The sequence below is a fragment of the Streptopelia decaocto genome, assembly GCF_964273445.1.
Source record: "Streptopelia decaocto genome assembly, chromosome: 19".
In the NCBI taxonomy this organism is placed as follows: Eukaryota; Metazoa; Chordata; class Aves; order Columbiformes; family Columbidae; genus Streptopelia; species Streptopelia decaocto.
This window is the reverse complement of record NC_138674.1, coordinates 2,635,258-2,750,851: the sequence shown is the minus strand read 5'-3', so window position 1 is coordinate 2,750,851 and position 115,594 is coordinate 2,635,258. Positions and strand designations below refer to the sequence as shown.

General features: G+C 50.0%; 6 protein-coding genes and 1 long non-coding RNA gene across 9 annotated transcripts; 3 read left to right on the top strand and 4 right to left on the bottom strand.

The window, feature by feature from the left end:
- Positions 1–1,642: 1,642 nt before the first annotated feature.
- On the bottom strand, positions 1,643–24,792 carry ST7L (suppression of tumorigenicity 7 like). The gene is made up of 16 exons (XM_082069427.1): positions 24,563–24,792; positions 23,594–23,676; positions 22,194–22,353; positions 21,637–21,691; positions 20,855–20,970; positions 19,260–19,338; positions 17,821–17,975; positions 16,980–17,077; positions 16,260–16,374; positions 14,514–14,586; positions 13,791–13,893; positions 9,661–9,811; positions 9,422–9,514; positions 6,607–6,746; positions 2,396–2,471; positions 1,643–2,167 (listed from the first exon to the last, which is right to left on the bottom strand). Exons 1-15 carry the CDS (start codon positions 24,759–24,761, stop codon positions 2,418–2,420), a joined length of 1,674 nt encoding a protein of 557 aa, XP_081925553.1. The 5' UTR covers positions 24,762–24,792; the 3' UTR covers positions 1,643–2,167; positions 2,396–2,417.
- A 272-nt stretch (positions 24,793–25,064) lies between these two features.
- On the top strand, positions 25,065–34,864 carry CAPZA1 (capping actin protein of muscle Z-line subunit alpha 1). Its single transcript, XM_082069430.1, has 10 exons — positions 25,065–25,149; positions 29,296–29,359; positions 30,022–30,073; positions 30,928–30,991; positions 31,153–31,359; positions 31,743–31,822; positions 32,243–32,321; positions 32,815–32,886; positions 33,244–33,306; positions 33,847–34,864. The coding sequence occupies exons 1-10, from the start codon at positions 25,111–25,113 to the stop codon at positions 33,985–33,987; spliced, it is 861 nt and encodes a 286-aa protein (XP_081925556.1). The 5' UTR covers positions 25,065–25,110; the 3' UTR covers positions 33,988–34,864.
- On the bottom strand, positions 25,349–37,092 carry LOC309448155. The gene is made up of 3 exons (XR_014185731.1): positions 36,737–37,092; positions 30,002–30,144; positions 25,349–27,573 (listed from the first exon to the last, which is right to left on the bottom strand). It is a non-coding gene; the product is annotated as an uncharacterized lncRNA (long non-coding RNA).
- A 254-nt stretch (positions 37,093–37,346) lies between these two features.
- Positions 37,347–44,637, top strand: MOV10 (Mov10 RNA helicase). 2 transcript variants are annotated; one of them, XM_082069380.1, is made up of 22 exons: positions 37,347–37,585; positions 38,665–38,761; positions 38,872–39,005; positions 39,098–39,336; positions 39,416–39,656; positions 39,897–40,019; positions 40,125–40,278; positions 40,358–40,512; positions 40,612–40,788; positions 40,874–41,021; positions 41,111–41,272; positions 41,367–41,470; positions 41,699–41,796; positions 42,043–42,162; positions 42,248–42,350; positions 42,503–42,626; positions 42,710–42,901; positions 43,044–43,118; positions 43,226–43,351; positions 43,473–43,561; positions 43,691–43,818; positions 44,128–44,637. In XM_082069380.1, the coding sequence occupies exons 1-21, from the start codon at positions 37,452–37,454 to the stop codon at positions 43,809–43,811; spliced, it is 2,916 nt and encodes a 971-aa protein (XP_081925506.1). In that variant the 5' UTR covers positions 37,347–37,451; the 3' UTR covers positions 43,812–43,818; positions 44,128–44,637. The 2 variants fall into 2 exon arrangements, with proteins under 2 accessions (XP_081925506.1, XP_081925505.1); XM_082069379.1 differs by having other exon boundaries at positions 41,367–41,796.
- Positions 44,638–45,028: 391 nt separating this feature from the next.
- Positions 45,029–54,853, bottom strand: RHOC (ras homolog family member C). 2 transcript variants are annotated; one of them, XM_082069301.1, is made up of 6 exons: positions 54,744–54,826; positions 53,499–53,571; positions 47,422–47,579; positions 46,659–46,779; positions 46,325–46,455; positions 45,029–45,855 (listed from the first exon to the last, which is right to left on the bottom strand). In XM_082069301.1, exons 2-6 carry the CDS (start codon positions 53,503–53,505, stop codon positions 45,682–45,684), a joined length of 591 nt encoding a protein of 196 aa, XP_081925427.1. In that variant the 5' UTR covers positions 53,506–53,571; positions 54,744–54,826; the 3' UTR covers positions 45,029–45,681. The 2 variants fall into 2 exon arrangements, with proteins under 2 accessions (XP_081925427.1, XP_081925428.1); XM_082069302.1 differs by lacking the exon at positions 53,499–53,571 and having other exon boundaries at positions 54,744–54,853.
- A 1,988-nt stretch (positions 54,854–56,841) lies between these two features.
- On the bottom strand, positions 56,842–64,523 carry PPM1J (protein phosphatase, Mg2+/Mn2+ dependent 1J; the record flags this gene model as incomplete). Its single annotated transcript, XM_082069429.1, has 10 exons — positions 56,842–57,680; positions 57,927–58,078; positions 58,204–58,311; positions 58,493–58,556; positions 58,727–58,845; positions 60,304–60,388; positions 61,414–61,526; positions 62,029–62,337; positions 62,843–62,969; positions 64,273–64,523. 10 exons carry the CDS (start codon positions 64,521–64,523, stop codon positions 57,533–57,535), a joined length of 1,476 nt encoding a protein of 491 aa, XP_081925555.1. The 3' UTR covers positions 56,842–57,532.
- A 6,803-nt stretch (positions 64,524–71,326) lies between these two features.
- TAFA3 (TAFA chemokine like family member 3) lies at positions 71,327–86,797 on the top strand. The gene is made up of 6 exons (XM_082069266.1): positions 71,327–71,457; positions 76,506–76,590; positions 76,865–76,980; positions 83,622–83,771; positions 84,692–84,816; positions 85,493–86,797. The coding sequence occupies exons 3-6, from the start codon at positions 76,866–76,868 to the stop codon at positions 85,502–85,504; spliced, it is 402 nt and encodes a 133-aa protein (XP_081925392.1). The 5' UTR covers positions 71,327–71,457; positions 76,506–76,590; position 76,865; the 3' UTR covers positions 85,505–86,797.
- The last annotated feature ends 28,797 nt before the right edge of the window (positions 86,798–115,594 follow it).

Sequence of the window (115,594 nt, the reverse complement as noted above, 5' to 3'; positions counted from 1 at the left end):
ACACATACATGCAACTGAATTGCATGTGGACTGATCTGGTATTCCTATGGCATGGATCAAGTGGTCAGTCCCTGCTCCTAAGTGGCAAAGGAATGTTCCTATAAAGCACGAACCACCCTGCTAGAAATGAGACGGGGAGCTCCTCCTTCCTCCAGAACTTCGAGACGGGAAGATTCTCACGACACAGCCCGTTGCCAGCTCCACTTTCAGCGCAAGCCCATCCCCTTTCTGTTACTGTTATGTCAGGGGAGGACAGTGAAAGAAAGCAGCTCTTGGGATGATACATGGGAGGCAGCGCTTCATTTATAACCCCACACAAACGCTGGAAAATGTTCAACTTTAAAAAGCATTAGGTTGGTTACCTTATGGGCCCCTGCGGACTGAGAAGTGAAATTACACGAACACAACAGATCTATTAATCACCACGATGATTCCACGGTGAGAAACAGCCCCGATGGCATACGTTCAACTGGAAAGAAAGTTGAGAAAATGACCTAGTAGTAGTTAGGCAACTCAAAAAACTTTGGTAGTACCTTTCTGTAGGGCTCCCCTCTTGACTCCTCAATGAATTCAAGTATTTAACTTGGATTAAAGCCCAGTCAATAGAAATATACAGCGGAGAGTAACAATGGCATTTCTACCTAAACACATGAATTTCCTCCCAGCCAAAGTTACAAATAAGCAACACTCATATGAGATGCATAGGTGACCATCTGCTTCATAATACTTTGTTTAAAAGGTAAAGAAGGATTTGAAATAAGAAAAAATCATCCTCAGTCTTCTGTGTCAAGATGGATTATAGGTCAACTCCAATTGACCTGTAATTGATTGATTCAGGTATTATTTCAGAGAACAGAGTAGGATACAGCAAGATTACTCCATCCAGGATTCAGAAAATAGAATAATCTGCAACACCTTTGAAAGAAGCCACCAACATCACAGCTTCCACCAATCCTTCACAAAGATCACTGAAGTATGTAAAATCTCCCTACTTATTACGGGTAAGTATACGTGCTTTCTGTAAAATGTAAGATGACGGAGAACTTTTTATGAGCAGAGAATTAGCATTTCTCCGCAAGCCTGTGCTATTTTTACCACTTCCACTTTTCCGAAGCCTTGGCTAACACGGCTCTGCTTCCTCAATGCCGAGCAGCGGACCCGAACGTGAAAGAGGAGACATTTTCTCTAATGGGGGAGAGTGGAAATGGAGGTCACACCAATTACCTCAAACCACTTGGCCGCCACAGCCATCTTTTCACCTTTGCAGTAAACAAACCCTTGTGGCTGGTCCGCAGACGAAGCAATTTCTTCGCAGAGTGCTCCACGTTTTGGTTCTCCGCAAGTCGGGATATCAGCAACGACAGTACTTTGGGCTAACACTTGAAAGTTCAGGTCTCCCCAAAAAGACTCCCATGCAGATACCGCAACCACTTGGGGCAGTTTCAGAAACTATCCTGTTCTTCAAAGCAAAGCAGTTTGAAAGGATTAAATAAATATATAAATCTAAAGTAACAATATGAAATAGAAGCGTTTATACTACAATTTCCTTGCGTAATGCAAGCTCGTAGGATACGGAAGATCTTTGTTTGCACGCTATAGTCTATATTAAACAGATGCTTAAGAAGTCAACAAATTCAATGTGTTAAGAAGCAACCTTTTAATAAAGAAAGCAGAACCATACTTTGCTGTTAACAAATATTTTGAAAAAGGCTTACAAAATTCAAACTAAGCCAATTATCTGGTGCATCTGCAGCTGAGGAGGAAGCGCCAACACTCCAAACACCTGCTCGGTTTGTGTCCTTTCTTACAGAGGAAATAGGAGCTTCCAGTTGGACAAGTGCTTAAGAGAGGTATTGCTCAACAAAAACTACTTTCTTAGATGATTACAGCCTGAGGCCAAAGAAGAAATTCATACGTTAAGCACCATTACTGACATGGAGGGCTGTCAAAGATACCGGTTTGAAGAACGCAGCTTTTTCCCTTGCCCCACATGTCTAGGGTGAGCTAACCAGTGTTGGTGAGGCTCGTGAGAACAACAAAAACCAAACCATGGTGGAAAAGACACTCCAGTCTCACTGGAATCGGCAGATGCCACAGAGTGGGCAGCAGGAGGACCTTGGTCTTTCCCGTAACGAAGCTGAAGGGTGAAAGAAGATTCCCAAAGCACTAGAAGAAACAACACAACAACAAGTTAGCTCAGTTTCCAAACCAATGTCCTTTTACAGGCTCAAGGTACGAACAAAATAAACCACCCTGTGTCTTCCCCTCAAGGCAACAGAGCTACAATCCCCTCAATGCCGATGCTATGAAACAGGGTTGTAAGCATTAAATATTAGCCAAGGCACACAAATGAAGGAAAAAACCCCTCTGTAAGCCACGGTTTGTGCACTCACCCCCTGCATCCCCGGCATGGGCACTCAGCTGGAGGCCAGGACACTGGGAGCGCTGGTCGGCCACAGCACCCGCAGCACCTAGGAGGAGGCAGAGGGGTGAGCACCGCGGTTTTCTGTCCTACAAACCCCTCCAGCTGCCCCCAGCACCGAGCCCACGCTGCTGGGCAGACCCGAGAGGAGAGTAAAATGTTTTCTGGGATGTTCAGACATAGATTATTTATAGGGCATTGACTCAAACGTGTGAAAACTGGACAGACCATCCACCTAGACCAGCCTGTGCTTCCAGACAGGATACATATTCTAGGTGCCATCTAAACAGTTCCAGAAATAAAGATTAGGCTAAAACAAATGGTGCAAACTCCCCTGCACCTTCTCAACCCATCCCCCAAGTATCCCACTGGGACTCGTGTTATCCTCGTACAAACCCTCTTTTCATGAGGCAGCAAATGACAGGACTCATTTACTTTGAGGGTTTTACTTTGCCTCTCCTGGCTTCTATCATAACCTCAAATATTACATTAAAAAGGCTTTTAAAACATAACATTCGCAGCGGTGCGGGAGCTTTTCATTGCGGCTAGCTTCTTCCCTGCCTGTTTGCGTGTGGCACCTTCACATTAAGTGCATGAGTTAAGATGTAGCTTAGCAAGGCAAGAAACCTTTGCCCTTGGCATCGACACTCAGCTGTGACAGAAAACTTCAGGCTTTTTTTTTTCTATGAAGTGTAGAACCACTCATTACACATTGGCAGGGAAGTGCACATCTCCAAACTATACACATTTTCTCTTAGATAAGCAAAAGACTCAAGTGTTTATAAATATGAAAAGTTCAGCAGCTGGCTGAAAAGTTAATTCTCCAGTCTCATTTAATGAGCTTTGGGGAAAGTGGTAGGGGGATTTGTTCAGAAAGTAAAGCAGAGTTGTCACAGAAAGCAGGACTTGCCAGACGAGGCTCTGTTTAGTCCTATTTTCTGTCTCTAGATGGCTGCTATCAGCAAAATGGCAAAGGAACCCTCGAACAGGGAGCTACGGGACAACCAGAATGAGAAATGTTTTCTCATCTTGCAGTCATAAAAATTAGCCAATTTTTAACTCAAGTCCCATGACTTCTTTGTTGTGAAAATATCGAGCAATCCATATCAAAACACTTTGGAACATGGACTGTCTTCAGATTCTGTCCAATTCCTGCACAAGGAAGTTGTTTTCAGGAGGATTCAGCAGCAACACCGCTGCAGTATTTTTTCAATACTTCGATATTAACTAATACTGGTCTATTCCACGAGCATAAAGTTTGGAGTCAAAAAAAAAGGGGTTGATTTGCTTGAAAGGCAGGCATGTTAGCTGTTTCCATGCACTTCTGAGACTATTTACAGTGCCCGCTGTCACTCTGCACGTCCAGTTCTCTTGAAGGCAGACTTCCCGGTGTCTTTATATTACAGAAGGAACCATGCAACATCACTCTTGCAAGGTGATAACACACCTACCCAGTTCTCCACCCATGTACTTAATAAAACATAAAAACTCATACTGAATGGAAAAATAATCAGACCCTTTTATCTGCGGTTTCAGACGCTGTTTTATGTGAGAGTGTTTTTCAGTTTGCTCAGTGAACTGCATGGATTGTTGTCACCCCTCTGGTGTACCTCCTCCCTTCCGTCACTCACCGAGACGACTCTGAACAGCAGCTACATAAGCAACAGAGCTGTCTGTGATGATCAAGAGCACTGATGCTCTAAGAAATCTGGCTGAAAGCAGCAGTTAGGCTGAGCTTTCACCCTCTGAGAGCGCTTGCACCCGCAGTGCAGTTTGTACAGCGCTGTTCCTGTCCTCACCAGCACCGACCCACACGGTACATCTTCCCTTAGTCAAAGAGGAGAATCATTGAACAGTTTGGGTTGAAGGGACCTTCCCAGCTCCCCCAGTGCCCCCCCTGCCATGAGCAGGGACATCTTCACCAGCTCAGGGTGCTCAGAGCCCCGGCCAGCCTGGCCTGGGATGTCTCCAGGGATGGTTCATCCACCCCCTCTCTGGCCAACCTGGGCCAGGCTCTCACCACCCTCAGGGCCAACAATTCCTTCCTCATGTCCAGCCTGAATCTCCCTCCTTTAGTTTAAAACCATCACCCCTTGTCCTATTGCAACAGGCCCTGCTCAGAAGTCTGTCCCCATCTTTCTTATCGGCCTCTTTTAAGTACATAAAGGCCGCACTAAGGTCTCTGTAGTATAAGTCCAAATTCAGAGAGCTAATAAGCCACAGCTGGCTCTCGCTGGATCAATTAACACCAAACACTTTGTCTGCAAACCCTTCTACATGTTCAAGACAAGGAAAATCCCTTCGGTGCCCAGTCCCGGGGCTCACAGGAGGGCTCCAGCCTCTGCGGATCGTGTATTACCCTGTGTACACTGGAACCAGCCAGCGCTTCGTTGTGATTTTTGGCCACTTGGAATATTTTTAGCAGTTCGCCAAGGTTTACCCTGTGATTTATTATGGAGGAAACAAACTCAAGCACTAACAAAAGGAAAATATGTTAGCTCTGACTTTTCAAGTTAATAGAAAGGTATTCGGCTTCTTAAGCTCCTTTAGCGGCACACAATTCGCTGTAGATTCATAGTAAAAATATTGAAGCAATCTAGGAATACAATTGGAAGCCCTAGTTTGATATTGAATATCATTGCTTCTTACAAGTTCTCTGAACGATTCTGAAAACATCAGGAGTGGGATCAAGAGTACAATAATCTAATAATGAAAATAAGGAAGAACCTCAGTCATTAGAGTATGATTGAGAGTTAACATTAATTCTATCTAATATAGCAGAATACTGGAAGACGCCATTTCCTTCTCAGCTGTCAATCTCAAGAGATGAACAGAGAATTCACTTCTCGTGTGTTCATCTCCACAGTTTCCACTTTGCCAGTATAAAGCCGGCAGCGCGAGTGGCAAGAGCCCCTTTGTCTGTGCCTGTCACTTGGTCACTATAGACACTATCCACCCTCTCCTACAGAAAATAAGCGAAAGAAACACCCTGCCAAATGACCAAACCCTGGGAGTTATTTCCCCACATTTGGACACGTCACTTGATGTTCAAAATGCCATTATGCAAAGCCAACTAACTCATACCAAAGTCTCTTTTTTTTTTGGTTCAAGAAACCCAGCAGAGAGAAGTTCACCAAGCAATTCTTTGTTAGCATAACATTTGACCTTGTATCTCTTTGGAAATCATACAACTTTGCTAATGCAGTCCTTACAGAATTAATCAAGCAGATAGTTAGACCCTAGTTACTATGAACCCAGCCAATTATGAGCAGCACTGAAATTTGTCACTGGCATGTCCGACTACATTTTCCAACATAAAGATCAACAGAACTGCGTGGAAATGAGGCCCCACTCTCAGACCTGCATGACTTGGACACTGGAGACAAGAATTGCGAGCAAAGCCAATGCTTTTAGAAACAAACTATTGTTAAAAAAAAGGCTTACCTCCCCACTCGCCATTACCTGCTGCATTAAAACAGCAAGAAAGCATGTATTTCACCCTCTATTTTGACTAGTAATGATCGCTAGAATAAATGATTCACTGAGAGTTCAGAGCTCTTTATTTGCCACTCTGCTCTACTGCATGAGATCCACAACTCTAAAAAAAAGCCAAATACCCTGAATGGCTTAGTTTGAGGGTGCTTATGTGGTTTCTCCGTCTGTCCAAGCCAGCCAGCTTTCAGCATCCAGGGAAAGGGGACTAGGTTACAGCCGGCAGCAATGTTAACAGATAAGCAAGGAAAAGAAACCCTAAAAGGAGCAGGGTGGGGCAAAGGACAAAAGAGGTGGGCCCAGAGGGCACCCATAGGAACAAATCTCCACTCAACAAGTATATTTTTAAGGCTCTCACACTGCAGTCTTCTACTTCCACGAGAATGAAATCCATACTCACCGCAGTGCTCTGTGGCAAAGTTTCTCTGGTGTTGAAATGCTGCTCTCTCACTGTTAGAGTGCAAATTAAAGCCACGGTGTTTTATAGTAACAGTTCACCTTCTTGTCAAAAGAGGTATTTTGCCCAAATTTCAACAAGTGTTTGTCACTAACGGGATTCTTACAAAAGCAGATAAAGTAATTCATGCTCCATGAGCATGAGATTGAGTAGGGCCTACTCCACCACGGACCTCAAACCTCCCAAAGGTCCCGCAAGTGACCTGAGCAAAGCCCACGATGGAGACACTACTTACAGCCTTAGCAAAAATGACCATCAGCTCGGGGAACTGGTGCGTGAGCAGGGCGAGCATCGCCGAAAAGGAGCACAGGCCCGCTGTGAAATGGATGAAAAAGGGGAGTTCCTTCTGCGGGTAAACGGAGACTTCGTGAAATGCTGAAAGGAAAGAAAATGAAGAACATTGACATTCGATAATTGAGGACAGTTTTCTGAATTACTGTCTCGTAACTCAGTAACTTGTAACTCTTGTAACTCAGTTCTAGACTTTCAAGCAAGCGTGGACTCAAGGCTATTGGGCAGCACGTTAGGACCCAGTATTTAAATCTCACAAAAATTTTTCCCCTCCATTAAATACATGTCTTCCTTATTAACAGTCATCACATCTTTCTCTTCCCAATCTTCTTTTTCACTTGCATGGGTTTTATTTTTGAAGCATTTCATCAGGCTTAGGTTTTGGTACCTCCTTGTTTGACAGGACAGACAGAAGGACTGTAAAATTCACAAGCTGTCAGACCAATTTAAACAATTCAGGTGTTTTCAACACTCTGAAGCACTAATGCTGTTACCTGAAGAGAACAGCACATCTCCCCATCCTGTAGCAACCTGAGCAAGTACAAAACAACCACCGCTGTTATACATCCATGCAAGGTAGCTCCTTAATACTTTCCAAGGACTTTTGGTTGGTAGGCTACAGTAAATTTGTTCAGAGCAGCTGACAGAGTAGACCTTAAAGAAAACAGTACCAGGACTAGGTTATAAATTCTGTACATAGCAGCTCCTGGTAATTTCCAATCTATGGTAACAAAATCAAAAGAAGGCGATTAGACGGGCGGAGGGCTGGCAGATGGAGCTTTCAGCACTCAAGACACTACTACTGTTACTAGCTGAGGACCTGCCTGGTGAATTTGCAATTACTGGCTCCGAATACCTGCAGCTCTGACTTTTATCCAATGATTTTAAACGGCTTTTAAATGTAGAATAGTTTCTACAGGCGTAAGTCATTAAGAAAGGGCCGCACGCTCCTTGACAAGCCGTTTTGAAAACGTAACAAAGCTCTCAATATGGAAGCCTGTTCATAAAACAAGAAAATACAACGGTATTCATTTTGAAACTGAAGTCTGAGGAGGGAAAAGACACTTTACCCTCCCAGTTCCCATTCTAAGAGCAAGCCCAGCAAAAGCGGCTTGTGCTGCTGCAGCCCATCAACGGCAAAGCACTCGGGTTTTGGTTTGCTTTTAAGTATATGATTTTGGAGCACAACTGAGTAGAACATTTGGAGTTCCACGTCTAACGCCCTTCAGAGATATTTAATGTTATCCCAGAGATTATCGGTTCATCTTCTTCACACACAACCAGCCCTGCTCGGCCATGATACAGTAAAACAGTAACACACACCGAAGAAACCACTTCTCTCCTATGGAACTCTTATGTTCTCACACTACATAGAAACTCACCTGTGGAGCGATATAATTTAGAAAAAGTCCCAATGTAAGTTGGAAAAAAAAAAATAAGAAGGGTTCTTCTTGCACTAGTTTTTCCCTACACTGGGAAATTAAAATAAAATCTGAAATAGATAAGGAAAACTAAAGATAATTCTACACGCTCACAGCCATTTGGAAACTGTTGCAACTCAGACCAATACGGGATTTCTGAACCATTAATTTGGTCAACATTATTTTAAATAGGTAAATTTAAAAGAATTAAGTGTCAAGATTTCTCAAGGAAGTACTGCAATAAAAGTGTTAAGATGATTTTATTTATGGGTAGTTTTATATTTAAAACATAACAGGAATGCGTGAGTGATCGTGTTGAAATATCTGCATGTGTTGGGGTTTAATTATGCTGGGAAGTCTACAATTTAGGGTTAGTCGCTAACCAAGGAATTCCTTGTGCAATATCCTGCATAAGTGAGAAATGAGTAATTTAGAGCAGTCTGGGGGCAAATTTAAATTACACATTTTAAATATAACTTCAGGCTTTTAAATAGAAACACGTATGTGTAGTTTTCCTTTCCACAGCTGTGGTCTCGGTGGGTTTGCTGGTGCTTTTGCAGTAGCACTTTCCAGTCCCCTGGGACCTGCGTTTCTTCACAATGCAGAAGTGCAGCCCCAAAGGAATTCTATCAACATGTGCAATTAACAGTCCGATTCTAATCTAAATTAATGCTGTTTTCCTAAATAAGATGAGCACGGGCCCTAATGATTTAGTTTACTTGCCTTTGCTAAAGAAAAAAAACATGTAGGCTCATGATTGCATGAAGGAATCTTGAAGTAATGGGCTGCTGGAGATGACTTTACAGTGACAAGCTTTAGGATAAACCCACAAAAACACCGGCATGGATGAAAAGTGCCAGGAAGCAGGCAAATATGTACCAAGGAATTAATGCCAGCAATACATATGCTAAGAAGCTATGGATTAACCAAGGATGCTCTGTAAGATGACAGAGAGGTTCTGCTGGACTGGAACGGTGTATTTATTCCTTCCTACAAGCCCCTCTACAACAGCAGTCAAATCCACGACATCTTTGAGAGGTAATTTAAAGAACTGATCCATTTTGTTGTTCTCCAAGTTGGCCCAGCTTAGTCTGATCGTACCACACACAGACTCCGTCTTCGAAGGACTTATTACAGAATCCAGCTAACATTTATTATACCACACACACACGTCAAGTGCTTCAGGATTGTCTGGGAGGGACATCAACAAATAGCTGAATCCCCTTCCCAGGAAGCTCAAACTAAAAAAAAGTCACAGTAAGGTAAATACAGAATACCACCAACTGAACACGTCCTTAGCTCATGTTTTATTATCATTACTGCTTAGAAACCACTTACTTGGCAACAGTTCTCTGTCTGCTGTTTCTGTGCAGCTCGGATAGGGATAGAAGAGATGACCTTTCTCTAATGGGTACGGGATCATCCTAAATGCTGGAAAAAAAGAGCGAGTGACATTAGGTCTGTATCTAAACCAAGCGACCAGCTTCTCACAAAGAGAACCAATCGTGTTGGGGGTGAATAAAGAAAGAGAGATTAGTCTATACTGTACAGAAAATAAAACAAGGAGAGGTACTTACTGCCTTCCCATGTACAGTGTAGCAGATTTAGAGCCCCTTCTATCCTCTTCCAGTGCTGGAGGTGAAAAAAAGCGTATGCTACTGCCTCGCTGTCCCCTCGCTTCAGAATATGCTCTGGGGGTAGCACTAAGCTTTTCATTTCTAGTAAATACTGGAAGTAAAAAATGGAAAGCACACTTGGTTACATGGAATATTCCAAAATCTTTAAGTGTAAAACATAAAATGATGGTTTTGAGGCATAACTGAATGTATCACACGTGGGCACAAAGCCACAGCCCGATGTTGACACAGCATGTGCAGCCCGTGTTTGCACGGGGAGGGAAGATGAGCGGAACACGGATCTGGGGGTAAGGCTCTTAAAATGGGGGTTTCACACACAAAATATCAGGGGGAGTGAGGTGGACTGTGAACTGGCTGAAGGGAAGAAGCCAGAGAGTCGTGGTCAATGGGGCAGAGTCCAGCTGAGGCCTGTATCCAGTGCAGTGCCTCAGGGGGCAGTGCTGGGGCCTGTATTATTCAATATATTCATCAACGATTTGGACGAGGGAATAGAGTTTCTGAGAAAAAAATAAATCTTCAGTAAGGGAAAATAAAAATGCATTCTCATGGAATATACATGAAGTATAATGCTGCAGTTACAATACCTATGAGCTACAAGTTTAGGCTAATTTAATAATTAAAAAAAAAACCACCCACACAACGATATTTTTGTCCATCATTTAATCACTGAAAGTTTCAGTGTAGGAAGCGAAGTACTTGTTAGCTCTCAAGTACGAGCAGCAAACCAGAAAGTGTCAGTATGCAGCCAAAGGAAGACTAATAAACCTAACCCAGGAAAATCTCGGTTTAATGTGGCTTTGCTGGACTACCACAAAGTATCTCCCATTGCAGATTTTTTCAGCTTCAGCCTTCTCCCTACATCAGCAGAATATCTGATGCACAGAAGGGTCAAAGAACACAAGGATTAATCATTTTCCATTTCCCCTGAAACACAGGACGTGCCATTTTGTTTTCTCATGGTATATTAAAAGCAGGCAGGTATTCATTTGAACTTCGCTTTTAAAAACAGATGAGTAATTTTAACAAGAACAAAATGACAGTTTCAGCCCTAGTATTTACCTGCGAGTCGCTCTCTCCTAACACATAGTGTCCCATTCAATAGCAGCCAAAGTTAATCCACATCTTTAATCAATGTAGCTGGCAATCCCTTTGACTGTCTCCCAAAGTGTAAGAATGCAGCTAACTCGCCGATTTATTTCAGCAGATGCCACAAACTATGAGATTATTTACTAATCCAGTTTGAGGACTTAACTTTTCCCATTCAGATTCTTGAAGGAATGTAGGAGGGGTTGTGCCCTGGCCAAATAAAGCACATTTACTGCCTGGCTAGGTTCTTCTCTTAGTGCCTTGGGCCTACACTCCAGAGGGTAATATTCTTGCTAATCCCCTTAATCCTCTTCAATTTTTCTCCTTCTTTTTTTAACGCAGTAAAGGATCACTCACACAGGGCTGCTGTGGGAAAATGGTCTCAAATATCTGACCCCTGACCTGACTCCTCACGCTCTCCGCGGTGCCACTTTTCCATTGTACAAAAACACGTCGCAGGGAGCGAGGGGACAAACGCCACCGCCGCTACGGCCACCACCGAGCTCCAGGGTTCGGCCGTCTCTGTGCTCACGGTACCACGTAAACAGAAAAATTCCACCGGCCGGCAGGTTTTCGTGTTGGTGTTTAACCATAAAACAGGCACTGAAAATATCCTGGGCTTTGGAGATTTAAGGAAGTCTTTATACACAATAAAAATCTCTGAGATATTCAGACGATGACTGGGTAAGATTGTTTCATGCTTTATAGAAGTGCAGTTAAAGAAGTCTACTTCAAAACAGCTTGAATACCATTTTTCTAGCACTCTAAAATGCCTTCCTAACTTTCCAAACAAAACCCATCCTTGTAAGAGCATAACTCAGAACAAACACCCATTATTTTCCTTATGCAAAACCCACTTTCATCAGACGCATCAGACAAGGGATCTCTGCTTTACACACTCATTTCTTTTTAGTCCACAGGACAGAACTGGCTGCAAATTCAAACCCCAGATTTTCTTCCTCACTACTTGGCAAGTTACATCACTTCCTTGTGCCCTTGTTCATTTGTTTCCTTTGACTATCAGCATTTCAGAGCTCTAGAACACCAATAAAATTCTGCCCTGCCATCTAATAAATTGGTGTGCCGAGGCAATACTGTAATATAAAAACCAAAACACGAAGACTGGATAGTCACACAGTTAGAAGATCAAATTACTGCAACCTGGAATCAGTTTCTGTGATTGTCTGTAGCACCGCAGAACTTACTTTGCAAACAGCCTGTTTGAAATGGTATCTAACTTCTCTACAAAGAAATACGAGGCTCCTGAAACAACTGGAGGACACACAAAATAAAAGAACTTTTAGATAATGATAATGCGTTATAATCTTCTTCCCCTCAAGGCAGAAGCTAAAGAAAAACCTGTCTGAGACTGTCTGAAATGAACTTGCTGCGCTCTTGATCAGTCATGCAAACAAGCAGCAATTTCTCCGAGCAATTAGCTTTCTCAGTGCACATTCTATTAGATTGGACAGGCAGACAGAATAGAGCGGCGGGATAATTCGAGCCTTCACAGCAATAGTCATTCGGACTCCACGATCATTTGCAGAGGATTAGGCCCAGGACTAAGCCAACCTCCTGCACTCAAGGTTTCCAACTGAAGGCATCCCCAATACTAACACAATAAAAAGCAACACAAGATTTTATTTTCACCCAATGCTCAGCGGAATCCACACTGTGGCCACTTCAAGTAAGGCCAGACATGAAATTACCAACTCTTGATCTTGTTTACACGTGGATGAAGAAAATAAGTGACTGTAGATCTTTCACTAACCAGAGTTCTGGAGCTGTGCTTGGGAGCACAGCAGAAAAGAAGTATGCTGAAATCTTATCAGTGGTTACTGTTTGGAGAACTTTATTTGGCTTCAGGGATTTTAAGTACCTAAATGTATATTTATTAATGTTTGCCCCTTACCCAATAATGGGCCTGCATTAATACATTACTGGATTTTTCCAACAAGTTAGAAATAATACAGTTTAAACTTTCTTGCAAAAAACCCTCTTTGATCATCACCTATTGTGAACAACTAATACTGGCCACCAAAAATATCTGATATAACTACAATTGCGTTTAACACAGAATCCCAGAATGTCAGGGGTTGAAGGGCCCTGGAAAGCTCATCCAGTGCAATCCCCCCATGGAGCAGGAACACCCAGATGAGGTTACACAGGAAGGTGTCCAGGCGGGTTGGAATGTCTGCACAGAAGGAGACTCCACAACCCCCCTGGGCAGCCTGGGTCAGTGTTCTGTCACCCCCTGTCAATCTCCTCCTTAAGCTTTGCAACCATGTAGAGCAGATCCTGCAGCTGCTCACACCTCACACAGGTGGGATGCTGCCATCGTCATCCAGCAGCAGCAGGCTCTGGCACTCCCTGCATCCAGATACCCGAATAGCCACGGTTTGGGGCAGATTGTCTGAGTTGCTACAGTCTTCTTCAGACAAGCTCTCTGTCTGGTCGAGACCATGGTCAACAACAATATGAGGCAGTGGCAATAGGTGATAGAGTCTAACTAGCAAAAGGTGACAACCTCTATACCTTAGTGCATGAGTTACACACCCGCTGCTGCAGCACAGCGTGGGTGCTGCTCACCCGCGGCACCAGCCCATTGCCCCTTCCAGCACCTGGTGGGCAGCGATGCTTTTCAAGACAAGGGGCAGGGGTTGATCGCCCTCACCACAGTAACACCCACTCCACGTCAGCTGCTCTCGCAAGGGCTGCCGGGAGCTTCTGGGTCTCTTGAGAACGAAAGTGCCCAATTGAGAGAAAAAAAAAAAAAAAACAACAAAAGGCTTCTCTGTACCTCGAAGATTTCGCTTAATCAGGACCCGCCGAGCTGCCTCCGATCAGCTGATCTCAGGGAACAACTCAATGGCTGGAGTTATAGCCAACCTCAAGAAAACATGGGGCTAGAAAGACTCCAATAACAACAGGGCTTTTTCAGAAGACAATTCAAAGCCATCCAAAAGGAAATAAAATACTCTTACCTTTGGAACATGAGGGTTAAATTCCACAGCTCTGTGAATTGCTTCCACAGCGTTAATTTCTGCTGTACTGAGCCCTCTTTTGGAGGCAGTTTCTGGGGAGAACCTGAAGGGAAAACCCCATGCTGAACAAAAGTAATAAATGCTAACCAGGTGTTTATTTGTATTGTAAGCTTCATTAAAATTTGACTGATTTATCAAGAACGATAGACAAACCCTTCTAGGAGACAACCGCTCATGTTAATTTAAGTATCCTGACTGTCATCCACACCCATAGGACAATGTTTTGTTTAACTTTTTGAAGCTTCACATAAGGTAATTGAGTGCCTGGTCTTTCATAAGGTCTTTACAACATTCCATACTCAGAGGTAAAGCCAGAATCAGCTGTGCCAACAGCTCAGAATGGAAGCGAAATGCCAGCAAAAACTACCACAAACATCCTGCGCCCAACCCACATAACAAAGAACCGTTGAACATAAGACACTGAAAACAAAACTGATACAAAAGCACACATGAAAAACATCTTCACCTCTATTAACTTTATGGATGTTTAAAAGAAACTTTAAGTTTCATTTAACTACACACACACATATATATGTATATATGAATCCTTTTAACTTGCTCTTAGAAATGCGACTGCTACATATTGGGTTTAGACCTTTGTCATCATGTTTTGCAACGTAACCCAAGATTAGCAACAAACCGCTGTTTTCACAACTTGCTCACCTTTCTGAAACAGCTCTGGCTTTTAACAGGGCTGCTGTGTAACATATTGCTGCCGATTTTGGGAGACTGATATCTATGATAAAATAAAATAATTACGCTGTAAGATTCTACGGCAAGACAAACATTTTAAACCCACATCCTTCCAGCTTAAAGATTTTCACTTGGGCAGACAATGCATGTAACATCTGGAACATCTCAGCTGTGATTAGAAACTCTGAATTTCTTTGCACCGTCTTCTTTCTGGTCACCAGTCAGTCTCGGATTAAAAAGTCAGAGCTGTAGTTAGGTGGTAAAGGGTAATATTTTCTTCTAAATGTACCAAGACACTGAAACTGAATTCAAAAAACACACACTTAAGAAGTGTATGTTTCCTGTGTTAACCCACAAAGGTTTAAAATAAGCTTCTAATCTTTACCTAATTCTGCAACTGTACATTAACACAGTTTTACATAATTCTGAAAGAAAGACTGACAAGAAGCTGCCCAAAAAAATTACATTACAGACAGGTAGACAAATTTTCATGAACATGCACTTTCCGTTCTTTTCCAGTTCCATAGGGAAAATTTCTATTCGTTGTAAGTTTTGCACAATATCTAAGGCCAAGTTTGAGCTGACAATTATAGATTAGAAGGTTAGCACTCCACTGTAAAGTTTACTTTAAAAGCAGACAAAGTCTGGGGTCTAATTCCCAAGTACCATGTTGTGTATAGTCAGATGGCTCTTGCTTTTTTTGTAAATCCCATCCTGGGCTTGTCCATCACTTACTAGAAGTCTGGCTGTCGTGTCAAGCAAAACACAGGGGCGCTACACAGAGTTTGAAGCTCACACTCATTTTTCCAGATGCTTAGGAAAAAAGAAACACATCAGCAACCTTTTCTGAAGAAAGTGTCGCAATTCCTGATGTTAAAATAAAGAGGCACCAGGAAAAAAAGCAAAGGGTTTTGTTGAGTTAGCAAGAATCCACATAAAAGAACATAGATGGTCAAGGAACAGGAGGCTGCTGGGTGGCACAAGGAGCACAGGATTTGGCACGAATAGCACACCTTTGATTCCCTGAAGCAATAAAGAACAGAGACAAGAGAGAACACGCCGACTTCTCAAGGGCAAGGAACAATGGCCACAAAATACTGCTTTTACGTGATGATTTAAGGGACAGCAAGACTGTGAGCTACCAATATGGGCATTATCTAGGTGGCAAAACTCTGAGAAACAGTGAGAAAATAAGTAGGTATCTAATTAACCTTTATCTGGACTCGCACAACATCTGAAGCACATTAGCTGAAGCAGAAAGGGACAGCAGATTATAGCCCTTTAATGGGCCAACGCTTGCACAACCTCAGTATTACAGAACCACGAGGCCAAGCCTGGAAGACGGCAGAAAGAAAAACTACCTTTGCCAGCTTATTTACATCAATTACTTCAAGGGCTACGTGCTGACTGAAAAAGACCGATGAATTTAGGCATAACCTTGAACGGAAACAAAGCGAGCACAAAGATTTCTTTACAGATAAGAAATAACTTAAAAACATAAGATGTAATTTGTGTGCAGTTTAGCTTGCCTAAACTTGACTGCTTCATCCAAAATAAAACCAGACTGGCATTCTGGAAGCACCTATTTGTTGCTGATGAAGGGAGTTGAGTTAAGTAGCTGAGATGATGGGTAGACACTTGGTTTTGGACGGGCACACCGTGTCCCCTTCACTCCTTCTTACACAAATCCACCGGGATTTCCCGACCATCACTTACCGTCATACTTCGCTAAAACTGCCTGGACATCTGCATAAGCCTGTAACTCCAGCAGGGCCTCCAGGAGGTTTTCATGAATATTCAGCATGCTGAGCAGTGGAAACTCTTTCATCAGCTGCACATCGGTAAACAGAAATAAATTGGGCACATAAGAATTGCTCTGGAATCCCTGAAATGCTTCATAGAAACCAGTACAATCGTGTCAGCTTTCTCAATGCTCTGTTCTTTCGCGGTGTTAGGGACTGGTGTGTAAGCAGCATGAAAAGAACTGCAACATTTCTACCTTTAAGGCATCGCTTTTTCCTATACCCTCCTACCAGAAATAAGACTGCTGAGGTTCATACAATGTGCTCTCAGCACAAATTCGGACACCTCCAGCAGTGAGTTATTCTTTCCTATGTAAAAATAACTTAGGATAAAAGAAAAATCATGATGAAGTACGAAGTTGGCTATTTTGACAAGTTTGTTGTTGAGTCAAGCGTGAAGCAAATGGGACAACAGGACTGTGAACATGTGAAATTATATAATATAAAAATTTAAAACCTAGATGTAGTAACTAAAACAAACTGTTCTCATAAAATCATGAATCGTGATGTGCAAATCTCATTGGAAAATCATTCATCAGATTCATTATGATGCCTAGAAAGGAACTTTAAAGCATCAATTTGGACAAGGTGAGTGAAAAATAACAGGAGTTGCTCTTTCTTTTTTTACACTTACATCTCTCATCATTTTTACGGCTTCTCGTATCCTTCCAAGTTTTCTTGCACACATAGCTAGTCTTCTTTTCACATAGACCAATACATTGGTGTCTCTTCCTGATTAAAAAGACAAAGGAAAAAAAACTCATCAGTTTTAACTCTCACCTCACCCTCCCTCCCAAAAAAAACCCACAGCCTTTTTCCTAACCACAGAATCACAGAATGTCAGGGATTGGAAGGGACCTGGAAAGCTCATCCAGTCCAATTCCCTGTCCTTCTGGAGCTGAGGGCCACAACTGGACACAATATTCCAGGTGTGGTCTCCCCAGGGCAGAGCAGAGGGGCAGGAGAACCTCTCTGACCTACTGACCACCCCCTTCTAACCCACCCCAGGTACCATTGGCTTCCTGGCCACAAGGGCCCAGTGCTGGCTCATGGTCATCCTGTTGTCCCCAGGACTCCAAGGTCTCTTTCCCCTACGCTGCTCTCTAATAGGTCATTCCCCAACTTATACTGGAACCTGCGGTTGTTCCTGCCCAGATTCAAGACTCTACACTTGCCCTTGTTCTATTTCATTAAATTTTTCCCCGCCCAACTCTCCAGCCTGTCCAGGTCTCTGATGGCAGCACAGCTTCCAGTGTCAGCCACTCCTCCCAGCTTGGTGTCATCAGCAAACTTGCTGATAGTGCACTCTATTCCCTCGTCCAAATCACTGATGAATATATTGAATAATACAGGCCCCAGTACTGACCCCTGGGGCACTCCAACTGCCTCGCCGAACTTGGAATCACTAATTTAACACGCATTTTACATTTCTGATCACACAAAAAGAGGAGACGTTGTGGTTCAGAAGTGCTTACTCAGCTGTGCTTCGTGCTGGGGACTTTGGGAATGGCAGTTCTGCGACTTTCTGTAAATCATTTCTCCGGCTTTCAGAGCCTGCTTGAAATACTTCTCGGCATCCACAATCGTCGTCGCTTCTTCTTCAGCCAGGAGAACGTACGCAGTGGCACAACTGCAGTAAGGAAAAAGCTAATTATTCCAAGGGACAGAGTTCAGTGCTCTTTGAATAAGCGTTAAAAGCTTTAGAAATGGACAGTTTTCACTTATGTTTAATAACTAAGCACTGACAATAATTAAGTGCCCCTCAGTTCCAGCAGGACAGGGAACTGCTGGAGAGAGTCCAGCGCAGCCACCAAGATGCTGAAGGGAGTGGAGCATCTCCCGTGTGAGGAAAGGCTGAGGGAGCTGGGGCTCTGGAGCTGGACAAGAGGACACTGAGGGGGGGACTCATTCATGTTTCCAGATATCTAAAGGGGGAGTGTCAGGAGGATGGAGCCAGGCTCTTCTCAGTGACAACCAGGGATAGGACAAGGGGTAGTGGGTTCAAACTGGAACACAAGAGGTTCCACTTAAATTTGAGAAGAAACTTCTTCATGGTGAGGGTGGCAGAGCCTGGCCCAGGCTGCCCAGGGGCTTGTGGAGTCTCCTTCTGTGCAGACATTCCAACCCGCCTGGACACCTTCCTGTGTAACCTCATCTGGGTGTTCCTGCTCCATGGGGGGATTGCACTGGATGAGCTTTCCAGGGCCCTTCCGACCCCTGACATTCTGGGATTCTATGAATATTGACTTGAGTTCAAACAGTGAATGTCAGGAAAACAGAAACTTTGTCCATTTTACAGAAAAAAATCCAACCATTTGGAGAAAGAACAAAAGACAGAATTGCAACAGCAAGTCATATTAGTTTCCTAAAAATGTTAAAAATGCCCCAGTAATTGTCTGGAGAGGCTTTTTTGTGTTTGGTTTACTTTGCCTTCTTTTTTTTAAATGAGGAGGTAGACATTTTACATAAAAACTATGAGACTACATAACAAAATGGATCACAGAAGTGTGTGAAATCCTTTGGTTTGTGTTATAAGAGTATTTTTAAATCCCTCAGCAGAGTGGCATCTGTGAACTCCAAATACAATATTACCAAAATGCCACCTCTGGATCTCATATTCAACTTAGACTGTTCCATGTCTGAGTAAGATTTCTCACTTGTTATTGCTACTGATACAAAGATACTAAAAAAAAATATCAAGAAAGAGAACAAAAGCTACTTTTAAGTGAACAGTTCAATATGTTGGTGTCACTGTCACATGTGTCATTCTCAATGTCACAGAAATCCCCCTTAAATTATTGAGAACTTTGCTACATCTAAATTATTAGAACAAGAAACTGATAGTGTGCTCAACATCACTCACTTGATCTTTTGCGTTAGAAATACAGCAATTGAACTTGTACTCTAAACTTACTCATTGTTCAACTCCAAAGCTTGATATGCTGCTTTAATCCGGGCTTGAGGGTTTCGCTCTCTCCAGGCTTTCTGCATAACTATTGCAAAAAAATACGGAAAGGCTGGTGAGGGACAGGGACACCTTAATTCACTTCCATTTCACACATTCCTGGTTGCTATATGATCGCTAAAAGGTAAAGTAAACAAGTGTTTTAATTCCTGCATGAGTTTCCACCAGCAAAATGTTGCAACTTTGTGTTATGCCCCAAATTTGAGTTCAGAAAGCAACACCACCAGGAAGATTATTCACTGCCCATTTAAGAACTCCTAGGGCGAGAGGCAAAGGCAGCTTACATAACCAGGCAGATGTACAACTTCTAAGTTGCTACAGATTTTTGGAAACAGTTCCTAAGGCTTGTTGAAAGCTTGGCAGGAGCAACTGTTAAACACAGGTTCTTGCAGGGACCTGCACAGAATTTTAATTGAAGCTTTCAAACAGAACATCAAAGCACACAGTGATAAAGTAGGATGTGCCTTGCACAGGTATAGATTCATATTTAGGTATTTAGACAACTACCAGCTCATAAAAGGGTTAAACAACTCCTCTTTTTTAAATGTACAAAGCATATTTGAGTGCCATAAGAGGCGACGCCAAATCAAGACGTACTATAATAACTTATCACTTTCTAATAAAGTGTCCTAGGAAACAATTTTAAAGAGTGAAATCTCTTCAAAAGGGTCATTTGAATTACAACTTAAATCCAAAATTATGGTCCGAAAACACGCAAACAAAGTTCAGCGCAGTGACTCTAATTCCATTAGGGAAAAATAGAAATTCCAAAGTGAAACCCAACTTCTAGCAAAAGAAAAACAACATACTCGGAGTTACCATTTTCTATGCAGAATTAATAGCTTTCACACTAAATAACAGTTCTGAAAGAACTCCAAAACCTGCCGTCCGTGGAATTACATATCTGGCCTATCTCAAGTACGATAAGAAAACTGAAGAATCTATACATGTTTCTTTTGGAACAAAACCTTCCGCTGTCCAGCAAGAATAACGTGGAAAAATGTTGGAGTTTTCTTTTGGAAACAAAATATTAGTCTTGGCTTAGTAAGTGAGACAATACACTCCATTTGTGAAAGAAAAACACACCGTTCATATCAAGCACGTCATGGCCAGCTGACAAATAACGCTTCCGGAACGTGACAAATTGACAATAGTTCGCACCTCGTCTGACAATAACCAGGTAGGGAACGTTTTCTGCACTAAACGCGTGGAATGAAATAGTTCTGGAGACTGCACTATTCATTACTAAGGTTTAAATGAGACCACGTCCTTGGCTGTTGATAATACAATCCAGGTTTTTAATAGGGTGCTGTTAATTACTTGAAAAGGGCAAGATCTTAAACTATGTCAGGATCCTGACAGCCTTAAAGTGAGTAGAGAAAGTAGAAGGTAAAAACCACACTTTTTTACTAAATACATCAATTAAACCTCTTAAGCGGTAGACAAAGGCTATCATTGCAAAAATGGCACAACTTCAAGTATATTAAAAATACCTACTTTACGTTCTCCAACAGTTTTATACCTTATGCACAGGGCATTGGTACCTGTATCCGAAGGCCGGAGAGCATCTGTATCACACGTGAAAAAGTTCTGATGATCTTGAGCAGACAAATTCATGTCGTAGTATGTAAGGGGCTCCTTCCCAGTCACCCACATGTACCTTCAATGGGAGAAATTTCAGTAAGAGTCACTCTTAATTAACAGCAATGCCGATACCAACGGGGATATCTGATGTGGCTAACGACTGAACCCACCACAGAACAGTTTTATTAATAAGAGACGGGAGCTACTAAGCAGAAGTTTCTAAGCACTACTACATAATCTCTACAGGTTGCCAGAAGGTTTACTGCAGAGGGGGGAAAAACGTCCTTTTGCTCCTAAAGTTTTTAAAAACTCAGGAATTGGTTTCCTAGGAAGCAGCTTTTCCTATGAAACAACATAAGGAGACTTACAACACAGCCCTATTGTTGTAATAAGAGAATTTAGATTCAGAATCGCTGTCTCAACCTCTGAATAAAGTGATAAAAGCTGTAAGACCTTCACTCTCATAGAGTTTTTGAAGAGAGGAGGAAAAGGGTTCTGGGAGTATTTTTCTACTACTTTACTCTCAAAAAAAAGATGATGTTACAGTAGTATTTGCATCCTTAACACTGAAACTGCGAAAGCTTGGGTAGGTGCCTTGTAAACACAGGATGGGCATCAATCACCCCTATAATGCTGCAAGTCTCAGCTGTCTCCGATATTACTAGAGCAAGCTCTGCGAAGAAGCCATGTATGCTCCTGCTTCCTTTTAAAAACACGTGGTGGAAAGTAAGATAATTCATACCTGCTATACTCTGCCCCTCTGAAAAGATTGAGAGGATTTCGCCACACTTTGCACTCTGAAGAGAAAAAAAAAGGCACTGTTTGAATTAAGAGCACAAGGAACACCATCTTGAGTTTAAAACCCAGTAATGCCAACAAAATTTTGCTTTCAAAAGCCTTTTAATGTGATTTTTTTACCACCTGGCTGCAATCACAAGAACCCCCTTCTCCCTAAGCTTCTGCTATCCCTAAATATTTTTGCTCCCCCACATTACTGGGGTACAAATGCACATGATGGAAAGACTAAACACCGTTGTTTATAATCATGCAGTGTTTATCTTGCACGTATTTAAACTAGCAAATACCTAAAATACCTAATGCTACTGAAACAGTTTTAGCTAAATGCGTAATATGTTTTCTAAAAGATGTTTTAGGCCAAAGATACACTATTACTTTACCATTATTAAAAAAAACCACCTTATAAACCGTAGGCCTTTTTCCAGTTACAAGCACTAATGCAGAGTCAAAGCCCTTTAAAAGCCGGTTGAGGTGAAGCTGCTGCGACACGAGAACCATCACCTGGCATGTTCTGCCTGCCCGTCTCATTCTCTCCAGCCGAGAAGGCGGCTGGTGCTGCAGGGCTGTTTTCTGCGCCACCGATGAGGGGCCTCAAATGACTCACAGAAACCTGCTCGATGAAAGACGTGCCGTATTTTCGGAAGTGCCACCACTCAAACACCTGTCACGGGAGGAAAAAACCATTAGAAATGTCCTCAGGCAATGCCCTTGCAACAAAAATCAGCTATGAAGAGCTGTTCACAGCCAGGACAGCCCTTGCAAGTGACTACAGATGGAACTTATCTACATACAAATTAACATTAATTATCTGTTTTGGCATGTCTTGCCATGCAGGATCACCCACATAACATGAAAGGGACTGAAGTAAACCAGTAAGATTTTAGTCAAACGTGAGTTCCTCCCTCCTCAGATCATTAGGACAAGTTCTAAACCCTTTCAGAAAGTGCCTGTGAAATGAGAACACAGACAGAGGCAAGAACTGCATTACAGCAAATATTGGCTGGCCAAAAACCACCAGTTTTTTCTTTTAAGAGCAAATCTACATAAAAAACCCTATCACAAGCAGAATCCATCACTTGACATGGCTTTCCTCAGGTTGTTCAATCAAAACCCAAACAACATGACCTACAGCAAACAAGTTGTTTCTGCCACACAAGACACTTACTTTAAAACAAAAAAAAAAAGGGGCTACAAAAAAAAAAGTCACCTAAGAAATAGGTTTCATTGATAAGATGAGATATTTTCTTTGGATTCTAATACTGAAAATGAAGATTAACTCAAAAAATGTGTATGTAGGATCAGATAGCCATCACTGCAGAAACAGCAGCCCCAGCAGAAGCGACGATGCAACCATGTCCCACCAATTCTGGGCAGGCACCCACATCTGTGCACACTGTCATCTGCAGGTGAGCTGAATTATTGGCTCATTTTCACACCAAAGTCGTTAAGATCGTTACACGATGACACATGCACAGATGCACCCCCCCAAAATTAACGTGGAAAGCTAAACTCTTCACTACTTAGTTTAAAAGAAATTAAAATATCAGAGTTTTCTTTACTCGAAGGTCTGCAGAGTTTGCATGTATATTGTGCATTTTTTATGCATCTATGTATATACATACATGTATGTACACACAAACATACACGTACACATACATAGGGACACATAGTTCCTTAAAACAAACCTGAGTTTCTAGAACAGGCACAAATTAGTTTCCTTGGACTCACCCCCACATACACAGCCAAAGAGTATGGACAATACATCAGAGAAGCTACTAAAGAAGTTCCTTCCTAATGCAAAGGCCCCCTCTAGAGTCTGATCAAAAAAAGCCGACTGCATTCAGCCCTAATGAAAACACCCAGAGGTGCTAAAGTTAATTAAAAAATAGGGGACTACTTACAAATATCAGTCCAGATATAAAAGACGAAGTCACTGTAAGGGCAAAGTAGAATTTCGGAGTCAAAGTGCTTAAGAACACAGTCACTGTGAAGAGAAATGAAAAGCCTTAACAAGGAGAACTGAAAAACATGATCAGCTTTTTATTACATAATGCCCAATTAAATGTTATGGAAATATATAATACAATAGTTGGTAATTTTACAGATGTTACTTCGTTAGAGAATTCTTTCCATATATTAGTTTATCACCACCTGTGACAGTGAATTAGGTTATACACCCAGTGTAAAAAATTCAGTGTAAGTTCTTAGACAAAGCAACCTGTTGTTTCAACCATACAAGAGCTGGTGGACCACGACAAGCTAATTTAATGCATTGTTTCATTTTAATCTAAACCAGAGGCGTACTGCGTTGATGCAAGTTTATATTCAGTGTTAAGATAACACATTTTCCACAGACCTGTCCTTCCTGGCGTTTCACAGAATGTCTGGGGTTGGAAAGGACCTTAAAAGCTCAGCCAGTCCGATCCCCCCACCAGAGCAGGGACACCCAGAGGAGGGTACCCAGGGAATGGTTTACAGGGAACGCAGTTTTCTAGCGCCACCCTGACCCAAACTGCACATCAGCTGTGTCACCCACCACCCACCCGGGCAAGGAGGGACCTTGGTGGCAAAGAGCAGCCGGGCTGGAGCGGGTGTCTGCGGGGACAGTGACACGGGGCGGGGGACACGGTCAGGAACCCGCGGGACACCGGCGGGGAGCGCTCGGGCGGCACCACGGGAGCCCCCGGCTGCCCCCTCCGTGGCGTCCCCGGTACCGCGGTGTCCCCAGGCCCGGCCCAGCAGGAGCCCCGGAGCCGGGGCCACGGGAGGCCCGGGGGCTCAGGCCAACCGGTCCCGCCCCGGTGTCCCCGCAGCCCGCCCCGAGGTAGCGTTCCCCCGGCGAGCCCCCCGGTGTCCCCGCCGCGTCTCACCGGCCGCCAGGCTGTCCCGGAGCCGCAGCGGCACCCGCAGCACCACGTAGAAAAGGCCGAGCCCGGCGGCCACGGCCAAGAGCCCGCGGGCCCACGGTGCCGCCGCCGCCGCCCGCCGCCGCAGCTGCTCCCAGCGCCGCAGCACCGCGGCCGCCCCGGGGCACGGCGGCTCCCGGCCGCTGCCGCCGCCGTCCGCCATGGCCGCGGGGAACGCCGGGACAGGGGCGGGGCGGGCGGCGGGGCGGGGCTCGGGGGGCTCCGCCGGTGCGGGGATCCTGCTGGCCAGCCGCGTCACGGCTTCCTGAGCCCATCCCCGCCGGTAAGGCGCGGACCGAGCGGCCCCTCACACCGAGCCCGGGAGGCACAAAGAGCCCCGCATCGCCTCCACCCGCTACCGGCACAGCCCATGCCGGTGCGCCCGCCCTCTCTTATAATGGCTGCCGCGCGGCGTCTGCCCGCAGCCAACATGGCCGCGCTTCCGGTCCATCCCGGCGGCCGGGTGCCGCTCCCAGCATGCTTCGCGCGGGGCCGGGCGCAGAGCTGCCAAGATGGCCGACTTCGAGGAGCGGGTGTCGGATGAGGAGAAGGTGGGGACGGGGACACCGCTGCAAACGGCACCCGCGGGAGGGCAGCGGGCGGGGGGTGGCGAGGAGGCTCTCCCGGTGCCGGCGGGTCGGGCTGCGGCCCAGCTTCCCGCTGCTTCTTGGCGGGCGGGCCCCGGGAGCGGCCCGGCTGAAGGACCGGCCGGGTTTCCTCATCGCCGGGGTGCAGCCGAGGCGCCTCGGCCCGTTTTTGTGCGTGGAAATATCGGGTGTTTCAAAAGGGGAAGCCGATTTCATAGCGGTTCGATTACCGCTTTGAAATCGGGTCCGTCTCTTTGAAACACACTGTGTGTTTTTCTGCTCCTCGACTTCTTTTTTTTCCTGGGTCAACGAATTTAGCAGCGTCTTTAAAAAGGTGCTGTGACACCTATTCAGTTCCAAGCTTCAGCTTTGTTTTGTTGGGGGTTATGGTTTGAGAGCAAAGAGGCAAAGCCTCCAGTTCTTGCAAAGCACTTACAGGGAAGATTTACCCTTCATGAAAAGGCTTTTCAGAGCTGCATGTCCCCAACTACTTTATCTGGTGGAGTAGATGGGATTTTGCTGGCATTCTACTTCATGTCCCAGCTCAGGCAATCAAGATACAATTTAAAGTGGCTCCGTGCCTGGCACAGGTAGAAAAAGATAATCTTAAGTGAGGATCTGAAAAAGAAACATGCAAATATTTACTGTAGGATCTGCTTTATAAGCATTCAAATAGGTCTAGAACTTTTATATATGTTTCCTTTTTTTAATCTGAGTTTACTAGTGCTTTGAAATAAACTGAACAACTGAAAACATCAATAGAGCAACAAAATGAATGAATTCCCACTAAAGCCTCACTTCCTTATTCTCTATAGGCATATTTTAGGTAAGCCGAGGGATTCATTTTCATTTAAGGTCTACTGCAACGTACCCTCTTGTCTACTTACGCTGATTCTCCTGCCATTTGCCAGTTTGAATTAGTGGTTGAGCAGTTTCCCTCTCGGACACGTCCCCGTTTGAGAAGCAGGAAGTTCCTTTGAGCTGCAGAGGCACCTGAAATGGCAGCGATGGGCAGGAAGTCGGGCAGTTTGCAGAAAGTCTTATTTTTGTGCTTCTGCAAACGAGCATCCTGCCACCGAGCTGACACTGCTGGAAAGAAATTGGTTCTGAAACCAAACAGCAACTCAAATGGTTGACACTTAAAATTCATTACTCTGTAGCCTGTTTCCTGTGCTCCGCTCCTGATTTTAATAGCGTGGCTGAAACGCTATTTTATTGCTCAACAAGAGAGGCAACATTAGGGATACTTTATAAAACTAAACACTTTCCACTTGCAGGATTTGCTTTATTTATGGCTGGTTTCGCAGTGATATTTGATTGAATGCAGAGGCCTTTTTGTGTTGATTTAATTTTGTTTGTCCTTCCAAGTGGAAGAATTTGTGGAAGACTGTAAAAAAAATATCTCTCCTGTAATATTTGCTTGGCTTTTTTCATATGGATTGGTTTATGAGAACCCATTGACCTGAAAGTCAACCTGTTAAAACTGTGGCCCCTTTTATGAGGGTTCCATGTACAGTACAATTCTGCAGCCACAAAACCGTTGCATAAATGTATAGGATACTAGATTTTATGGCTTTTTAGGGCCTTATTTTTCCACTTATGCTATTTCCATATATCTGTTCATCTGAGGAGGTGGTTTGCAGGATGTATTCCAGTGAAACCCTCCCGCTGAGAAGCATCGTGTACATATTTGTAAGTGCTTCAGTACAGCCTGACATGCCTGTACTTGTGCTGACACTTGCACTTTTTTAGAAGGGCACATGGGCTCATTTCACAATTTTTTCAGCCTTTTAGGGCTGGCTCTCAACAAAGCCCAAAGGGGACGTAAAGCAGCAATGTCCCTCTTAATTACTGCAGTTTTTCATTCATATTGCATAATTATTTAAGGCATAAAGAATGTACTTTTTTTAAAATAGATGCTAAATTGGAAAATTATCTATTTTTATGTGAAACTCGATCCAGTTAAGGCAGAGTTGTTACTTGATACTGAATACCCTTTGTTTGGAAAGGTGCTTATTTCCTTTCATGGCTTGCTTTAAATCATTATGTGACAAACAATACAAACACTTTCTAATTAAAACAAGAAAGGCTGTTGAAAGAAGCAAGTTATTTCCAGCTCTGGCAATAATCCAGCTGAAGTGGTTGGATACATGCACGCTTTCTTTTACTGCTCCAAATGAAAAGTAGAAAAAGTAATCAGAGTTGTAACATGTGCTGTTCTGCAGTCGTCTTCAATAAATGTCTAGTTGAGCGAGAAAGGCGATTGTGCAGCTTTGTTAGCTGGGCTTGTTGGAAGGAATGTGACATTTTTATTATTCTAAGGGAGAGGTTTAATTTTGTAACATTTCCTGTTTCAAGTCTTCCAAGATGATTCTATTCCCTTTGGCCCTGTAAAAACCATAAAAGATTTGATTATGGAAACCATAAACTCTTACTAATTTCAACAGAATCAATACTTAGACCACCTAAATTCTAACAATCCAGGACATGTATATTGGATTTCAGAACACAGTGCACACTCACAGTTCCACATCCCTGAATTCTTTCACTACTCTGGCAGCTCATTTCTGTACTGCAGTACAGTTTTCAATAAAATCTTATTTCCAGATGAGAAGAGCGACGTGCTAAACAGTGGCACAGGCTGCTCAGGGTTAGAAGTGGCCAGGCAGCATTAGAGGATCAAGGAAAAATAAAATAACCTGCTGAAATGCAGATGGTTTCATCTGGAGGCTCTGTCAGAATTCTGGGGTTCATTATGGCACTTTCTAGCATCTCCCCCATTTCTAGCAGTTCCCAGCTTTTACTTCGTATCTCCATCCCACCTCCTGCACTCTGAGCACATCACCGGCTTATCAGAGTGCATAAGGCATAATTAACTCTGGAATCAGTCCTGTGGCAGTTGATATGATTGATTTACTGCTCCATTTTGAGAAGGATCCGCCTCTCGTCCTTCAGTGCTGGTTGCTGCGAAACAGCGGCTGCTCCCCCAGCCACTCATCAGCAACACGCAAGTTGCATCACAGGGATTCGCAGCGTCTTGCAATACGCGTCAAACGCTCCTGAGCTGCAGGGCTGTGCTGCAGGTTACCATCTAGTTACAGGGTCACTGCTGTGGGTTCTTTATATACCTTGGCATTTAGGATTCTAATCACTAGCAGGGATCAGGAAATAACAGTCTTTAGAAATGTCACCGGAAGAGTGACCTGCCAGCATTAAAAGTTCTTCAGACTGGTTAGTGCTGTGCAGGTTGAACAGTTCACATTTTTACAGGTGCCCATGTGAAGTTTGCATTTCTTCCCAAGTACGTTTGGAATTCTTCTGCTTGGTTACACCGAAAAAAAATCTGGTCTTATGAGACTGTTTCTATTTTGACAACACATGCATAGATGAAAAAGGTAGTTGTAGGTGGCGCTGGACAGAGACTTGAACTCTTGTGGGTTACTCTGAGCAGTAGTTATTGTAGAAGATTGGCAGGAACAGCAGCGTTGGGTCACCTCCTCAGAGAGTGACAATCATACAGCAATACAACCAGGCATTATATAGGGTTCTAACACGTATTATGCAACTAAGCAAAATTTATCACTGTCCAGTGGAATTTTCTAAATATTCACGATGTCCTCAGGTTCTTTCTGTTCCAATGGTCTACAGGTTCCACTTCTTCTTTCTTGTTCCATTATGGCAAGTACCGAACAAAAGGTCAGCGGGTCGCAGGATTAGCTTTGTCTGATGTTCGACCTGTCTCGTTTGTTAGCTATAGTTCATCAGTCTAGCACGGAGGTCAGCGGTCCTAAGAGTAGCATCTATCAATGTCTCAACTAAGGTACAAAGTAAGCATTTCAGGTAGCCACGCTTGTGGTTCTGGGTAAGGGCTACACAGAGGACAAGCTGAGACTTTCAGCCTTAGCAGCATAGCTTATCTTACTGATACAAGGCCTAAAATCCTAATTCTTATTTTCCTACAACAATAGATTGCTCCCTAAATCTGGCATTTCTTCTCACTGTCAAGAGTTGGTTTTTTTTGGTGAACTGCTTCTGTGTAGGTTTGAGTACATACAAATTCAGTAAATTATCTTTTGCCTTTAGTTTAGTTACTTTTCTGCGTTATTGTAGGTGCGTATAGCTGCAAAATTCATCACTCATGCACCCCCTGGAGAATTCAATGAAGTATTCAATGGTAAGTAAATAAGGAAAAATGATTGTTAGCATTTTCATCATGTTTCATCTATTTTAAGAGTCTAAGGCTGTCACAATATACTGCTTCTAATGTTAAGAAGTGGCGAGGGAAAAGCATGCTGTCACTCTGCAACCACACATGCTTCTTGAAATGATTTAATCATTTTAATGCTTGCATTTCACAGAATCACAGAATGTCAGGGATTGGAAGGGACCTCAAAAGATCATCTAGTCCAATCCCCCTGCCAGAGCAGGAACACCCAGATGAGGTTACACAGGAAGGCGTCCAGACGGGTTTTGAATGTCTCCAGAGTAGGAGACTCCACAACTTCCCTGGGCAGCCTGTTCCAGTGTTCTATCACCCTCACTGAGAAGTAGTTTCTTCTCAAATTTAAGTGGAACCTCTTGTGTTCCAGTTTGAACCCATTACCCCATGTCCTATCATTGGTTGTCACCGAGAAGAGCCTGGCTCCATCCTCCTGACACTCACCCTTTATACCCCTGAGGCACTGCACTAGATCCAGGCCTCAACTGGACTCTGCCCCATTGACCACGACTCTCTGGCTTCTTCCCTTCAGCCAGTTCGCAGTTGAAATTGAAATGCATAAAGAGAAACATGTAACCAAAAATTCCAATAACCTACCTGAACACTCTCTTCTCCAGATGTCCGGTTATTGCTTAACAATGACAACCTTCTCAGGGAAGGAGCAGCACAGTAAGTACTAATATTGCAAACACATGTCAAATTACCATCAGAGATGCATATATCTTCTTACGTTTGTAATTCTGCAAAGCAGCAGGACATTTGTTATATTGCAAGCAATAATCTGTAATTTTTACCCCCTCCAGCAAAATACACAATAAAAGGCACAGATGATTCTATTCAAAAGCCCTAAATTGGAATTTGTGCTGTAGAGGCCGTATAAAACCGGCAGGAAGGCACTCTGCCAAAAAGTTTACCTCTGCAGCAGCAGGAATGTCTGATCATGTTGAAGCATGATTTGTGAAGCAAGTGAAGCCTGAAATACTGAGTAATCCTTAGCTGAAGCTTAGAAAAAGAGCTGCCCTTTAAGAAATAAAGGCGCTTTCAAAATATCTTGTTTACCTGCATAGGCTCATCAAAATGTGCTTAAAGGTTACACATACTAGCTTTTTAATGCCAAAATTGTACTTCAAGCTAGGTGACATGTCCGTCAGCAGGTCTTTACGTACAAAAATTGTTGTCAATATTAGTCTCCTCATTTGTTTACCTTGCTGCTGTCTAAATTGCAGCTGGGGTGGTTCCTCCTTTGCCTTGGCTTGCTCATATTCCCCCAGGCTGCCTCCTGTTCTACTTTTGACCTCTGTACTTTGCTGGTCATCTCTAAATAAACCTGGCTTTAGATCTGGGATTTTATAGCTATCGTCAGTAAAAGGTGTTGAAAAAAAATCCTTTCAGAGTGCTCATGTGTATTATTTGCCAAATTAAGTTGAATTTTTCTGTGATATAAATTACACCATATACTTACTCTGGAGTCAAAATAAATATGCCTGCACAGCTAAAATTCATGTTCTTTTAATTCTTAACAGTGCATTTGCACAGTATAACATGGATCAGTTCACTCCGGTGAAGATAGAAGGGTATGATGATCAGGTAAGAAAGAACTTTTTACACTTCAGCATTGTATTACTACACTGTGCAAAGCCCACTAAGTGTGTTGTTTCATGGAGAATCTGTTCAAATAGTCAGGGAAAAACACAGAACAGCACATTTACAGCAGCCTAAGTGTATTCTAATTTCAACTTCTTTTACAGGTCTTAATCACAGAACACGGTGATCTGGGCAACGGCAGATTTTTAGACCCAAGAAACAAACTTTCTTTCAAGTTTGATCATTTAAGGAAAGAAGCAAGTGACCCTCAGCCTGAGGACATGGAATCAGCTTTAAAACAGTGGAGAGATGCCTGTGACAGCGCATTGAGAGCTTACGTGAAAGATCATTACCCCAACGGCTTCTGCACTGTTGAGTATCCACCTTGTTTTGCTGAAGCTCATTGTTCGTGTCAGTCGGTACCTTGAGGGGACTTTGTGCTGGGCAGCGCTGCAGGAATTCGCCATCTTCACTAGCGTTTTTGCTAACTTTGGAATAACAAATTCCACAGAGGGTGCACATAGTGGTAAAGTTGCATTAAACCTTATTTCTCATAGTCATGACTGCCAAGCACCTTACCACCTGCTGTTAACAAAAAAACAGGCATTATTTGCACAGATGTGCAAGTGGAGGTGCAGGACAATGTTCCCTGTGAGATGCCACAATAGAAAACTTGCACAATGCTGCCGAGAACAGAAATTAAGAATGGCTTTCCTCAGCTCTTGGGCTTTTTTAACTCTTTTTCTAAATACAGGTTTATGGTAAATCTATAGATGGGCAGCAGACAATTATTGCCTGTATTGAGAGCCACCAGTTCCAGCCCAAGAACTTCTGGTAAGACTATTTCAACATAGTGTATTTTCTTCCTTTACTAAGCAAACCAGTCCTTTATATCTTCTGTCACAGTCTGAAGGGCAGGTATTCTTGGGCTTTGCAAAAATCCTCCCTCTCATTCCATCGTCCATTTTCCTTGGTGCTTTTCTAAAGCCTTCCGCTTGCCTATCCAGAGAGGAAGGCGTTAGCAGAGTTAGATGGATGCCCCCGTACATATTCCAGAGCACAAGCACACTGGAGCAAATTTGTACTGAAACTGCACTGTATTCACCTGTGCTTCCAAAGTTTAATTCAGTGCCATGTAAAGCACTGTAATATTGGTCATAAGATGACAGCAGAAACAACTTGCTCGTGTTAATTTGGTTCTTTTTGTTGTTGGAGCTTTTTGGAATACAGTTTTAATGCTTTGGTTGTTTTTAGGAACGGTCGTTGGAGATCAGAATGGAAGTTTACCATTACACCACCAACAGCCCAAGTGGCTGCAGTGCTCAAGATCCAGGTGAGTTACTTTTTCTGGCAATAACAGGAGAAGCTGCATTGTGCTTCTCTTACACTAATGCGTTTGACTCGGAATGAGACACTGAAATACAGCTGAGATGCCCTTCTCAACTCAAGATACAATTAAAATATACAATTCAATAAATTAATTCTTAAAACTAGTGTTTTGGGCATCATCTACCATCTGGCCTGTGGTTTATTAGCATTACCCTATGTGCCTCCAAGTCTGCTTCACTTTATAGGGCTAAAACCTATACCATGAATTCTTTTATAATTGCTCTTATTTCAACTCTAGGCGTTTACTGCATTAACATAATCTTGAACAGTCTTGACAAAGAATGAAACCTTTTAGAAAATCCATCCTGCTTTTAGTCTCCACGTAAGCAGAGAAGACTGGCACAACACCACCGTTGTGCCATTCTGGTAGCATTTGGGGGCTCTAGGGATTATGAAATGAGTGTTAATGATAACCTGCATCTTCTCTCTTTGTTCAGGTTCATTATTATGAGGATGGCAATGTTCAACTGGTCAGTCATAAAGACATCCAGGACTCTGTACAGGTTTCAGTAAGTATGCTAAAAGATATTTTTACGATAAAACAATTATTTTATTAAAGATCTCATGAAGCAAACATTTCTATGACTACGTTCTCTTGACTTTAAAGTGATGTAATTTTAGGGTGGCTAGTCAGCGTAGTTGCAGTGTTTAGAGCTCGAGCCCATACACACCTCTGTCCCGAACCCATCCCAGACACTAAGACATCTATAGTGAGCAAAAAGGAGCCCAGCTACACACGAGGCAGAAGCTGATTGTGTTACCCGCTTCATCTATACACAGCCTATCACTTCAGAAGAAATCTCTAGTGTAGCTTTTGTAAGTTGCTCTTAATTAAACATAAAGACAATTGTTTTTCTCCTTTGTAGAGTGATGTCCAGACAGCTAAGGAGTTTATTAAGATAATAGAAAATGCAGAAAACGAGTACCAGGTAAGATCAATGGTTGTTAAATGTGATGGAATTATATCAGTTTCCATTTACAGCTAATGAAAACGTAGAAAACTCGACCTCTCATTCTGTTTCTGGCCAAGTCTGGTACTGACTGTAAGAATTACTTAGAAAAGGGCAGTAGTGTTTGTTTAAAGAATAGAGTTGTAAAGCTATGTGCAATTAATAATCAAGTTGGCTGTATAGTTATTTTAAAGGGTTACAAATGGTGCCTGGAACAGCATGGGAGGGGAGTGGGTCAGTTAAAAACACTGCAGGGGAAACATGGGTGATGGCTTTTTACATTGTCCCAGCCTGCGCGCGAGGAGACTCGATACAGAGAAGTCAGTGAAACACCAAAGGAGATGCTGCTACATTCACAGCAGAGCTTAACGGAAACTTTTACTTGCACATACATTGGTGACTGCATTATTAATTTACTTAATAGTGTGCTGTTGCTTTGTAGAAAGGGGTTTGTGGCTTTAACAGAGTCATGTTTTCTCAGAGTATCTTACTACTGCTCTAACAATCTCACCCCTGCAGACAGCGATCAGCGAGAACTACCAGACCATGTCAGACACCACTTTCAAAGCCTTACGCCGGCAGCTCCCTGTCACCCGCACCAAGATCGACTGGAACAAAATCCTCAGCTACAAGATCGGCAAAGAAATGCAGAACGCTTAACGCGGAAATGGGGAGATTTACGAAATGTTTGTGTGCAAAAAAACAAAATGTGGTCCTATGCCAAGTAGATGGTTTCTAAGCCAGTGCAGCGTTTTTCTAGGGCTTTCAAAGTTAACAGGTTTTCTAGCCTCAGAGAGAACTGTGGAACAAATAGCGTTGTCTTTGTGTTTTGTGTTTCCTGCCGCATAAACTTCCTGTTGTGACTGCATTTGCTGACAGGTCATGTTAATTAAGTCACATTCATGGTTCGGAAGTGTCGCTGTTTTCAGTCACTGATTGTACCGGTTGGAAAACTTCCTAGCTGGAAAAGCCCTACGATAAATACAGCTGGGGGTGCAGAGCTTTCCCCCTCACCCGTTTACAGCACTCCAGGTACTCCAGGTTGTCAGATCTGCCAACAGCTGCAGGCGCTGTGCTGCGAGATGTCAGAAATGCAACAGACAGGAAGCCCTCATGTATCCTTATTACCGACCTCCACAAAGCAAAAAGCCTGCAGGCTTAGATTTTTCTGTATAAAATGAGTTTACAGGATCCTTTACAGAAATCCCTACACGGACAGCTCTTCCAGGGACCTTTTTTTTTTTAAATCTGAAGATTTGAGCCATGTTCCCCAAAAGTGAACGTTTTTGCTCTCCCCTCCCTCGTGTGTGTACGGTTATCAGACATCTGCATTTCTACGGAACTGCAAGTTCCTTCGTTAAATCACTGCTGATCCACCTAGGCTGGATGGTGATTAAAAACGCAAACATCTACAGAATAATACATATGTTGTGCTTTAATGCTTTGTGGCAGGTTCATAGAATTTGTATCACAGGTGTATGGATGGATAGCATACAAAATAAATAAACTTGCACCAAAGTGAGAGAAGAAACCTTTCCATTTTGTCTCAGTTGTGGCCAGTTTCTTGTCATACTTGAAGGTGATTTTGGAATTAATCTCTTCATTGCTCTCTAAGTGCTTGCTCTACATTACTTTGTTTTTCTGTAAGATCAAAACTAGCAGTCCTAAGGTTGAAGAGGCACGTGTGTGCCTTTCCCAATCAGAACTCGGAACGTGGATTCACTGCAGAATGAAACCCCTTTGGTGAACTCCCTTTGCTTTGTTTGCACTTGGTGATCACTGGGCCTTTTGCAGCTTCTGGTTTTTAAACTGGCTACTGTCTTCCTGCTTTTAAATACACAAAGAAAGGGGGTTGGGGAGATAGGGATGGGACTGCCTGTGCATTACACTTCAGGTTTTGCACAGTGATACCACGAAATAAGTGTGTCTATCCTTTGTGAGAAGTTTTGTCTAAATAAAAGATCTTTGCATTTGCTGTTGAGACCAACCATTCATCCTCCAGGCGTCCTCTGTATCAAATCTAGTAGAAATACACAGGTCTTTGTTTTAAAGCCATTTGTGTCTGTTGTTCCGTGACCTCACTTGTGTTATCTCCTGAGGAAGGCAGGTGACAGCAGGGGTGACATTGCGGGTGAACCCACCAGTGACACAGGGAACCAGAGGTCTAAGAACTTACAAATTAAAAGTCACACAGCTCTAATGAAGCACTTTACTCTGGGGAACACATAGCGGACAGGGTTGTCCCGCTCATCATCTGAGTCTTGTTGTAACACCTCTCACCTCTTCTACTTGGTTTGTGGGGCACTCGCTGCCAGACGCATCCTGCGCCGGGACAAAGTGGGACGGTGCTGGGGGATTTTTCCGCCGCTGTGCAAAGAGCCACTCAAGGCCAGAGCTGCTGCTGGCGGAGGTTTGTTTGTGAAGGGGTTTCCTCCCTGCCCACAGCGCCTAGAGATGAAGGGTTAGGGGGATGAGCACCCGCCGTGCTCCGGGTTGTGGCCCTGGTCCCATCCAGACAAGCACTGCAGCAATTCCAAGAATGTGAAGCTGAAGCGGGCTGAGATAAGGCTGTGCACACAACAGAGCTTTTATCTGCCTCAAGGCTAGTCTGCTGCTGCTCCGGGTTAGTTAGACTGCGAGTAGCTCACTGCCGCTTGTTCCAGCCTTAAGACCGTTTCTATCTTTTTGTCCTTCTCCAAATCTGTAGCTAATCATCCTTTAGGGCAGCTCATTCCCTGCCTGCCTCCTCCTGCTTCTCTCCACCACCCTCCTCTGCAGCAGGGCCGGCTGTCCCAGTCCCAGCCCCTTTCCAGCTCCTATCTGCTCCTTGGAAAAGCAACACTTGGCATGACTCACAGCCACTGGGGCAGCAATTGCCAGCACAGCAGTAACACACACCCAGACGCACTCTAATCCTTAAAACCACCAGCTATCACCTGCTGGAGACCAGAGGTTTCAGAGGACACTGCAGCCCAGTCCGGAGCAGCATACATCCTGGGCTGGGCTGTGTACAAAAGTCAAAGCCTGGCCCCAGGTGAATCTCAGTGAGCAGGCAGTGCAGCTTAACTAAGCCAGGGGAAGGCAAAGCCAGCCCAGCACTGCAGGATGGGTCCCACCAGCCCAGACAACAGTCAGGTTACCCAGCTGCCCACCAAGGAAAGAGATTTCCTATCTGTTTGCAACATCGAAACTTAAAGCTCCAGGATTCTGTTCACAGTACATGGCAGAAAGACTTACAAGCAACTACTCCAAAGGCAACAAACACAGTCTTCAAGCCTCAGAGCCCTCCCACAACCCACCAGAGGTCCTGCACCATCACAGTCAATCAGCCACCAGGCTGTCACCCATAGTGTTTGGGTCAGATGAAAAGCCACCCAAGCCAAGGTAGACTTACCCCAAGCAGACTTACCCCAACATCCCTGGGCCCCAGATAAGGCAAAAACAGCACCAGGAACAGTCCCAGGGTCTTGAGCTGTTTTACAGAAGCAGGTGAAGGATCAAGAATCAAGCAGGTGAAAGTACAGAAAAGCAAAAGCAGAGGCAAACAGAAAAACCAGCTCCTGGTGCAGCTGTGCCCTATTTATAGAGCAACCGCATGAACTCTGGGAGCCCCTGCCCCATCGCTGGATACAGTGATGCGGTGCACCTGGGCCCCTCTCCTGCCCTGCCAGCTGCCCCGGCTCAGGGCAATCAGTGCCAGGGGATGCCATCCAGCCCAGACCCTTGTCACCTGACAGCGCATCCCCCCGAGTCCTGCAACCCCAGTCCGGGGAGGGGTGCACCCCTGGGAGTCCCGGCTTCCACACGCAGCCACGGTGACCCCCGCGACCGCCTGGATCCCGCAGCAGGGACCCTCTGTGGGCTGCAGGACCCCCGGGCGAGGCTCTCCCCGAAACGGGCTGCGGGCCAGAGGTGCCGGGCAGGAGCCGCCCCCCGGCCCCCCCAGCGCCGGGCGGGCGGGCCCGCAGGGCGCACGGCCCCTTTCGCTTTCGTTTCCCCGTGCGCGGCCACCCCCGGGCCAGCCCAGCCCCGTACAGCCCGGCACACCCCGGTACAGCCCGGCACACCCCGGTACAGCCCGGCACACCTTAGTCCGGCTCGGCACGGCGCAGCTCGGCTCGGCCATGCCGCAGTTCAGCGTGGCGCAATGCCGGCGCTTTGGGGATCAGTTCGTGCAGTTCCTGCGGGACACGGGCCGGGAGCAGGAAAGCAGACGGGACGAGCTGCGGAGCATCTACACCGAGGAGTTTCGGGCCAGGTGAGAGCCGCGCAGTGTCACCTGGGATGGTCCCCCCAGCCAGCATCATCCTTTCCCCTGGCCAGCATCACTGGACCCCAGCCGGCATCGCTGGGGGTTCAAGTGGGGTGTCAGGCCAGCTCCGGCCAGGGGCTGGGTGTGAGGGTGGCACTACGGAGCAGCTGGGGGCTTCGAGGACCCTCCTTCATGACCTGTGGTGTGGGATGGAGTAGCATGTGCGTTCCAAGCACCACCTGGACTAGTTAAAACTCAAACGCAGGGGTTCTGCTGTCTCCAGGCATGGAGAAAACAGAGCAGCGTTGCTGGGCAGCCTGTGTCCCGCTGGGCTGCAAAGGCAGCAAGAGGCAAAGTTGCCTCTCCAGACACCAGCCCTGCATCTCCCCAGACCCCTCCATGTCGCCACAGCCCCGCTGGGACGCTCCTGGCTGCAGGGACCCCCCAGCAGCCGCCTGGGCGTGGCCTCAAGCACCAGCTGCCGGCTGTGCTTCACTCCGCTGACACCGGTCACACTGGCCCCTGTGCAATGTCACCGCTGTTAATCATTGGCAAAGTGGGGGTTCAGCTCGCTGGTGGGTTGTGGGACATGTCCTGGGGTGCAGGAGGAGGCGCCTGGGAGCGCTGTGGCTGTGCCTTGGATGACCCCCCTGGGGCTGTGCCAGGGGCTGACCCCTCTGGATGGCCTCTTCTGTCGAGGATCTGGGGACAGGGACGCATCCCTGCCCTGCTGCTGCTTGTGCATTGACAGGGACACAGACAGTGTGGTTGTCAGGGCCAGGCGGTGATGCTGTGGCACACTTGGCACAGCTGGCACGGCCATGGCACAGCTGGAATGACCATGGCACAGCTGGCACCGCCATAGCACAGCATGGAGTTGCTGGAGTGGCCTGCGGGGATGTAAGCTTTGCATGGGGCCAGTGAAAAGCCTCGGTCCTTTTCCCTCTGCCTTCCACCCCAGTGCGGAGGGGAGTCACCAAGTGCCCCCCTTCACTCTCCTGCTCGCCTCCTCTCAGCTTCCTCTGCCACCAGCAGCCCAGCCTTGCTCCATCCCACGCAGAAACCTCCCTCTCTTGTCTGCGCAGGATCGAGACAAAAACACCCAACTTCTCCTGCATCTTGTACGCGTTGAGAGTGACTCACCGGGCGCAGGTGTACGGGGCGTCAGTGCATTTCAAGAAGGTGAGGGGTGCCCTGGGCTGGGGCAGCGGCTCTTGCACCCACCAGGACTGGCCCTGTAGGAACCCCCGGCAGGACCCTGGGGCCATGCTGATACTGGCTGCTCCTTGCAGGAGAAGCAGCGTGTGGTGGTGGCAGATCAGTACCGGAGACCCAGGACAAATGCAGAGGTGGTGGTGTCTGTGCCTGGCTCAAGCCAGCAGCCCAGCTCTGCTCCACAAGTGCCCCTGAGCCGTGCCAAGAAGTGGTATGACCGGCAGCACCCTGCCCACACCTCCCTGGCGTGGCTTCTGGGACCCCCACCCCAGCTGGGAAAGCCTGAACCCTCCCTTCCCACAGGGCTGAGTTCATCCGTGCGAAGCACGGGGTGGACATTGTCTCGGAGCATGACCAGGGCAATGGGAACATCCGCTTCCCGGTGGTGCCTGGCGAGCCCCGGACGGTCACCGTCCTGGTGCAGAACCGTGGGACAGAGGCTGTGGTGCTGCGGCGGTGCCAGCCCCGCCAGCAAGCGTGGGAGCTCTCCTTCACGGACGAGCAAGGGGTGACCCAGGGCCAGTCCCTGATGCTGCACCCAGGTAGGGTCCCGTGCCCTGCCCCGCGCCCTGCCGCGCCGGGGGAGACGCAGGACCCAGCGGGCGCCTCTTTGCCTCGCAGAGGGCACGTACCCCATCCAGGTGCGGTGCCTGACCGCCTGCAATGGGTACTTCCACGCCGTGCTGGTCTTTGAGTTCACCAAGGAGCTGGCTGAGCCCTTCAGCATCAGGCGCTACATCGCTGCTGTCGCCGAGAGCCAGCTGGCCAAGGACCTGGGCCCCTCAGGGCCTTTCCAGCCTTACCAGGCCAGCCTCCAGCGCCCTGTCACCGTCATCACGGAGGAAGGCGTCCCTCCTGACAGGTATGTGGCAGGGCCACCTGCTGCCATCCTGCACGGAGGGCCCTGGCCTATTGTCTGGCTGGGACAAGGCTCAGCTCCTTGGGACCTGGCTGTCCGGCAGCCCAGGACAGTGCTTCATCCCACGTGATGGCTGGTGACAGGAGGGCTGGGGACACCCTGCTTGCCAGGGCCATGGGTGGTTGCAGCCTGGGGGCAGCCCAGCCCTGCAGTACCCGTGGCACCGCTGTCCCCTCTGCCCAGCTCCCTGAAAAATGAACTGGAGAAGGAAATCCCTCTGGGCACCTACCAGTATGCAAAGAGCCTCAAGGACACGATCCTGCTCGGACCCAATGCCAAAGGCAGCTCCAGCTGGGCTGCCATGCGGTCAGTGCCGAGGGCTGGGGACACCACCACCCAGCCCTGTGCCTCCCCCTTGCTGCCCCTCAGCCGAGGTGTCCCCGGGCCACGGTGACATCTTGCTGCCCGCAGGTCGCTGCTGGAGGCCCCTCTGCAGGTTGACAACTACCAGCAGAAGTTCCAGCTGCTGCTGCACCTGGAGGAGATCCAGATGGAGGTGGACATCCGCCGCTACGACATGCAGGACGTCACCATGGTGCAGGACAAGGGGCTGCTGGTCCTTGATGTGCGTAGGGGGAGCTGGGGAGGTGGGGGGGGTGTTGGGGCTCCCCGGGTGCCTCCATCACACTGGCTGTTCGGCACAGGTGCCCGGTGTGGCCGAGAACCGCCCGTCCGTGCTGAAGGGCGACCACCTCTTTGTCAACCTGAGCAGCGAGCGGGACCACTCCCCACTCATCCAGTACAAGGGCTACGTGCACGGCGTGGAGCTGGAGAAGGTCAGGCTGGGCTTCTCCTCCAAGTGAGTGGTGTCCATCCCCGGCCGGGCTGCCAGAGCCGCAGCAGCACCGCTCGGAATGGGGGAGCATCCCCGTGTCCTGCTCACACCACTCCTTTCCAGGCTGCAGAAGAAGTTTGTGAACAATCTGAAGTTCGACGTGACGTTCACCTTCAGCCGGCTGCCGCTGCAGCTCCAGCACCGGGCTGCAGTCCTGGCCATGCAGCGCGGCTTGTCCAGCCTCCTCTTCCCCACCGCCTCCTGCCACAAGTCCCTGTTCCCAGGCACCTTCCAGCCCCGGTGAGTCCCCGTGCCTGCGGGATGGGAGGGGACAGGGGGACGGGAGGGGATGGGGACCTGGCAGGCTCAGCCTCTGCTCCCGCAGGTGGTTCGACCGCAAGCTGCAGGTGAATGAGGAGCAGTGCAGAGCTGTAACGCACATTGTGACGGGGATGTCCAGGCCAGCCCCATACCTCATCTTCGGCCCCCCTGGGACCGGCAAGACGGTCACCTTGGTGGAGGCCATCAAGCAGGTGAGTGACTGGTACCCAGGTCCAGCACAGGCATCACTGCCCACCCCGGCCCATGGGGCTCAGTGCCAACATCCTCTCCTCCCACCCAGGTCTGGACATGCTTCAAGGACGCCCGGATCTTGGCCTGTGCCCCTTCCAACAGTGCCGCAGACCTGCTGTGCCAGCGCCTCATCAAGGACATCGCCCCCCGGTACATCTACAGGCTCATCGCCAGCTCCAGGAGCTACCAGGAGGTGCCTGCTGACATCAGGGTAGGTCCCTGCCCCTCTGTCCCTGCATCCCACAACACATCTGGGCTGGCAGCCCCTGGGAAGAGCAGGGTCCCACCGAACGCCCGTCTTTCAGCCCTGCTGCAACTGGGATGATCAGCAGAGCTGCTATGTGTATCCAAGCAAGGAGCACCTGGGGCGCTACCGGATCCTCATCACCACGCTGGTGACAGCGGGAAGGTTGGAGGACCTGGGATTGTCTTCGCCACCCACGGCGGGTGGACCCGGGGGTTGGATTGCAATAAAGCTGGGTGGGCAGCCCCGCTGGGGTGCATTGGGGGTTGTGGAGGAGGGTGGGCAGCAGGGGGGACCCCTCCTCTGTGGGAGGATGACGATGAAGGCAAGGGGAGGAAGGATGGCCAGCCAGGGCAGGGATGCTGAGGCAGCCTCACTGCTTCTCTCCCCCAGGCTGGTGTCAGCCAACTTCCCCCCAGGCTATTTCTCCCACGTCTTCATCGATGAGTGTGGCCAGGCGGTAGAGCCAGAGAGCGTGATCGCCATCGCAGGTGAGTGGTGCCCGGCTGCTGTCGTGAGGACCAGCAGGTTGCCCGGAGCGGTGGTGGATGCCCTGTCCCTGGAGACATCTCAGGCCAGGTTGGACGGGGCTCTGAGCAACCTGAGCTGGTGAAGATGTCCCTGCTCATGGCACTGGATGAGTTTTGAAGTTTCCAAGCCAAACTATTTTGTGATTCTATGATCTCTCTGTGACTTGGCAACCCCCCTGTCCCCTGATGAGCTCTTCCTCTGCCCAGGGCTCCTGACTGCCATGGACCAGGAGACCAACCCCAATGGAGGGCAGCTGGTGCTGGCAGGAGACCCCCAGCAGCTGGGCCCTGTCCTGAGGTCACCGCTGGCCATCGAGCATGGCTTGGGTGAGCGGGGAGAGGGATGGGAGCACTGCCGGTACCCAGGGGCTGAGCAGCCCCACAGGGAGCCATGGGCTCTCTCTGGGCACAGGCACCTCGCTGCTGGAGAGACTGATGCTGCACAACCCCCTGTACAAGAAGTCGAGCGGAGGATACAACCCGCAGTTCGTCACCAAACTGCTCTGGAACTACAGGTGGGAATGGGCACAGGCAGGGATGTGGGATCTGTGCCTGCACCCCAGGCTCCAGCAGCCCTCAGCATCCCAGCTGGTGCGGGAGATGGGAATGCGCCCGCTGTCCTGGGTGCACGTGACACCCACCCTGGGCACTGTCCTCCCTCTGCCAGGTCCCACGAGGCCATCCTCAGGATCCCCAACGAGCTCTTCTACGACAGCGAGCTGAAGCCCTGCCAGACCGACGAGCTCGATGTCCGGAATCTCTATTGTGCCTGGGAGGAGCTTCCCAAAAAAGTGAGGGGGGCAGCAGGGAGGGGACCTTGGGGGGAACCACCAAGCCACAGGCAGAGCAAAGCCCAACACTCTCCAATCCCCAGGGCTTCCCCATCATCTTCCATGGGGTTTGCGGGGAAGATCGAAGAGAGGCCAAGAGCCCCTCGTTCTTCAACACGGCTGAGATCGAGGTGCTGGTCCACTACCTCCAGAAGCTGCTGCAGAGCCGGGGCAAGCGGGGCTGCCCCACCGTCTCGCCCAAGGAGATCGGCATCATCTCTCCCTACAGAAAGCAGGTGAGGGACAGGGCTCTGCAGGCAGGGGACAGATAGAGACCTCCCCAGGGCACAGGGGGCACTGGGATGGATGGGCAGCCACGGGGCTGGCACACGAGGACAGCTGGGTGGTGGCTGGACCGTGCTATGTGCCTCCCCCCAGGTGGAGAAGATACGGAAAGCCATCACCTCCCTGGACCCCGTCCTGCGGAAGCTGCCGGACATCAAGCTGCTCAAGGTACGGTCCTGGGTGCAGAGGGGTCAGGAGCCCACCCCACCATGGGCAGAGGGAGCCCCGCCAGCCCTGAGGGTGCTCCCCAGCGCCTCACCTGCTGTCCCCCGCAGGTGGGCTCTGTGGAGGAGTTCCAGGGCCAGGAGCGCCGCGTCATCCTCATCTCCACTGTGCGCAGCTGCAGCGAATACCTCCAGTTTGACCAGACCTTCAAGCTGGGCTTCCTCAAGAACCCCAAGGTACCGTGCCACCCCAAGCAGCCCCATCTCCCCTGGCATCCCCTGCACCCCCTGGGTGAGGCTGGGGAGGGGGACAAGGCGCTGCTGCAGAGTCAAACCCTCGCTTCTGTTCCCTTTGCAGAGGCTCAACGTGGCCATCACCAGGGCCAAGGCTTTGCTGATCGTGGTGGGGAACCCGGCCGTGCTCAGCAAGGACCACCACTGGCAGAGGTGAGCCCTGCCCGCTGCAGACAATGCTCATGAGCTCCTGCCTGCCCTCCGCTGCTGCCCATGGACATGCCCATGGAGACAGCATGGCCATGCCACCTCCTGCCCTCACTGCTGGTTCTGCACCCACAGGTTCCTCAGGTACTGCAGGGAGGAGGGTGGCTACACGGGGTACCCCTACGAGGAGGAGAGCCCAGCGGAGGATGAGGATGGCCTCGCCGCCAACCTCCACGCCCTGCGCCTCGGCAATTAGCAGCCAGGTGAGCAGAGCTGGGAGCTGCTGGTGGAGCCTGGGGGAGCAGCAGCACCGTGGCCACGCTGTGCTGGTGTCAAGCCAGGGCACGGGCTCGTTTGGGGAACATGGTTTAGTGTCAGTGCTGGGTTAGCAGTTGGACTTGATGGTCTTGAGGGTCTCTTCCAACCAAAATGATTCTGCGATTCACATGTGCGAGGGGCGCAGGGACATCTCTCCTGGAAGCCAAGTAGCAATTGCCCCATGCAGTGAGTGTGACAGGGCTCAGCACACGACCTCGCTTAAGGGCTGACTCTGCCATGGGGTTTCTCTGCAGGAAACCCATCTGGGAAAGGAGGAGAAGCCCCCCGGAGCTCCAGCACCGCTTGGCCTGCCCCTGGCCTGCAGCAGCCGCCTGCTTTCCCCGCCTTGGTCCCAGGGTGCTCAGAGCACCCTGCATCCCTGCAGAGATGGGGCTGAGCCCCCCAGGCAAGGCCGTCCCGCTGGCATTCACTGCAGCCTGTGGCTGACACCTTCCTGTGCAGAGGGGACCGTGCCAGCGTTGGACTGGGGCCACTCTCCATTTTAATCAGTTTTTGGCACAGCAGTGGAAAGCCAATTCTTTGTGACTGGTTTTACCACTCAATAAATGTCTTACGCAAGCCTCTGAAGAACGTTGCTGGGTGCCCAAGGGAGCTCAGTGCTGCCACAGTGGGTACTGGGGTGCAGGCAGGGACCCCACCAGGTTGCACCTGGGGTCCCCTGCAGGCAGCTGCCTGGCTGAGAGCTGGCATGGTTGTGCAGGCACCCTTCGTTCCCCTGAAATAAATGTTTAGAGAAAAAATAATGTATTGAAGTCAACTCCTGGGCCCTGCTAGCACAGCTGGAGTTGCTGGAGCAGGGACAGGCTTGCTGCAGCCCTCCTGTGTCCTGCTCCAGGATGGTGACAGAGGAGGGACGGCTCCAGCAGTGACTGCAGTGCCTGCTGCTGTGCCAACACGGACGGGGCATGGCCAGGGAGCTCCCACCCAGCCCTGTTCACATAAGCTGCTCGCAGGGTCTTACCCGAGCATGTGGTGATGAGCCCTGATCCTGCAGCAGCAGCTGATGCTGAGAGGCCAAACAAACCCCCCCACCCTGCAACACATGGATCCAGCCCCCAGGCAGCAGCCTGGAGCAGCAGCCTGGAGCAGCGCAGGGGCACGAAGGACAGCCAGAAGGATGCCAGGCAAGCAGAGTTACAATTACTGAAATCCCAGTTTGCATTTATTCTCCCAGTTAGGCAGTTCGGTTTACCGGTGCAAAGTCCATGACCAACACAGACTGGAAGAAGGCATTACTGGCGGAGCTGGGCAGAGGTGCTGCCCCAGCGCGGGTCCCAGGAGCAGAGCAGTTCTGCACACAGACAGGGCTGGAAATGGCCCTGGGCAAGTCTGTATAAAAAGCTGGTGTGTGCCCACACGGCCAAGGGGAGCGGGCAGAGCACCTGAGGGTGCAGCAGACCCTGCACATGAGCTGTGGGCAGCAGCCAGCGGCACCTCCTGCTTCTGCAGCACCTGCCGGAGCTGGAGAGGGAGAGCGAACACCGCGGCAATCCCCACGGGAGAGGTGAAACCAGGGAGATCGGTACAAAATGGGGCAACACGGAGAGCTACACAAACACCCGGCCCACAGCGAGCAGCGGGAACTGAAGGCACCGGCCTCTCACAGCCCTGGGGTGACACGGGGACACCCACGGGCTCAGGTGGCAGCTCTCGTGTGGAGGGTTGGGGGCAGATACTGGCACCACAAGGTCCCACGTCGGCCGTCTGCCAGCGCTCCCTCCCTGCTGGCGCAGGCAGCGGGTGCAGGCAGCGGGTGCAGGCAGCTGCCTGCTGGCCCGCTGGGCTGCTCACAGCAGCGGGCAGCCCCGGCGCTTCTTGTTCTTCCGGACCTGCAGACCCGCACGGGTGGCCATCTCAAAGACCTCCCGCACGCCCTCCTTCGTCTTGGCCGAGCACTCAAGGTAGCCAAAGGCATTGATCCTGTTGGCCATGTCCCTGCCCTCCTCGGGCTTCACCGGCTCCTGGAAAGTGTTAAAAAGAGGGTTGGGAAAAGCACAGTGACTGCCCTTGGGGCATCCAGCCCAGGATTCACATGCCAAAGAAAGATGGGACAGACTTCTGAGCAGGGCCTGTTGCAACAGAACATGGAGTGATGGTTTTAGACTAAAGGAGGGAGATTCAGGCTGGACATGAGGAAGGAATTGTTGCCCCTGAGCGTGGTGAGAGCCTGGCCCAGGTTGGCCAGAGAGGTGGTGGATGAACCATCCCTGGAGACATCCCAGGCCAGGCTGGACGGGGCTCTGAGCAACCTGAGCTGGTGAAGATGTCCCTGCTCATGGCAGGGGGGGCACTGGGGGAGCTGAGAAGGTCCCTTCCAACCCAAAGTATTCTGTGATTCTATGAAAGGGGAGCCCCAGCGAGGTGGCATAGGAAGAGGCGGATGCTGGCCAAGGCAGCAGGACCCAGGACTGTCCCCAGGGCTGTCCCCACCTGCTTCATCTTGGCCAGCTCCCGCCGCGTGTGCTCATCGTTCCGCAGGTCCTTCTTGTTCCCCACCAGGATGATGGGCACGTTGGGGCAGAAATGCTTCACCTCTGGCGTCCACTTCTCAGGGATGTTCTCTGCAATGAGCACACGTGGACCCCCTGAGCTGAGAGGCTGCTCCCCCACCAGATTCCTCAAATCTGCAGGAATCAGCTCTGGGCTTTTCCCACGGGAAGGGGGGAGCTCACATGGGGGATTCCCAACATCGGGGTGGGGGATTAGCAGCAGCAGCCAGACCTGCAGGAGACCCAGACCCCCCTCCTTGCACCCTGGGCCCTACCAAGGCTATCTGGGCTGTCAATAGAAAAGCACATGAGGATAACGTCTGTGTCCGGGTACGAGAGGGGACGCAGCCTGTCGTAGTCCTCCTGTCCCGCCGTGTCCCACAGGGCCAGCTCCACCTGTGAGGGGAGAGGGATGCAGCTCAGCAGGACAGCAGCAAGCAGGTTTATCTTCCTCAGTTATAGCTATAGAAAGGGTTTGGAGCATCTTTCTGATGAGGAAAGGCTGAGAGAGCTGGGACTGCTCAGCTGGAGAAGAGAAGCTGAGAGGGATCTGATCAATGGGATCAGTATCTCAGGGTGGGTGTCAGAGGATGGACCAGACTCTGTTCAGTGGTGCCCAATGCCAGGGTGAGGGGCAACGGGCACAGACTGAAACACAGAAGGCTCCATCTGAACACGAGGAGAAAATTCTTTGCTGGGAGGTGCCAGAGCCTGGCCCAGGCTGCCCAGAGCGAGTGTGGAGTCTCCTTCTCTGAGACATTCAAACCCGCCTGGACCCACCTGTGTGATCTCTGGTGACCCTGCGTGAGCAGGGCTGGGCTGGGGATCTACAGAGGTCCCTTCCAACCCCAACCAGGCTGGGATTTTGTGATACAGTTTTCCTCAAGCTGGGGCAGGTTCAGGATGACCCAGAAAGGTCGGAACCACGGATGCGTCTGAGCCGTGCACATCAACCCATGTGGCAGCACCAGGTGGTGGCATCGCCAGCGCGGGACTGAGGGGACAGGAACAGCTCCAGCACCCCGTGATGGTTCTTACCTGCTTCCCATCTACCTCTATGTCAGCAATGTAGTTCTCAAACACAGTTGGTACATAGACCTCAGGGAATTGGTCCTTGCTAAACACAATCAGCAGACACGTCTTTCCACAGGCACCATCTCCCACAATCACCAGCTTCTTCCTGATGGCCGCCATCGCTGTGGGGACAAGAGTGGGGGAGTGGGACAGAGCAGAGAACCATAGAAACATTTTGGTTGGAACAGACCTTCAAGATCATTGAGTCCAACCATTAACCCACCCCCTGGCACTGACCCATGTCCCTGAGAACCTCATCTCTGTGTCTGTTCAACCCTCCAGGGATGGTGACTCCAGCACTGCCCTGGGCAGACTGTTCCAATGCCCAACAGCCCTTTGGGGAAGAAATTGTTCCCAAATTTCCGATTACAAATTCCTCCGGGCAGACACTGTACTCCAGATTTCACCCGGGCACACTCACCAGCTCACAAATAATCTGATCAGCAGCAGGAACACACCAAGCCAAGCTCTCAGAGGTCTGGGCAAGCACAACCTGCACGCCTGGCACCTGGCGCCAGGCTGGCCCTGTCCCAGCCCATTTGACAAAGGAGCCTTTGCCACATAATGACCGAGAGCTGACGCTGGCACCGGCAACAGGAGAAGCTGCCAGCCATCACTCAGCAAACAGAGCTGAAACCTCACAGTAAAGCAGGCTGCTTTCTGCCCCAAGTCAAAGGGATACAGTCCTGCAAGTTAAACTATGCCTTTACATCCTAGAGTTTCAAAAGAAGATGACAGCCAAGCCTGGGAATTGTGTGGGACGATGCCATGAAATGCCTGCTGAGGCATCTGAACAAGGCACAAGAAAATCGGCGGTGGTGGGATCACATCCCTCCCCAACCCCTGGCTCAGAATCTCTTTCCCATCCCCAGCTCCTCAGACACTTCACCCCAAAGAGCCCAACCCTGTGCACCCACAGCATGTCACCCACTCATTGTCTCTGCAGAAATCCTGGGTGAGACGCACACTGACAGCTCAGGGTTTAATCCCTGTAAGGGCACAGGCTGCTCTGAGGGCTGGGGGAAACGACAAGTGACCAGAAAACTGCTCAGAAAGGCAGGGATGCTCCATGTCCTCCAGCCCCGCTCCAAACCGCGGTACCCAGGGCAGCAGGGTTGGAAGGGACAGTTTGTGCTTGAAGCATCAGGGATGTGCAGAGGAAAGAACCGTGCGGGAAGGATGCTCACACCTACGCAAATGCACCGTGCTGGGACCAGTTTGCACTGGGATCATGCTGGGAAGGCTTGGACATGGCAAACCTTGCATTTCACCAGGACACTCACATGGAGCCTTAACAAAAGCCCAGCACCCATCCCCTCCTAGGGTGATCACACCCACACCCTTCTCTGGAATAAAAAGAAGGAAAAGAGAAAAACCCAAGCAAGGTTGCTTCATAATTAGCTGCAAGAGAAGGATTAAGAAATTAGACTCAACAGCTGACTTGCATTTCAAAAGCGGCCTGAGGAGAGCTCCTCTCATCTGCATACTTAGCAGGTCAGTGCTAAGCTCCTGCCTGGAGGAAACCCTGTCCCCAGGGCTGTCACACAAACCCTGTCCCCAGGGCTGTCACACAAATGCCTGGGAAGTCTCAGGGACCACCACAGCTCTCACAATTCCAACTGCCCAACCCACCGTGTGGCTGGGGCAGGAGAGAGAAGGTTTAACCCAAATCTGGGCCAGATCTTTGCAGGTGACAAGCACTTTGGCTCACAAGCCGGAGCAGGAATAGTCTGTGGCTGCTGAGTGCTGTGGAGTCATTAATAAAAATAGTAAACTCATCCTGAGGAGACATGACATGTGTGTGATGGAGCCAGATAAAAGGGCTGGAGGAGTCTGTTGCCTCCTGCCCACCTGAAGAGAGGTTCCTTCAACTCTTGCGGACAGCACATCCCTGGGGACATAAGAAATGCATCATCCCCCTTGCAAACCATCCTCCTCATCTGACCAAAGGCTTGGCCTCTCTCCAGCCGTCACCTCCACAGCACAGAAAAAGGAGAGCTCATGGGCAAAAAGTCTGTTTACTTAGACAGAAAGTTCCTTTGCCCACAGCAAAATGTGATTTGCTGCTTTGTGGCTTCGTATCTCAAAGACAAACAGAGGAAGAAAGGTGGTATGGGCTGCAGTGCTATCTAATCCCCAGAACACAGAAGGAGACACATCTGCAGCTCCAAGAACAGAGGATACCCAGGGAGATAAACACCCGCTCCAGACAGACAGCAAGATCTGCCTGTGCCCAGTCTGCCAGACATCGGACCTAAACAACAACAACCGGAGTGTCCCAGTGCGGTGATGCAGCCGTCCCCCCCACCCGCACACTGTCCCGGCTCCAAACCAAGCAGAGTCCCCGCACCCAGAGCTCCTTCCCACGGCCTGCGGTGTCCACCCTGCCCCGGGACGGGTCCTGAGCCCGGCGTCATGCTGAGCGGTGACTCAGAGGGCAGAGGCACCGTCCCCACCCAAAATCACAGCACGATTCATTCCATTACTCACGAGAGTGGCCCAGAAATAGCCCATTACTAATGCAGAGCTGGCATGCAAAGCAAGCAGGACGAGAAGGCTGTGAGCATCGCGTTCACCAGTGGGCTGCCCCGGCCGTGTCCTCGTCCCCTGAGCCAGCCAGAGTGACACGAGCACTTGACGCCGGTGGCACTCTGCTTGGGGGACATCAGCTCCTCTGCCAGGGATGCTCTGTCACTCAGCAGGACAAGGCCAGTCCCTGGGACCCTGCACTGTCCCCAGATTGTGAGCAGATAAGAGAGTGGAAAACGTGGAGACAGTTTGAGGAGGATAGCTTTGCTACAACTGCTAGCAGGCCAAATGAGTAAAAGGACACAGTCGCTCACATCAGACGTGGAAATTCAGATTTTAAACTCTGCTGAGCATTAACCATCCGAGTTACAGCAAAGGCTGCCCAGCCAGGACGGCAATTCAACCTGGCCCAGACGGCACCTGCAGATTGGGGACACGAGCAGCACTTGAGGTGCTTCACTGGAGATGCTCGTTCCCAGAGATAACGCAGGGGAGCAGCGACTGTGCTGGCACCTCCCGCAGAGCAGCGCCAGGTTTGGTCTGTGCCCCAGTCCCGGCAGTGCCTGTGGTGACCACACCGGCTTAATCCTGAGCAGGGAGCTCCTCCAGCATGCCAAGGAATGGTAATATGAGGCCAAATTGCTCTGCTTTCCAAGCAGCTATTCTAAAGCCATCATCATAAAACGAGCCCTTGCATTATTGCTTTGTGCCTCCAAATGTGAAGTTCCTGCTGGGCAGGAAACGGGGAATTCCTCTGGCAGCAGGATGCGGCCGTCAGCCAGTGTCTGCTGCGGGATCTCAGGAAACAGCAGGGAAGGACGGTAACACTTTGAAGAAAGGCTCAAACAAGGGATAGAAATCTTTCAGCGAAGCTCTTTGACGAGACTCGAGCTCCCTGAGCCAACAGAGGGGTTTTGTTCTAAAGCAGAAATTCCCAAGCGCTGCTGCTGGCGGCCGCACCCCGGCTGGACCTGTCACACCACCTATCAGCAACACCAGGTGAATATCTGTCCTGCCCACAGCCCTGGCCGCAGGCACAGCCCTGAAGCCAGGGCTGGCGGGGACAGAGCCGTGCTGGGAGCAGCCCTGTCACAGGGACACCCCCCGCTCCCCACAGCCCCCAGGGGTTCATAGTCCCACTATGAACAAAACCTCCTCATCCCCAACAAGCAAAGAGCGGAGCGAGGAGGGTCAAGCCTCCAGCAGCACTCACGCAGCAATAGCATTGCCCCGGTGAACTTGGCCAGAGACAGAACAGAGCTGGGGCTGGTGTTGACAGGACAAGGGGTGATGGTTTTAAACTAAAGGAAGGGGATTCAGGCTGGACATGAGGAAGAAATTGTTGTCCCTGAGGGTGGTGAGAGCCTGGCCCAGGTTGGCCAGAGAGGGGGTGGATGAACCATCCCTGGAGACATCCCAGGCCAGGCTGGACGGGGCTCTGAGCACCCTGAGCTGGTGAAGATGTCCCTGCTCATGGCAGGGGTGGCGCTGGGAAGGTCTCTGCCAACCCAAACTGTTCCATGATTCTATGATTCCTGCCTTGCAGAGCTGTCCCCAAGCATCTCCTCACAGGCTGCCTGTCAGATGATGAGAAAATATTTCTCTGCCCCAGCAGCTCTCTGGTTGCTCCCCCGAGACTGGAGCTCAGGGAACGGCCAGCGCAGTATGTGCAGCCCCATCACCCCACAGCCCAGGCAGCCATCCAGAACCCCCCGCACCAAAACACAACCACAGCAGGAAAAAACACCTCCTTGAACAGACAGACCTTCCTGGCATTGCTGTGTCTTCAGCTCAGCTAAACTTTGCAATGGTTTAACAAACAAAAGCACCCAAATGCTTGGTCGGACTGTTTTGATTTAACTCCTCTTTGAGAAGGAGCTGGGCTAACGCAAAACAGACCAGGCTCAAGGTTAGAACCGCCACGAGGCATGTAACTGGGTTTTAAACCCTCCAAACACAAACCTCAGGCTGTGCAACATGGATCACAGACAAGACCCAAGGGAGCTCGCAGCATCCAGAGAGCACACAACACCAGCAGGGAGCACAGAAGATGTTTTCTAACCAGCGCAGCCAGGGACGAGCTGTCTCTGCTTCTAAACATGGCTGTGTGTGCACAGGGCTGCTGCCATTGCGAGGGCACCTCAGGACAGGACCCTGCAGAGCATCCACCGGGCAAACAAGAGCCACTTTGGCCACCAACCGAGCTGCCAGGGCATGGGGGGGACCTCCCCTCTTGCTCCACCAACAGGGCAATCAGCACAAGCAAGGACCCCCCCAAAAGTGTGTGTCAAGGCGGCAGCTGCCCCCAAATTAATTGGAAAGAGATTGAAAGTGTTTGGGGACAGAATGACAGAGGCACACAGGTCATTTTTGTGAATTAACCAGCAGAAAGCCCTGCAGTGCTGTTGCACAACAAAAACAGTTTTAAGTTGGTAGGACTTGCTGGCATAGTTGGTGCAATCAAAATGAAAGTGATCTTCCAGATGAAAATCTGACAGGTATGCGCATCGAGGGGAACTTAATTTGCTGAGACGTCTAAATCACAGCCACAGCAGCACAGGACAAGTGTCCTGGCAAGCGTCTCGGCTATCAGAGGGACTCTTATATAGAAGCAAGTTCCAAAAAGGGCTTGAAGCGAAGAGCGATGCCAAAGGGAAACGCGCCGGCCAGGGCAGAACTCGGGCTCCAAGCTCCTGGGCTGATCGCAGCTCGGAGCCCATCAAAGTGCCGCTGGTTTTGGCAGAGCAGCAGCTGTGATTTCAGGCTCACGCACCCCCCGGGCAGGCCAAGCTGTGCCTTTCAGCTGAGACCAGCATCCAGCTTACACCACCAACCATCGCTGACACCCACAGCACGACCCACACCCACCCGCAACACCAGCGCCCGCTGCTTGGAGCCTTCCCATCCCACCTGCCCCGCTGCCAAAACCACCCGGCACCGAACACCCAGGACAGGAGCTGTATTTACCCCTGGGAAAGCATCCTGAAGCTTTTGCTTAAGACCTAGACCTGCAATATCCAAAATATAATGAAAAAAGGAGCTCAAACTCAGTGATTTTAGATCTTATAATTTTTTTTTCTGAAGTTGTGAGCTATTTTTCAGGCAGTCTGGATTTATAGCATGCTCCAGCATGGCAGTGAAGGGCAACTACCCCGATCCAGACCCAAAGCAGAGCGGCTTGTTTTCATTGCTAAATCCCACAAAAACATCCACAAGCAAACACAGGGAAAGGGACTTCGAACAGCAGAGTTTTAAAGCCCAAACAAGGCTTGAACCACAAGTGCTTGTGCTTTGTGGGAAAACGCCGCCTGCCCTTCACCTCCTTTTCCAAAAGACATCTTGCCACGTTCTTATTTTACCTCCCATAGAAGCAACAGCTTTCCCGCACTCGTGGCCACACAAGTGTCTTGCTGAAAGCTCCAAGTAACGTGCCACAACGTCCGCGGATGCCTGTCCTTGTGCAGAGCCTGACTGCCCCAGAGCCAATCAATATTTGCTAATGCATTCCTTACTTTTCATGTCAATACGCCTCTCCAGTGTAAACAGCAAGTTAGGAGGTGAGCCTGGTTAAATGCTCCCGATAACCTGTTGGAAGACAGTGACTTGGCTTATTTTCCACTTAAAAACATTTCCCTAGAGAAGCTGTAGCTGTCAGGAACATGGATTCAATTTAAAGTCCATAAAATCCCACACAGCCTTTAGCTATACTACTTGTGGCCGAGAAGGAGGAGCTGAACATAAATTAAAACTGTGCAGACACCAAAAAGCACTTGAAAAAATGAAAATAAAATGCAACTGGTCTCAGTGAAATACAGACAGCCAAAGCTACTGCCTCCTCATCTCTGGTTTCACAACCTGAGCACTTTGCTGGGGATGCAGCACAGCTCAGCTCAGCCGGGTCCCCGTCCCCAGCCCACCCCCCGTGCAGACGAACCCTGCAAAGCAGCCCCAGAAATCAAACTGCTGCTTTCCCAGGGGGTACCAAGAGACTGAGAGTGGATTTAGGGGGTTTGGTTGCTTCTGGGAAGACTTGGCTGCCTGATTGTTAGTGCTGGAAAGGGCCGCGCAGTCATGGTTTTGGAATGCTCCCTTGCTCCTAAGACATTACATACACAATTATTTCTCCTCCCCCCCGCAAGCCCCCCTAACATAAATGTTTAAAAATGAACTCAGCAGTAAGCAAAGGGAACTTTTTTCCTTTTTCTGAAGAAAACACAGAACGGCCACTCCGTGACCGAGGCCGCACGCAAGGACGCTGCTGGAGCAGGGGGATGTGAGGGGGAACGGTGGGACGGGGCGGCAGCCCCCAGGCTCTCAGCCCAGCCCAGGTCGGTCACCAGCTGGGGGACAGCGGGGACCCCTGTCTGGGCAGCACCCACAGGGCAGGACCTACAGTCCAAGGCCACCCTTGTGGGACAAACCACGGTGGCCAAACCGCCACTGACCCATCCTAACCCCACGCCCAGGGACCCCACCCACCCATCCTGCCCCACCCATCCCAGCCAGAGCACCCACCTCCCATGCCCAGCTCCCCCACGGCACCCCAGCGCTGACCCCCCATCCCACCAGTGCCAGTAATCCCAAATCCCAGTTTCCCCAAACCCCACCAGTAACCCCAGACCACACCAGATCCACCAGACCCCATCAGTAACCCCGCACCCCGCCTCCCCCCCACCCCAGCACTGACCCCAGGGTCCCCCACACCGCTCGGCCCCCCAGGCCCCCGCTCCCCGAGCGCTGCCCGGCCCAGCCCGCACCTCTCTCCGCCGCTGCCCCGGTCGCGGTCCCGGTCCCAGCTCCGGCCGCGGCTCCGCAGCGGCTCGGGCGGTGCCGCCCCGTCCGGGGGCCGCCCGCGGAAGGCGGGGCGGGAGCGCTTGGAGCCGCGCTCAGCTGAGCCGAGCCTTGCTGAGCCGAGCCGAGCCGAAGGGCGGGGCCGGGGCCGTGCCCCTTCCCCGCGCAGCCCCCGTGGGGCCGCAGCCAGCCTGGGCTCCCGCAAAGGGGTTTTTTGTCCTCATTTTAGGTTCCTGGTGCCAGGCAGGATGGGGGGCGATCCCGGCGCTCGGCTCCCAGAGCTGCCAGGAAGGGCTGAGCTGCTGCTCCCAAAAGCCCCTCCCGGGTAGGACCAATAGCAAAGACCACCCCGTGCTTTGCCCCCTAAACAGGAATCCTCCACCACCACCATGGGAGCCCTTTTCGAGGAGACACCTCTCCCCCTCCCATAAGCTTTATTTATGGCAGCGCCAAAAGCCACCACCAGCAGAAGCAAATCCCAGCAGCCGAACCCCATCGCACCCCTCCTGCATCCCCCACGTGCCGCCCAGCCGGCTGCTCGCTCCTTAGGGAAGACCATCAGAAACAGTGGGGGTGTGAGGGACGTGCCTTGTCCCAGGATCTCAAGTCCCCTCTGCAGGGGCACTGAGAGAGGGGGACTGTGACACATCGGGCCCCACACCGAGGTGACTCCCTGGGGTCTCCTTTCCCGCTCTGGGCTGTCAGAGAGGGAGGACCCGGCTGCTCCTCCCCATGACACCCCAGCTGCAGGGCTGGGTCCCTGCCAGGGAGAGGCAGCCCCAGGGTCCTGGCCCAGACCCAGCCTCATAAACTGCTGCTATTTTAAGGGCTCGGAGACAATTTTTCTTAATTTATCAAGCCCCAAGCCAGGAGCTGGGTCCAAAGGAAATGTTTCCTTAATAAAAAAAAAGGGAACCACAGAGGAAGCTTTAAATGCAGTCTCTGCCTCCTTGCTTTATCCAGCAGCTCCCAGGCAGTGACCTGGAAAAGCAGAGCCAGTTCTCAGCCACCGGCACAAAGAGCTTCACGCCAGGGGAACAGGGCTGTGCAAACAAGTGTGGGGGAAAACACGTGAGCATCAAGAGCACCAGGTAGCAGTCAGGGGCACAGGGGACAGCAGAGAGGCTTCCAGCAGGCAGCTGGTGCTGGCCACCAGCAAACCCAGGCAGCACCGTGAAGAATCTGCGGTTCCCATTCACCATTGACAGCAGAGGGATGGATGCTCCATGGGGTCCAGCCAGCACCAAGGGCAGAGGGACAGTAGCTCACATGGCTCTGCCTGGGCCTGTTTGCTACCAAGCCTGCCTACGTCAATTAATCAGAGCTAATTGGCTTTTCGGTAAGTCTTCTTTGCAGGAGCTCTGCAAGAAAGACTTTGAAGCAGGACCGCAAGTGGCAAAACCTTTATTCAAACACACTGTGCTACACAAGGACAGGCTCCTGGCCCCAGTGTCACTCCCTGTTCTCTTCAGCACAGATGTCAATAGGTTAAAATCTTGCTGGATAACTTTCACTTCTCATTAAACACACCCAGTTTATTTACATCTCACTGATTACAAGAGACAAACAACATTCACCAGAGGTGACACTTGACAAGAGCTGGCTGCACCCAGTGACAACAGGACACAAACTGCGGGTGCCACAGAGCTTTTCCAAAACAAGGGAGCACGGCCCAGCAATCCCCATCACCCCACTGCCAGGATGGGACCATCCTACATGTTTTTGGAGTGTTCAACACCCTGCAGAGGTCCAGGAAATGCATCCTCCAGGTCAGAGGTATGTGTGATGCAAAATAAGATCCTGTGCAGACAACAACTGCTGCTACAGCTCTGCTCAGCACCAGCTGTATTAAGAAAAAGGACAGAGTTGGCCACCCCTCCCAGTCACAACCAAGCTGCTTTTATTCTGAGTTTCCAGCCCTCAGCTAAGCAGATCCATGCAGCACGTTTAAGCTGTTAAGCTGGGCTGAATAGGGCTGCTCTGTGTGCAGCTGCTGCTCGGCAGTGGCCAACTTAGAACCGCTCAAAAATATAGACACATTCATACAGACTCCCCACACCAAGGAAGGATTTAGACATTTTTCCAGCTCAGCTCTCCACTTAATAATAAATAATTGGCTCCAGAAACACAGCAGTGATCCAAGGCATGAAGAGGGGTGGGGGAAGAACCCGTAGCACAGCCAGTGCAATAGCTCATTACTGCCCAGGGGCTCTCAGTGTGCACAGTGACCAAGTGCTGCCCCAAACCACAGACTAGAACAAGGTACACAGCTGGGACCAAGGTGTGAGGGGCCAGTGTCACTAGTGCAAGTGTCACAGGGCAGGGGGAGATGACTGCAGCAGCAAGGACACATTTCTCCAGGTACCAGTGTCCCACCAGCACAACAGCCATTGCACATCCTTGGAACCAGCACACCCAAGCCTGGGATGAGGTGCAAAGGATACACCGAGAAGCCAGGAAAGATTTGGGGCTTTTCACGGCAATGAAAAACGTGGCAGCATAAAAAAAAGAAAACCACCCTTCAAACCCAGTCCCTGCTCTCTGGTTGATGCCTTTCCATCTCCACCAGGGCTGGGATGCAGCAGGTAGAGATGGATGCTCCAGGCAGGGGCACAGAGGCTCCGGGTTTCTTACTCTTCTCACAGTCAGTTCAGGAAGCAAGTGCTCACAGGAGAGGTGGCCCCAAGGCAGCAGCGGCATCCTGCTCCCCTCCATCCAGGCAGGGTGAGCCCCTCCGCCCTGGGGTCTTCGGGCATCACGTGTAGTTGCCTGGGCCACCCAGAGGGATCACAAAGACGGAAATGTCGTCGCCAGAGCCCAGCTTGTCATTGGCCAGTCGCCAGCCCCGCTCCTTCAGCACCCCCCTGGACCGCACCACCAGCTCCTGGGCCACCATGGTGTACCTGGGGACAGATGCAGCAGCTCAGCAGTGACGCCAGAGCACCCAGATCCCCTGATGCATGCTGCAGTCCCTGGAGGAGCTAGAAGTGCAGGGAAGGGTCTGTTGGAGAGATCTGAGCTCAGACACATCCAGGGGAGCATCACACCAGCACCAGCCTCAAGGGACATGTGGCCACAACACTGCTCCAAGGAGCAAGGAAGATGTTATAGAGCAGGACACACTCATCCCCAGCCTGCTTTCAGCTCACCTGCATGGGTCGTTGGGCTCGTAGCTTGTCAGCACCTCCATCACCACACCAGCCACCTCCTTGTCATTGGTGACATCCCAGAGCCCATCGGTCCCCAAGACCAGAACATCATCAGGGCAGTGCTCGTACTGCGTGAGGTCGTAAACCCTCACCTGGCAAGCAACAGGGCAAGATGTGACAGTGAGGGGCGGAGGAGGCCCACGCCACCATGGATCTGGTCACCCCGACCGGCTCCAGCTGTCACAGGAACCCCTGGGCACAGAGCAGCCAGGCTCACCTCGGGGACACAGGACAGGAAAGGCTTGATGTGGATGTTGGAGCTGAACACCTTGAGGTCATGGTCTCCCAGGCCCCGTGTGACCCCAATCGTGGCCATCACCCGAGCCTGGAGAACAGCAAAAATCAAAAGAAAGCTTTTAAGCTGCTTCATCTCCACCTCCATTCCCAGCTGAGAAGCTGTAGCATTGGAACAGCAACAGCAAATAGCAAAAACAGGCTGGAAACCCTCAGCTCGGCAAGCACAGGTGGGAAGCGACCCCCACACAGCTCCTACCACAGCACTTCACCTTTTTGCCTTCCCCATAGATAAGTGGAAACTTCAGGTCATCCTCTTCTATCTTTTTGTAAGCCCTGGTTAAAAATAAGCCAGAGACAAGGTATCAGCAGGTGAAGGCTTCCAGCACCTGCCCACTCAGGACACAGTATCCCAGGGGCACCCAGCGTGACACAGCCCCTGTCCCACAGGAGGCTGGAGCTGGGACCCTGGGCGCAGAGCCTGCTGGGGGATGAGGGAGTGTTACCAGCCATTCATGTTTTGGTCTCTGTACAGCATCTTCTTCCCCAGCTCCTTGGGCTGGATCCTGCGGGGGAACTCGAGGTGGGTGAACTCCTTCCCCAGCAGCTCGGGTTTCAGGAACGCCTGCGGGGAGATGCGGTGGCTCAGCCACAGGGCTGGGAGAGCGGGATCCCAGCAGCAGCGCCCGCATCACCTCACCAGGCACCACAGCAGGAGACCCACCAGCCTGCCGGGACCTCGGCTACAGCATTTCACAATGGGAATAACAGAGAAGGCCAGGCTGGATGGGGCTCTGAGCAACCTGAGCTGGGTGAAGATGTCCCTGCTCATGGCAGAGGTTGGACTGGATGAGCTTTGAAGGTCCTTTCCCACCCAAACCATTCTATGATTATATGATCAGTTGATACCACCTCAAACAGGTGGTAGTAAAGCAGCTCTAAACCACCCATCTGTGCTACATCCAGAGGGGAGACAAGAGCTGGCAAGAGCCACACCAACACCCAGCACGAAGGTGATGCTTTTGTATAGAGAGTTTTGGGAAATAAGGATCTCTGAAAGGGAGAATCTGGAATTTGCTCAGGAGGAGTTCGAGCCACTTCCCGGGACCCCAGGCTCAGCACAGCACTTGTCCAAGGAAAGGAACAAGAAGGTCTTTTCAGAAACTGTGATGAAAGATAAGAAGCAGCACTGAGCCCTTCCCAGGACAGCACCAGCAGCCCCAGAGCCTCCTGCTGCACAGCGTGCAGGGGACGGGGAATAGGGAGAGCAGGAAAATGCAGGTGGAGGAAGAAAGAGCTGAAAGAAAGGAGGAGAACCCTGGGGAACAGGGCAGGGTTTAGTGCAGAGGCACGGAGAGCCCCATCCCGCTCCAGGGGGGATCCTGACCACGGCCTGGGCCCCGTGCAGCAGAGCGTGTGCCTGGCCCCCTGCCTGCGCCCTGCCCAGCGCAGCGGCTGGAGAGGATCCCACTCGCACCAGTTTCCTCCTCTCGGTCATTCAAAAATAGACTCAAGGAAAAAAAAAAAAGCGCCTCGGTGTTTTTCCAAGTACGTTGCAAGCCAGGAAATCGCATCCAGCAAGACCTCCTCCAACACAAACGTCTCTCCTCTGCGCTGCCATCAGAGAGGTCTTTATGACCTTAAAAAGTCTCCCTGTGTGGCACAGGGCGGCAGGAGAGGGAGAGCTTTCAGGAAGAAAAACTAGAAACCTGCTGGCACACGTCGGTGCTCCGTGTCCCCAGGGAGCAGCCGGGGAAGAAACTAGAGCTTGGTGTGAGCTCTGCAGCTCCTTCGAGCATGAGAGGGAGCAGAGCCATGGAGCAGGACATGATGGAGCAAACCAGCCCCAGGCCAACAGCCCAGGATCCCCAGGTCCTGGCCAGGCACAGCCCCTCACACTGACCCCACAGCAAATTGGGGCTCCACAAGCCACAAGATGCCCACACACCAGTGAGCCAGGGCAGGTCTCCATGTCCCAGAGTCTCTCCTCAACCCAGCGAGCTGGCTGGGATGGACAAGCGCCATCAGAAGGGGCTGGGAGGTGGCTCGGCAGGAATTAAGTTAGAATAAAGGTCTTTCTTACTAAAAACTGCAGCCTCTGCCTCTCTGTCTCTGGAGTAAACTCCCTGGACATTGGAATGATTTCCCCGTTACGGATGATAATGGCCCTGCAATGAAACATGGAAGGATGAGATTAGAGAAGAGGAAAGGAGACATGGTGGGGGAGCTAAGCCCAGCTCTACGGGGCCAATTCCCTGCTCAGGCTGTAAAACCCATTCCCTGCCGCAAGGTGGGGGGCTGTTTAACGGCTCCGCTGTAGCTAAACCCCCCCTATAGCCCCCAAGCAGGCAGGGCACAGCTCCCTCCTGCACGGGATAGGGGCAGGGAGGAAGAGAGAAATGGAAGAGAAGCATGGGGCAGAGGAGAATGAAGCAGAGCAAACCAAAAGGACAGGAGATGGTTAGAAAAGGAGCAGCACAAAGGTGGCAAACCCTCCTTTAGAGGGGGGCTGCACATGGGACAGGCAGAAATGGCCAACAGCAGGACGCGGCTGTGAGTGCCCAGCACACACCAGCACCACGGCTCACTGCAGGGGCTGCTCCGATTGATTGTTGTGTTAAAAAAAAGTCTAATTATGAGATGTTTCTAGAGGTCATGGGGGGATTGAGGATCTCCAACACAGGTGCCACACCTGCTGCAAATGCATTAATACACCCAAGGAAATGCATCTATCAGTCAAAATCCTTGGGCTCCAAGCTCCCCTGGGACTTGTCTGCACATAGATTCGCATGCCCTTCTCCTGAAACAGCTCGCCAATATGAACTGTGTCCTAAAATGACCTCTTGCACGTTTTCTGTTTTGAAAGCCTTGCTGAGGGCAACATTCACTGGGTTTGCAGCCCAGGCCAGCGCATGATCCAGAGCCATCTGGCAAGGAGACAGGACACTGCCAGAACGAGAAAACCCCAGATTTTGGGAGGTGATTCTGCAGCCATCTCTGTGCACCAGGCAAACACAGAGATCACGGCAGGGCACGCTGTCCCCAGGGTGGGCAGGCAGGGGGGACTCTGGCCTCCCCAGGACAGCCCAGCTTCAGGTGCTCCTCACCAGCTGTGTCCCCAGCACCACCCCGCTCTACCAGGGTGCCCCCAGATTACCAGGTGAAGGGCGGGGGCTGCCTGGCAGGGCTGTACCTGCTGTCACCGGCGTTGGCCACGTAGAACTTGCCCATGAGGTAGATGGCAGCCAGGGCACAGCAGCCCCCAGCCAGGCGCTGGGACACCCGCTCCCGCTCAATCTGGTCGTCCTGGGGAGACAGAGAGCAGCTCCAGGCAGGGAGGGCAGGCGGCCCCACGCCAGCAAGCAAAGCTACAACAGCCCAAAATAGCGCCTGGCTGCTCCAGCAGCACCTCGGCTGCTGAATAAGCCAAGCTCTCGATCCAGATGGGGAGCAGCAGTCAGATGGGGCCCCGGCACCTTTCCCCATGTAGCCCAGGGACGGCTGCAGGGTAACAGGGGACATGGTTTCACCAGGGCAGCAGAGCAGGAAGGAAAGAGCAAGATAGGAGGGGAGCAACTGAGATTGTTGGAACAAAGTGCCATGAAGCTCTCTGCACCTGCACAGGTCCAGAGCCCAAAGCCTCTGTGTCCTGAACCCCAAAACACAGGAGAACAATGCAGTGCCCTCTCCAAGACCCCCCTCCTCACTGCAGGGCTGCCTTTTGCCAGCAGGGACAAGCCAACACAGACACAGACAGCAAGGGATGTTTCCAGGGGACACCTGGGTGTCCTCGCAGGCAGGGCCTCACCATGTTCTTAAAGGCATTCTCAATGGCACCAATCACCAGGCTCTCGTGAGAAACTGCTTTCTCCAGGTGAAACCGTGGTGCAGCATCATTGGGGACCTCCCCGTCATACTCTGCAAGGGACACCCGGCTCGGCTCCGCGTTGTGCGGTAGGCAGATGGGAGGTGGGGAGGGGTCTTGCAGGACGTCCACGAGGTCCCGGAGCTGCTCACAGATGTGCAGATGGAGCCTCTTGGATGCCATGACAGCAGCGCCGCTGCCCGCGTGGCCATCAAACAAGGCCCAGTAGTGGAAATAAAAACCCTTCCTGTCCTGCAGAGAGAGAATGGAAGGTTAAGTGAGCCTGGGAGGAAGCAGATGGGATGGGAATTCAGAGCAGCTGGGGTCACCAGCTGAGAACTGCAGCACAGGGCTTTGCCTCCAGCTTGCAGGTCCCAGCACAGGCAGGAGCGATGTGGCAGCTGATCAAGAGTGTCTGGACACAACAGACTGGACAGACAGCCAGGCTGGTCCCTGGCTCCAGCCCAGCGCTGTGTCAGGCACCTCGTGCTGCCAGCAGCACATCTCTGGCAGGCAGCTCCTCCAAAGGGGAGGCACGACAAGGCCAGTGCAGCAGCCTCCTCTGCAGCCCTCTGGGGCATGCGGGCCAGCAGCCTCCTAGCCAGCCAGCCCTGGTGTGGTCCAGCAGGGCCAATGGCCACAGCTAGCCCAGGAACCAAGGGAACTGCTGAGGAAACAGTGGTGGGCAAACATCACCACGTGCCCCATCTCATGTCCTGCCACAAGGCATCCTCCCTGTTGTATCCCCAGTTCTCACCCCATTCAGCTCCCCGCTGCCTTCCCTGGACGGCAGCCGGCCCCTCGGGCTGGGTCTCCTCTCCACGAACACCACCTCGCAGCACGCCTGATCCTCATTGTGCTGGCTCTTCCCCGCATTTATCACCCTGCCGAGAAGAAACAAAATATAAAGGCTATTTCTTTCACACTGTGCTCCAACAAAGGCCACCCTGCAGCACCTCACCCCTGCATCCCCCATTTGTGCCCCCATGTCCCCAGGGATGCTCTTTGCAGGTGAGATGTCCCAGACCAGTTGCAGAGGTTGATCTGGGGTCAGTGCTCACTCCCACCAGCACAGCCAGGTCCGGGGGGGCACAGCCACCCAGGCACCCACCCAGGGAGTCGACCAGAAAACCTGTTGGCTTTTTACTGCAAGTCCTAAACGCAGCAACTGCCTGAACCCCTGCACCAGCCTCAACACACAGCCCCAGCCAGGACCCCTGGACACCCAGCAAAGAGATCACAGCCTCATCTGTGTCCCACCACCTCTCAGAGGGAACAGGTGCCTCAGGGAAGGAGAGAAAGCAATGAAGACGAAACCAGCAGAACTTTTGTAAAAAAGATTCACATGAGCTTTTCACAGCCTCTGCTGGCACAGCAGATTTCAGGACTAGAGTGCAAAACCCGCTCACAGGAGGAAGCTGTCACCATGCACAACAAGATGAGGTTTTTCCACGTGTACTTTTCAAGCGGTTTACAGACAGAAGTATTAGGAGACAAAAGAGAAGTCTTACTGCTGAACAGAGGGTGGGTTTTGTTCCTGGTACTCCTACCCCAGTATATCCTGGGGCAAATTAACATCTCAAAAATCTCCCTAGAATACTGGGGACATCGGCCTGAGTAAGGGATCCAGAAGTGGACTGACAGCACTGAGCAGCAAAGGTGGCCTTCAAAGCCTGACCTTCACAGCTTGCCTTCAGTAAAGGATGGGACTAACAGAGAGTGAAAAAAGAGAATCGGGCCCTCGAAAGGGAAGTCGCAATCAGGTCCCACTCCCCAGACAGCTTCAATTCCCTCCTCCCGGAATTCAAGGAGAACCGCAGCAGTTCCTTCACCCCTCAGTGTCAGTTCCCCATCAGCAACGCTGGGTATTATGAACATACGCGCAAAAAACAAACAAAAAAACAGAAGAGCCTGAAACCCCCAGGGATGGGTAAGAGCACAAACCCGCGCTGCCGGCTCTGCCATCAGGGGGCATTTACAGAGCGATCTACCCATCTGCAGAACCAGCCGCAGCTCACCGCTCACCGCCCTGCCTGCGACCCAGTTTAGCTCCCGAGGATCCCACAGTGGTGCAAACGCTGCCAGTTCCAACACCACCCCCCGCTCCGGGCTGCAAAGACCCAGCCAGAGCGCGTCCAGCCCCGGCCCCGACGGCACCCCCGCCCCGGCCCCCCCGGTCCCGCTCACTCGGCGTAGCCGGTGCTCCAGGGCAAGCGGCGGCGGCCGTCGCGGGGGCTCTGCACCGCCCGGCCCGCCTGGTCGTCGGCGCGGCGGAGCTCGTCGGGGGTGAGCTGGAGGAAGGCCGGCCGGCTGAAGGAAGCCCCCACCGGCGACCCCCCGTCCCCGCCGCCCCGGGGCTCCGCGGGGGGCTGCCCGCCCGCCCCCGCTCCCAGCCCCGCCACCAGCTGCGCCACGGCGGCGCGCACCCGCGGCAGCATGGCCAGCCCAGCTAAGCCCAGCCCAACCCGGCTGCGCCCGCCGCTCCGCCCCACGGCCCGCCCCGCTCCCCCCGAGTAGGGAACGGGGAGGGAAGCGGCGGGGGAAGCGCTCAGCGTGTCGCCCCGCAGTTATTCGGTGCACAAGCCACCCGGTTCCCAGCCCAGGAGAAGGGAGAGCCCTTGAGAGGGGTCACCCCAAACGCAGCCCGGAGCTCCGGGGGAACTCTCCGCTCTCAGCCTTGGAGGGATGAGCCAGAGCTGCGCAGCCCCGCGAGAAGCAGCTGCGGGAAAGTCTTTTACCGGCTGTAGGAGGAAAAGCAGAGATGCGTCTACAGGAGAGATGGGTTCGCCCTGCCCACGCGTGACTGTTCCCCTTCCAGTGCTTTGCCGGCAGATGAGCAGTTGGTTTCCTGGCTCTATCTTCCCAGGGCTCCAGCAGAGCCACCGACTCCGATACAACATCCCACTCCAACGACAGGTGTTTTGTCACTCTCCCTGTGCTCATCAACAAACCCAACCCATTCGCAGCCATGCCAGGCTATTAATAAACATCCCGCCTGCAGAGGAGCAAGGAGTTAATGTGAGAGGACTGTGAGCTGAATCTCTCCAATCTCAGCTGCTGTACTCCAGCACTGATCAGGACACAGATTTAGCTGGCCCAGAACAACATATTCCCACTGGCTTAGAGAGTGAATCTGGCAGCTTGAACAGCATCACTTACTTAGCCCAGCCTCAGCATCTCCCTTCCTCTGGGTTCCTATGACAACAAAAACACTGCTGAAAAAAAAAAAAACCATTATTTGTCTACTATGTAGTAAAATTGAGACTATTTCCTGAGACTTGCGTGCATCAGTGCTCTCAGCTTCCTATGAGAACTGTCTGTTTTTCTTTCTGTGCAAGGTCAGAGCAAAAACAAAGCTCTTACTGCTGGTTCTAGAAAACCCTCTATATACTCTAGCTGTCTTCTTCATACAGAGCTCTTTTAGCTCTATTAGATTGTTACAACCACTCTATAGAAGTTATTGAGCACCCCATATTCCCATATTTTAATCCCCAGTTTTAGGCTATTCAGCAACTTGCCTTTTTAAGGCCCTCACACCCAAACTCTCCTTTCCCACTCTGCTTTCTACTGCTTGCTCACACACCCCTGTTTAAAGCTGCAGCTTCATTTTCTACCCTGCTTTATACCCACTGTGCACCTGGGTGTCCCAGCTGTTGCTTGACTCCAATTAAAGTGTTCCCCAATAAATATGCCCCTGGTCTCCTATTACAGGTGTTAAAATATTGAAAGAGAAAGCTGGAAGCAGTTTGGATCTGTGCCTCTTTGTGTTAGAAGACTAGATATGATGCTGGTGGCCTTATTAGCAGCTATATGCACAGTTCTTTATTGCATCTTATATTAAATGGTCAGATTTTTTTGTCACTTCTTAGAATTAACTGTAGGGATCCCTGAAGTCTTGTATAAACTACTGAGCTGCCCAGGTAAGAATATTTCTCTACTCCCAGCTTTTTGCTTCTCTGTATGCTTGCAGGAGCTGTGTGTCCTTGTACCCTGTGCTGCAGCTGCCCCCAGCCCCTTGCTGCTTCTCCATCACCCTGTGGTCCTTTTGCTAGTGGGGTCTTCCTGGGGATGCTCAGCAGCGGTAGGAGGTGGTTGTTGGGGCTGCAGGGAACTGAGAAGGCGCTGGGTGGCGACACAGGCTGCACTACAGCCCTGGGATCTGGTCCAGCCCAGCGACGCATCCCACCGGTTGCCCCGATTCTCGGGGTGCAAATGCTGCTGAGGAGGGGGCTGCGATGGGCTACGCCAAGGGAGAAGCCCATCAGCCTCCTCCTGCCCTTCTCTGGTGAGGGACAGCAAGGGTAGAAAGTCTGTCTGCCTCATAGAAATTATTTTATGTTTCCTGGTTCTGTCTGGTCAGTGTAGCTCTCTAGAAGCTGCTTTGGGGCTTATTATAGTTGGGGGGACTAGGGAGCCCTGTGGTTTGGCTGGTTTTGCAGCCCTGGCACAGGTTACACAGTTTCATGTATTTCTGTCACTAGTCAGGACCCCTCTGGTCCTTCTCCAGCAGCCCTGGGTCCTCTCTCTCTGCTCCACATGCCTTCCCCCTTGTGGTAGCTCTGATCACACAGGAGGGTCTCAAATATTATGAGTGCTATATCTTCTGTGTTATTAAGGTTGCAAATCACCGGATTCTCTGGGGAATGTTTCTCTCCTCTGTAGGGCTGCCAATCCACCCTGTGCTGCTGAGTCACCAGGATGCTTTCCTTGGAAAGAAGGAAATGGCAATTTCCAGAATTACTTCTGTGTGAGGCTGATCCTGTTCTGTATTTGTTGTTTCTGTTATGCTAAGCACTGTGCAGAAAGAATGGTCTGACATAAAAACATGTGGTAAGAATGCTCCCTGGAACAATGCAATGCTAATCAGTGTTTTCTAAGAAAGAAGGCTACATTTCCTCCTATTCATCCTGCCTGCCAGCTCAATGTGGAGTTTCCTCCTTGTCTGTGGGTCTGGTGTTCCTCTTCCCAAGGCTGCCTGACATGTGTCTGGGGACACAGATTGAGTCAGACTATGAGATTGAGGAGGCAAATGCCAGTAAATGGCCACTTTGGATGTCACTGGCTCTGCCCATTGCCCTTCCCACCACTTGGGATTCCTGCCTGGAATGCCCAAACTTCCCCTGCCTGAGCACAGGGCCAGGTGCTCATCCTTCATGGGAATGGCTTCAGGTGGGCCTTGGATGCTTTATTGGGCAGATCTGTTGTTCTCTGTGATTCCTGCTAAACCCACCAGCTTTCTGCTTCCAAACTCAGCTCTGGAGATGCTTTACTCCCAGGCTGTGCTCACTGAGCTCTTCTTAGCAAAATTAAATTATGACAACTCCCCTCAAGTGGGTGCAAAGCTGGGGAGACTTTCTCCTGCAGCATCCAGAGCTGTTGGGTGTCCTCAGGCTGGTCTAAACCCAAGGTTTCTCTGCATTGTTTGAGGCTTCTGCTGCAGCTGGACAGTGGGGTTTCATTCCCCCCCTCAGCTGGCTGCCTCCCTGCCCCACAGCTCCAGGCAGAGGATGAGTTCTTGGATCCTTCTCTCTCCCTAATCTCCAAGGGTTTGCCTGTGCAGATTAGAGGGGATGTAAGGTTATGGCATCATCTCTGTTTCTGGACAAAGCTATGTGAAAATGATAACGAAAACGATTCCTTTTAATTTCTAGAGGGGAACTGGATGAATAATTTTCAGAAGTCCTTTTTAAATGAAAAGCTGTACTTCAAAGGAGTAGAGACCTCGATTCCTTTCAAAAATCAATTTTTCTCTGAGGAGAGCAGCCCTTTTGCTGGTTCTACCTGTCTCTGTGTAGGACAAGGGGAGCTGAGCTCCCCGGGGCAGCAGCCACATGTGCATGGGGAGCACTGGGACCGATAATCCCCTGCCAGCCAGCTGCTGCGATACACACCCATTCAAATACTAGTAGCCCAGGAATTAGTCTGAAATTGTTATTTTGCTTCATTTCTTGTGCAACCACTTAGCATTTAAAAAATCCTTCCTGAGTTTCATCGAAGTTTGATCATTCAGCTGTGTTGCTGAGCCCCGAAGGAGGTAGGACGAAGCCAGGATATTTCTTTGTGAAAGAATGACATGTTGGTGGCATTTAAGCCAGAACAGAAGTAAATTAAACATCTAGATCATAAAAGTACCAGAGGATGTTTTAAAATAGGCTCTTTGCAGCAGTGCATTAGTTGAGTGCACAGCTTTACTGTGTAATGAGCAATATATTAATTTATAATTAGTCTAATACAGTGAAGCTCAGCAAATAGCTCTGTGCACTCTGGATAATTCATCAACAGAAGCAGCAGCTCTTAATGGTTTCCAAGGTTTGCCTGTCCCCTGTAATTGGGAAGTTCAGAATTTATTGTTATTTCTTTTAAGGGATAATTTGATTGCAACCACCCATCTTTGTTCTGTGCCTGTTCCTGCTCGAGCACAGAAAAGCTCTTGGAGCATCGCAGCTCAGGGTATGTGACCTCTCTGCAGGTTGATGTAGTCAGGGCTTTGCAGACCACATAACTTGGTGTTGGTGCAGGTTTCCTGCAGGTTTTTCACCCTCATCTCCCCCTTTTGCAGAGGGGGGGTCAGCAGATGAACCTCCTTGGGTCCCTTGGCTTTTCCCCCCTCTGCTGCTGCCAAAACTGCCTTATCCCTTTCACATTGCCTGAGGGATCTCTGTCCTAAATTCTCCTCTCAAAGGCTTCATGAGTCTGTTCTCATATAACATCACCTGACAGTAGAAACGCAGAAGGACAGTAACAAATGTATGATAATAAGGCCACTCGGAATTTATGAAGCCTTTGGAGGTTTTATTTTTCAGTTTGGAAGCTCAAACCCAGATCCCAGAAGATACAGGGACCCTGAGCAGGGCTTGTCCCTGCCTGTGTGGTGCCCTCCTTTGCCCTGTATTATCAGTCTGGGAATCTGCACTGAAATTCCCTGTTGTCAGCAAAGTCTTTGGAGAAGAGAGAAAACTCCTCAGAGTCAGGTGCTCTGTGCTGAGACAGCCTGGAGACACTGGGGCCTCGTCAGAGAGGTGGATAAACCAGCTTGAATCTCAGTGCAGTGACACTGAAAACGGGGTGGGACAAATCTTCCCCAAGAATAGAATGTCAGGAGTTCCGCTGTTCACAACTTCAATAAAATAATTTGTACATCTCTGCCTATTAGCTGCTGCTAATTGATCACACTGATTTAAAGTCTTCTGTGCCCATCTGCTTTGATATAACCATCTAACCCTGAGTTTTCTGCCTTTGAAAAGCACGTTGGTCATCTATAGAGTACAGAAGGGTTCCAGGCATGTTGATAGCCCTCCAGTCTGAAGGGAAATGATTTCCTATGTGGTAGCAGGAGTGTTCATCATGAATATTTTTCTAGTGCAGTTCCTTTCCTTGCCAAATCTCTTGTGTTACAGGTACTAAGAACTGTTTCCTTTTTTCCTCCTTCCCGCCCAGTACAGTAATGAGCTCCTGGCAGAGGGAAGAGGGTGATGCTGATGGCTGCTGCTGGACAGTCGAACAAGTCAGAGGGAGGAGGAAATACTGTGTTCACTTCACAGAACTCAGATGAAATCAGTTTTTCCAAAGTCTTAATTCTTCCCCTGCATTGAAACGCTGTGATCCGGAAAGAGGCACGTCTGCATTTCTGTACTGTTGCATCAATAAAGAGCTTGGGTTTTGAAGGCTTCCTTATTGAATAATCTGGCCTAATTTAATTGGAATTTGGCTGGTGTGAAAGGTAGTTTTTGATTGCATTTGCTCTTGATCATTTCCATTAAAACTTTGAGATCTGAAAAGTAATATGCTTGTATTTACTTATCATAGCAATGGAGATCTGAATTGGCAGACTCTCTATGAAATTACCCGATGAATACAAATAGCACATTTAGTTTGGTTTCATATTGATTTTTGCCATTATTATTAAAACCCTCTGATTTGAAGAATGAGGTGCTTGTATTTCCTTAATATCTTATTACTGGGGTTTTGGTTAATCTTGTAAAGCTTTTTCCTTTTGTGCAACCAAGCCTGATTAATCGGAGTTTTACATAAGGCAATTTTGGCTCTAAAAAGGGGGAACAAGAGCTCAGTTCTCTCAGATAAAAGAGCAAAGAAATCTGTTCTTATCAGAGGCCTCTTAAAACTGGGAGTAAAACTTTAAAACCAAGGGCTGGTGCCTATGTGGGGACAGGGGGTGCACAAAGGCTTTGTTGATCTCATGAGAAGAAAATAGCTGGGATATTTGCAAACTGCCCATGTGTGGTTTGTCTGAACAGCTGCCATTGACCTGTAACTCAGGTTGGTCTTGGAAATCACTCAGTGCTTCCAGCTGAGCAGTGGTGTGAAAGGTCCAGGAGTAAATGGTGAGCTGTCTGCAGAAAACAAATGCTTTCATTGATACACAATCGGTTTTGAGTAAAGAAAATGAGTTCGATGTAATTCCAGCCTCCTGTATCAGCTGTCCTGAGGCTGTGGGACTAACTCCTGACAGCAATTGCTGCGAAAATTCAACCCTTGCTTTTGCTATTTGGTGATGTTTTATGGCCTGTTGCTGCCAGTTGTCACACAGTACATGCAGACCTGTGTTTGGGGTGCCCCAGGTGGGGTGTGTTGGGCCAATCTAGAGCTTCTCTGGGACAACAAAAGCCCCAGAAGGGTGTCAGGGTCCCCTGTGTCAGTCTGGAAGTCTCCTGCAGGGCTGGCTCTGGGTCAGTACTGAGATTTTAGCTGTTCTTGGCTCCAGAAAAGCTCTATGTTTTGGTGTGTTGAGATGAAAGCCAAGCTCCTGCTTTGAGAAGGAGAGTGTGGCAGGAGCCTTCTTCTTTGGAGACATTCCAAACCTGCCTGGATGCCTTCCCATGTAACCTCATCTAGGAGTTCCTTGTCCAGCAGGGGTAGTGGACTAGATGATATTTCTAGATCCCTTCCAATCCCTAACATTCTGTGATTCTGTGAGTGGGGGCGGCAGTCTGTCTGTCCCCGTACCGTACAGTACCATCACACCTTTTTAGGAGACAATTGATTTTCAGGTGAATTAGCTGTCCTCCCTCCTGGCTACACTAATGAACACGGGGCTAATTGGGGCGGGGCAGCATCCTTCCAGGAGTAACCGGAGGTCGGGTGGGTGGGTGCGAGCCCGGGATCGCCGGTCCCGGGGCGGCAGTTGGCGGCAGGCGGCGCTGCGCATCTTCTCGGGCACCGGGGCCGCTCGGCTCCGCCGCCCCCGCCCAGCCCAGCCCCGCACCGAGCCCAGCGCTGCCGGCGCCGCCGCCGCCCGGCGATGCCAGCGGCCCCCGGCCGCAGCGGCCCGCGGACGCGGCGCTGACCCGGCGGAACGGCCGGACGGCGGCCATGGGCAGCGGCGGCCCCGGTCCGCACGGACGGCACCGGCAGGTATGTGCGGTTCGGACGCGAAAGTTTGGGGTGGGACGACACCTCCGGGTCGGTGCCGAGAGCGGCGCAGCGGCAGCGCCGTCGGTGTCCCCGGTCCCTGGGGCGGTGCGAGGGGATGTCGCACCGGCCCCGCTGCGGGCTGAGCCCTGACGGGGGTACCGCCGTTACCGGCGGGGGAGCCACCGGGCTCGGCGTGGCCGTGGGCATCGGGTACACCGGTCCGGGCTCCGCAGCGGAGCGCGCTCCGGGCCCGGGTGCAGCGTGTCCCGGTCCCGTGTCGCCCCCCGGGGCCGTGCGAGGTTTCCGACCCCCCGCGCTGCGCCGGTCCCCCGGCGGCCCGGGGCATAGTGCGGGGCTCGGGTGGGTATTGGCAGTAAGTTTGTCTGTGCCAGCTCCCGCGGTGCGCTCCGTTACAGGTGACTCCAAAAGAAGGGGTCACCTCCGGCCCCTGGCTGCCCTGCGAGGGGGGCAGTGGCCATGGGAGTGGGTGCTCGCCCCAAGAGGGGTCTGGGTCTGGCAGGGTCCTGCTGCGGGGGTGAGCTCTAGCCAAGGGTGCAGTTTACCCCTGGTGAAATTATTCCACCAGCTCTGCAAAGCCACTTGCGGTTTTGGGAGGCAAAGCACTTGCTGGCAAGCTCTGAGGTTACAGCAGCCAAAAATGCTTCTTCACCCTGGAAGGGGAAATCAAGACCAAGCGCTGCCTGCCTTTGGGGCAAGCTGGTCCCTGCAGCCAGAGCTTCAGGCAGAACCGGATGCCATGTGGGCTTCAGCCTTCCTCTGCTTTGTTCCTCTCTGCTGGAACTCCTTCAGCTGAGGTGGGTTTGGTTCTGGCCAGGGCCAGGCTGCAGTGGGAAATGGGAGCTGATGTGCTGGTGGCTCGTGGGGTGCAGGGTGGGGAGCAGCTTGCGTGGGCCAGGTGTCCCCCTCCCCGGCAAGGGGAGGCTCAGGAGAGCATGAGTCGTGCCACTTGTGTTCTGGAGGGCAGCAGGAGCAGTTCCATGCCATGGTGTTGAGCAGGAGTCTCCTCCTACCATTAGCCATCCATTCTGATGCCGCGTGAGGCTTGAGGGGCTATTCAATGTGCAGGTCCCCTCACCCTGGAGGAGCTCATCTGTGCTGGGACACCCACACGCCAGCAAAGATACTGCCCAGGTGAGCTGTTGTATCTCCTGGGAAAAGAGTCTTCTTCACTGACAAGACTGACTGAGCTGCTGTTGACTTTGGGTTTCAATACCCCTGACGATGGCCACGCTCTGCCAGAGAGAGGTTCCTGGCACTGGATGAGTCTAAAGTTGAATCTGTCAGCAGACCTGACCTTCAAAATGCCAGCGGCAGCAGGGTGGTGGGATTCACCATGTGAAGGAGCAGGAACAGGGCCATGCCTGGGTGGAATTAAACCCCCCCTGCTCACCTTGGCTGGGAAGGAAATGCTGCAGATGCTGGAGGAATGAGCAAGGAGCTGGAAATAAATCAGCAGAGAGGAGAGGAGGAGAGAGCACGCTCGGGGGAAGGAATCCTCTGCATTTCCATGCGTTCCCCTGCCACCTCTTTGCCAAGTTGGAGGGCAATACCTCCTGCTGCTGTGGGGTTTCCCTTTGGGGAGGAGCAGTGCAGCGTTGGGGGAGGACGGAGTGCAGGAGAGTGCGAGAGTTACTGCATGAAGCTTCCATCAGTGCAGATCCGAGCGGGCACGCCAGCCGCTGCCCCAGCTCCGTGCCGAGCCTTCCCGGGGGGCTGTGGAGGTGTCTCCTTGCTTGTCAGGATCTATCAAGGAGGTGTCAGCTTCTCAGGAGGCTCAGCAGCTTCTCTGTGCTGCTGCCATCGCCTGTTGTGCAGCCCACAGAGATGCACTTTGGGGTGAGGGAGGGACAACTTTCCTGTGGGCATAGGCTAGCCAGTGTGGTTGGGGGTCCAGCCCTGCCTCTTCCACAAACCAGGGTCAGTTTGGCTGCTGTTGTCATGAGATTTGGGAGGTTTGGCACGAGTTTTGACAGGTAGCCGCGTGGCATGGCAGGGATGTGCAGGGTACTCCTGCACAGTGGGGCATTTGCTAAGACAGCCTGACTTTTTGCTTCAGGGAAGTATTAAAATAAAATCACCCCCCTCCAATGGGCAGCATAACATCTCCAACACCATGGGAAGGTTTCTGTGCCTGCTGGGCTCTGGCCACCCTGTTCTGTGGCATGGGGCTGCCCGGCACAGCGGAGCCACGGGTTGTGCTCCATCGGGCCAAAACCTGCACCAAATGAAGGTGCTCACATTCCAAGAAGTCCTGAAACAGCAGGAGTATGAAAATAGCTTTTGGAAAACTGGCAGAACTGTAGGGCCAGATGTGCACAAACATTGACAGTGTTGGGGAGGCCTTGTGTCACCCAGCACAGACAACCAGCCGGTGTGCTGGTCTCCTCCACCTCGCTCTGTTTCTTTTTTTGGGTGAATTTCTGCTAACTATAATTATCCAGCTCACACAGACTTCTGCAAACAATGCTCCAGGACTTGGAGCGTAATTTGGCACGACAGAGAGTCCCTCATTAGCAGCGTGGGGTGCAGGGCTGCGTTCCAGCCGAGCTGCAGAGGAGCAGTCGGGGCTGGAGGGTGGCAGTTCCACGTGTGGCTTTAATGATGAACGAGTAAAACTGCTCTAGTTCCTGTGACCAAGGTCTGGGAGGACAGTGTGGAGCTGCTAACAAAAAATGCTAATGAAAAATTCCATAAAATTCCAAACAGAGCGTAACATAAGAGAGAATACCGTTGTTTTCAATCAAAATTAAGTGCTTTGATGTGCCGGAACGCCACTCTTCATTTCAAAATGACATTCCAGGCTGAAAAATTTCAAGTCAGACCAAACATTTGTAGTCGGAGTCTCACGATGATGGAGGTTGATAACTGTCAAAATAACAATTTCTGCGAAGCTGTGTTTTCTAACAGGAGTTTGTGCATGAGTGGGAGCCCCGAGCGCCTGTGCTGGCATCACTTTGGAGAGGAGCATCGCTGCTGGGGTGGCACCTCTTGGCCTCGTGCTCCCACATGCTCCCCCGAACCCCACATGCTCCCCCGAACCCCACATGCTCCCCCGAACCCCACATGCTCCCCCGAACCCCACATGCACCCTCTGGCCATCAGTTTGGCTCCTGCCGCTTGGCACCGTCCCTTCCCTTTTGAGTGCAGTGTGGACAGTGCGGGCTGCATTATTGATAACTCCGTGATTTATTTATGCTTCCTTGGCTATAGCAAACAGCTCAGCCTTTCCGAGCTAAATATAGTTTACACTGGGAGTGCATCCTTGTCATGTGTGGGGTGGAGGGGGCCAGCGGTGAGCCTGGTTTTTGGTCCAGCTGAGACATTTGGGGCGCTTCATGGCATGAAAGCCCTTGAGGTGCTGGAGCGAGTTGAGAGAATGGAAGGGGCTGGAGCACAAGTGTGATGGGAATGGCTGAGGGACCTGGGGGTTCAGCTGGAGAACAGGAGCTGAGGGGAGACCTTCTGATCTCTGAACTGCCTGAAAGGAGCTTGGAGCCAGGGGGGGTCGGATTCACATGAAGGGCTGAGCAACCCAGAGGGAGCCGTTCACTTTGTCATTGAGGAAACAGTACGTGTTTTAAGCTACCATCAATATTCACGTGACGGGCTGTGACATCTCTGAAGGGACTTCAACAGCACAGGCTGTTGTGTGAAAATCCCCCCTCCGAGGAAGCCTCTTGCAGCGCAGATTCTGCCGACAGCCCCACCGGAGCACTGCAAATCGCTTAAATACGGCTTTACACGAGAGAGTTGGTGCCGTCCTGTCACATCAGCTCGGAGCCACTTCAAGGAGTGATAGTTTTCTTGCAAATTAAGCCATTTTGGGGCTGTTCTGGGGATGCAGTGACTCGGGGGGGCCGGGGCAGCAGCAGGGGGTGTAACCTGTCCCTTGTCACCGGGTGGGCAGGGATGGAGCCAGAGAGGACAGTGGGACGTCCGTGTGTCCGTGCCCTCCCTCACCACGCTGCAGTCTGCTGCTCCTCAAGCTGACTACCCCGCACCATTAATCAGGAGTATTTTCTTACCTCTAAATTATTTGCTAGCATAAAATATGTCTTTCTTTTGTCAAGATATCTTTCTCTCTGGCCAAATGTCAACATTTTTTGGTGACATTTTTCTAATTTATATATATATATATTTTTTCCCAACTGGAAGAATCAAAATCATTTTAAATCAGCATTTTGGAATGAAACATTTTTCCTTTTGAAATGTCAGTTTAAAACGGAACAATTCATTTTGAGACGCTTCAAAACAAGAAATGCCCTTTTGCCACCTTAAATCACTTTGTTTTGATTTAAAAATGTCAGCATTTTCTACTCTGGCACTTCATTATACAGGACTGTTTCACTGTCTCAGCCTGGGTCGGAGCAGATAGAAATTTAGGAGATGATTGAAAATTAAAGGTTTCTTCTCCCAGCAGCCTGGGTTTGCCTGGTCCCCAACAGCATCCCCTGGGTGGGGGCGCGGGCAGCGGGGTTGCTGCCCCTTCTCCCAAGAAACAAGTGACACAATGAGAGGAAATGGCCTCAAATTGCACCAGGGGAGGTTTAGATTGAATATCAAGACGGTTTCTTCCCGGAAGGAGTTGTCAGGCTGGGCCCTGGGACAGATGGTGCCATCTGTCTGTCTGTCCGTGAGCGCTTTGCAAAGTTCCCAGCCTGTGAGAGCCAAACCTTGGGCATCACTGCAAGGGACCTTGGTGACGCAAGGGTGACGAGAGCCTGGAGCCGCGCACGGAAAAGCCAATATCTGGGCATGACTCACACCGATTTACTCCGGCTCTTCCCACACACTCCGGGTCTGTATTTAGCATTTGTGATCTGCGTTAATAACGTACTATACCGGGCCTGATTTTGTGCTCTCAGCCGTAAGATCAGGAGTGACTCCTCTGAAGCGCAGTGTTGTTAAATGGGGGTGAGCAGGGTGACGGGCTGAGCTCCCAGGGAGGTTTTGGGGTGTGCGATGTGTGCTGGCGTGGGGCTGGCGGAGCCCCAGGGTGTCCCCAAGGTTTCTCTCTCTCCTTTCAGATGCACTGATGTCTGCCCTCCGCAGAGACCTGGCCTCCCCGGGGCTGGCAGATGCGCAGGCGCTGGTGTGAATCCCCAGTAAAAGGTAACTATCGCTCGTCTGTGCTGCTGGGATTTCCTTCTGTCCTGCTGCAATGGCTGGTGATGCTGAAGATGTCTGAGCCCGTCCAAGGGCGGTGGGTGAATCCCGGGTGCATGTCTTGTCTCCCAGGGCCATGTCCCTGCAGATGGGTCACTCTGGTGACCGTGCATGTTCAGGGGCTGCACCACTCCGTGCAGCAGCGTCTATATGTGGGGGCTGCACCTCCCAACCCTCCTCAGCCCCTCTTCCTCTGCCCATCTCTTCTTGTTTTTGGTAGAATGAGTGAGAGAGACATACAAAGCCTGAGCAAATGGGTTTTCGTGCTCACTCTCTGCCTTACCACGCTGTGGGGAAGACTGACGCTGGCCTCCACCCATCACAGAAGCCATTCAGGTAGGGGAAGCGACATCCTCGCTACCCGCGTGCCACCGCCCTGTGATGCTGGTGGTACCCTGGGCTCTCCGTGGGATAAGCGGGGTGGGGGTTATGTGGGGTCGAGATGTTTGCTGAAGGCCTGTCCATCACTTCTGGGTGGGAGGACAAGTGCAGGTGGTCTCTGGTCTTGGTGAGCGAGCATCTCTCTGGGGACCAGAGGCCAATGGCCCAGGGGAGTGCGGAGTCCAGGCGATGAGGATGAGTGTGCTGAAGGCGCAGGGCAGAATCCAGCAAACAGATGCTGAGGGGCACCGCTCTTTTCTCTCCAGTGCTGCAGAGACAGCCGTGGGATTTGCATTGTGTCCATATGTGCAGGAAACTCCTGGGCTGCTCCTTGGGGACAAGCAGGAACCTGGAGCTGTAGAGCAGTAAAGATGTTCCTTGGAGTTACGACTTGTAAATACTTAATCTGGGGCACTTAAACTCTTGCTTGATGAGCCTAACCAGCCTGAGGAGCTGAAAAGCAAATTGCTTCATGTCTGTAGCAAAATCTGAGACGTATCTGTGTTTTCAGGGTATTCTTGATCTGTGAGCAGGGAGCCATAACTCTTTCCATTGAAGTTGCTATGGGTGTCACAAACAATGCTTGTTATGCAATGGATGCTCTCCACTTTAGGCTTTCATCAGAAATACAGATTTTCAGCCCTCTGGTTGTAAAGATCATCTTGAAACAAGTATAAACTGATGCAGAACTGGAAGTCTCGCTGGAAAGCGCAGCCTGGGCTCTAGGGTGTGAATTTGTCGTTTCCAGCAGTGGTTTTGAGACCCCGCTCTGTGTGTCTATGTTGCGATGCTGGTTTGTGCTATCGATGTGATTGATGTTTTTCTTTGGAGGGGTTATGTGAACCTACGGTTGAAGTTTGTGTTTTGAGAAGAGAAGCAGCTGAGAAGTTGTGCTCAGCCCTTTGTCACATCCTGCCAGAGCAGGGGATGGTCCCCTGGGCCAAGGCTGGGGGTTCCCGTCCCCCATGAGAGGGAGGGTGTGAGGATGATGGGGCTGGAGCTGATGTTGCTGGCAGCAGAGGTGAGTGCTCAAAGTCCAGAGCCATCCCAGGGCACGTGCCGTCTGCACCTTGTGCCTGTGTTGGGAAAAGAAGGCATTTAAGGGTTAATTTGCAATTATTCATGTGCCTGACCCCACACCTAACCCTGTCCTATTTCTGTCATTTTTGCCTGCCAGTTAAAGCAGTTCTAATCCTATAATCCCCTCCCTCATTGCTTAAAACCAAAACGCGTCTTCCAGAGTGACTCCCTGAGCCCACGAGTCAGCAGTTACCTGCCTTCCCCTCTTTCCAACCTGTAGCAGGTGCATGAGAAGATAAAAACTCCTCAGTCACTTCTGGAATGATTTTTTGGCCCCAGCAGCTCCCCTAGGTTCAAAGTGCAAATGCCTCAGTGTCTTCCTGGGGTGTGAATTATGTATAAATCTCACTCCATACATGAGCAGCTCGTGTATTCACCTGCTCACAGCCAGAGAGCCGGGGATTTTTCACTTGCACAGACTTATCCACTGTGGACCAAATCTTGTACTTCTTACTCAACAAATTGTAACCCACAGCAAAGAAGGCATACCAGGAGCAAATACTTAGAAGATGAACCCAGCTCTGTGTCTATATTAACACGGTTTCTTTCTTTACATCCTGGATTCCTGGCACTACAAGAATTTTGCAAATGGGGGTATCCGTACCCCTGATGCCTGTGACCTGCAGGATCAGCGATGCTGATGGATTATGTGCAGAACAGGAGAGACGTATCCAGTCCTTTCAGCCATTTAGAGCATTGTGTTTGTCCACAACTAAAACCAGGTGTGGCACTTAAAAATGAGTGATAGCAAAGGAACGTTTTTATTTGTGACAATGTGGCCACGAGGTTTCGGAGCCCCCAGACTCATTAATTTCTTGAACAGGAAGCCCACGTGCAGACCCTGTGTTGGCCATGCATGGAAACGCCGCACTGTGAACATCGGGCTGTGGAAATTGCATCACTTGTGCCCACCAGCACATGGGGACAGTGATATGTCCACACCGACTGGTGCTTCTTGGGGTATGTGGTTGGATTTAAACACCCACATGAATCAAGTGCAGAGATTAAGTCATTTGGAAATGGAATAGAAGACTCCTTGGTGAAGAATGATTCACCAGCAATTTAATCCCCCGTGTAACATGGTGAGCTTTACATGCTGAACAGGACTTGCTTGGCTGGATACGGCTCCCACAAAGGTGGCCCCAGCATCTTCAGCTAAACCCCTGTAACGCTGATAATCAAAGTGCCATCTTCGCTTTGTTCACATTCATCACTCAACCCAGGGCAGAAGTAAAGACGTTTAGTCAGCTGGGATTTGCTTTGGGGAAATGAGGTTTTTCTGAGTGAATGGAGAGCACTGATTTCTGATTATCTCGTAAGAGTGATTTACTGGTCAGTGCATCATTGCTCAGAGTGAAGACAGCAGCTCAGTGGTGCTTATTTGTGAGATGCTTCTGCAAGATTGCCTCTTGCTTGGAGAAGTCTTTGTTCCTCCCTCAGACACATGGTGTGAATTTTGGGGTTGTCCTATTCAGGGACTCAATGGACTCAGTGATCCTTATGAGCCCCTTCCAGCTCAGGACTTTCTATGATTCTATGTGCAGCCTTTACATCCAGATGGAACATTTTCCTGAGCCACCCACTCCATTTGAGGCAGGAGCTGTGCTGGGAAGCACCACAGGTTGTGTGTTGGTCCATTTCTCGCACGGTGGCAGAAAACTTGCAGCCGTGCTCACACAGCCCAGGCATTTGGTTTGCATTGCAAGTGTGCACGGGCAGTTCACACGTGTGCACATGCAAAGAAATGGGACAGAGCATGGTGTGACAAGGTAGTAAAAGGTAGTAAAAAATCCCAGCTGACACGCAGTGATAATGAGCAATAAAAACAAGCCTGCTTCTCTCCAAAACCCCCATAAATAATACATGCATCTGAGCTAGGAGTGATTTTAAGACTTTAATTATTTAGTGCATATTAGCAGTAGAGTTGTTGCAGGGCAGGGAGCACAGGTCGCTCACGCCGCTGCTGCTCGGTCCTGGTGTTCGCAGGAGGGTTTGGGCAGTTCCATGTATCCAACTTCTCTTCATTTTACAACTTCCCACCAGCACGCAGGGTGATATTTTACACTGAACATGTGGAGCAGTGCCCAACACCTCCCTGAGACACACCAAATGTGTCATTTCAGGTTATGCCATAAAAAAAAACATGTTCTGCCGCTCACTTAAAGGTCAGCCAGAGTAGGACAGCGTTTTTCTTTTATTTTTGCATGCAGGATTCAAAAGCCTTGTGCTCTTACGATGCTTTTATGGTTCCATGAGATAAGATTGTTTGTTTGTTTGTTTTTTAATGGTTCCAGTGGGGAAATACCAGAAAAATGGCGGGGATAAGCATGCCAGAGGCTCTGGAACTTGTCCCAGGCTCTCTGGGGCTTTCCTGCTCTTGCTGTTAAACGCACCATCCAATTTGCATTTGCAGTCCTATCTGGTCGGAAGTTTCCTGCTGCTCAGCAGAAGGAGCAGCCTGGCTGTGGGCGACGGGCCGTCCATCCACACGCACCGTGCTCCTGGGTGGCAGCTCTGCCCTGGACGCTGCAGTTTGCTGCCCGACCCGGAGCAGCAGCTGCCTGGGCTGGGACAGGCTCAAAGGAAAGCTGTCTGCTTTGGGGGAGAGATAAAGGCTTTCTGAACCTTTCTGTTCTGAAGTTCGCATCTGCCCTTCGTGCTCCCTGCAGCCTGGTACAGGGTCTCATCAGCAACAGCATCCCTCGTCTGCTCTGGGTTTTGTGTCCCCCCGTGTTGTGCATGGACAGCTGGGAGCAAGGCACAAACTGGAGATGGACCACGTCTGTCTGTCCTGGTGGGAACATCTTCTTTCTGTCTGCACACCTGCGCAGGACGGCTGTGGTCCCTTGGTGCGACCGGCAGGGACACGGCGGGTGCCCGCGGGTCCGGCACCGAGCTGCTGCGGTACTCAGCCACAGCTGAATTTTTGCTTTATCTCCCTGCTGCACCTTTTTGAGCAAATTAAAAGGGCTCTGGTGTGTTAGTGAGCTCTTATTGCACGGCTGTAATGAGCGATTTCTCAGTTCTGCCTGGCTCTCCCTCAGCTGAACCTTTTTAAATTAGCTGAAAATGAGAAGCCGGAGAGCAGAAGTGAGAGGGAGCAGAGGGGTCGTCTGGCCCTTCCCCCTGGGAAGAGCTCTGCTAATGAAGCTTTGCAGGAAGGCTTTTATAAAAATGAGTCAAAACCACAACTAAGAGTGAGCACTGAAGGAGTTAGAGGGTATAAAAACCCTTTTTTGGAGAGTCCATGGTGGGTGAAGGACTCCCTGTGGTCCTGGACCAGAGCGTGGTTGGAATTGGGGTTCATGGTCAGCCAAAGCCAAGGATTCCTCAGATAATTTGGACCATCCCATTAACCATAAAACCAGGGCAAAACAGTCATGTTTGTTCTGTAATGAGTTGCTTTCCTTCTCGCTGTCACCGAAGTCTACCATTTCTGCATACAAAAAGAATGGAAATTATCATTAAAGCTGAATTATGATGGCATTTAAACGGGAGGATAAAATTTATGGCCAGAGATGCTATTACAAAATACTTCCAGGATAGGTAATTGTGTAATTATTATGGGCAGAAATGAAAAGCGATGGTTCATTAAAAGAAAATGACCATGAAATAACAATAAATAAAGCCCAATTAAAGCCGTGGTAATTGTGCGGCCCATCCTCTCCGTGTGCCGGCGGGTGCAGGGGTGTGTGGCTCACCCAGAGCAGCCTGCAAGGGATGAGTGGTGTTGTCACTGCCCACATTCACATTGGGACGTGGCCTTTCTGCACAGCAGCTGGTGTCTCTCTGCCATGTCCCCAGGCTGGTGGCATCGCTGGGTCCTGGGGCGGCTCCTCATGTCCTGCTCTTCCATCTCCTGCCCAGTGCTCGGGCATGGTGGGAGCAGGAGAGGGACGAGGGCTGCTTGGGCTGCAAGCTGGCACAGCCATGCCCAGCTGGCACAAACGGAGACGTTACGTTTAGATCAGGATTTCCCAGCAGGGCTGTGAAAACGCTGCTGCAAGGCAGAGGGATTTCCCCCGGTGCCTGGGGAGAGATCCTGTTTTGTTGAGCTTTCATTTGAGGAGGTGAAGTGGCTGCTTTCCAAAAGCTCCTGGAGGAGGGCCACGAAGTTGGTGAAGGGTTTGGAGGGGAAACTGTATAAGGAGTGGCTGAGGCCATTGGGTTTGTTCAGCCTGGAGAAGAGGAGACTGAGGGGATAGCTCATTGTGGTCTGCAGCTTCCTCACAAGGGGAGGAAGAGGAGCAAGGCATTGGTCCCCCTGGCAACCAGTGATACGACCCGAGGGAATGTGCCAGAGGAGGTTCAGTTTGGACATTAGGAAAAGGTTCTTCACCCAGAGGGTGCTGGAGCAGTGGAACAGGCTCCCCAGGGAGGTGTCACGGCCACAAGCCTGCCACTATTCAAGAAGACACTGGACAAGGTCCTCAGACACATGGTGTGAATTTTGGGGTTGTCCTTTGCAAGGACGGAAGCCGGACTCAATAATCCTTGTAGGTCCCTTCCACCTCAGGATGTTCTATGATCCTGGGACCTCCAGCAGGAGCAGCAACATGCTGCTCAGCTCCCTGCAGCCCCGTGCATCCCACTCCCACCTTTCCTGAGCCTTTGCTCCAGCAGCAGCCGAGGGCTCCTGTGAGGGGGCTCCTGCCTGCGCCCCGGGGTGTGGAAGGGGCTCAGTGTCCCCCGGTTATGGAGCAGCCGGGTCTGACAGAGGGACGCGCGCTTGTCTGCACGCCTTGGGGATGGCACGCTGCAGAACACAGCTTCCCCGATCCCTCTCAGCTTGGCTCCCGCTCGCTGCAGGAATAAAAGCCTGTTCCTGGTGACCCAGGGGATGTCTCCGTGCTTGGCTCGGCACTCGCTCCCCCAGTGCTCATTAAACAGGACGTGCAGGGAGCTCCTGCTCTCAGGTCACGGGGATGAAGTCTATCCAGCCCTGTCTGGCTAATTTGTATTGTGCTTGTGTGGGCCATTACCTAGCGAAAGTCATTGATTTGCGATGCTAACTAGCTTCTAAACCCCGATCCCAGAGGTGATAAGCCAGCACATTAGTTTTCTTTCTTTCTTAATATTTTAATGATGCTGGGAGGGGGAGCAGCAGAGCAGCCCAGATTTCTGATGAACACCGTGGCATTTCTGTGTCACCTCAAGGCAGAAATGCCGTCCTGGTCCTCCGTCCTCCAGCCAGAGGACGGTGCGTGATGGTGAGATGGGAGCCTTGATTTTAGGTGGGCTCAGAGGTGGTGGGACTCTGCAGCCACGGGCAGCATGATGCATCATCCCCTTTCATAGCAAAGTGTGCACCTCATTACCAGCTACAATTTACTAATATGCTGACTGATTTCAGTAAAGCTCTTGGCTTGGCCGTGGCCAGAGGCTGTTAGTTTTGCTGGGCAGGATGGATGGTGTGAGGGCTGTTAGCAAGATGCAGGAGCAGGACCGGTGTGCTGGAGGTGGCCTGGGGGCTTCGCGCACAACCCTGCGTGACGGTGGCTGTTTCTCTCCCGCAGTGCACGTGGAGCCCGGCACGTGCGAAGTCATTGCAGCTCACAGGTGCTGCAACAAGAACAAGATCGAGGAGCGCTCCCAGACGGTGAAATGCTCCTGCTTCCCGGGACAGGTGGCAGGGACAACACGGGCGGCTCCCTCCTGTGTGGATGGTGAGTACCCAGAGGCCACAAGCCGGCTACCGAGAACCCTCCCAACTGTGGCTTCCCCATCGCTCAGGCTGGTGCAGAGTTTCTGTGCCCCTGGGATTAACAGAGGAGATGTGCCCAGGGGCTCCAGCAGCGGAGAGGGAGCATTTTGGGGACACTCCATCTGTGTGGCTGCATTATCCCACCCATGCAGCCCTGTGATTTGTGCCGTGGGTGGGTTATGGCTGTTCTGGTGCATCGCTGCACTAGAGCCAGGCGCCGCAGCATCGATCTCTGCACGTCTGCAGGGACATGACTCCAGCCGTGCAGCACCATCACCTGCCAAGAACACTAAGCAAAGCTCCGGCCATGTATATTTTATCAAATGGCATCACCGAAGAGCCAGTAGGAGCAGCTGCAGCCTCTGCCAGCATGGTATTGATTTGCTTGACAGCCGGTGTCCTACGAGTGCCAGGATGAGTTGTCAGGGACAGCTTTCGTTGTCCCAAACAGCTCGTGTGTGTCATTTTTCCCAAAGTCAGGGGAGCTCTCTCTGGTTACCCACGTCAGAGGCAACAATGACAAGAGCCTAAGAGAGCTGAGTAGTGGCAAATGGTCCCGTTGCCTCTGTAAGAGGAGCCTGCAGTAGGTCAGCGAACCACGCTGTGCTCCCTGCTCTTGCTGGGAGCGAGGACAGGACTGTCATTAGGCTCTTTACCCGGAGCAGGGAGAGAAAACCGGGTGCTTTGGAGGCAGGTGGAGCAGTTGGGTCAAATGAGGCTGGGTCACTGCCAACATGGGCTGTGATGGAGAGAGCCACTGCACCCCCTGCCCACTTGCACCCCTCAAAGGCAGCAGGGCTGGCACCCCAGCACCCAGAGCAGCCCCCCCCGTGCCGTGTCCCCCATGCCACAGCCCGGCCACCAATGCCATCTCTCCCGCAGCCTCCATCGTGCTGCAGAAGTGGTGGTGCCAGATGGAGCCGTGCCTCGATGGAGAGGAGTGCAAGGTGCTGCCCGACCTCTCGGGCTGGAGCTGCAGTAGCGGCAACAAAGTGAAGACAACCAAGGTATGTCCACGTTGTGTCCCCCGGCAGGGTGCTGGGGGGGAAGCCTGGCTGTGCTTTCCCCACCCTGGGGCAAGGAAAACCCAGGACAACATGCCAAAGGCAATAATCTGTGACAGAGCGCTACATGATTATTATTTTCATGGCTTGCTGAATGCCCCAAAGAACAAGGTATAATTAAAATTTTATCAAACTCATTAGTAATTACATATATGCCATGGTTAATCAGTTGCATAATTTTGTAATCATTGTTCAAATTGTTGAGTGTAATCATTCCTTATGCTTTAATTTTTCTCACCCCGCATCCCCTGCCATAAAATTATTGTATTAAGTCATGTTGGGAATTTTTTCGTTATTGCCATGATTTTTGTGCACAGAAAGCACTTTTAATGTTCAAGTGTTTCTATGGATGTCCAAGAAGGTTCCTCTGGCCCTGGGCATCCATCACTGACCAATAACTGCCACACTACATTTAGCTCATTGTCCTTTTCCTCTTGACACCCACCCCATTAATGACCACCCCAGTAAATGAATGCAAACGATATTTGCATCTCCCAAGGCTGCTCATGGACAGTTTGTGGATGGGGGGTGGAATTGGCTGGATGTGTTGGGTAACACTGCAAAGAGATGGACTGTTCCCATTAGCAGGTGTCTACCCACTCCTCTCCTCTACCTGCAGGTCACCCGATAGCCTCCAAGCAGCCCGGCCTGGGTCCCTGGGGCTCTGTGGAGCAGGATGTGGCCCAGGCGGTGTCCATGGAGACGGGATGCTCTGAGATGCTCCGGGCTGCCATCCTGTGCTGGCTGCTGGGACTGTACTGGGTACTGGATTGGAGCATCCACTGAGCTCCGGCTTCACCAGAAGCTGCAAGTGTGGGACCCCAGCACAGCTGCAAGACTCCTGTCACTCTACGGTCCCCTCCTGCCCTATGGACACACTCACTGACCAAAAAATGGGCTCATTTTCCCATCCTCTTAAATAAAATACTCCAGTCATGCAAGAGGTCTTGACAATACAGAGACCGACATACAGCAGTCCCCCAAAATGGTTTTTATTCTGAAATAGCTGAAATCATTGCTGTGAATCACTTTTCCCCATCTCCTGAGATGTTGAATCAGGACCACATAAGGAATTGGGAAGTCAATGGTGTGTGAAACCCTTCCCGGTTTGACTCAGAGCTCCTGGCTCGATGGGTTCCCAGGTGCTGATCTCCAGCCCTGACCCTGTGTCACCCGGGGGGCTGCTCTGACCCCCAGAGCGTTGTGCTTTCCCTGCCCCATGACCTGGCTGCTGTGCCCACATGCGGTGGATGCAGAGACGTGGCCAGAGCTGTCTGACACCCTGTCAGTCCCCAGAGACGGTGAAATGTCTCCCTGGAGCATGCTGCTGGCTTCTCCTTCCCCGGTAACTGCGTTAATCAGGCTGCGAATTGAATATCTGTACTCTACCGTGCAAGTCCCAGGCACTGCTTATGTTTGCAATCCGATTTCAGAATAACGTGCGGGGGAAGCCCTCAGGTCTGGTGAGCCTGACAGTGTGCAGATACCCAGCCAGAGACCCAAACCAGGCTTTGTTGCATTAATTAAAAATAAAGAAAAATGTACCATCTCCTGGCCCTGAGCTCATGACCTTCTCCGGGATGCACCGTTTCCCCTGGCTGGGCAGCTCAAGGGTAGAGGATGGAACCCTCGTGTTCCTGATGTCACCGGGGCTGGAGACCTCGGGGCTGCGGTGCTGGCGGGGTCGCTGGCATGTGGCCTGAGCAAGAGCATTGCAGTGGGGCAAACACCTCCCTGGGCATCTGTGACCCCCACGGGGACATCCCGGCTCAGGGGGGGCCAGGGCCACAATGCTGCCCAGGGATGCTGGTGTGCGGGCAGCTGCCTGCATCCCTTATTTAGTCGTTTTTGTAATGGGGTACGTAATAACCTGCTCCAGATGTGATGTAAATACCAGACTGTGAAATAATAAACTCATTTTAATCTCTGCAAAAGGATCTTTTCATTCTGCAGCAGAGGGAGGCTTTGGGAGCACTTTTTCTGTCGACTGGATCCGAAGCGGAGAGGCTGGGGCTCTGTCCTGGCTGTTCCTGTCCCCGCTGGCTTGGGCAATGGCAGCCGCTCTCATTACTCATGCAAACGCATACTGCTCTGGCTCAATAAAATCTTTTGGCTGTGACTTACACTCTCTAATTACATGTTGCATTAAAAAGGCATACTCTTTCATTTAGCCGAACCGCAGAGGAACAGTTCGGGTGATGCTCAATGGACTGATTTTCGTCTCTATTTCACTGACGTTGCTGCAGGGATGAGTCTGCCCGTGTCTCTCCATCTCTGCACACTGAGATCCGACTGGTGACAAGTGCTGAGATCTGACTGGCGACAACCTCCTCCATCTCCCATGGGCAAGTAGCCCATGCCCTGGGGCCACAGCCGCTGATGTGCTGCCAGCACGTTTGTCCTGTAATGGGCTCTGTGTGGCTGCTGGGTTACCCAGCAAAGGGATTTCACGTTTTGTCACGTGTTTGGATGCTGGTTTTGTTATTATCTATTGCATTGGCCGGAATGGTTGGAGGAGCAGCAGAGGGCAAAGCCCCACGGAGGACGAGCTGGTAGCGCGTGGGGACATCAAGCTCTCCCAACATCAGATATTGCTGTCCCTTGTGGGACAGTCCCTGCTGCCTGGTGGCTTTCTGTCCTGGGATAGCCGAGTGACTGAAAATACCCGTGAGAGGGCTTTTCTTCATCGAAGGAGTGAGACAAACCCGGGCCACAAGTTATCAGGAGAAGAAATGCACAACAGGAGCCTCCTTCCCTGGGGAAATGAGACTGAGATGGACAAAAGATACAGAAAAAAAACATCATCAGCTTTCTGTACCTCTTTTGATACAGAGATATATCTGGTGGGACATCTTATCAGTTAAAAACAGAAGAGAAAACAACCCAACAAAACAACACATTCAGAATAATCAAGAGATTCCTCAGTACTGAAAAACAGGAGGATCTGTCCTTGCGGAGAGGAGCAGCAGGACTTGTTTCCCAAGCCCGGGCCAGCGCTTGTGATGAGGGTGGCAGAGGGCAGGGGACAGATGGGACAACTTGTGCCCACTCTGGGCCAGGGCTGCTGGGCTGAAAAACAGCTGGTCAAGTCCATTTATCAAGTGATGTTCCCAGCACAAATAATTTACCCTGCTGCGCTCAGATAACGACTGGAGAGAGCCTGGGCTGGGCTGTGTGAACCAGCCTTTGCCAAAGTGCCATGATGAAGCCTCAAAATGGGCTTTATCAGCAGAAACTGGTGCTTGTCCTGGGGTAAGGAGGAACCAAAGGAGCTGAGCAGCCTGGGGGGAGAGGAGCAGGACCTGGGGACAAGAAGGGGTTAAAGGCTGCGGTGCAAGGGCAGCTGGGGGCAATGAGTAATCTGGCCCCTGGAGAACTTAAATAAAGGGTGCAGGAGCTGATGGGTGCTCTGGATGCTGCTGCAGGAACAGGTACTGCTCGTCATTCTTGCTGTTCCCACAGTGGAAGGGCTGTCCCTGGTGTTGCTCTGGGTCAGGTTGAGGTTTCCCCCTGTGCCAGGGCTGTGGAGCAGCTGCTGGTCTCTTCTGCTCTTAGGGCTCGTGTAGAGCAATACAGCTCTGAGAAGATGCTTTGTGCTTTCTTAGCAACCTTCTGTGTTTGTCCTGTCCCCCACCAAGAGCCCTGGCTGTTGAATGCAGAGTGGAAGTCTGTTCTTTCTAGTAACAAACACTGAGCTGCTGCTGGGAGCATCCCTGCTTGGCTAAACATATTCATAGCCGACTTGTAATGTGGAGGATCCACTCCGCAGAAGTGTTGAGCTCGACACCTACATTGATATAAACATTTTATTGTCTGCATAATAGCCACCCTTAACGCTTATTTTTCACTTACCGCAATACACGGTTTAGTGAGGAAATAGCCCCTTGGTGTCTGTGCTGAGTGCTGACCTCGCCTCTCACAGTGAAGCACACAAATGTGGAAAATCGCTGCTCCCCTCCTGGCAGGTAGACGCTTCTCAGAGGAAAGCGTTGCAGCCTGCAGTAGAGCTGGTTTTATCTCCCGTGCCAGCGGGGAGCTGGGGGAGGATGCTGCTGCCACGGCTCCTGGCACTCCTGCCCTGTGCTCTATTTCTGTATTCTCAACTCCTTCCTCTGGCCAAACAGGCAGAATGTTTTGAGCGGGAGCATTAAGTCAAGGAGGAGGGTGGTGGAGACAGGAACATCCCTGCGCCGTGGCTGCCGGATGCCTGTTCCCCTGGCAAGGACTTGGTGCGATTCCCCGTGTCTTTGGTCCCTTGGTGGGACAGTGCCACCCCCCCTGGCTGGTTCAGGCATTCTGTCCCCTTCTCTCCATGTGGGACTGTGTTGCTGGTCCCTGGAAGGCAGAGGAGCCCTTGCAGCACCATCAGTGGCTTGGAAACATTGAGATCCCGGCCCAGGAGCAGCACCAAGCCCAAATCCTCCTAAGCTTGGTCTCAGCACATCATCGCAGTCGTCGATGGGGAACTTGCCCAGCCAAGATTTACAAGTCGCCAAAGGGACTGTTAGTCAGAGGAAACCGTCACAGTTAAGGTACTTTCAATATAATCTCCCTGGGAATTATAATTACACCCATTCAATTAGTCTTAAGGAAAAAAAAAAAGCCTTTTGTATTAAGACTTGGTGGAGGATTATTAGAGAGTGAATTAAAAGACAAGGATTCCATTTTACTTCACAATAATAAAGGCATAATGTATAAAATACCCCAAAATTACAAGCTGACTAAATTTAGAGATGTGCTAGGAGGTGAAATGAAAGGTAAAATGAAACCCTTTGAGCAGCTACAACGTGCAGTATAAGGGGGGTATTATCTGAGAAATAAGACGGAAACATAATTAACCACCCAGCATTATGCTGAAAGATGGCAAATTGAAATGGGAGACAAAATTAGGTGAAATTGCAGAGCAGACTCATTTATTTCTCCTTTATAAAGCCGTGCGACCTGTCAGCAGTGATGCAAAGCCTTTGTGAAGCAGGAGCTTTCCGAGGGATGCTGCTGCTGGGACCTCAGTTTGTCCGGGCCAGGACCCCTGTGCACACCCCTGCACCATGAGCCACGTGCCACCGTGGAAGAAGCCGATGTCCCCAAGAGCTGAGTCCTTGGTGCCCCTTCCCCTCACCTGGCCGGGGCTGCTCTGTGCTCTTTCCTGAATCTGGTGTATTTTGTTTTGCTACTATAACTTGTGACTTCTGCCGGTGTCGCTCCCACATCACCTTGCCGAGGACTTGCCTTCCATCGCCTCTTGCAGCCCCAGTTTGGGGCTGGAGGGACGTTTTCTTTCACTGGCTTTAAGTTTCCTCCTCTCATTAATTAGCTCCCTTTCCCTCTAGCAGGAAGAGGCAGAAGTCACCTCTGGCACCTCTGACACCTCCACTCTCCTACTGCTGCTCCTCTCTGGCCATTTGGTTTATTGCTGCTTCTACAATTAATTCAAACAAGAACAAAAAAAGGCTTTGTCTTTTCCAGAAGCAGCAAGATTTTTGCTAGGATCACAGAAAACAATTACCATGCAGCTCCCATGCCATACTTAGGAACGCAGAAAACCAAAACTGTCTCATCAGATGAGCAGCAGAGTCCTTCTCATCCAGCTTATATGATTCAAACAGGTGGAAGGTTGACACAGCTGTTCTGGCAATAGCAAGCGTGTGTTTGCACGGGAGCATGTGGTTCAGTGTTTTTCTATCTTGCTAATATCTTTTGCTAAGAAACTATAGTTTCTCTTTCTCATTTGCAACCCTGTCAGTAGATATATCCCTGTTTGACCAAGGGGGTGAAGCCAGTGGCTTCAGCACATTCACATGTGCCCTGTCCGCAGGCACTTGGGGACAGAAGCAGCCACAACCCCCCTGCCAGGACGTGGGGACACGGGGCTGGGGGCACCTTCCCCATTGCCTCGCACATGGTGGGACTGCGTTAGAGTCACCGAGATAAAAATACAACTGCACAGTGTTTGCTCTGCTTAATAAGCTACGATGGGGCTGCTTGAAGCATTAGAAGGCTCTTCCAAAAAAAATCCGCGTCCTCATGTTTTATTAAAATGCGCATTTGTGGAGATGTTCTTAAGGGAGTGAATAAAATATTCATTCAGCTGTTACTGTGCAATAAAAGCGGAGTCAGGACGCAAAGGGCGCTGCTGGGGCTCACCTGCAGACCTGGCCCTGCTGCAGAATGTGTCCCCCGGGGGGTCCCTGGGGACGGTGACCCTCACCGTCACCTCCTTGGCTGAAAGGCACATGGAGATGGGCGGTTGCACGTGCATCGGCTTGTTCTGGGCTGGCCCTGCTTACTGATTGCATCAAGGGATTAAAGAAGAGTCTCATTTTTATAAAGTGATTTCTAACCTTGTTTTCCTGCTGGGGAGGCTGCGGTGGCTTGGGCAAAGCAGGGAGGGAGGCTGCAATTTAATTTGTGCATTTCCCAGCTTGTTGTTAATCTCCTGATTTACTGCTGGTATTTGATTTCTGTAGCATTACTTCATCATAAAGGGATTAGCGAGGACCATAGGTCTTCTCTTTGATGCTCATCTGCTGGGGATTACTGAGAAATTTTGTAGTTAGTTAATGGGTCAAAAAATGAAAACATGTGTATGATTGTGTTGACATTTGCAGGAACATTCGATCTATGATCTGGCACTGGCTCTCCTGGCCCGTTCAGCATCCCCTGCTGCCTGTCTCACGGGGGTCCCCATCCTCTCCTGCCAGGTTTGGAGCCCCAGAGCCCTAAAGCAGGAGCTGCTCCCCTGCCAGGTTGTGCTGCTGCTCCCCCAGCCCTTTTGCCCATGGGGACTGAACGATGCTCTGGGGAGATGAAAAAGAAATCCCTGCGAAGCGTGGTTCGAAATGTTTCCTGCGCACATCAGTGGTAACAGAGGTTAATATAATATTAGCAGGTTGACCTGAATATGAATAAATCAGACATCCCTAATAAATGCCTGCTAACTGAAAACACGGACAAATTAGCACATGCTCCATTGCCTTCTAATGATGTGCTTTTGTCTGGTCCCGGCTTCCCCACATGTGTTGGGAGCTGGTTGTGCCTTGAGTCCTGTGGAGCAGGACTGGCCACATCCCCCCCTGTCACCTTCTCCCCGCCCAAATTTGGCCGGTGCACCCACCCCCCTGCAGTGCTCCCAGCCCAGCCTGGTCCCTGAGCCACCAGGAGAAAGATGCTGCGAGCGGAGAGATGCATAATTGATTTATTGGTAGTATGATACACTGCATAGAGCCAGGATCAAGTCACGATCCAATTAAATACTTGTGGATGCATTCGTATGAGTGAGCTCTAAGTCAAACAATTATTTAAATACACTGGGAATCATGTCCCGTGATTATTAAAGGGGCTGAAATAATGTTGCATTAATAACAATAATAAATATTGTGGATACTCGGTTCTTGAAGAAAATTATTCCAAGAGTTGTGAAATCTGTGCAGGAGCTGCAGGGCTGGGGGGACATGAATATGGATCAGCAGGATTATTACACGTACCAGCACCAAGGGACAAAATTAGAGAGTGTTTAAAATTCTCTGCAAAGACAAAACGTAGAATATGAAAACTTTTGCAATCATTTATAATAATGAAATTTTGATTAGAAAGCCAGGATCCTGCATAAGTTATTGCATCAGCCCTCTGGGCCAAACAGCATGTAGGATGGGTGAATTCAGTCAAAAGCATTTTGGTTTTGCAGATGTGAGGGTGCGTGAGCCGGTCGGGCAGCGGGATGGGTGATGGGGGGTTTGGAGGCACAAAATGAGCCGACCTGGTAGACACAAGAAGGGAATCCTCCTTCTGTGTTTTCTGCTCTTACATAGTGGAGAAAACAGTATATAAATTATTTAAGCAGGCAGAAGATAATTAACTCTAATCAATCTGGATTCTGCACAGGCTATATAGCTCTGCAACAGCATTAATCTTACTAATTACCGAATATTACTAACACAGTTTTCAATGAGTCCAACAATGCATTCAGTGGATCTGGCATTGAGAAATAGATGTAAAATGATTGATTCTGAGCTGAAAAGCCCTTTGGTACTGCAGATCTGACCGTTTTGTTAATCAGATTATCACTCTTACGGCATTCAAGAAGTAGCAGCTCAGTCTTGCGGGGAAATGTTTTCATTTATTCTTGGGTTGTGTCAGAGAGAATGTTATTTCAAGAACGTTAAGAAAGGAATTCAGACTAAGTTGTGAGGCTCCGTTTGGTGCTGAAATAACCCCCACTAAGCACCCGGTGCTGCTCCTAAAGCCACCAGACAACTCGCTCGGTTATTTTCCAGCCATTCCACTGTGCAAGTCACAGCAACCCGGGGAAATGAAAAGGTGAGAATGCATTATTGATTAATTACTTAGTCAGCTCCAAACGGTTATCGAGCACGGCTGTGACTTTGACAAATTACTCCTCAATTTTTGTGACTGATGTGCAATTTGATTAATGCAGTTTTACGACGCTCCTGTCAGAGGGTGGTACGGACTCTGATTCCAGCGCCTCACGAAAAGGCGGTGGTGTCATGTTTGCAGTAAATGATGGCATTTGCGAACGGTTAGCCAAAAAATAATTAAGCGCTGTGATATTTTGTTTGAAAGGAACGGTGGGTTAATAAGTTGAGCTGAAGGTGGAACATCAAACTGTGTATAGTCACGGTGACAAGTGAGCCGGTGCCATCTCCACGCAGTCTGTCTGAACCCTGAACCCAGTCCTGAAAAGGCACATGTGTGGGCTCTGTGGACTCTGATTAATATTTAGTTTTAATTCCTGCACCTTCCCTTTGAATCAGAGGCTTTGCACAGTAACGCATTGGGGGAGCATAAGCAGAGCAAACTTCCCATTTCCACAAGGAGATGCTGTTAAAATCCCTTGTGGGAAATGGAAAGATTAACCACCTGTGGCTGAGGTGCCTGGCAGCCCTCACCTGCAGCATCGGTCATTTTATCTTTAAATCCTCAGCGCTTAGCAACTGAAGAGCAGGACGGCGGGGCCTGGAGTGTACAGGCTGTCTCTTGAACAAATAGCATCAGGGCTAACAGGGAACATTAGATGCTGCAAAAGGCCATTCTTGTAGACCAGAAGGCAAGTGGCCTCATAAAGAAGGATTTCACACTATTTAAACAATAAAATCCCTGCTGGCTGCCTGGGGGAAATGGCCTTTTACGGTGAGAAAACTGTGATTTGAAAGAAGTGACTGACAGACACCATCCCAGTAAAGGCTCATTGTAAAGGGAAAAGCCAGGTGAACCGGTGTAATAATTGCTGTTTGTGCTAATCACTGGGTTGTTGCATCCCTGACTCCCTTTCATAGAATCACAGAATAGTTTGTGTTGGAGGGACCTTCCCAGCTCCCCCAGTGCCCCCCCTGCCATGACAGGGACATCTTCACCAGCTCAGGTTGCTCAGAGCCCCGTCCAGCCTGGCCTGGGATGGCTCCAGGGATGGTTCATCCACCACCTCTCTGGCCAACCTGGGCCAGGCTCTCACCACCTTCAGGGCCAACAGTTCCTTCCTCATGTCCAGCCTGAATCTCCCCACATTTAGTTTAAAACCATCACCCCATTGCCTTTGTTGAGCTGCTTCCATTTGAGACCTGGTCGGGAGGGCTGACATCCCAGTGCTCTGCTGTGAGCGAGCAATTGGGTGCGACGTGCAGGAACAGGGAGTCTTATACCTGGCAAAGCTAGTGATGAGTATTTGAACAGGTGGAATGAATTCAGCTTTAATGAAATAAACTGAACCAGTGGCCTAGTGCAAGATGAGAACAGGGATGGAGCTTAACCTCAGTCCGTAATGTCCCAGTGGTGAGTTTTTAAAGAAAAAGCTGAGTTTCTGGCAAAACAAGCTTCAGTCATCAGATGGTTTCCCTTGCATCGCTTCCAAAAGCAGTATCACTGCCAGGCTGCTTCGGGGCTGGGACCTGGAAATGTGCCACCAGATGTTGGGAATGAAAGAGAACAAGCAAGTCTGCCTGTTAAAAAATCAGCCACTGTTATTAGGGGTGGGGCCATGGGACTTGGCATCAGGTTCCCTCTTCTATTAATCAGTATTTGTGTTGGTTTTAATTAGTTTTGATTGCGGTTTACAAATGTAAATGTGTCTCCCATGACATCTCCCTCCCCTCCTGGGAATATGAAATGAGTGTTTAGTGTAACAGCATCTGAGTTATGCACAGGAAGGAAAACAAACAGAAAAGCTCATGGAAAACCACCGTGCTGCAGCAGTTTCTGGTGATCTCCATCTCAGTCTGTGATGAGCTCTAGCTCAGGAGAAAAGGGAGAAGATCTTCGCAAGAAGGGAAGCCCATCTTGGTGGTCCTTCAAAGGAGTGCCTGATGCTCTGAGGAAAGGTCCAAGGTGAATTCTGCAGGAGTTACCCATCCCATTGTGCTCAGGAGGAAGAATCGTGACCAGAGGAAGATGTCCCATGGGTGGGGGAGCAGCCCATGACGGTCACCAACATTGACACCGGGCTTCACCCTCACAGCAAGCTGGGAGATCTCTCATCTCCGTCAGATGCAAGAAAGCTTCCTCACTAGGAGGTTAATGTACTTGATTCACCACCCACGGGGATATCATCTTTCTTATTAGTGTTTGCCATTTTATAGTTTAATTAAGGTCACCCAGCGGGCCTGTAAATGACATCTTAATTAATAGCCTATGATATCTGCCAGTGCCAGCCAGGCTTGCTGTAGCATCGGTACCCCAGGAAGAGCGAGTGAGCACAGAGACATGAGGCAAAGCCGCAGTTATTAACCTGCAAGGAGAAAACCGTGGGTACCTCCCCACAACCAGCCTCGTGCACGGGTGTGCAAACACCAGCAGGACGGTGACAAACACCTCGGCACGTGCACGGGGCAGCAGCTCTTGCTTGGGGTGCTGCCTGTTGGCAGGTGAGGTTTTTGGGGAACACGCTGGTGGGAGGAGGGCACCCCCTTCATGTCCCTTCCTGCTAATTGCTGTCATTAATAGCAGCGATGGGGTTGATGCAGCTGTGTTGCTGCTCTCACCAAGTCCGTGCACACTGCTGTGGGGTGCTGGGCAACAAATGATCCGAGGCTGGAACAGCTCTGCTGTGGGGACAGGCTGAGAGAGCTGGGCTGTTCAGCCTGGAGAAGAGAAGCTCCAAGGAGACCTTATTGCGGCCTTTCTGTACTTAAAAGGGGTCAATAAGAAAGATGGGGACAGACTTTTTAGTTTGTTGAGATAGGACAAGGGGTGATGGTTTTAAACTAAAGGAGGGGAAATTCAGGTTGGACATGAGGAAGGAAAGTTTTACACTGAGGATGGTGAGAGCCTGGCCCAAGTGCCCAGAGAGGTGGTGGATGAACCATCCCTGGAGACATCCCAGGCCAGACTGGACAAATTCCAAGACCAAAGACAATTCCTTTCCACTCCAAAAGGGCAAATGGGAGGGAGCGCGGGCGAGGGGGCAGCAACCATCTCTGCTAATGAGTAGAAGAGCAACCCAGCGCCTGTTCTCAGTGTCACCTTCCATTTACATCCCTCCCTTTAATACCTGCTGGCAATGTCCCCATCCCACCCCAGCACTGTCCCCTCTGCAGCCCTGTCTCCATCACAGCACTCCTGCCCTAGGGACAGAGCGGTGGCATTTTTCACCTTCAATTCTTTCCTCTTTCTCTGGTGGTTTTTTCCCCATTTGCCCTTTCCTGGGACGGGTGCGAAGGGCTCCCAGCACCCGCTGGCTCCTCGCCCCAATGGCAGCACCGTCGAGATTTACACCTTGACATTTACTCATAAACCATGAGATAATGCAGACGCCACCTCACCAGCCCGTAAATCAGGGTGTGTGATCTGACAACGTGGTTGCGACTCAGTGATGTACCCAGATCCATCTCTTGTGATTTATGACTCAGCTTTGTGACTTATTTCAGAGTCAGTCATAGTTCAGAGCCAACCTATAAGTCAGACCCATCACGTATTCATCAGTGACACAGGACTTGGATAACTTGGAGATAACTTCAGAATTAATTGTGTTACTTATGAAGTTGCTGACATGACTTATAAATTGCCACATGGTCAATAAATCAAGGAGACACCTGAGAAATTCATCACATTTTTTTTTCAGTCAGAAACTTCATATGCCTTATAAATCAGACATTGGTACAGCTTATTGTACATCAAACCCACACTTGGAAAACAGCTTTTTGGGGTGAACATACATTTATGGAATATCTGTCCCAAACTGCTTAAAGAAAATATAAGGGCAAATGAAAGTGAAAATGTGTGAAGGAAAAGCACATATCACTGTTCTGTACTGCAAGATTTGTGTTGATGGAGCCGGCTGGTGTCTGTACCCCAAGATGTGATCTTGCGATAACGGATGCAATGCAGGGACCACCAAGTTGCATCATGCAAATGGTGGATGTTCTTTCCTATGGTCCCCTGTTTAAAGACAAGGAATTACTGGAGAGAGTCCAGTGGAGAGCTACAAAGATGCTGAGGGGTCTGAAACATCTTTCTGCTGAGGAAAATCTGAGAGACCTGGGGATGTTCAGCTGGAGAAGAGAAGCTGAGATGGATCTTAGTGATGCTGATAAATATCTCTAGAGTGGGTGTCAAGAGAATGGACCAGACTCCATTCAGTGGTGCCCAATGACAGGGTGAGGGGCACAGAAACATAGGAGGTTCTATCTGAACATGAGGAGAAACTTTGCTGTGCCCCCATCCCTGGGGAGCAGCTCTCAGCCTCCTCCCAGTGCTCTTGCAGAACTGGGAAGATGCATTTGGAGATGAGCTTTGTATTTCTCTGGGTTGCACAGAAAACATGCACTTCCTCTGTTTTGTGCTCGTTTAAGGTGTGTGTGACAGAAATACGTAAGGGCTGAGGTGTCTCTGGTGTAGGATGAAGGTTTTAAGGGATCGCCAGGGCTCACAAGGACACGTGTCGACCCTCCCGAGTTTGCTACAGCTTGTGATAAAATAGTGCTGTCTGCTGCTGTTATTTCTATCAGCCCCCTGCTCAGAAAGTGTAACAAATATGCTCTTAATGATAACAATCAATACATTCGATGAAGAATCGGATTTTATTTAATGTGCAATTCACTTAGAGCCTGACACATCTATTTAGATTTATTAAAGCAATTCTTGTACATTGACTCAGTACTGATTGATTCCTTGAAATACATTTTAGTGGGGCTTTAAAATCCCAGCAAGATAGGAATTTTCTATATCCTGCATTTAAACTACTATGAATGCAACATGTTCTTATCAGTAGGTGTCCCTTTAGAATACAGAATCACCCTATTTTTGTTCCATATAAAATGCATGGAAGAGATTAGGCAGGACATATTTAAAGGATGGGGGGGTTTAATGAATCTGCAGGCAATTTACTATAAATTACACATGGAAATGTAAAATCTAATCAACTGGCTGCATAAGCATAGCCATATGTGCAGGAGTTTCACTCCTGACAAAAAAAAAAAAAGAGCAAATTAAATGAATACGTTGGAGATGATTTGAATACATCAAGCAGATTTTTAAAGTATTTCCTTCAGAAACAGCCTGCACAAAGCCCTGTCGCTAATAAAATGGGAAGAGTTGCCAGTAAATATTTACATGAGCAGCTTTTGATGGAAAAACAAAATCCCAGGCAAAGCATCTAAGGTTTCCCATCAGATGTGGCTCTGAGACTTGCTTTTTCTGCAGTGGAGTGGGGTCCTTGGGCAGCTCTGCAGAGGCAACCCCATGGGACACTGTGGCTCTGCACCCCAGCCCATGGAACCCTAGGAGAGAGCTTGTGCAGAAGCATCTTTAACAACATTTGCTCCTAAGAGCAGCCAAGCGGCCATGGGACACACCGAGCAATGATAGGACGTGTCAAGCAGTGATGGGACATGTCAAGCAGTGATGGGACATGCTGAACAGCAATGGAACACACTGTGCAACCATCATGGGACACACTGAGCAGCCATGGGACACGTCAAGTGGCCGTGGGACACACTGAGCAATGACAGGACGTGTCAAGCAGTGATGGGACATGCTGAACAGCGATGGAACACACCGTGCAACCATGGGACACACTGTGCAGCAATGGAACATGCCACGTGGTGATGGGACATGCTGAGCAGCCATGGGACACACCGTGCAAACATGGGACACACTGAGCAATGATAGGACATGTCAAGCAGTGATGGGACATGCTGAACAGCGATGGAACACACCGTGCAACCATGGGACACACTGAGCAGCAATGGGACATGCTGAGCAGCCATGGGACGTGCCATGCAGCAATGGGACACACCATGCAACCATGGGACATGCTGAGCAGTGATAGGACATGCCAAGCAGTGATGGGACACACTGAACAACAATGGAACACACCAAGCGGTGAAGTGACATGCTGAACAGCGATGGAACACACTGAGCAGCCATGGGACACATCAAGCAGCAATGGGACGTACGTGCCACACAGTGATGTTTTTCATCATTCATGTTTTTCAGCACATCTGGCCTGGCAATTTGCACAGCGCTGCTGCTGCTCCTTCCACGGAGGAAGGCAGGGGCTCAGCACCTCAATGAGTTTCAGTGCCCAGAAAAAGTCACATTTAGCAGCACACATCAACCAGAGAAGAAGCGAATGCTTGTGGGCAGCAGATGCAAAACAGAAAGCCACAGCTGGAATAGATGGATGGGATGCAGATGCAAGCAAACTTTGCGCAGCCTGACGAGCTCTCCAGGTGCCCTGCACGGCACTCATGGCCGAGTCCCATTTTCTGCTGGCAGCCAAGGCGGAGTGGCTGTCCCCAATTCCAGCTATCGGGCTAGAATAAAGGTCTGATGATAACTTAAAAAACCCCAGAAGCTGTGACTCTAGTGATGTGCTGCTTGGTTTCTATGGGAACAGGCTGAACTGGTTGATTAGAAAACCACGTGCAGGAGCAGCAGTGAGTGGTGCTGCTGATGCAGAGATTAATTGGTGTGACTCAGGCTGGGCTTTTATATAACTTGCAGCCAGCCCAGAAGGTGCCTCAGAGCCTGAGTTGGGATGTAATGAGGAGATGTTCACAGGAGAACAATCTCATCGCTTGTTGCAACGGTTGTAGCTCCTACTTCAAAAAAAGAGACTAAAAATGGAGTGGGTGATTGATTTTTGTCGGCTGGTTTCTAAATCACCTGTAACTTCACTCACAAAGATCCCTGCGGTGTCCCTGTCCTGTCACTGTGTCACATGCCACAAACCCACCCATCTCTCCTGAAAAAGATCCCTGAGCTTTGCTTGGCTCCGTGTTGGTGCTTTTCTGGCCCCTTTGGCACACGGGGATTGCAGGTTTGGATGGATTTTCCAGGATGGTGTGTGGGCTGGGAGGGTGGTGGAATATTTGTAGCATGTGGAATATGCTCCACTTCAGTTATTTAGAAATAACAAGCGCGGCTACAGCCTTATTTGAAAAGAAAATGCATTTAGAAACCAAAATTAGACCCAAAGCTGAAAGATAAACTCTGTTGTAAGCACTTGTAAGAAAGAGTTTAAGAAAAGGATTAAAAGGGATTTGTTGGGTCTCTGAGACAGAGGAGCTCCACCAGTAAATCTGATTATCAGCTCTGCATAGTGCTCAGTGATTTAGAAAAATGCCAAAAGGCTGATGCTGGAAATAAGGTGGATTTTGAGAGGCACGGCCCTTGTCCCTGCTGTGCTGGTGATCACGGGGGCTGGATGGGTTCCCTGGGGAGGGGACACGTTCCCCCTCCTGCCTGCAGAACGACCCATTGTGTCTCCAGGCCCCAGAGAAGAAGCTGAACCCCTGGCATATTCATTTCCCTGGCCCTAGCTGGAGGATAAGTGAGGTTTTCCTCCTCTTCCTAATGAATGATGCTCAATGCAAATCGGGAGATATTACTTATGTGTCAGTGGCTGTTGAATTATTCATTGGTGAAAAAAAATCACCAGGGACCAGCCAAAGGAAAAGTGTGATAAGCAATTAACTGCCTTCATTGGGGCTGCCTGCCTCTCATTAGTCTGTATTTATGCCATCAATACTTTTTCCACGGGATGTATTTGGTTCGGAAAGGGAGCAGAGCACACCGGTGTCCCAGGGTAATTCCTGCTGGTATTTCCTAGAGAGTGGGAGAAGATTTCTGTTTAGCCTTGTATGATTTTGGGGTTTATTTCCCTTTTTTTTTAATTTCTGACTTCTTTCAGCACTGAACTGGGGGTGTCCAAGCCCATGTGAAATACAGACCCTTGGGCTCAAGCTAATTGGAGGAGAGCCACTATCAGTTTCCTTACCAATTTATTAGCCCCCAATAAAACTGGCTTCATCATCTGCTATTAAGGCTTTCTTATCTCCACCATTCCCATCACCTGCTTCATCTTTCTGTATGACACCTATAATTTGAGTTCATTTTCTACAGCGAGCAGCGTTTATTTGTCATTTGTTCGATGGTCTTTTTTGGGGAGACCCACAGCTCAGCTCGGCTTGGATCGGTTCAGCTCAACCTCCCAGCAAAGAAGTTTCTCCTCATGTTCAGATGGAGCCCCCTGTGTTTCAGTCTGTGCCCGTTGTCCCTCACCCTGGCGTTGGGCACCACTGAACAGACTATGGTCCATCCTCTGACACCCACCTTGAGATATTGATCCCATTGATCAGCTCTCAGCTTCTCCAGCTCAACAGCCCCAGCAATCTCAGCCTTTCCTCAGCAGAAAGATGCTCCAGACGCCTCAACATCTTTGTACTCTCTCCAGTAATTCCTTGTCCAAGGGTCCAAGAAATTCAGCTCTGGAGCTGTGTGCCCCCGTGCGAGTCCAAAGGAAACGAGATTTGCCCCTTTGTCCAGCATCCATTTGAGCCCGAGCCTTTCTGATCCTGCTTTCCCCTGCCTTCGTTAGTCATATGGCTGAGAGCAGGAGCCGTGCAGGGGGATGTGGCTGGAGGACGTGCTGGATGATGCTACTGTCCCCAGGCAGTGACACCAGCTCCATTTTGGTCACACCTGGAGCTTGGGGTGGCTCTGCCATCCCCCAGCAGCCACGATGCAGGGTGCATCACACATTTCCCTCGCCGAGCCTTATTGAGCAAGTACATTGCAGTCAAGAGTAAATGAAGTGGATAACAATTACATTTATGCCTTTAATTTAATTCATTTATTTGAAGTTCCAAGCACATCCATGCGGTGTTTGCCACGAACACCAGCCCGTGTGAGGAGGGAGGAGTGTGTAGGGTCTGCAGTCAAGAGATGTGCCTTCAATTCAGGGTGCATTAACTCCTCTGCCCACCACTGCTGGTGCATTGTCTGGAAGGCTGTGCCACCTCCTGGTTTAGTTAAATAAGAGGAAGCTATTTAAGTAAAATTCAATAAAAGTAAGATTTAGGGAGACCCCCCCCAGTTCAGCCAGGCTCAGTGGGGATGGGGGTTTGGGAGCTGATGGGGACCAGTCGGTCCCCCAGCTGCAGCTCGGATCCTCCTACATCCCAATGTGGCCTCAGCGCAGTGAAACGGTACTTAGAAGTTACATTTCATTCAGTGCAACCGCAGCCTGAACAAAATTACTCTTAAAAAATGCAAATGAACTGCAGTTTCTTTTCATTTTTTCCCCTTTAACTGCAGTTATTCCGTTGCTGGTGGATTTATGTAGTTTGGCTGCAGGTTTTAATTGCTGTTTGCATACACAGCAGTGTTACATCCAAGCACTAAAAGTGTGTTTCCATTTTACATCCAAATCCAAACCACTGCAGAAAAATACTCAGTATGTGTGTTTTGATACCAGCTACATCTCAATCTGCCCTTAGAGCTGCTGAGGAGAAAGGACTAAATATATTTGTTTTATTTTAAGCGCTTTGTGAAATACCCAGTGAAGCAGAATGGAAACCAATACCAAGTTGGAGGCCACGCAGGACACGGATGCTCTTGTGACTTTGCGGCTGGGAAAAAATGTAATAGAAACTTGTGTCACTCGGATGGGACAAAGTGACTGTCCCCACGTTGTCCTGGGGGTTCCCCCCCCTTGCCCCTGGTTTGGCTGCTGGCAAGTCGGTGTCACCGAGTCCTGGGGACAGCGCTGGGTGGCTCTGGGTCCCCTGACCCAATGTGTCCCCAACCCCACCGAATGCTAAACCGGGTGTTTCCCCCACAGCTCCGCACACCAACCAGGTGCCTTTTTTCTTCCCTTCCTTTTCCTTTTTTCTCCCTCTTTCTTACTCCCTGGTTGATCAATTATTTAATACATTTCATCCCAGCTCAGAGCTCCCTGAAGTGAGTTGTTTTAAATTAAATACATTTCTCTTTGAATCAACTTGAGTCCCTGGGAAATTTTTAGCTCTGCAAATGAGCTCATTAGAATTTTTGAGGTGTACCCGGAGCTTGCCTCTGTGTTTTTTCTTTATTTTTATTATTTCAAATCTCATTCCACTTTGTTCCAGGTTCAATCTTTTCCCTGCAGCAGTGCCCTGTGCACCGACTTATCTGAATAATTTCAAAAAGAGTGTATTAAAGGGCCCAACATGAAATTTCCTTAGAGAATTGCTTTGGGTTAACCGTCTGTATCTCATTGTGCTGGCTTGTTTGGAAGGCATCTAGCAACCATCCATTATAGTTATAAGGTTGAATGATGACTATAGTTACAGTAGAAAAAAAAGGGGGAAAAAAAAAGCACATTTTCTATGAATAACTGCACTGGGGTATTTAAAACACTGTTGGCTGCACACTTTTCAGGCAGCCTGTGCTGGAAAATACATCTCCCTTAATAACATTTATATCCCTTGTATGATGTGGGCTTTCTCTAATCCCCTAAATATGTTTAGAGGAGACAACAAGAATGCGTAAATCACACTACAGATTATGGCTCCCAGTATGTAAACTACCCCTTCATCTTCCTGAGCACACGGACAGAAAAAGGGATGTTTCCAGCTGTGCTATTAGCAGAGAACAGCTTCTCTGCATCCTCTGTCTCTGCGGGTGGGCAGGGGATGTGGGACCCCCCAGACACGGCTTTGTCCCCATGGCAGGACAGGATGAGCCCAGGCAGGGAGGGCGACAGCAGTGACAATGTCCCTGTGCTGATGGTGGTGACAATTCCCTGTGCGAACAGCAGCCCCAGTGTATAATGGACACAGACAAGCTGGGTGGGAGGAAATGGCCTCAAGTTGCGCCAGGGGAGGTTGAGGTTGGATTTAGGAACAATTTCTTCCCCAAAGGGCCGTGGGGCATTGGAACAGGCTGCCCAGGGCAGTGCTGGAGTCACCATCCCTGGAGGGTTGGACAGACGGACATGAGGTTCTCAGGGACATGGGGTGGGATATGGTTGGACTTGATGATCTTGAGGGTCCCTTCCAACAAAATGATTCTTTGACTCTGTAATTCTATGATTCGGGCACATTTTCGGGGAAACAATAATTCAGGTACTATAGGTTCCTATACCTCTGTATATCATTTCAGCTGTGGAATAACCACATTATCTCCCATGGAGACAGGTGCTGAGCACCGCAGTCAGGATGCACTTTGGCAGCATGCGTCCCTATGTATTTTATTATACCCAGAATGGAAATAATCATCTCCCAGGTCTGCAAGAGACAAATGATCCCAAGCATGAGAGCTGAGCTGCTCTGCCCTGCTCCCAGCAGCCAGCTGGGTCCATGCAGGGCACAATTTGGACCCCCCAGGGGAACCTCTTTGCACCCCTTTGTTGTCCCCATTCTGCAAAGGGGTTGAGCTCCTCACGAGTGCGACACAGGTTTGTTATGACAGGAATCACTTCTTGAAGGGACAGTTTTCACCAGCGTTTAAAGATGGTATGGAAACAAAATGTATAATCTGATCCTTTATAATGCAAATATACAGTACTTCAAGGTGATGGTAAACATTCCTAAGCCTAAACCAGCAATAAGTTGGTACAAAAGTCACTGGCTGGGTTTTTCCAAGGACGCTACAAGCAAGTGTTGGCCAGTCTGGATGATGTGCGAGACCACATCTCCCAGTTCCTCGCACTTTCTCTAACTAACAGAGCATCTACGAATGGGAAAACATTTCAGAAATAAAATTGCAAGTGGGAAAAGTTTATTATTCGAAGAAATGTGAGCACAATGAGGTATCTTTCTGCTTTGTTGATTCTGGCAAAGGACAATGGAGATGTAGTGGAATGTCAGGGTGATATTTCTCCTACAGAAATGCTGAAGCCACACGAATCCTGGTGTTTAAGCAGAAATGGAAAGATGAGTGAGCCCACAAGCCCAGCAGGAGCCTGTTGGTTTTAGCATCTGCATTTGTATCTCACTTCAATGGAAATTTCTTCCAGGAATGACTCCGATACCTGTTTCTTTTTGCAGGACACACAAACCCCCGCTGTCCACCTGAAGCTCGGCCGCTTTCCCTTTCCCTCAAAATAAGCAAGATAAGGGTTAACAAAAGCAAAGTCAGGCAGGTTTACACTGAAATCCCCCCCTGCAGATCCCCAAACAAAAGCTGCAAAAACACCATGAATAAATTTCTTCCTGTTTGGCTGCATTCCAGTGTTAAAAGGACTATTTATGTGCTTTTGTTACCCCAGGAGGGAGAGGGGCCTGATGTGTTTGCTGAGTGAAGGGAGTTCAGTCCGCCTTCTGCTGCCTTCTGCCTTATTTCATTCTAATCATTACTAGTTTAAAGACCCAATAATCATGGGTAAGCCTGAGTGAACTCTTGGTAAAGCCACTGGGCAAAGAACCAGCCCAGGCAGGGAGCCGGCAGGGTTTAGGCCGGGCTTAGTCTGCTCCGCTGCCTTCCCCCACTTGGAAATGCATCTTTTGATCCACTAACAGTCAAAACCGAACTGTCCAATTGAAAACTGAGAACAGGCTCCTTTCTTTCAAACAGAATAATTTGCAGTTTGTTCGGAGTTTTTTAAGCCAAGCTGTTTCCCTGCTTATTATCTGAATTTGCCATTCAGATGAAAGAACTGCCTCCTTTGTTCAACAGCAGTTGTGGGTTTATTGCTGCAGCTTATTCTTGACAGGAAGACCAACAACCAGCAGAATATCCAAAATAGGGTTCTGCCTCCAAAGGGAATTGCACTGTCACTCCTACACCCATGTTTTTTGGTGATTGTGTGACCTCCCCATGTGTATGAAGGAGAGTATGAAGCTATTTGGATTAAACCAAATAGCCCGAGATGTCTGGCATCCAGCCCACTACACCGTAAAAATTAGGAGGCGATGGGCAAGAGCCTCTTCTTGGTGACACTGATCATTTGGTTGATTTTGAGGCACCGCCAGGGTCTGTGTGTTGGGAAGGACCATTCGGTGCCACCAAGGTGGGTACCAGCCCCGGTGCCCCCACCCCACCAGTGCTTGTCCTCCCTTGGGGCTTTTCCCCCAGAACAGGGGATCGATATTTCAGAGTCAGCAAAGAATGAAATCTAAGGTGCTTTCTCAAAATACCTAGAAAATTGAGTGTAATGCATCGAAGGAAAAAAAATACCTGATGTGTCATTTTATGAGCATACTTTGAGAGAAAGAAAGAGGTTACTTTCAAGTAATGAGTTTCATATTTTGATAACAGGGGCTGTTAATTAGCTCTGGGTGCTGCTGCTGACAGACATCAGCTGTAACAAGAGTGTGAAAACTTACACTTCTGTAAGTCTTTTAATAGCCCCTTTAATAACACTTGGGAGGAGGGGTTGTGCAAGGAGTCACAGCGATCTCAAAAAGAATCAGCTTAAGTCCACAGCCAAAGAGGGTTTGCCCGGGGGAGCCCAGGGATGCTCTGCCCTGGGTCGTGCACCCACAGCCACTCTCCGGGTTTGAAACTCCTGGACCATGCACGGAAAATGAATGTATAGTGTAGGAAAACCTCAGGTGGTGTTTCCCATTGAGTATTTACCCCTGCACCCATGTATAGATTATTGCTGTTCCATAGAGAAGAGATGGGAAGGCAGGGAGCGATCCCATCGAGCAGGGTTCCTTCCCTGCTCCTCATCCCCTGGCTGCTGAGCTCAGAAGGAGCCAACTGCCTTATTTATTTATTTATCAGTCAGTCATGAGCGCAGAAGATGCCTTTGAAGCTCTCTTAGTTATCTCTCTGGCTGGCAAAGAAATATTGCAGATCTCGGTATTTTATTCCTTTTGATCTCTCTGCCGTGATTTCCACCACCCCTGCCAAGCCGCTTGCTCGGGCCTCCATCTTTGATGTAGGTTAACAATACTTTCCCCAGCCCTTTGATGCTCCCTGTAATATTGCTTTTACATTTTTCAGCGGCAGAAGGCACTGCTCCTGGTGCAGGAATGGGGTCACCCTGACCCCCAACTCTCAGCCTTTTGCCTAAAGGCACCCAAGAAATTGTCCCCTCAGGTGTGCCATGGCAATAACCAATAACTACCCCCCAGCATGAGCTATACAGAGCTGCATCCCAGGACCCCAAAAATGGGACCTTCATCATCTTTGAAAAACAAAAGCTCAGCTTTTTGCTGCGTTGCTTGAGGGGAGTAGGACCCGGAGTCTTTATTCAACATTAAAATTGCGCACACCGTGGCTTGCTCTCTGCTAATTGTTGGCACTGCCGAGCGAGGGGTCACCTCTTCTCCTGTACAAACAGCCATTAAATGTCACCTGAGGAGTCCATAACAACCAGTCGCCTGCTATTTAATGCGAAGCGTGTCCTGCTGTGCCAGCTGCCAATTGATTCCACCTCCCTGCATCAATATTTTAATTAGGACTATGTTTTCAGGGTTAGGTAAATTCAAGAGGCGAGCAGGCATGGTGGGGAGCTACGTGGCTTTACTCAGGTACTGCTGATCAGATGAGCATGAGTGGAGCCCACCTGTGGGATTTACAGCCTACCACACCTGGGCAAGGCTTTAAAGGGCTGGGGGCAGAGGGGGCTGAGTTTAGGGGGTCTCTGCAGCTTGTCTTAGTAAGTACCGGCCCCTTGGAGAGGAGCTGCATGCAGTGGGGACCCTGTGAGTACAGCTGCAGAGATGTTGAGGGGTTTGGAGCATCTTTCTGATAAGGAAAGGCTGAGAGAGCTGGGGCTGTTCAGCTGGAGAAGAGAAGCTGAGAGGCATCTTAGTGATGCTGATCAATATCTCCATGGTGGGTGTCAAGAGGATGGACCAGACTCTGTTCAGTGGTGCCCGACGCCAGGGTGAGGGGCAACAGGCACAGACTGAAACACAGGAGGTTCCATCTGAACATGAGGAGAAACTTCTTTGCTGGGAGGTGCCAGAGCCTGGCCCAGGTCTTGCTCCATGGGGCTGGTGGCTCCTGGTGGTGGGAGACAGATAATCTTTCTTGCAAATGCGCTCCTGCTGCAGAGCTGGCTGATCTAATTGCAGGGATAAATAACAGCCAGAGAGCGGGGAGAGAGAAGGGAGAAGAAGAGGAAAACAAAGGATGCGAGAGGCTGGAGAGCACTGCCTTGTGATCTGTACTGACGCCTGCTCCTTGCCAGGGTCTTACCGAGCTTTTTGCAGTCTGAGGCAATGAGTTTCTTAATCTAAGTCAATGTAGAGGGGGGAAAAAAGCCCACGGGGCTGAGAAGGTGGGTGCGGGATGGGAATTGCTCCAGCACCTCCCACCCCACATGTTCTGGGGGCTCTGCTGCACCAAGACAGACCAAAGCGGAGGAGTCTGGTGCATGATATTGTATGCGATAACTTCACAAAAATTGCTTCCTCCCAGTGGGGAAATAACACTGAAGAAGGAGAAATGGGGGGGGGGGGTTATAAGTTATCAGAGAAAACTGCTTTGAAGAAAAGTGTAAGTTTCACCTCCAGACGACTAAGCAGCGTATTACGTTATAACCTGATTAACACAGACCTCCTTACAAATGCATCTGGAAATGGCTTTGAACTTTTGCATGGAGCATGATCAGCATACGCTGAGCAATGGAGAGGGACAGGAGATCACCGAGCTGGCTGGCTGGGGATGCTTAGGCAGGAATTTAATTCCTCCAAAGGGAAGTTCAAGGCATTTCTCTGAGACAAAGGTTTGTTATCTTGCCCTTTTCTTGTGCTCTCTGGAGCTGGCCAGCATTGCCAGGGGGTGGGAAGGGTGTGAAATACACTGGTACAATTAACTGCTGCTTAGAGTATGGTTGTGTGTGTTTAGTGAAGGTAAGCTAGAACTTTGCATCAGTATTGTTCTTGATCCAAGAAAGTCCCAGCTGCCTTCAGGCTGAGGAAGGCTGGCTGGGACCCAGTCACTCAGGATGGGACATAAAGAAAAGCCTGGGCTGTGGCGTCTCATGAGATGTGTATTAGATAGAAACCTTTAATAACTGCTTGTGTTCCACTGCTTACAAAGACCATGCAGCAATACAGCAGTTTGCATATGCTGCGCTTCTTGCACATCTCCAAAAGTGCAAAGACATTAGGGCTGTGGCTTGTGTAAAATTAGCAGCGTGAGCCTCTGTCAGCCGGAATCCATGCGGTTAATCTTGCAGAAGTGACAGGTTGTTGCCTTAACAGGTCGGAGGGTGACTGTAAATTCTGTAGGAAAGGGATTCCCAGAGTGGCTCCATCATGTGCTCGGGGGCTTGTGAAGGGCTGCGCGGGTCTGCTGGGGTGCCCAGGGGACAGTGGGGACAGCGGCTCGCCCTGGCATGGCCCAGCCTCTGGAATGGGAGGGAGGTGAAGCAGGAGCCCTGTGCTCTTCTGACAGCAATGAAAGGATCTTTGAAATGCTGAGGGAGGAAAAAAAGAGGTCTTGCTTTTGTTTCAGAAGCTGTTAATGAGCTGCGGGGCTCTGCAGCCCTGGCTGTTCTGCATCGCTGGGCTCCTCCAGTTATTCACAGTTTAAAGAGGAAGAACAAAGCTCCCTGGAAGCTCTAGAAGCCAAAAGTGTCTGGAAAAGCCCACCTGGGCCAGGGCTGCTGTGCTGAGCAGCCATCCCTGTGCTGCCGGCGTGGGGACGGGGATTGTCCCCCAGCACTTCTGATGGGAGCAAACTGGGACACGGTTGTGTTGGTTCGTGGTTTGGGTTTATTTTTTTTCAAATACAGTCTTACAAGTTATTCATTTTAATTTGCTACATCCTTGAAGGTGAATTTAATACCATTCATACATTTTCATTTATAAATTTGTCAGTAATAACAGTGTTGGCACATGGGAGAAGGTAACTGCATAATTGCAACTTACACGCTTGTCTTACTGAAAAACTGCTGGCTCAGGCAGCGGCCGTGCCTGTGCGTCATGCATGAAATTGCAAATAGAATTTAATTTGCCCTTGTATCCTGTAGGATCAGCTTAAAATGTTTAATGCAGGAGAGAATGTTGTCAAGATTTTATTCATTACAATCTCGGAGGACTCCGGTGCAAAACCATCATGTATAACACGATAAAGTATAATATGCAGCTTTCTGAACTGCTTTCTTATGGCAAACAATCGTATTTCTACTCCTTAATCCCAGTGCTAAGGCAAGCGGGATTCATCCCTTGCATGTTGTTGTGATCTCCTGGACAGCTGGAAATGTAATTGGTTTAAATTTAGAACATTTAGGGCTGATATCTGGAGCAGGTGATGCCCCAGGACCCAGAGGTGTGGGGGTGGCATTACCCGCTCCCCCCAGCCCAGAACAGCCCATGGAGTTTGACAGTTTGGCTTCTACATTTTGCTCAAATAAGGTGTCAAAAATCTGCCGTGGGTTTTCTTTTCCCCGCATCTTGCTTGAGGAAAATAGAAGGCTCTGGGGAGACCCTATTGTGGGTTTTCTGTATTTAAATGGTGTTGATAAGAAAGATGGGGACAGACTTTTGAGCAGGGACTGTTGTGATGGGGTGACGGGTGATGGTTTTAAACTAAAGGAGGGAGATTCAGGCTGGACATGAGGAAGGAATTGTTGGCCCTGAGGGTGGTGAGAGCCTGGCCCAGGTTGGCCAGAGAGGTGGTGGATGAACCATCCCTGGAGACATCCCAGGCCAGGCTGGACGGGGCTCTGAGCACCCTGAGCTGGTGAAGATGTCCCTGCTCATGGCAGGGGGGGCACTGGGGAGCTGGGAAGGTCCCTTTAACCCAAACCATCCTGTGATTCTGACTCCATCTGTGCATCATCCTCTGCTGCTCCGGGCTGATTTGTCCCAGCGTGTTTGTTATTTGAAAGACCGCAAGTTTTCAAAAAAGGCCTCTAAAGAGGGACATGTTCTTCCACTAAAACTTCTCTTTCCACCGCTGATGAGTAGCCAGTAAGAAAAATACCTTTCTGCTCCGTTGCCACTGGGCTAATTGGCTTAACATGGTGAGAGTAATTATCGGATTGTTCTCTTTTAAAAATCATTTTAGTGATGGATTTGTGAGGAGGTTATGGCTTAGAAACTGTTCTAATCAGAACAGTAATTGAGGAATGAAATATGGGTCGTGATTATGTTATTGAAATGGATTTTCTGGTAATTATATTAATACAACAGAATTACTGTAGATCCCATGTAAACTGCAGTGAAGAGCGTTGCTGTCTCAGAGGAGCGTTCCCTCCTGCCTCAAAGTTAATCACTGCATTATTAAAATGAGAAATGGCTTTCCCAGTCCTCCTAGGGAGAGACAAATATCACTTTTCCTTGGCCAGAAATCTATTTCTACCTTCTCATTTCTTGTTGCCTGATCCACCACCAGCTATTGGAGCAAAAGCTCCAGCAAGGAGACAAGACCCTGGCCCTTTCCCTCTGCCTGCTCCATCACCTGCGTGATCCCAGGTTGGGCAGGTCCATTCCCATCCAATGGGATGAACAATTTGCACCCTGAAGCTGCAGGTCAGGGGATGCTCGTGCAGCAGGATTCTGCCCAGGCAGCCTGTGCCTGCCAGCATGGCCATACTTAAAATGCGTCTCAGTTTGATAGGTTCCACTCTTGCATTAATTTAGAAAAGTGCTGCAAGTAGTTATTCTGCCTAATCCCCTTTGCAAGCCTTATGCCAGATTTTTGTAATTAATTATTAGCAAAGAGAAACACAGCAGGCTTGAAGAAGCTGGCTGGGCCTCCTGGAAGGAGCACATGGACTAATGCCTTATTGGTTTAGCTGCCAGTTAGAATGAGATAAATCAATGGTAATTTCATTGTATTACAACAATATTGATTTCCTATTAAACAACAGACAAAGCAGGTTATGGCTTTAGGAAAGCTATTAGGAGTTAAAGAACATTTTTTTATTGAGAATAAATGGGAAATTAGTGTTTAATACTACTGGGTCTGGAGAGTCAGAGGAGGAGGAAGGTATTGCATAGGAGGCTGAGGTGGGTAAAGGGGCAGAGTCAAGCCCAGCAATGCCACGCACAAACATTCTGCCAGAAAACCAAGGATCCCGCCTGGCTGGGGTGGAGGGGGGGACATGGACTGGGAGCCAGCACCCAGATGAGGTTTGGGCATGAGGATGCTCTGGTCCCTCCCGGCCCCGCTGCCTCTGGGCAGGATCAGTGCTGGCATCCCGCCTTCCATTGACGTCTATCTCGGCTTCCTATCGGTCATCGGGTGAGAGCGCCTGGGTTCTCGCAGCAGAAAATCACTGCAGAATTTCACTAGAGACACCCCCCTGCAGCCTGGGAGCCTGACTCCATCAAATGCCTCCCCCAAAGGGTTAAACTGGCAGCAGCTGGGGGGCTTAGGATTAAGATAAATAATTATTAGCCGAATCAATACTGATAAAGCAGCCGAAGTGATGCTGATAGCTTATTGACTCCTGGAGTCACTTTTAATAGTTCTTTACAAAGTGAATGCCATGTAGTCTCCCACCCATCTGAGTGTGTGGCACAGCTCAGAAAATGCTCTTATACCGTGGAAATTGTTCGCATCATAGGACAATAAAATGAGGAACGAGAAGCAGTGATGTCTGCTGTTAATGACCAGTGACAAACCAGAAATCAGCTCAAACTACTATAAAGGGGAATGGAAAGGAAATAATTTGTTTTATTCCCCAGATGAGATGTTAATGTTGTATTTTCTGTGTACTTACAGTGATGTTTTAGACACTCCTGGCTGACCGGGGGGTGGCAGACTGAGGGCTGGGCTGTCACTGCGGTCCCACCACGCTCAGCCCAGGATGGGTTATCATGAGCATGGAGGAGGTGTGTGAGTTGCTAGACCCCGACTGAGAAAGGGAAAAACCTGTTTAACCTGGTGGTGTTTTCTTTGTAAGTAAGCCCAGAGTTTGGCTAAGCTGATGAACTGGATGTGCCCCAGCTCGGCAAACCTACGGCTGGTTCAAAATGACATGAATAAGATGAAGTAAGGGGATTCCTGCAGGGTGAGCAGTGCGGAGCATCCTGTATAACATCAGCTCAATCCGGTCTCTGCAAGGAAACGGGTGAAGATTAACCGTAACAGGGATCAGAGCTGGAATTTCTGCGTGTTATGCTGAGCTACAGCACCGCGTTGTGCCGCAGCAGTCTGTGGGCAGCCCAAAAGGCCTCAGATTGCGATAATCCTATTTAGGGAAACCAAAAAATATGAATCGCGGAACACCAGCTACAGCAAAAACATCCAGGTATGAGTGAATAGGAGCAGTGTTGGCTGGTGATAAAACCAGCCAGGCAGGAGCTGAAACAGGATGCTGAAAACTGAGCTGTCTGCTTTCTCAATTTTAAGATATGCAGTTATAAATGCTAGGTTTCTAGGCAAATAGAGTCGGTGTGCTCAGGAGGTAATTTGATCAGGGCCTTCCCTGCGTACAGCCGCTACATCAGGAGCTCTGGGTACCCTGAGGACAGTGCTGCTCTTCTCCTTCTCTTGGTCTCTGATCAAATTTCCGTGAGCTGCGTGCTTGGGCTTTACCATCCGCTGCTGCAAAACAAAACCAAAATCCCTGGCAGTCCCGGACACCGACAGCGACCTGGGACAAATGGCAGCACCTGGGTGCTGGGACTATGGAATTGCAAAGCTACAAGTGGAAAAAATCCCCGAGGTTGTTGTGCTTCTAGTGGGAGCTGCTGCGAGGAATGCGGCTGCTCCCCGGTCCCTGCCGCTGTCCCTCCTAGACTGCGACACAACACACATGGTCCTCTGAACCACTTCAGCCTTCTTACATTTTTCTGAACCATTTGTTGTGCGTCCAAAATGTAAAGTGAATGTCATTCTCCAAAGGGGTGATGCTTCACCTCCCTCCCTCTGCCCTCCCCTGGGGTTCTTGGGTTTTCTTTTCCCTGTAAACACTCTAAAGGGCAGCAGTCTAACAAATATTTCCCCTCTTTGCTTTCACAGCTCTCTGAGCCAGCCGGCAGCTCACAGCCTGTGTTCGCAGCTCTGTTCCGAGATGTCCCGGTCCCTGGTGCTCGGCGGCTCTTTGGTGTGGAGCTCAGCCCGCGGGAGCCATGCGCAGGTAGGACGAGGTCTCTGCTCAACGCTGCGACGCCGCGGAGAGAGCAGAGAACATGAAAGGGGCTTTCATGGCAGATGAATCGTATCTGCCTACACTCGTTGGCCCGGCTGCTCGCTTTGTCAGGTCCGCAGAGGCATCAGCTCTTTTCATGTTGCTAGGATAGATGTTATGTTCATTTAAAGGCACTTCCCTCCAGTTTCTGCCTTGTGAAAATATCAGGTCCTGCCAACTGCAGCTGCAGCACATCAGTCTCTAACCCTCACCCCCCGGTTTGGGGGTCTGTGCTGCTGATGCTCCAAGACCCCAACTGGCAAAGCATCTTCCTGGGGCAACAACGGAGATGTACAAACTCCAGATCTGCATTTTGCAGGGTGTTATCCCCCGTCAGCAGTCATAGAATCGTCTAATAGTTTGGGTAGGAGGGGCCTTCAAAGCTCATCTAGTCCAAGCAGCAGCAATGCCAGGGAAAGATCATGGTGCTCAGCCAGCCCCACCGCCACGGCCACGCCTGGTTAATGATTAGTCTGAGGGTTGTATAATGCAGACGTGTTATTCACAGCTTAGCAAGGGATTTTAAAAGAACTCAGCAGAAGAATGAGGAGAAAACACAAAAGGTGGAAAGAGAGACTATAAAAGAGCTCGGAGTGAAAAGGCAAGACAAAAGATCTAATTAAAATGACATTATTTGCATTCTCATCAAGTTAATTAAATTTTATTTTCTTATTGCTTTAAGCTTTGAGCTTAATTCAGTGGAACATACTACCTGAAGGAGGCAATGAGACCCGTGCGGGGTTGGTTTGGTGCATACGCAGCCTCAGTATTGTTTTCCTGTGAGCTGGATGTATCTGTTCTCAGTCCTGGAGGTTTCAATTAAAAAAAAAAAAAAGGGTGATAAAAATTCAGCATTCCGCCCTGTACTTATGTGAAATGGGATCTGAAACGGCTCCAGCTTTGATTGGGTACCCCGTGTGACCTGACATTTAATCGAGGATGGGAAAGCACAGGTATCTTAAAGAACAGGAGGAAAATAATTCTGACATTGTGGTCTTGATGAGAAAATAGCATTTTTCACATTACCTTGTGTGTTACGTTACATTACAGGTACTGAGGGCTATGTGAGTGATGCTCGGAGACAAACACATTTGGACTGCCAAAGGGATCTATGGTGCTCGGGCAAATGAATGAATTTCAAATTTTTAAGCTAAAATCTCCTGGAATTCCTTGTCCTTCTAAACCAGGAGCCCAGAGTGGGCCCAGAGCTCCAGCAGCAAGTTCTGTGCAGTTCCCTGGGGTTTGTATTGCCCACCATACAGACCTTTCACCAGCATGTTTCCCCGCTCCCTGACCTTGCGTTTCAGCTCCTGTGGCACCAGGAACATTCACATTTTAAATTACAGATATTTCAGCCAAATAGCCTATTTGCATTCAGTCTTTATTATCATCTTACACCGTTTTGCAATTGACTAAAAGTAGGCGCAGGTTTATTTGGGGGTCTATATAATACTGGGT

Excerpts from the sequence above, each read along its gene's own strand:
- ST7L (XM_082069427.1), bottom strand. The coding sequence starts at position 24,761 with ATGGCGGACGGCGGCGGCAGCGGCCGGGAGCCGCCGTGCCCCGGGGCG. Across the intron at positions 23,677-24,562 it reads CCGGGACAGCCTGGCGGCCG|TGACTGTGTTCTTAAGCACT; the intron begins GTGAGACGCGGC and ends TTCTCTTCACAG. Across the intron at positions 9,515-9,660 it reads ACACTGTACATGGGAAGGCA|CATTTAGGATGATCCCGTAC; the intron begins GTAAGTACCTCT and ends CTTTTTTTCCAG.
- CAPZA1 (XM_082069430.1), top strand. The coding sequence starts at position 25,111 with ATGGCCGACTTCGAGGAGCGGGTGTCGGATGAGGAGAAG. Across the intron at positions 31,823-32,242 it reads TTCCAGCCCAAGAACTTCTG|GAACGGTCGTTGGAGATCAG; the intron begins GTAAGACTATTT and ends GGTTGTTTTTAG. Across the intron at positions 32,887-33,243 it reads AGGACTCTGTACAGGTTTCA|AGTGATGTCCAGACAGCTAA; the intron begins GTAAGTATGCTA and ends TCTCCTTTGTAG.
- MOV10 (XM_082069379.1), top strand. The coding sequence starts at position 37,452 with ATGCCGCAGTTCAGCGTGGCGCAATGCCGGCGCTTTGGGGATCAGTTC. Across the intron at positions 40,513-40,611 it reads AGGCTGGGCTTCTCCTCCAA|GCTGCAGAAGAAGTTTGTGA; the intron begins GTGAGTGGTGTC and ends ACTCCTTTCCAG. Across the intron at positions 43,119-43,225 it reads CGGACATCAAGCTGCTCAAG|GTGGGCTCTGTGGAGGAGTT; the intron begins GTACGGTCCTGG and ends TGTCCCCCGCAG.
- RHOC (XM_082069301.1), bottom strand. Across the intron at positions 46,780-47,421 it reads TAGAGGTAGATGGGAAGCAG|GTGGAGCTGGCCCTGTGGGA; the intron begins GTAAGAACCATC and ends CTCCCCTCACAG. Across the intron at positions 46,456-46,658 it reads TGACAGCCCAGATAGCCTTG|AGAACATCCCTGAGAAGTGG; the intron begins GTAGGGCCCAGG and ends TGCTCATTGCAG.
- TAFA3 (XM_082069266.1), top strand. The coding sequence starts at position 76,866 with ATGAGTGAGAGAGACATACAAAGCCTGAGCAAATGGGTTTTCGTGCTC. Across the intron at positions 76,981-83,621 it reads CCATCACAGAAGCCATTCAG|TGCACGTGGAGCCCGGCACG; the intron begins GTAGGGGAAGCG and ends TCTCTCCCGCAG. Across the intron at positions 83,772-84,691 it reads GGCTCCCTCCTGTGTGGATG|CCTCCATCGTGCTGCAGAAG; the intron begins GTGAGTACCCAG and ends TCTCTCCCGCAG.